The sequence below is a fragment of the Medicago sativa genome, chromosome 8 (assembly GCF_051527215.1).
Source record: "Medicago sativa cultivar Bolivia chromosome 8, Bolivia_mono, whole genome shotgun sequence".
NCBI lineage: Eukaryota > Viridiplantae > Streptophyta > Magnoliopsida > Fabales > Fabaceae > Medicago > Medicago sativa.
In genome coordinates, this window is record NC_140756.1 from 30127056 (window position 1) to 30271234 (window position 144179).

At 34.2% G+C, this 144179-nt stretch overlaps 7 protein-coding genes, 1 long non-coding RNA gene and 5 pseudogenes across 17 annotated transcripts; 7 read left to right on the forward strand and 6 right to left on the reverse strand.

The window, feature by feature from the left end:
- Window positions 1-750: 750 nt before the first annotated feature.
- LOC146898275 (uncharacterized) lies at window positions 751-5778 on the forward strand. Of its 2 annotated transcripts, none has more exons than XM_085732470.1 (3): window positions 751-860; window positions 3987-4207; window positions 4990-5778. In XM_085732470.1, the coding sequence occupies exons 2-3, from the start codon at window positions 4013-4015 to the stop codon at window positions 5473-5475; spliced, it is 681 nt and encodes a 226-aa protein (XP_085588596.1). In that variant the 5' UTR covers window positions 751-860; window positions 3987-4012; the 3' UTR covers window positions 5476-5778. The 2 variants fall into 2 exon arrangements, with proteins under 2 accessions (XP_085588596.1, XP_085588597.1); XM_085732471.1 differs by lacking the exon at window positions 751-860 and adding an exon at window positions 900-3876.
- Window positions 5779-8342: 2564 nt separating this feature from the next.
- LOC146898276 (E3 ubiquitin-protein ligase DIS1-like) lies at window positions 8343-12783 on the forward strand. Of its 3 annotated transcripts, none has more exons than XM_085732468.1 (5): window positions 8343-8516; window positions 8646-8705; window positions 10864-11096; window positions 11565-11951; window positions 12228-12783. In XM_085732468.1, the coding sequence occupies exons 3-5, from the start codon at window positions 10890-10892 to the stop codon at window positions 12546-12548; spliced, it is 915 nt and encodes a 304-aa protein (XP_085588594.1). In that variant the 5' UTR covers window positions 8343-8516; window positions 8646-8705; window positions 10864-10889; the 3' UTR covers window positions 12549-12783. The 3 variants fall into 3 exon arrangements, with proteins under 3 accessions (XP_085588594.1, XP_085588593.1, XP_085588592.1); XM_085732467.1 differs by having other exon boundaries at window positions 8646-8697; window positions 10862-11096; XM_085732466.1 differs by lacking the exon at window positions 8646-8705.
- Window positions 12784-17605: 4822 nt separating this feature from the next.
- On the reverse strand, window positions 17606-22560 carry LOC146898277 (uridine 5'-monophosphate synthase-like). 4 transcript variants are annotated; one of them, XM_085733687.1, is made up of 7 exons: window positions 22452-22560; window positions 20101-20905; window positions 19824-19907; window positions 19509-19591; window positions 19327-19414; window positions 18981-19235; window positions 17606-18002 (listed from the first exon to the last, which is right to left on the reverse strand). In XM_085733687.1, the coding sequence occupies exons 2-7, from the start codon at window positions 20869-20871 to the stop codon at window positions 17874-17876; spliced, it is 1410 nt and encodes a 469-aa protein (XP_085589813.1). In that variant the 5' UTR covers window positions 20872-20905; window positions 22452-22560; the 3' UTR covers window positions 17606-17873. The 4 variants fall into 4 exon arrangements, with proteins under 4 accessions (XP_085589813.1, XP_085589811.1, XP_085589812.1 ...); XM_085733685.1 differs by having other exon boundaries at window positions 20101-20912; XM_085733686.1 differs by having other exon boundaries at window positions 22420-22560.
- An 828-nt stretch (window positions 22561-23388) lies between these two features.
- On the forward strand, window positions 23389-27314 carry LOC146898278 (putative ADP-ribosylation factor GTPase-activating protein AGD11). 2 transcript variants are annotated; one of them, XM_085733689.1, is made up of 9 exons: window positions 23389-23812; window positions 23954-24073; window positions 24481-24565; window positions 24724-24799; window positions 25427-25590; window positions 25680-25917; window positions 26134-26250; window positions 26347-26442; window positions 26855-27314. In XM_085733689.1, exons 2-9 carry the CDS (start codon window positions 24031-24033, stop codon window positions 27134-27136), a joined length of 1101 nt encoding a protein of 366 aa, XP_085589815.1. In that variant the 5' UTR covers window positions 23389-23812; window positions 23954-24030; the 3' UTR covers window positions 27137-27314. The 2 variants fall into 2 exon arrangements, with proteins under 2 accessions (XP_085589815.1, XP_085589816.1); XM_085733690.1 differs by having other exon boundaries at window positions 23686-23812; window positions 23954-24055.
- Window positions 27315-33710: 6396 nt separating this feature from the next.
- On the reverse strand, window positions 33711-34698 carry LOC146898279 (uncharacterized). Its single transcript, XR_015022321.1, has 2 exons — window positions 34120-34698; window positions 33711-33980 (listed from the first exon to the last, which is right to left on the reverse strand). It is a non-coding gene; the product is annotated as an uncharacterized LOC146898279 (long non-coding RNA).
- Window positions 34699-35039: 341 nt separating this feature from the next.
- Window positions 35040-36220, reverse strand: LOC146898280 (uncharacterized protein At5g39865-like; annotated as a pseudogene). Its single transcript, XR_015022320.1, has 2 exons — window positions 36049-36220; window positions 35040-35947 (listed from the first exon to the last, which is right to left on the reverse strand). The product of XR_015022320.1 is annotated as an uncharacterized protein At5g39865-like (transcript).
- Window positions 36221-39594: 3374 nt separating this feature from the next.
- Window positions 39595-40151, reverse strand: LOC146898281 (histone H4). Its single transcript, XM_085734448.1, has one exon. It carries the CDS (start codon window positions 40075-40077, stop codon window positions 39766-39768), a length of 312 nt encoding a protein of 103 aa, XP_085590574.1. The 5' UTR covers window positions 40078-40151; the 3' UTR covers window positions 39595-39765.
- A 3223-nt stretch (window positions 40152-43374) lies between these two features.
- Window positions 43375-46292, forward strand: LOC146898282 (putative SWI/SNF-related matrix-associated actin-dependent regulator of chromatin subfamily A member 3-like 1). The gene is made up of 3 exons (XM_085732473.1): window positions 43375-43639; window positions 45542-45870; window positions 45991-46292. The coding sequence occupies exons 1-3, from the start codon at window positions 43375-43377 to the stop codon at window positions 46285-46287; spliced, it is 891 nt and encodes a 296-aa protein (XP_085588599.1). The 3' UTR covers window positions 46288-46292.
- A 24736-nt stretch (window positions 46293-71028) lies between these two features.
- Window positions 71029-71988, reverse strand: LOC146898283 (putative protein FAR1-RELATED SEQUENCE 10; annotated as a pseudogene).
- Window positions 71989-116930: 44942 nt separating this feature from the next.
- Window positions 116931-120441, forward strand: LOC146898284 (disease resistance protein RPM1-like). The gene is made up of 2 exons (XM_085732004.1): window positions 116931-119934; window positions 120116-120441. The coding sequence occupies exon 1, from the start codon at window positions 117024-117026 to the stop codon at window positions 119886-119888; it is 2865 nt and encodes a 954-aa protein (XP_085588130.1). The 5' UTR covers window positions 116931-117023; the 3' UTR covers window positions 119889-119934; window positions 120116-120441.
- An 11148-nt stretch (window positions 120442-131589) lies between these two features.
- LOC146898285 (uncharacterized) lies at window positions 131590-132811 on the forward strand (annotated as a pseudogene).
- A 942-nt stretch (window positions 132812-133753) lies between these two features.
- LOC146898286 (putative SWI/SNF-related matrix-associated actin-dependent regulator of chromatin subfamily A member 3-like 1) lies at window positions 133754-136355 on the forward strand (annotated as a pseudogene). Its single transcript, XR_015021303.1, has 3 exons — window positions 133754-134148; window positions 134890-135656; window positions 136152-136355. The product of XR_015021303.1 is annotated as a putative SWI/SNF-related matrix-associated actin-dependent regulator of chromatin subfamily A member 3-like 1 (transcript).
- Window positions 136356-140236: 3881 nt separating this feature from the next.
- On the reverse strand, window positions 140237-141900 carry LOC146898287 (putative SWI/SNF-related matrix-associated actin-dependent regulator of chromatin subfamily A member 3-like 1; annotated as a pseudogene).
- Between the last annotated feature and the right edge of the window lie 2279 nt (window positions 141901-144179).

Genomic DNA, 144179 nt, shown 5'->3' on the forward strand with positions numbered 1-144179 from the left:
GTGCAGACTGGCTGGCGACCTTTATCCTTTCTTTAGACTCTTTTGTTGTTACTAGATTGGAGTCTCCACCTAGTGAGCTCCATAGATTTCTTTTTGATGATCTTTTTGGGACTTGTTTTCCTAGGCATGTTCAATTAGTTGTTTAGTTTTCTGCTGGGCCTTTGGCCCTCTTTTGTACCAAAAAAAAAAAAAGAGAGTGAATGTGACATACATTAATTTCATCTAACAAGGGAATGAGTATTAGAGAGAGTGCTTAAAAGAGGGTGTCGGGTGTCCCTAGCATTCCTCTTATCATATGAGTAGTGGTAGCAAGACTCTCTTTTCAACACTCTTAAATACTGACTCCCTCGTTGGTCTCACACTTTGGAAATGGGTTCCACTTAAACTGGTGAGACATACATTAATTTCATTCAATAAGACAGTGAGTGTTAGAGAGAATGTTTAAAAGATAGTGTCTCTTGGATTCCTCTTTAACATACTCCCTCCGGTCTCAAATGTAAAATACTTTTCACTTTTTAGATTCATTCAATAAATGATGTATGCTGTCTTTATTATAGACCACATACATCATTTATTTAATAAACCAAAAAAGTGAAAAGTTTCTTACATTTGAGACCGGAGGAGTATATGTTAAATAAATTTATAATTGATTAATAAAATGGCCACGTGGCTAAAAATGGAGCACTAGATTAATCCGACGGTCTTGAATTTTCCTAAGTTAGGACGACTTTGGCGCGCAAACCTGATCAGGATCCGAATATATATACCCTTTCGTTTGTTGAAAACTTAAAAACCCACCAAAACCCCTCTTTTTCTTAATTTCCTCTCTAATGCTCTTCTCTTCAATTTTATCGATCCAGGTATTTTTCTCTTTCTTTTCATCTTCATTCTACTTCTATTTTTCAATTTTAATTTTATAGTGGTTCAATTTTTGTGTCCTTCCCCGTTTCAATATTTGTAATTTTTTCTTTTCTTGTTTGATTTTGAAATGTGATGCATTTGTTGGTTGTGGTTAGGGTTTTGATTCCTTGCGTTGTTTCACTGCTTGTTTTGTTCTATGGACCACTGACCCAGACACATTGACATCGATAAAAATATGAAAAAATGAATTAATTGAACATAAGGATTAGGGTTTTGATAATGTGCCTTTGTTTAGACCACACTGTGATTGCCCGAGAGTGATTTTGTCAATGGCAGAAGGCTTGGCCTATTTATGTCTATATTTTTGGCGAAGTTATTTTAGTTTGCTTTCTAGTGGTATGTATGTATGAAGCACAAACATGACACTGACATTGGGCACGACACTGACTATGGACACGTCACTGACACTGACATGTCAACACCAATAATAATTTGAGAAAATGACATAATTCAATGTAAGTTACATGTGTTGGTGTCGTGTTGGTGCTTGTCGGACGCTAGACATGACTTCGATTAGAAGTGCCAATGCCACACATTTTCATTTGGATGATTGCTGGGTTCCTTTCACTTGACTTTCTTCTTTATTAGGACAATGATTCTTTGTAGTTTGATTCTTGAGGTTTAGGTTTTCTTAATCACACTTTGATTGCCAGTAAGTGTTTTTTATGGCTGAAGGCCAAACATGACACAGACACGGGAAACGACACTAACACGTCAACACCAATAATAATTTGAGAAAATGACATAATTTAGTGTAAGTTACATGTGTTGGTGTCGTGTCGATGCTTGTCGGACACTGGACATGACTTCGATTAGAAGTGCCAATGCCACACATTTTCATTTGGATGATTGCTGGATTCCTTTCACTTGACTTTTTTTTTTATTAGGACAATGAGTCTTTGAGGTTTGATTCTTGAGGTTTAGGTTTTCTTAGATCACACTTTGATTGCCGGTAAGTGTTTTTTATGGCTGAAGGCCAAAAATCCGTCATATAAACATGCCATTGCAGCTTATGGGACCACCATGGTGGGCATCCCTTCACAAGTTGCCTATGGTAGTTGTTAAAATCCCACTTGCCATTCTTCCATAGCGGTGCCATAGCCAGCAGGCAAACTGTTTTTGATTCCAAGTGTGTTTGGCGGCACAATTTTCTTTTTTTGCATCCATTTCCGTGTAATGTCTTTCGTCAATGTACAAGACCACAGATACAAAACCTGCCTTATTTTACCAGATGATGTTTCATTCTACAAAATCAATGCTTAGGAAGAGGACAATTTACAAATCTAGTGTTTCTTTTTGGTTTTTTTATCCTTGTCCTTTCTCTCCCTCCCTTGAGAACAAGTTCATTGAACCTATGCCTGCAAAGTTCCTTCCGCATTTGACCTGATCATGTTAATAAAATGTTTGTTTTTTGTGTTTAACTTGTATTCTTTTGGCCTTGTTTATTCGTTCTTAATTGGGACTGGTCTAAGCTAGTTTTGAAGCTCCTTGTCAAATTTACATTTTTATTGTTGTTGAACATAGATTACGATGCCTTTTCATTTGATAAATTGGGTTCGGGCTCTATTATTTATATTAAATAGGGTAAAACTTTCTAGTCAATGTTGCGGACGGTATTCCATGCCTCCCTAGAATTTGTACTTCGACAAATGTAATATAGCTATGGTAGATGATTAAACCTTATTTTCAAAGAGATTCTTAAAATGGTTAATGATGTAATGTAAGTAAGTTGTTTAATATTTGATGTTGGTTGCTCAGAAAATCAAACTGTATTTGATTATTAAAATCAAAGATGTTGGTTATCTACTTGAGGGCCTCAATATCTTCAGCTGGTAAATGAGTCATACTACTTAGGCCCCAACGAAATGCCTCTGAAGCAAGGTTACTCCAAAATCGAAGGGGATCTTGTGTCTGGTACGTGCATGTACCAAGTACAAGACTACATGCCGCTAGTACATAGTATACCAAAATTAGTTTTTCAGAAATAAAATAGAATTGGATACTCAGATTTGGGTTTTAGCTGGGTACCCCAAAAGAATTTGTAAAAACATGTTTTTTGTTGCTTAAATGGTCCTTCTGAAAATTTATTTTTGACAAAGCACAATGGCATTTTTTACCTTTTTATACTTACGAAGGGAAGCATAAAAATGACTACGAAGACCAAAATTAAAGATTTGGTAAGTAGTGGAACCTGTTTGGCTAAAATTGATGGTATTCTCTTAGCTTTGTAGTGCTTAAAATGTTAATGTTTAATGATCTTTCCAGATGAAATATTTATGTTTGAAAAATGGTTGTCTTCTGCCTTAGAAGTGTAATGGCTTTTGCCTGAGTAGAAGCAACACAATATATGGAATATAATTTTAGCAAAAGGCGAAGCATGTCTAGTTTAGAGTGAAAGCTGAAGATTGTATCATACTTCAAGTTACATGGTTTAAATATCTTGGGTCCATAGTTCAAAGCGAATGAAAAATAGATGAAGTAAACCATCAAATTTAAGCTAGGTGGTTAAAATGGATGAGGGCCTCAAGTGTTTTTTGTGATACGAAAGTACCGCTCAAGTTGAAGAGAATATTTAATGGACAACTATAAAGACGAGTGAGCCGACTTGAAATTTTGGCACCAACACGAAAATAAAATAAACGTAGCAGAGATGAGATGAGAATCATTGGATATGTGGTAAGACTAAATAATATAGGATTAGAATGACAATACTAGAGAGAGAATTGGGGTAGCACCTATAGTGGAAAAGATGGTGGAAGCTAGGCTTAGGTGGTTTGGGCATGTAGAGAGAAGACTTGTGGATTCTTTAGTAAGGAGAGTAGATCAAATGTAGTCAACTTACTAAAGGCAATGGAAGACCTTAAAAAAGCTGTATGAGTAACGATTATGGCATCACTTGGTTCTTGTTGTTGAACAATGGTTGTCTTGTGGGCAAACTCTCCATATAATTGAATGGTGATTACCTTTTGTAAAGTTGTGTTTTCAATGACAAATGTTTGTGCTTTTGGATGTTTGATGTGTCTTGTTTGTCTTCATTAATACCAATGTTTTATCTCGTCTCACAGGGCTACTGGTGATTGCTCTTGCTGCCATGGAATTAAGTAATCCACTCTTTGATGATGATATACAGAGTAACAGTGTTGTTGATCCTCCTAACAATGAAGAGTCAACAGATGTTGGTGAATTGGTGAATGATCCTGCACAAACTGAGACTATTTTCAGCAGTATTCGTGAGCTTTTAGAGTGTCCTGTATGCCTGAATCATATGTACCCACCAATCTATCAGGTTGTTTATCAATTGTTTATGATGATTTATTGGTGAATTTTTGGGTTCATGAGAAGGTATTTTTTTGTACCATTAAAATAATGAGCTTTTCTTCAAAAAGCAATTCCCATTTGATAACTGAATTATGCTTGCAAGTTGCAACACACTCTTTCAACATACACTCTTTAACACACTCTTCAGCCGTGTGTTGAGAACAGTGCGATGCTAGAACTCCTCAAAAGCTCAATTGACCTTTAGGTTGGAGAAAATGAAAAAACTGAATTCTCATTTTCGTAGGAAGTAAAACTAAACGATTGTTGTTGAGGCATGTCATAAACCCAAACTTACGGTCCGTTTATTCCATGTTTCCTGTTTTCCTTTTTACATCGATTAAACATATAGATCTAATATTTTCCGCACCATTTTCTTTTACAACAACTTTGAAAACATATATAGTATTGTCAGAAATTTAAAAATGTAAACATAGTTTTCGTTGTTTCTAATAATGCATTGTTCCTTTCACCTTCTCTTTAACACAATTGTTCACTATGTGTCTTTCATCTCCTTAATAACAATGTAAAGTAAACTTAAATTTTAAAAAAGTGAAAACTTAATTTTTTAAGTAAACAATCCCTTGATATCATGATGCTAATTTCATCATTCAATATCCCATGTCTTTCCTAGCTTATCTAGGATGAGAATTTTGGTGATTTCCTTTTTATTCAAATTGAATATCCTCTAAAAAATAAAAGAAACTTTATTTGGAAGTTTAGCCAACTTCTTTATCTCTGTTGTCATTGCAGTGTTCAAATGGTCACACTATATGCCCACGCTGCAAACCTAGAGTACATAACAGGTGCCCTACTTGTAGGAATAAGCTGGGAAACATTAGATGTTTAGCATTGGAGAAAGTGGCTGCGTCTTTTGCACTCCCCTGTGAATACATGAGTCTTTGTATTCAAGCTGAATTACAAGATGAAGTACAAGCTGAAGTACAAGCTGAAATTTCTGAAAATTGGCCAATAGAAGCTGATGCAGGGTCGTTTGATCAAGCTCCAAGCTGGAAGCAAGTACTTGAAAATAGGATCGTTCATAGGATTGTTCAGCATATGGAGAACATGATCGTATCCGTGATGGCGAAGGTAACAGATAAAATGGAGAAGATGGCCCTGGCAAAGGCGGAGGATGATTTGGTAAATATGAAGGATGATGTGGAAAAGATGATCCAGGCAGCGGTGGAGGATCATCTGCTTGCCAAGTTATCTCTAGCACCACCGCATCACTCTTAAACCTCACCGTTTGGGCTGTTTGTTGGATGTTTAATTTGTAACCTTGATGCAACCTGACATATTTGCAATACTTTATGGTTATGGTGTCTGGTTCAACTTCTTGTTGGTTATGATGTATCCCTGGTTGTCCTATGGTTTATAGTTGATGAATTTGCCATTTGTTGAATATATATTTCATGTTGAATATCTTTATATTTTCCATGAGCTATGTACATTTTTTTTAATAGTTTGATATATGCATGCTTGTTGGTAATTAGTACATTGTATGGTGATACTTCTAAGTTTAGCATTGATTTTTTCTTCTTTTTATTATGTCAAAGGTGGAGAAAACATGGAGGTTGGTAAAAGATGTTCTGTAAAGGCACGGAGATCGTCCCCATAAGTATATTTTGTAAGTTTATAAACAAAGTTTTGTCATTATAAGAAAATGAGAGTTTGTGAAGGCATGTTTTCTAAGATTATGTTTAGGTAGGTTTAGCATGGGTGTATTTACGTGTCTTTGTTAATTTCAATATCCACTAAGGGTCTGTTTGATGACCAGGATGAGACAAGATCAGATAATTTGTTCGTATTTTATCTCAATTTAATTTAAAGTTTGACGAGACATCATGATATGATAAGTTGATCGGGAAATTCATTATATCTTGTTTTCTCTCTCTAGTTTAAAAAATTAATCCTAAATATGAACCACTATAGAAATCAACATGATAAGAAAAAAATACACAAAAAATTACTTGATATTAAACTAAAAATAAAATTGTAATAGTAATTAATATAGAAAAATAAGAATATTTTAAAAAATATAAGTAAACATTAAAAATATATGAATATGATTTAAATTTTCTGACAAATTAAATATAATTTTATTGCAAGGTAGTTTTGTCATTTGCATATAAGTTAGGTCAAATGCATTTAAAGGTCCTTTAAGTTTTTCATTTTTCCCAAGTTGGTCCTTTAAGTTTCAAAAGTCCCAAATAAGTCCTTTTAGTTTCTAAAACGTTTCAAAGTCATAGTGTTCGTCAGTCTGAGCTGTTTTTATTTGGTTTTGTTGTCTCAGGGTTGTGCTGTTGTGTTTCTGTTCAGCACCGGCGCTTCCTGCTGCTGAGTTGTGTGGTTGATGCTGCAGATGGCAGCAGCCTCTGTGACAGTTTTTTCTGCTACCCATGTCTGTTTTCTGCTGTTCGGTGGGTTTGTTTTGTTGTTGTGTGTTGCTAGCAGGGCTATGGGACTGAATTTCGATGGTTTGAATTGGATTTCAGCATAATAGCTTTTGTTGTCTTTGCCTTGGGTGTTGTTGTTTTGTGTAGTTTTTTTTAGATGTTACGCCTATATGCGGCATCGTTGTATCCTTTTTAGATGTTACACCTATATGCGGCATCATAGCATCACAGTTTTACTTTCATCTTTATATTAATTTGCAGCAAAAGGGACTGGTGCATAGTTTGAGTCATTAATTATGTGATGAAAGTTTCATTATGTGATGAAACGCAACAAATTTCATAAGGGAAAACCTTAAAAGCACTGTTATAGTTATTGTGTTCTACTCTCTGTACCTAAATATTATTGCTTTGCAACTAATGTTTAATTTGACATCTTTATAGCAATTCAAACGCTGACTATATGGCTTTGAAACGTTTCAGAAACTAAAAGGACTTATTTGGGACTTTTGAAACTTAAAGGACCAACTTGGGAAAAACGAAAAACTTAAAGGACCTTTGGATGCATTTGACCTATAAGTTATGACATATCATTGTTTTGCTTACCCAAAAGACTAATTGTTCAGAAGAACTTGAGTTCGATTCATGGTGGAACAATTTTTGGTCAAATTTTACTCACCTCTCGATCGAACTCCATTTACTTGTCTCATAATAAAAAAGATGCATACTTGCTAACTTAGACCTTCATGTTTTTTGTTGGTGTAAGTTAGGAAACCCTTGTGTGTGTATGCAATTGTTTCACAAGGGTGAACCTAATATATTTGTGAAACTCCCTCCGTCAAATCCCTTATTTCTCATCCCCAAAGTCCTCTATTTCCCTCCCCCTTGAAACTCCCAAACAAAACCTAATAGACACATTTTCATCATTTGTGGCTACACATTTACCAAATATGTAGTAGCTCAACCGATGATAAGTGTAAGACATGATGATATCCCCAACATCATATCATCTATGAATTTGGTATCCTAAGAGCATCCACGTTGGAGCCCTCCATTTTTTTGACAATTAAACGAGTTTCATGTTTATGCATCGTTCATTTATAATTTTTTAACAGTAGTATTAAATAAGCATTCAATTCCTCTAACTCAGAACTTAATACAAATTTTTTAAATATGACCCACTAATAATTTCAAATAGGACCCACTCAACCCCTTCATTAATTGTATATCATCGCATTTTAATATTTTAATATTAAAACATGCGAGACCCGCAAGGAGAAATAAAGTACTTATACGAGACACTTCTAATAGATACCCTTTTAAATTATCAATTGTTATAGAGATAAACCACTCTCATTGTGAATGGTCTAACATCATCAATAGGTTTAGTATTCTTTATCTCTTTATTATTTTGCTTTACTTTACTTTTTATGCATTTTTTTTAGCTCAATAGCTTAAAAAACATTCATTGAAGTAGTTTTAAAAGAACTCATAACTAAAGGGCATAATTCTCCCCTCAAGATTGCCGCTTGTAAGAGAAGTAAAAAACTCAAACGAGGAATATAGTTCAACTTAACTCGACTCGTCTGATCAATCTCGAGTCAAAGCAAGAAATTGATTTTGAATTTAAAAAATAAAAAATAAAACAAATGAATAAGGAGCGTGGGGTCCTACTATGTGTTTTAAGCCCTTTTCCACTTTTTCCATTCCGCATTTTCCCGAGAAAATTCACTCTCTCTCTCTCTGCATGTCTTTAATTTGAAAATTCTCGTTCAACTTCCAAACGCGCACTCTTCATTTTGTTTGTTGAAAACTCAAAACCCACCAAAACCCTTTTTTTCATCTTCTATCAAATGTTCTTCTGATCAATTTTTATCGTTTCAGGTATTTTTCCTCTTTCCCTTCATCTTCAGTATCGTTTTTACGTTTGTGGGTTTCTTCTATTTTTCAATTTTTAGTTTCATTCCCCGTTTTTCTCATAGATCTGTTGTTTGTTTGATTTTGAAATGTTAGGGTTTTAATCACCATGCGTTTTTTGAATGGATTGCACATTTTGTTCTGTTTAAGTTTAAGGTTTGTGTTTGGTTAATTTCTTTCTTCTTAGGTTCCTTTTAATTTGTTTGGTTGATCAATGGGGTGTTTTGGAAAGTTTGAAACACTGACACCGGACACGACACTGGCATGTGTGGACACCAGTAATAATATGAGAATATGATATAATTCAATGTAATTGCATGTGTCGTGATGGTGTTGGTCACTTACACTTGTCTCACACCAGATATGCCTTCGATCAGAAGTGTGTCAGTGCTATAGAGATAATATAAATTTTGATGGTTGTTGGGTGTCTTTGTAGTTTGATTATTGAGGTTTAGGTTTGTTTTGATCACTCTTTGATTGCCCGAAAGTGTTGTCGATGGTGGAAGACTAATAGTCTGCTATATAAACACGCCATTGTGGCCTATGACATCGCCATGGTGGGCATCCCTTCACAAATTGCTTATGACAGTTGTCAAAATATCCACCACGCCATTTTGCCATAGCAACACCATTGCCGCTATTCAAGAGCATTGTTGATCAGTAGGAAGGCTGTTCTTGATACCAAGTGTGTTTTGTGCAATGAAGTACAAACAATCCTCGGATTAGGCGTGTCCTGATATTAGACACGTGTTACTGTCTGAAACCAACACATATGTACATTCAATTATGTCATTTTCTTAAATTATTATTGGAGCCCATGCTGTGTGTCGGTGTCTGTGCCCGTGTTTCATAGGTTTTGCGAAATTCGTGTTCAAATTGATCTGCACCATGGCCTTATTTTACCAAATGATGTTTTCATATTACAAAGTCAATGCTTAGGAAGGGGACAATTTATGATTCAAATGTGTCTTTGTCATCTTTTTATCCTTGTCTTTTTTCTACCTTCTTTGAGAACCAATTCATTGACCCTATGCCTGCAAAGTGCCATATTTGACCTGGTCATGTTAATAAACATTGTGTCTTTCTCTATTCTGTTTTTTTTTTTTTTTGGCTCATTTATTTGTAACTAATCAGGACTGGTCAAAGCTAGTAGTTGTGAAGAACTATGTCAATTTGTATTTTTTATTTTTAAATATATACACAGATATCGATTTCATTGCCATTTTTTTTTTATGAGTTTGGTTTGAGCTATATTATTTATATTAATGGTCAATTCTACTAGTCATTACTCCAGATGGCATCCCATCCTTTCCTGAAATTTCATTTTGACAAATTCTTTTGGTCAGTTGTGTTGCTCTTATGCACAGGGAATAATGTAAAATAGAAATGGTACATGAATAAACCTTATTCTCAAAGATATTCTTAGAAGGGTTAATTTTGTAATTAAGTTGTTTGGTATTAGCTGTTGATTACTCTACTTGACTGTCTCAATGTCTTCAGCTTATATAGGAGTTATACCTCTTAGGCCCTAATAAACTTCCCATGAAGCAAGGGTACATACCTGTTCCAAGCACACAACCACATGTAGCCGATAATGATACATACCAAATTTACTTTAAAAAAATAAAATATAATTGGATACTCGACCAGAGTACTTTTTGTATTCTGATAAGGCAATAGAATTGTTGTTTAGTCAAAAAGAATTTTAAAGAAAAATGTTTTTCGTTGCTTAAATGGTCTTTGTGATTAGTTTAAAAATAAAATAAAGGTCTTTCTGAAAAAATTGATTTTTGATGGATCAGAAAGCATCTTTTTGCCTTTTTATAGTTAAAGTTGGGAAGCATATAAGATGACTCCCAAGACCAGAAATAAGATTTGGTAAGTAGTGGAACTTGTTTGGATGAAATTGACGTTGGCTTAGCTCTGCTGTAATGTTTAAAATGTTAATAATAAATGATATTTCCTGATGGAATATTAGTGTGTGAAAAATGGTTGGCTTATGGGTTGTATTTTCAATGGCAAATGTTTGTGCTTTTGGATGCTCGATGTGCCTTGTTTTTCTTTCATAAATTCAGTCAGTCAAAATTTACACCTTATTAATCCGTTCTAGAGTTTGTAAATTTGCTTTGAAACCAAATTTGATCATGTTATAGAAAATCAATGGAAGACGATGATATATTTCCCAGTGTTTGTCATTTCATTTAAGCAGGCCAGGGGATGTAATACCTAACTACTTATGCTATATTAACAGTATAACGAAAGTAAACAAGAATAACTATTGATTTTAATTCCAATGTCTTTTCTCCTCTCACAGGGCCGCTGGTGATTTCTCTTGCTAGCATGGCATTGAGTAATCCAATCTTTGATGATATACGGAGCAACATTGATGTTGATCCTCCTCAAAAAGAAGAGTCAACAGATGTTGGTGAATTGGTGAATGATCCTGCACAAACTGCTCTTAAACCTACTGGGACTGTTTTAAGCAGTGTTCGTGAGCTTCTAGAGTGTCCTGTGTGCCTGAATGCCATGTACCCTCCAATCCATCAGGTTATTTATGACTTATTTATGATGGTTTTATTGTTGATTTTTTGGTTTCTCGAGAGAGCATGTTTTTATAGCAATTGGGCATGAAATGGTGTTACTGTATATTAGATTGGAGAAAAGGAAAAAATTAATTCTGATTTTTGTAGTAATTAAAAACTAAAACAATTTTCGTTGCGGTATGTCATAAGAACAAACTTAGTACTGGGGTGTTATTTTCATCATTCAACATTTGTCATCCCATTTCTTGCCTCACTTATCTATTCTGAGAACATTGGTGATTTCCTTTTGATTCAAATTGAATATCCTCTAAAAATAAAAGAGAATTTATTTGTCCTTGTGAACTTAGCTCAGTTGGTAAGGACAATGCATAATATATGCAAGGTTCAGGGCTCGAACCCCGGACACCACAAAAAAATATATATATATATTTGGAAAATTTAGTTAACTTCTTCACCTATGTTGCTATTGCAGTGTTCAAATGGTCACACCATATGCTCGGATTGCAAACCTAGAGTACATAACCGGTGCCCTACTTGTAGGCATGAGCTGGGAAATATTAGATGTCTAGCACTGGAGAAGGTGGCTGCATCTTTTGCACTCCCCTGTAAATTCAAAGATTTTGGGTGCATCGGGATATATCCATACTACAACAAGCCAGAACATGAATCTCAATGTTCATATAGACCCTATAACTGTCCATATGCTGGTTCAGAATGCTCTGTTGTGGGTGATTTAAACTACTTGGTGACCCATCTGAAAGAAGATCACAAAGTGGACATGCACAACGGTAGCACTTTTAACCATCGTTATGTCAAATCAAATCCTCAAGATGTTGAAAATGCCACATGGATGTTAACGGTATTGTTTTTTTGAACTTTCTTTGCTTTTCCTTCTATTGACTAAGCCAATTTTTCTAGGCTATAATGAGAATGTAGAATTTAAGCAATGTAATTAACCATGCAACTCTCTTTACTTGCATAAACAAGAAAATTCCAATATTGACTATTGTGGAACATCTGAGTAACTTCATGTTTTAAAAGAACTATATGTACAAGGGTCTTATATAGGCATTTAATTTTTATTTCAACAAAATAATTGGCTTTCACATGATTTTTGAATTACACTGGTTTCCAGGTTTTCAGCTGTTTTGGTAAGTACTTTTGTCTACATTTTGAAACTTTTCAACTTGGAATGGCTCCTGTCTACATAGCCTTTTTGCGGTTCATGGGTGAAGATAGTGAAGCAAAAAATTATAGCTACAGTCTAGAGGTAGGCGGAAATGGGAGGAAGATGGTTTGGCAAGGAGTGCCAAGAAGCATCAGGGAAAGTCATAGCAAGATCCGCGACAGTTTTGATGGTCTTATTATTCAGAGGAATATGGCGCTTTTCTTTTCAGGTGGTGACCGGAAAGAGTTGAAGCTAAGGGTTACTGGTAGGATTTGGAAAGAACAATGACAAGAAGGAATTGATGTCCGTTCTTCGACTAGAAATTATATTTAGATTAATGAGTTTGTAGTGATACATTTCTTCTAGTGAATACATATCTAGTCGTATTTTGTAATTTAGGAGGCAATCTCTCTTTGCTTATCCTTACATTAAATGCATGAACATGAAGCTGTACTTCATATCAATATGACAGTTTTTGTTCCATGAATGTTAATGATTGAAAGTAATTGTGAAAATTTTGCAAGCACGTGATGACAAGCTACACTCAAAAGCATGTGAAATTACTTCATGTTTGTTGATTTACAATGTGTCTTGGGAACCTGTTTTGAAATTTGAAGGATTTGTGGTTTTTTAAAGTGGGAAGGTGTATTTTTAGTTGTTTTTATAACTAATAGATCATTGAAGAAATAACGGGTAAAATTGTAATGTATTGGAAAAGTTGTAACACCATAATGATAAGAATATCTATATATCAGCTGTATAAGGCATAAGCATAGGAGCATAAGTATAGAAACCAAATGTTCTATGATTCACCAAATCTCATGTATAACTGTTGGGAATAATTGGGATCCTAATCTTGTGTATATATTGATTGTTTTGTGAATAAACAACATAAGCAGTGTACATCAGGTTTGTGATATTTCTCACCAAACATGAGAAAGAAAGATGCTCAAATATGAGTTTCTAAAGCCACGGGCCATGATGATGGGTGGAGATGATAGAATCTATTACTCTCTCTGTTTCAAAATGAACGTCGGGTTTTTACACACATATTAAGAAATGCATTAGTTAAAAGAAAGAGAGATGTTATTTTGCCAAATTATCATAATCAACTATTGGTTTGTTTTTCATTAAAGTAAAAATAATACTTTCGAAGTAGTATATATTATTAACTAAAGGGTACAATTGAAAAAAAAGAAGTTATTATTGCATTGGAAATTAAAAGTGACATTCATTTTAAAACAATTTTTTTTGCTAAAACGACACTCATTTTAAAACGGATGAAGTATTTTTTAAGTTTTATGGCAATTGAGATTGTTTATATTTAAAATATGGAGCTTCAAATGCAAATTCCAAAAAATTTGATTATGAAAAACAATTTTGATTACTCAATCTCATATGAAACTATCAAATGAAAATAAAAAAAATATCAATTGATGGGGTCAAGTGTAAGTTTCTTATTGTGATCACCGGTAGAGTAAGTTTGATTAAAGTTGCTTATAGATTGCTTAAATGTTATGTAGAAATTTGACCCTGTAAAAAATAACTTAAGCAACTAAAAAAATTACATTGAAAAACCCGATGAGAAACAATACATTTAATGGCGCTGGCATCCAATCAGTTCGTCTTTTTTGGTTTCTTGTGATTTCCGTAAATACCGTCTAATATACTTATGTTATCATAAGTCATATTTACAAGACACAGATAAACAAGTGAATGATTAAATGTAATGATGAATTTCCATTAACTTTATTATTTGTAACATAAAATACTACTTTATTTGATAAGTGTACTAGAATACATCATCTAAACACTTTGTATCCTTTTGTGGACAATCATGGTACTCATTCAAATATATGTCATAACAAATCCTAATTTCTTGGATTTGGTTTGGTAGTCCATTGGAGCTGTCCCCGATGCATCGTAATTGTGGTTACGTTTCCAATGCATTTTTAATTTTCTTCCTAAGTCGATTAGGTTAAGGGTTTTAGTCGAATCTCGAACAACGCCTATTGAAAAAAGTATACAAGATCAAGTTTATGATAATTTTCAATGGCCCATGAAAAATATTCTTGTTGCGTAAAATGTTCATACATATGACTCCCATGATCATTCCATTGAATTTTCCAAAAGTCTTCATCTACTCCCATTAGATTGGGCCGAACGGAAACTCAATTGAGTCTGCATGTCAGTACACTGTTGAAAAAAAAAACACATTTATATTCATCATACGATTAAAGAAATAATTAAATTATTTGAGATAAACCAAATTCATGTAGGAATTTTGTAATTTCAAGCAGAAAATTTCGACCACCACAAAAAAAAAATCAATTTTATATTAATCTTCTTTTTTTTTTTGAATTATAGAACCATCATTTTTTTTATGATAAATAAATTGTTTTGGTCAAATATTTTATGGCTATAATTTCACCATTTTTTTTTTTATTTTGGTCAAGTATAATTTCACCATTTAAAGTAAACAATAGAGAATTTGGTGCTCTACCTTCAATTTCTACATATTATAATGTCTATACCTTAAGTTATGTTCAAGGATATTGTAACCATTAAACTTTAATATTTTTGTTCAAAAAAAAAACTAATATTTATAAGATGCATTGATCAGTTTTTAATAAGTTTGAAGCCTGTTTGCAAACCATCAACTTTATGACAGGGGTTGGACATTATAATTTCGGGTGACTACCACTTTAATTAATGATAAATCATTATTCTCTGTATTAAAATGAAGAAAGAGAATTGACCAAAAAAAAAATGAAGAAAGAGAATTGTACCAGAAAAAAAATGAAGAAAGAGAATTGTACAAAAAAAAAAAATGAAGAAAGAGAATAAAATGGTTCGATGTTATTAAATATCGGAATCTTAAGTTCATTAGCTACATTCCCAAAACATTTAAATTTTAAAAATATTATGTAACCAATCCTTCAAAAAAAAAATATTATGTAACCAAAAAAGATGTATCAAATTTGGTCCCAAAAACTTTTAATTTTAAAAATAAATCAATCCGATCAGATGCTTTTAAAAAAGTTTAACTATTTCAATACCATAAGATTTGGATACCTAAATAGTTTTTTTTTTTTTTTGACAAAAGATACCTAAATAGTTGGTCTCATTATCCACATTTTAACTATAATAAATCAATCTTTAAAAAAAAAACTATAAAAAAACCAATTTATTCAACAAAAATTACGATAATTCAGTAACTAACAAAATATTATTCCTCTAAAAATATATTATTATAATTTGGTTAAAAACACAACCATTCAAAGGCCTGTAAAATTGAATCATAAAATATTACAAGAAATTAAATGCAATATAAGCTTATATATATGGACGGAGAGAGTGGTTAACATTATCTCTACTATAACTTTAAAAATTGTATATCGACACAATAAAGTTAAAATATCAAGACTTTATACAGGTTCGTTTGATGTGCAGAATAAAAGATATGATAAGACAATTCTATCATATCCTATCTCAATCTAGAGTTTGATAATATATTAGGATATGATAAATTAATCTTGCCGATTTTTATTTTATGTTAACACATTTATCACTTCCATGTGAAAAACTTGTTTGTTTTCTTCAAAGAGTCTTACATGAAAACTTACAACACCAATTGTGGTGAAAGAAAAGATATTATGGGTTTAACTTCTCATTCGAATATATCGATCACAGTTCTTACTATATAAATTATATTTACACGACAAAAAAAAAACTTATTCTATTGTCTGAATGAATATTAAAACTAGAGCTTGATTAATTAAAAAGTAATGATAATTTTTTACCCCCTTTGTAATTTACTTATAAAATGTAAGTTCATACAAAAATTTCAATGAAATCATTGCATTGTAGATTTGGCATAAATGAAGTCTATTGTAAATCATAAGGATTAAAATTCATAAATAAATATTTCATGCTTCTAAAAATAATCAATAGAACCCTATCTCATCAAGATGAGCCACTTACTTCTTACCTTAGATTTTTTTTTTTGGTTATTAATAGGAGTTAGTAATGATTTTCTAGACACTGAAGCATCATAATTTTTTATTGCATCATAATTTTAGAGTTGCTTTAATGGCTTTCAAAACTATATTACTTTTACTTACCTTTCTAATCCAAATGACAAGTGCTGATATTTACGAATACGAAATTGTATATACTAGCACTTGTCATTTTGATTATAAAGGTAATAAAAGAAACATAGCTTGGAAAGCCATTAAAGCAACTCTAAAATTATGATGGAAACTAATAAAAAATTACGATGGAAACTAATAAAAAATTACGATGCTTCGGTGTCTACAAAAGCATTACTAACTCCTACGTATTTATAACCAAAAAAATAAAATTCTAAGGTAAGAAGTAAGTGGCTCATGTGTTTTTCTCCTTCAAAGTGGTTAAATGAGTAGTTCACACACAAATATGGTGTGCTACTTAGTCACGTAGATAGGGGATTCAATGTTTTTAACTTTTAGAATTATCATAGTTCTTTAGTTATTTTTTCTTTTAATTTTATCATTTATTTAAACAACTAAATGTATAAATTTGTCATTTTTTCCCAATCAAATAACTAATTTATATATTTATCACATGTATAATTATTATTATTATTATTATTATTATTATTATTATTATTATATAATAGTAAAGATATAATTATTACAAAGGCTATTGGTTTGGTGATGGCAAATGGAAAAGAAGCTCATGAGATGAAATTTAGAGCTAAAGCTTTGAGTGATAATGGAAAGAAAGCTATACTTGTTGGACGGTCTTCTCATGCCAATTTGATACAAATAATTGAGGAGCTTAAGTCACTCAAATATCAAAAGCTCCATATGGTAATTAATTAGGCCAATTTAAATATTCTTGCTTGCTTTTAAAAACAATATTATATACAAGTTAATAAAGTGCGACAACTGTACAATTAATAAGCTAACAGTTGCACTTTTGACTTAATCACAACTATAACAGTTTGGAGTTTGGACAATTTTAAGTAAAAGGTGGTTTATGGTATTTAATTTTAAAAAAATGATACATAAAATAAAAACTATTACCTTTTTCACCTTATAAGTTTCTTACGCGCCATATTTTTTCCCAAAATACCCCTTGTTTCAAATGTTAGAGTCATTAGGACTATGAGACATCCACTCTCTAATTTTAAGTACTTAAATGGATCTCACATGGACACAACATTAATTCGTAATTTGTTACTTTATGAATTTTCAAACATACACGAAGTCATGTTTTCAATTAATTATTGGCTATAACTTGATATTTTAGTTTAAAATTATAATTTTAAAATTATAATGCTGATTGGTGATAATTCAAAATTGAAATGAAATCTAGCTTGTTTGTTTGTTAATCTCAATCCATAATATTTCGAGTTGTGATTGCAATTTTGTCACTAGGATTTAGTGTTCTATAACTTCACACATAATGCTTGGATGTGAAGCTCAAATTATTCATCTCCAAACTTGCATTCAATATGATATGGATGTGCAGGTCCATGTTACTGCAATTTTGCATATAGTCATGAATACTTGTAACATATTTCAAGAACACACCCAAACTCTTCCATTTGGTTAGGGAATACAAGCCTTAATTGCACTTTTCCAAATATGCACTCCATCCTTGAAGACGGTATTCGCGAGCTGCTGCAGCCGGATTTGCTGCTTTGATGATACCACGTCCGACTATGATAATGTCACTACCCCTATCATGGATAACCTGAAAAAGAAAAACATTGGTGAATTGTCAAGAGATAGCCGACCCAAGTTAGTGGGATAAGGTTGTTGTTGTGGTGAATTGTCAAGATAAGTAGCACAAGAGTGTGTGAAGCAACAAAAAGGAATATAAATAAGAGGAAAGAAATACTGCATTAAGGCATTTTCAATACTGAATATTAAAGGGGTGGGTGGAGAATTTCATCTCTACCACAACCTAGTTACTGCATGCCACATAAATCAACTTCAAAGAAATAAGAATGCAATGAGTTTGGAAAGAAATTGTATAAGTTGCAAATATGCAAGTTAAGTAAAGAAGGGGGAAAAATCCAAATCCTAGTAGGATAAGGGTTGGTTATTATTGTTTTGAGCTTACACCTGAGATGCTAGCTCAGTAGTAAGAGCTTAGCCATGTAACCTCAAGGTAAATGGTTCAAATCTCATCGATTGTAACATGGTTGCCACTTTAATTAATAAAAATCTCCCCCTTCCCCAAAAATTGGCTTGCCAAGTGAATCAAAGCCGCAATACATTTTCAATAATTTCTTTTCTTTTCTTTTCAACTGAAATGATAATATTTAGGTAATAGCCCCATAATATTTTTTATTTTAATGAAAAATGTTAGAAGTTAGTTGCTAGATTAATATTTTACTCATTTGTCCGGGTTTTAACCCAGGACCTTCATAGAGTAGACCCAAATGTTAAAAGTAAAGTGCTTCATAGATGTTGGATAGATGTTAGATATAAAGATTTTGGAGAGCTCGGAATGAATATGTTATCTGTCCAAGAGTGTACTCAATTGATAAAGCTACACTACTGATCCCCTTTTATTGATGGTTCATTTTTTTATTTAGAAAATGAATGGCTCATAAAAAGATGTGCTACTGCTTCATATAAAACCATATATGATCCTTCACATATGAGCATAGACTTTTGGAGACAGTTGGTAATTAGCAATGCTTACAGGAGTTGCAATACTTACAGAATATGGAGTATTATATTGCTGCCCCAAACCATCACCACCGATCGCCATTTGAACTCCAGGAGTTGCATGAATGAAACAAGGCTTTATCAGTGCCCTAGACCACGACGCTGGATTGACCGAGATGAAGCCAATAACAAAGTCAGAATGATCCTCAGCAATTTTCACTGCTGCAGCAGTGTAATCTCCCTTGGCAAGGTTACCGGCTGAACTCATTTCAGCAAGTAGCAACAAACCCTTTCCACGAGGCAAACCCTAAGTATTATTCATCATTTTACATGTTAGACTAGAATTTTTTGTATAACTACAGTTAAGATAATATTATGATCATAATTCTTCTATGGACCTTTAATTTCAGTCCATCCACAATTCCAGGACCAGAGATAATGTGAGCATTTACTATATCAGCCCAATCCAATATATGAAAGATCCCTCTGCAGACAACATAAAAGAAGGATATCATGATGAATGCAGAAACAGATGAAAGGAAACTAATAAACAATACAAAAATTTCCAGCAATGCATTACCCTTCATACTGCATGGCCGAGGTATTACCGATGTCGGCAAACTTACGATCCTCAAATATTAAGAAGTTGTGTTTTTCTGCAATCTTCAACATAAATATCAAAAGTTAATAACAAAGTACTCCAGAAATGTATGAAAGTCCTCAAAAATTGGTTAAATGTTGCTTATATAAACACGTTACACTCTTTTTGTAGGTTAAAATCATGACATGAGCATTCTACTTTCAATAAATGCTAGCAAATGTACTGAAGTGTGAAGATGTCAACAGTATCAGTATGCAATACTCAGGGAAAAAATAACTTCTTTAAGAACTATACCGCGCGAAGCTTAGAACCGAAATCTGGAGTAAAATCTGGAAAAATATCCACATGAGTTTTCAGCAAGCATATCTCACGCCCAACCTGATAAACAAGAAAATACAAAATTAATTTAAGTAATTTATTCATCATGACCAAACTTCAACCTTCGATGATATTTAAGAGAACATGACTCTTTCAATTTCCAATCCATATTTCAAATTAAGAACACTCTTAAATTTTAACTGTAAATAAGATATCAAACAATATGCCATCGCTGTAATAAAAAATTTCTCACCTTGTCGGCAATTTCAAGCAATTCAGCAGCAGTTCCAACATCCGCAGCCAAACAGAGATTACTTTCCTTCTCAGCCATTATCTCAAACAACCTCTTTCCCATTGGATTTTTGGACAACTTAGCCCTCTCCAAATATGACAATGCCTTCTTCAACTTAGTTGTATTTTCCAAAGCAGCAACCTTCTGATTTTCCTCTAAGAATCTCATAACAACCCTAACCATCTCCTCATCAAGCCTTCCTTTTTCTTTCAAAATTTTCACCATTTCAGTCAATTTAAGAATTGCATGCAACTTGATTCCATTACTCTCCAGATTCTCTCTTCCACCTTGTTCTCTATCAATCAAAACAACAGCATCACTGACCTTCAACCCTATGTTACGCAACGGCGCAGCAGTTTCCAAAACCGATGTTCCACTAGTAACTAAATCCTCAATTACCAAACAACTTTGGCCATGCTTAAAATCCCCTTCAATGGCTTTAGAAGTGCCATAGTCTTTGATTTCCTTGCGGCGCATAACCATAGGGATGTTGTGAGTGACAGATACACAAGTGGCAATAGGTAGGGCAGTATAAGGGACACCGCAGACAAGGTCGAATTTAGTGTTGGAGACAGAGGAAATCATAGTTTGAGAAATTTGTCGGAGGACAGAAGGGTAAGATATAATAAGGCGTAGGTCTATGTAAATTGGTGAGGAGATGCCGGATTTAAGCTTGAAGTTTCCAAATTTGACAGCTGAGATATCATGGAGTTTAAGAACTAAAGACTCCATTGATGTGCCTTTCTCAGTGAGCTTTAAGGATTATCTAAAACCTTCAGAACAATCAGTGTCATTCAGTGGGTAAAATCATCAATAAAAACAAAGCATACAATACAAGCAATGTTGTGAAATAGCAAACATAGTTGAATTTTAAAAAACCGCTATTGTTCTGCGATACGATACATGATTTAGCATAAAGTGTTGTCAAATAGTAGCTAACTAGCTATAGCACTTGCATACAAGTACATGAGAGCTTATACTTATTCACTAATTACAACTACTAGTCCAGATTTAATCATAAAATTCCTGATTCCTCACATCATAAAGGGATGACACAACCTTACTAAAAGTACTCTGCTTCCACTTCTCATGCACTTGGGCACATGGAATCTAAGCCACTTGATTCAATTATGCCTATAAACTAGGTTGTTAGAGAAGTTGTTCTTAGAATTTTGATTGGGCTCTTTATAAGTGAGGACTGCCTCCACTTATAAACAGGTTGTCGGGTCATATCTCATCTCATCCAATGTGGGACTCTTAACACACCCCCTCTAACACATAGGACTGGATATTCGTAGCATGACCTGAGTGACCCGATAGCTTTGACATGAAAGCAGTGACTCGATGAACAAAGAGCCATTTGAGTAGCTGAATGTATGAGATGCTGTCACTAATACCATAGTCCTTAAATGTATCGAAATTGCAAACATGTCTATCATGGCTCTTTTGTTAGTATTAGTAATTTTATGGACTAAATTGACCAACAAAAAACACATTCGAGGACAAAATTGACAACCTAAAAACATATCTGAGGACCAAAATGACTAATAAAACAGACACTTGAGGATGTGTTTACAGTTTTGATACATTCAGGAACCAATGTGACAGCGAGTTACACTTTGAGGGACCAAAATGGTGGTTTACCCGTAATATAGTTAAATTGTTTTTGCATAAGCTATAAACCATTTTCATAAACTATCATGGAGAAGGTATGAAAATAAGTTTTTTTCGTACGTTCTCTCAAACAATCTCACAAGTGCTTATGCTAGATTGCTAGTAGATAAACTCAAATAAGGCAATCCAAACGTTCTCCCCGTAACTAACTTTTAACTAATTGATTTAACAAAGAGTTTGTTTGGTAAGACACATATTTGAGCTTATAGCTTATAAGTCTGTATGACTAAAAAAGACATGTTTGGTAATCGTCATTTTTTCACATACTAATAACTTAATTTTATGAACTTAGAGCGTTTTTTATAAGCTAATTCAAATAGATTATAGCTTATCATCTCAGTTTTATACCCCGGCGGCAATCTTAATTGAAAAAAAATAAATATTAATTAAAAATACCTCTTTTTTACGTCATTTCATACTTATATAAGCTATTTCAAACGCAATATTTTACCAGACAGTGCAAATTCAATCATATAACTTATCCGCTATAAGCTACAATATAAATAAAAGAGTAAAATGCATGCAGCAAGAGAGAAAGAAGATGTTATAAAAATTGAAATGTGAGTGAATGCAACGAACGATGAGAGTTTGAGTTTGAGTTTGCACCTTGTTATTGCCGCTGCTGCATAAGTTTGTACCTTTTAAGTATACGATGGCGAGTGTTGTTATTGCCGCTGCTGCTGCATAAGTTTGAAGGAATCCAAATACACTCCCATTATCTTCCACTTTAACGCAGTTTTCAGTTATGGCGAGTCTTTTTATAATGTTTAATATTATTATATTATTAGATTGTTTTTTTCTATTTTTTTTTTTTTTTTTGAGAGGAGATTGTTTTTTCTATTGTTGTCAATTGTTTCTATTTTTGTAATTGATAATTTAAATTATAGTATAAAATAATTTAAATGGAAGGTAAAAATAAAAGAAAAAGTTCAACTCAAAAATGAGCATTCTCATCATACAGGGCCGGCCTAAGGGCCAAGCCACCAAAGCAAGGGTTTTATGCCTCAAGATTTTGGGTTAAAAAAAGGCCTCAAAATAAGTCAATTTGCCTATAAATATATATTATCACATACTAATAATCAATATTTATCTAGTCTAGTTGGTCAATTTTAAGGCCTCAAATCCTTTTGTTTATAAGTTCAAATCTTGGATTTAACAAAACTTGATTTATTATACTTTTAATAAGCATTGTGTTATTTTTTTAACTCCAAAAGACCTCTTTTATAAAATTTGTTTTAGGCCTCTTGACATGTTGGGCCGGCCCTGTCATCATATATTGATATAAATACTTATATGTATGAATGAAGATAGGTATAGTATCTATTGGTAAATACAATTGAAAATCGGATACAATGTTACATTTTTGTGCATTTAAATAACACAACTCTAAATAAATTAAATATGTATTCAAAATTTCTCACTACACACAAATAAAAGTAAGTTTTTTCCCAAATATATTAACTAGGATGTTACCAAAAAAAAAAAATATTAACTAGGAAAAGATGGTGGGGAGTTCTATTTTTGGGTACATAGTTTGATATTGATTATGTGTTCTTCCTAAATACGTACCATGTCATATACAGTTATACAATTCTGAACCAGAACATTAATATTTGTTTTCTGTTACACAACTTGTTGTTGTGTTTTAGGATTCAAATGTTTTTCAAAAATCAAATTTGTTAGAACAACAAATTCTTACCTGTCTCTCCTTACCCTAAATCATGTGATTTGTTGCCACTCCTAAAATCACAACACATTTACCTAAAATTTCCCTTTCTTCATTACAATTTTCCTAAAATTTTCACGTTGAATTCTTGTCAAAATATTTTTTTACAAAGACCCTTCTGAAAACATTTCAAGATTTTTCAATTTACTCACAACATTATTAATTGGTCACAATATCTTTGAATTGGCCTTTATTTTGCATACCCTTTTGGCTTGTTTCAAGGAACAAGTTTCCATTTGAGTCTTTTTGATGCCAAAATATAAAAGGAGATAGGTATGTCATGTCTTAATTTATGTTATAAGAATTTCTATTCAAAAAATATAATGTTTCATTATTGCAACATTTTGTTTTATATGTGGTTTGTGCTACATGATTACAATTTTGATATGTGCAATGTCTTGTATCTACATGCAGAAAAGCAACTCAAACATGGCTGGTTGTGAATTCTAGGATCATTTCTTTATTTTGGTTTCAAATATTAAAGGCTAGAAATGTCCTCAAGGCATGAAAGTCCTGGTAGGAAAGATGTATCAGGTTAGAACATTTCATCATTTACACCCCCCAGAATAATAGAATGATTAATCTTGTACAAAAATAAAAATAGATTTATTCATATAATACAATCTTTTCATCAACCTTTTCCTTTCACCTGTTTTTGTGAAAAAAATACTGTATGAAAAAAAAAATTCATAATATAATGAAAAATTTAGTAGAGGACCAAACTTGCTCAACTAGGTAACTTAGTGATGTACAATGTAGTGTATGGATTCTCTGCAGCGTTGCGACATGCTGTAAAGCCTTTAGATCCGGAGAAAAAAATGATCTCCGAATCTAATGGCTCTGCACCGTGCTGCTCTAAAAAGTAAAAACTTATATCTTGGTTAATTTATTATCCTCTTGAAAGGAAACTTAACCACATAAGCCTTTTTATAAATTATTAGGTACACACAAAAGGCTATCAAATTTGATGCATCAAGCTGGAAACAGGTTTTGTGCCGATTGCGGAACTCCAGAGCCAAAATGGGTGTAAGTGTTGGTCCGATTTTCGTTGAATCGAACTTGTTAGGATATTTCACTGTTTTTTTTTATTCTAAATAACATTATCAGTAGCCAACCTCTATATCATTATTAGTTCATGTTATTCACACTTGTTCTTATTCATTTCATTGTTTATTGAAAATCAGATCTTCAAGTCTTGGAGTATTTATTTGCATCAAGTGTTCTGGCATACATAGAAGTTTAGGAGTCCACATATCAAAGGTATGTTACTGATTAAGCATTACATGTTTATCGAAATATGAGTTCATCACTCGACATTGATTGTTAGTATTTGTGAAAATGTTTATCCGACATCACATGAGATATTGGTCAAATAAAATGCTTGCATATAGATTGAAAAAGAATGTCATGAGTTCAGATCTCTAGTACTCAAAGGAATTCCATGTAGAAGGAGATACATGCCATCTTAAATTACTGTCAATGAGAAATAAGCAATGTCATAAATTAAACTTTGGTAGCTTAGAACTAAACTAAAAGTGAGTCTGCATACATCAAATTCTTAACATCTTTTTAGGGTTTGTTTGGATTTCTTATTTAAACTTTTTTACTGGCATAGTCCCTTGTGACTTGTGAGACTGTCTGAGAACTTATTTTCATAAGTCCTCTAGGATATCTGACGAAAACTGCTTATAGTTTATGTAAAATTTAAAATAGTTCGACTTTATTTTATCTTTTGTTATAAAAAAAGTTTATACATAAGCACTTATATGATAGACGTTTATAGCTTATAGTGTAAATGCTCAATCAAGTTGTTAATCCAAACAGTACCTTGATCAAAATCAGTACTTAAATACTGCTACATGAGCACCACATGTTTGACTATTACAGATTGCATCATTGAAGCTAGATCAATGGTCAGATGAACAAGTTGATGCATTAGAGAAGTTGGGTGGAAATACATTGTTAAATAAAAAATATGAAGCTTGCTTACCAAGTAATATAAAAAAACCAAAACCACATACCTCAATTGAAGAGCGCTCTGAATATATCAGGTAACTAAAAGTAAACAGAATTCTATTTGTATGTTTTGTGCGGAGGAATCGCACCATTGTTATTAAGAAATGTCCTAATGATTTTTCAGGAAAAAATACGAGGAACTGCAGTTTATGATGGATAGTGATGAGAATTCATCATGTCCATTTGTACCATCTCAAGGAAGAAGTGTATCATTAGGTCCGAGTAGTTCATGTTACACTTATCATATTGACAACAAAAAATACGACAAAGCGCTGACAAGACATCATATCGGACATGCATTCCGAAAGAGCTGGACAAGAAAAGATTCTGAGCACAAGTGTTCAAAGAAGAGTACCTCATTGGTAATGTTTCATTTAATAAATGACAATTATATCAGCAAAATTTTCATATAAACTAAAGTACTCCTTTTTGAATCAATTGATGCAACAAATATGCTATATAGTATTATGCATGACCTAATGGAATATATTCTTTTATGATAAACTTATTGAAATGTTGTCTTTCTTTTTTCTTTTTTCTTTTTGAATACTCAGTTTTGTTACTATTTACTGTTATAGGCAGGTATGGTTGAATTTGTTGGATTGATTAAGGTTAAAGTTATGAAAGGCACTCACCTAGCAATTAGAGATGTAGTGACCAGTGACCCTTATGTCATCCTTTCTTTGGGACACCAAGTGAGTATTCTTATCTCTTAACTACTTGAAAAATATGAATAAAGTAGAGGAAATGAAAAAGGTATAGTGTAACACTTTTAATATTTGTTCTTGCAGTCGGTAAAAACACGCGTTATAAGGAATAATTTGAATCCAGTTTGGAATGAAAGTCTAATGCTATCAATTCCAGAGAACATTCCTCCCCTTAAAGTGGTAAGTTCGGTTGTTTTTCAGTTTATGGTAATCTCTAAATCCGTGTTGAGATCCAAAATAGAAATCAAAATGGCATACTTTTTGCATGGTTTTAATTATGTGACCAAGTCTTTATATATTTTTTTTTTTTATTTCTCCCTTCTTTTTCATGTCCAATGCTCCTTTGCTTTGGATTGTTTTTCCAATGCTCTTTCATTTTCTCTTTATATCTTTGTGTAATTCATATTATAGAAGGAAAAAAATAGCTAGATATTTCTTCTTACTAATTTTTGTTCTTGTACTTCATGTAACTGTCTTTGCATTTACATTTACATCATAAATCACTGCCATTTATCTCTATTGTTGATTGCTTGATACATTTTAAAAGGAAATCATGTTTAATTAAATTTATTGTGTTTGGTCTCATGTGCAGCTAGTATATGATAAGGATACATTTTCAACTGATGATTTTATGGGCGAAGCTGAAATAGACATTCAACCACTAGTTTTAGCTGCAATTGCATACGAGAAATCTACGGCCAACGAGTCCATGCATCTAGAGAAATTTGTAGCAAGCAAGGACAACAGTCTTGTTAGAGATGGTGTCATATCTCTTGATGATGGGAAGATCAAACAAGAAATCTCAGTGAGACTACAGAATGTTGAGAGAGGTGTTCTTGAGATTGAGCTTGAGTGTGTTCCTCTAATTCAATAGCTTGGATAGAAAGTTAAGGGCCAGGAAGACTTTTATTAACATTTAGTTTTGGAGCATATGTCTCAGAAATATTAATCTGCTTTTAGATTTTTCTGTCTCTTCCCCTCTTGTATATTCTATGATGTGACTTGAGAGAATTGTTCCTCTATTAAAGGTTCTTTTCCTGGGCTCTGAGTTACCTTGGTTTCCCAATTATACTTTCAAACATTTTCTTATGAAATAATTGAACATAACAATTTGGCGAGTTGATATTAAAAATGTATAAAAATAAGTTAGTAGAATTAAAAATACGCCTCTTTGGGATGTAGAACACGGAGATACTTTGATGTGGAACAAGAGCAGAAATGGGGTTTTTAGTATTTGGTCAGCATAACTCCTAGTGGAAGGAAATCGATTAAAGTTGTGGAAAATGAAAATAAGGCAGAAGGTGAAGCTTTTTCTTTGGCGACTTGTACTAGTCTTTGCCCATTCTGCAACTTTTTTGATGAATCTGAATGACAAGCTTTTGTGGGTTGCAATCTCACAGAAGCAATGTGGATCGAGATGAGGCTTTGGGGGAAAGTGGAAGATATGAAACAGGAGGTTCAAGACTTAAAAGAGCTGTTCTTCAAGCTGCTAGAGAGCTTGGATCTGGTACAGGGCAATGAATTCACGATGGTATTGTGGTGTACATGCTACAGTTGAAATGAAAAAGTTTGGGTGAATAGCGAGAAACCGATGCAGGTATCAATCTGACTAGCCCGAGAATACTACCATGAATGGCTGGGTGTGCGCAAGAGTGACATGACTGACCGTGCAGGTAAGCATCACGTCATACAAGATCTGCTGTGATGAGGTGGGTTAAGCCGATTGAGAGAGAGTTAAACTAGGAAAATTCGAAATAGGAATCTGTTTGAGAAATGATAGAGGATAAATTGTTGGAGTTAAGACTTTGTTTAAGTCCACAATTTTATCACCTAAAGAGGCTGAGATGTATGGTCTTTTGGAGGCTATTATTTGGTTGCAAGAGCTAGGTGTCCAACGGATTACTAACGAGATGGATTGCAAGTCAGCAGTCGATGGCATCAACGGAAATCTACAAAACACAATTGAAGAATGCACACTTAAAGCATATATAATGTAAAAGACAAGACAACATAACATTAAAACGTTCACAAGTAATTTCAAAGTTATCATCCATGTAACAACTTATTCAAAATAACATTTCTACTTAAAGTTCCAATTCTGTTCACCAAGTGAAACTATCTTGGATATTTTACAAACTCCAATATAACTTAATGCAGTTGAATCAAAGTTGGAATTCTCTATAATGTCTAGAATAGTAAACAATCCGGATTTCTCAAATAATGCAATGTTTAGAAGAATCTTTATTCATTAACAACAGTTCAAATGTGAACTTCAAATTCAATAAATTAACATCAGTGATATAAAGGATTAACAAACAATAGTTCTGAGAGACATACAGAGGTCCAAGTGAAGCATCCTTTAGGATTACTATAACATAGGTACTAAATGAGAGCATTAAAGCAAAATGATGTGGATGTGCATTCATACATTTTTCTTATTCTGTGCATTATACAAGTAAAACATGCCAGTAACGGTAGTACTTTTGTGTATATAAATACAATGAAGATAAATACAAGAACTGTTAATGTATTGTTAACATATTCATTAATTAATTTCCAAAATGTGTAAGTATTCAGCCGCTTGAGTGATTATGTCTTGCTTATCATATACCAAAGTGGAATGATGGAAACGTAATAACATCAAGGTTCGATTCGTGAGATTAAGGGTTTGATCTTGCTTTTGAGTTGACAAATCTAAATTCCGCTTTAGAATCGAAGTTGCTTGCGCCTCAAACTCATCAAGATCAATATCATTATAGATCTGATCATCACATAGGACACCCATAGTTACATTGGCAATTTCAGGTTCTTTCTTTGATTCATTCTTGGAAAGTGTCCAGAAAGATGAAAGTTCAGTCTTCTTTTGCGGCTTCTGAGGTCATCTGGTCGATACATGTTGGATTAGCTGAATGCCTGCTCTGTCCTGTATGGAAACGACTCACTGTCTTTCCTGATGAATTACCACTTTCACCAATACTGGCTGCCATAGCAGTAGAACACTTTGGCCCTCCACTATTCGGCGTTTGACTGAGCAACAAACGCCTGCAACGGAGCTCATTCTAATTATGCAGGTTTAACATGAAGTTATTAACTAGTATTTAGGTTAGAGTTCCAGGTCACTCCAAGCTAACACAAAAACATTGTTTATAGTAAATTAGAAAAGAATTAATGTTATGTTGTGGATATATGAAATATTCATCTAAAGTTTATAGTTTAGAAGTCATGAAAACTTTCCATATGCATCTTCAAATACTTCATTGGGATTTCAAGAATTTATAATATCACTAATGCTATGTACTTACCAAAACAAAGGCCAATACCACAAGTGTAAATTTTCCAGGTCGCCATGGTGAAAAGCTTAATTTCATCTTATGAATTCGACCACGATAAAATTGCACCAGAATGCTAAAAAAACACAAGAAATCTCTTCTTTTATTTATTTTTTAATTTGGAGAAAAATGTACAGTTTAGTAAGTTTTAGATAACGTCTTTCCAAAGAAAAATTAGCCGAAGTCACGATTTGAAACATCAATCAGTTATTGTAAGTATACATGCGTGATTCACAATTATCAACAACGATAAACAAAAATTAAAAGTACAAGTACGTCCTGAGGAATATGGATTCCTTGAGACAGTTGACATGTGGAGATGTGAAAATGAATGGAAGTTGTTCCTCCAAGTGAGTTCCATATCTCAGTATAAGTTTGAACATATTTATTTCATGGTCTTTATAGGAGATAGAGACCAGATTGTAAGCACAATCTCAGTATAAGTTTGAACCTAACCTACTTCAAGAATATACGTTCCACCCTCAACTGAATCTTTCATAGAGTCAATCTTATACATTGGCACCATCAGGTTCTTGTTCGCCAAGTAATTCAAAAAGATAGTTAGGCTCATCACTTGAGATTTGAGGATGCTGTTCGTGGCCGCAAGAACTATATTGCATAGCTTGTGGAAGTTCATTCTTTGTATGTTGACTAGATGAATCAAGTGAGTAATCTCCCTCAATAGTCTTTTCATATAGGGACTAAAATTACAATAAACATGTATTTATAAGGACTAATATGACAATAAGTAAGTATATTGGAGGACTAATCTGACAATATTGATGAAATATTTTAACATTAGGACTATTTTGACTAACAAAATGCACAATCATGGACTACTTTAAAGTTTTGATACATTGAAGGACTATTTTGACTACTCATTACAATTTTAAGGACTAAAGTGACTATTACCCAAAGAATAATAGAGTTATAAAAAAATCAGAAACACCAATTATTGTAATTCACAATCATCAACATCAAATATATTTTATTATTTTGTTCTCTTGCCTTCCGCTGCCCCTACTATTTTATTAAGTATAAAGATTTGGTTGCTTAAAAAAAGTATAAAGATTTAGTGAACACAATAGTACCCATAGAGTTTGGTTTGATATATATCATTTATCCAATCACTGAATGTCATATCATATTTATATATATTAACTTATATTAAAATAAATTCAAAAGTTCAACAAGTTTTGCTACCGATACTCAATCAAACTCAAAGGTGTCTAATAAGAATTTACCCGAAGATTTACAATGAAAAATGTTTATTTGAATGAGTTCTTTTTATTCGTCACAAAAAAGATACACATGTATGTCTAATTCGGATAAGTGACGGCTCACCTTAACATTAACGTGATACCTTCCACCTAAATTTTATTATGGACATCTCAAAGAATTAGAGACTTTTTCTTTTTGAAGGAAAAAAAATTAGAGACTTACGCATAAGTGTTGGCATCTTAATATTTACTTTTTTAAAGAAATGTCCATTAAAATATTCATTAAATCTTTTGAATTAGTTGTGCCATCTTGGACAGAAAATTGAATTATAATATAAGTTTTCTAACCTGCGATTACTCAATAATTTGACGGGATTAGAAAGAGAACCCATATATTACAAGTCTTGCATTTTTTTTGTTTGAAGAATAAAAGTCTTGTCAAGCAAGTAATACGAAAGCACATTTTTTTTTTAGTGAAAACTATGTGCTTTTGGCTTAAAAAATACATGTGAAATATGCAGTGAGTGATGATAAAAAGGGATTAAATATCTTTCAAAAAAAAGGGATAAAATATATTCTAATCAAATTTATCAATTCTAGATGGTCAAAAATTAATTCTTTTTGTCAAACCCAACCAACTCTGCCTGAAAAACTTATTAAACTTAATTTAGATTAAATTTCATGATTTAAAATTTCAATTTTTGAAATATCTTTAAAAAGTTCTAGATTCAACACAAAAAATTTCTAACACTTCCATAAAAATAACAAATTGACAATTTTCTTTACACATTCAAATTGATAAACTCATTATGCGAATCAAACCACTTCGATTTTGATTGGATTGGTTCTAGTTTAACCCAAAAAAACACATGAACTAAACACTTCAGCACGAACTAGGTTATCAAATTGACTTGTACTTATCATCGTCCACAATTAGTATACTAATAAGGTAGTAGTATTTGATAATTTTATCAAATATCTTAAGTTTATTTTTACCACCCTTCTTTTTAACCACTCATCTCTCAATAAATTTATTTTTAAGCTCTTCCTAAAAAAAAAAAGTTTATTTTTAAACAACTAATACTATTTTTTCATTGGAAAGTTTGTTTCTAATTATGTAAGTTTTGCTGGCCGAAATTAAACTCACCCAAAAGGTGAGATTTAGCCTGGGAAAGGCTAGTTGCTTCCCATCATGGGAAAGTTGCCTTTTCACCATCAGATCATAAGAGGAGCATAGTTTTATGGTAGACTGCCAACACTAGATTTTTTTCTGTAAGTTCATCATATTCATCTTGTTCACCTAGCCCAGAAAGAAAAAAAACAATTACATTGTCTTCTCAAACCCAAAATTTTCCGAGCATACAATCTTGCATACTGTCGCAAAATCAACCTTAATTCTAATAAGCTTCAAACTATTTTTAGGGAAGCTTAGGCAATCTCTGTGTTATTGATTTTTGGGTTTTAGAGAAATTTGGTACTGAGAAATCGGATTTTCTAGAGAAATTGATATGGAAGCTTCAATATTTAATTAAAAATATTCTTGAATTGCCAAAAATAAAAGGGGGCCAAATCACAAACAAAATTACCGTTATTATTCTCCACAAATCAATGGAGTTAAAAATGAAATATTTTTAAGTTTTTAATGTTCAGTAGAATTTTGTAAGGTAAACTATGAACATTTATGATTTTGCCCATTTTTTCAGATTGTAGGGAATTGGATTGGGAACATATAGAAACCATATGAATTTGGGATAGAAGTGGTTTTGCAAGCAAATGAACGTGTAGTTTATTTTGTGTTTGAGAATTGAAAAATTGGGAAAATAGAATAATTGAGAATAATAGATTTTGATGTTCAACCATGGAGAAAAATGAATTAATATGAATGGGTTAAAACAAAGACTTGGGTTCTTACTCCCAAATGCATGCGTGAGAGAGAGTGTGAATAGTGATTGAGAATAGTGTAGAAAAAATTCAGTGTTGGCAGTCTACCATAAAACTATGCTCCTCTTATGATCTGATGGTGATAAAGCAACTTTCCCATGATGGGAAGCAACTAGCCTTTCCCAGGCTAAATCTCACCCAAAAGATGTGGTTTTGTTAGGGGAAAAAGGTGTCCCATGTGAGAGAACACTAGAGGGCAATGTTCCTAGTTTTCAACTAAGTAATTGTTGAAACCGAAAGCTATAGTACATAGATATTCAACGTGATGGCATTGGTCTTCTCTACCTCCCAACTGGCTTGAAACTTGAAAAAGAGCCTCGTACCAAATATCAAACATAGAAATTTGAACACAATATTCCATGAAACATAAAGTGCTCGTACTACTAATAAAGTGAGTGACTCATTTGTGCCATTTAAGAAAAATTCATGTAAGGGAAAAAGTTTTTGAGGCAGATCATTTTCAGTTCATGTCATGATGTTGCTCAAAACTAAGGACTATACATGAAATAAATATCTATAGTACATAGATATTTATTTCATGTGTAGTCCTTAGTTTTGAGCAATAATGGTCTCTACTACGAGACACTAATGTGTCATCGAAATGGAATTCACATATGCGATTAATGTGCCGTCTCATAACCCCTAACGACAGAAGTTAATAGAATCAACGAATCATTTGAAGTCATTCAATTTCATAGGCTATTGTCAATTCGCAAATTTGAATGGGCAAAACACCCCGACTCAAAATTTCAAGGGACAAATTGAAGATTTACGCGTAGTAAATTGGAATGAAAAAAGATTAGCCAAAGAAAGTAGATTAAACATAGCAGTTACCCGAAAATACAGATACTTGTTATCTTCTCATATGGTTATTGCCCACTCCTTTTTCTTTGCCTTTTCATCTTTAAATTCAACAATGTCTCATAAGCTACATTTGTAGTATATGTGAAGCTAAATATAATAACATTCTAATCCAAAATTTATAAAGAGAAGACAATCGTTTTCTGAACATGAATTTGTAGAAATGCCACAACAGTCTCAGGCGTTAGCAAATAACACCAGTCTTCCCATCAACATGACATGAACTGAAAATGATGTTCATTTAGCAGCACAAAATAACCGATAAATATCCCAACATCATGAAGGATGTGTTATATTATATTAGTGATGTTCTGCATATATTAGATTCCCATACATAGACCATAAGAGAGAATATAGGAACCAATATCTGTGAGCGAAAAATAAAAATAAGTGTTACATTGACACGGATATAAACACCAAATACGACAATAACACCAACACACGGACATAGATAATAATTAAGTAATTAAATGTAACCATAAATCAGATTCATACACTATACACACCTTAAATCAAAGTTTGATGTTGCATAGATCATTGGTAATTATCAACAATCTCAATCAGTTGTCTTTGTTTGCTATTCCTTACTATCAACATATCATATGACTAGTAGAAGACATGCCGTCCTCACCGATGAATACAGTTATCACAGATATATATGCCATTATTGCATTGGGATTGATCTTCAAGTCGCGTGTGCTATCGAAAATCAAATGCAAGAAGACATAAGAGAAACAAAATATAGAAATAAAGCAGTAAAACAACAAAGTAACAAACCACTCTCAATATATATTTCAATGATCAATATTTGTAAATCCCTACAAAGGATCATATCATAATAACACTAAATATTTACATTCCCTTAATGAGAAACATTCCTCAGTCCTCATCAGGAATGAACTACAACAGACATACATACTCAAACCCATTTTGTCCTTTGGGTGGTAAAATTATAAGCACACTCTTGAACAACAAAATCATGTTCAAGGAGCTGAAAACACCATCAGCTTCAGCTCATCACACAATTCCTATATATATATATATATATATATATATATATATATATATATATATATATATATATATATATATATATATATATCAAATAAATAAGTAAACACCGACCATATAAAATTCAAAGAGAGCTTTGAATCTTGATATAACCAAGGTTTTGAACTGCAGTCACGTCACGATCCTTGCTTGATATTACAGATAATCATGGCAGCTGAAGTGGTCTCAATTGCAGTCACCGTCACATTGCAGCCGCATCGTGATCCTTGCTTGATATTACAAAGAACCATGACAGGTGACATTGTCTCAATTGCAGTCTCGATCGCAGACCTTTATTTAAAACCCTAAATAAGCTTAACCAAAGACTTATCATCATCAACACCACCACCACCGCCAACAACAACAACGACACAAATTCATCAATCTTGATCAAATTATTTATCAACAACACCTAAAACCTTGCAATCCGCATCAATAAAGAAGCTGCAATTGCAAAAAACACCAACTACTATACTAATACACACATACATCGAAACAAATCCTTAAGAAATACAACAATTCGGACACCGAATCAATCCATTTTCATTACAAACCATACACCTATTCAACAACCCTTCATCCTCATCAAAAACCTTCCTACTCCCACAACAATTCCCACACGGCAAAAACCTAACATCACCACAGCTTTCACAAACATACCCACCTTTCGTCTTTGGAAACCCTCCAAAATCTTCCCCAATTCACCAACCTCACAAAGCTGCTTTATCACCTCAGCACCACCCACATGATTCCCTCGAATAAATACCTGCGGCAACGTCACATTCTTCATACTCTTCTCACCCATCACACTCATCAACTCCTTCCTATAACAAATATCCATCGATACATCTCGTTCGTCAACCCAAACCCTAAACCCTCTTAAAATCATCCTAACCGCGTAACAATCCTCGTATGTTCGTCTAATTCCACGTAAACTCGTGAAATAGACCACAATTCGATCTTCTGTACCGGGTAATTTAATAACCGGTGCATAATCAATCGATTTCGATGATTTTAAGGATGAATCCGATGTTGATTCTGTTGATTTTAGGGTTTTTGATTTGAAAAGTGATCGTTCTTCATGAGATGGTTTTGGTGGTTCGAAGACACTACAGAGCTTTTTAACAACATTGCCACGAAGCGAAACGGTGCGTTCGAGGTTTTGGGTTTTTTGTGGCGATTTTTCGTCGTTGTGTGTGTAAACCGTCGTAAAAGAACGGTTAAGGACTGAAGACCTAGACGACGTCGTATTGTTGTTGTTGTTTCTGATTTCTTCCATCAACTCTGTAGATTATGAAACAATAATCAAAATTTGAATCGGTAATTAATAATTAATAATAATTAATAAATTATTATTAATTTGGAATGATAATTATTAATGTTACCTTGAGAAAGAGGGACGGTGGGTGATGATTATGTGGGGCGGCGGATGATGATGGATGATAGTTGGGCGGTGGTTTTTATGATGGATACGGTGTCGTTTTGAGGATAGATTTTTTGGTTTGTTGTGTTGTGAATTGTTTTTGGTTGTGTGCGGTTTTGTTATCTGGGTTTTGGTTATTGCAGAGAGAGAGAGGTTGTTGAGAATTGAGATTGAGGGGAATGAATCGCGTTTGAGGAGGAAAGTTAGAGAGAGAGAGAGAGAATGTTTTCTGTTGTTTTGTTGCTTTTCACGTGAGAGAGAGAGAGAGACGTAGCCATGAAGCCAAGTATTTGTACTTTATGCAAAAGATTATTTAAATGATTATTAATTAAATCAAAAATTAAAATCAAAGTTATTTTATTTTGTATTTTAATTTAATCCATTTTCCTTTTTAATCCAATTAATATGCATTGTCAATACTTAAATCATGTTTGTCATTTATTTATGTATTGTCACGTTAATTAATAAATATAATAGTAATTCATATATTTTATATTAATTAATTGATCTAGCAATATATATTATAAATATTAGTGAAAAGACATTTTATATTAATTAATTGATTTGGCAATATATATTATAAATATTAGTGAAAAGACGGACACTCACGTATCCATCTTTTCGCTTTTTCTATTGTGGTAATGTTTAAAAATTATTAACAGTATTTTTTTATGAAATTTTAATTTTAATTAATAAATTATGAACTCCAATGAAATACCAGAAAATATGGCCATGCTACCTGGACGAGATATCTTTTGGAGAAATGATATTTGTACAACCATTTTATTATAATTTTTTGACAACTTTCTCTCTCATACTTACATTATATTCTTATTCTCTCTCTTCCTTTTTCTCTTTTTATTGTTTTGAACCAATTAAAAGAGAGAAAATGAAAGTTGTCACCAAAGTTGTCCCAAATGGTTGTACATTTATCACTGCTCATCTGTTTGAGTAATAGGTTTGAAAATGCACCCAACTTTTTGGGTGTCCCAGTATGTTTGTATGGTGGGATTGGGAGAGAGTGAATTGATCACTCGAATCTTCTACTTTGTTTTGCTTGACTTTTGATGATCACGCACCCCAAATGGGAATAGGATACCCCTGATTTTTTCGAAAATCCCAAAAGAGGTCCCCCTAGGCTTTTTCTTTTTCTTGGACAACAATAGGGACCACAGGGCCATAGCCATATAATCTTGTTTTCTGGATAACCAGGTTGTGCCTTTAATAAATTCTAAATATAATTTAGGAGAATGATTTTTAAGCTAAACCAGCTCAAACCAACACCATACGGGGAGAAGTTAAACCAACATCACATAACCAATTTTAGTTTTTTTTTTTTTTTTATGAAGTTAAACTAGCCCATCTAAGTATAATTTAGAAGAATGTTAATGAATGTTCTAAGGCATTAGTTAATACAAATTGATTTTGGAGGCGTAAGATTGATTTTGACAAGTTTGATTATTTTCGAGTAGAATAGTTTTGGTTGTTTCCAGAGTTAATTTTAACTTGAAGCTGAGATATTATAGCCTTTGAAGTGATTTTGAATAAATTGATTTTGTATGCGAAAGACCATAATTGATGTCTATTCATTTCTACGTGACAGACCATTGCTTCCATTACCTTATTCAGATGGGAAAGCCGCAAAGATCCTGTGCTGAATCTTTGGCAGCCAAAACCAAGAGATTGTGGAATCAAATGGTGTAAATTGCATCAATACTTGCTCTCTCTCAATTGAATTGCTATCCATTAAAGCAACATTGGCAAGATTGTTCTGTGTCTGATTTCTGTCTGTGGCAGCTACAGGTTCAGAAGGATTATCTTCAATTTCATGTTTCAAAAGGATTATAATTAAAGTGAGTTGAACTTGAATGTAAAATGTTTATGTTTGGGTATATTTATGTAAAAATGAGTTGAACAATAAATTTAAGTGTAAAAAGCATGTTTTTTCATCACCGCAAAATCAAACATACACTAAGTTTCAAAGGCTAGGTGTACCACTTGAGCACAAGGTGTACCAAACTTGCCCAGCTAGAAGAAAAAACCTGATACAAAAGTACCAGAATCAGTAACCTACTTGCTAGCTACTAGAGTACACCATGGATTATTCCTCAAACTTCCCAAAACAAAACCAACACCACACTACCTTGATTGAAACTCATACAATCACATAAGACAATTCCTACCATGATAAATACTGACTTGAAGATAAGCTCAGTTGACTAACTCCCCTGCAGAGACTGAAAGAAATACAACCATCTTTGCTACTTCTCCCTATTTGATTCTCATTACAAATGAGTCTGACATTTTGTCAAAATGAAATACTCAATTTTAAGAGATAACAATGTACTAGCTACAGCCAGCAGCAAGGCCTGCACAAAACATGCACCCACACAAACAATTTGTACTGATCCCATCACAATCACTCTGCATATACACGGAATTTATCAAATAACTACCTCCCGGGCCAACAGGCCACCATTAACGACCTTCATTTTCTCTAAGAAAAATTGCTAATGGTACTTAACCTAAACAGTTTGAAACACAAATCTAGTTATCACTGATTCACATTCCTTGACAAAGTGGATAGCTTGCTTCAGATTCCTACCAATAAGAGCAAGGAGGGAGGCCAAGGTACTTAACCTCCCCTAAACTTTCCTGAACACCAATAATGGCAGAGATGGAGGCTCTAATTGGAGCAGAAACATTGCAATAAAAAAGGACCTCTAAGTACTGACTTTGAGAAACTAATAGATTGGTTACTGCTCAATTGTATCTTCACTCTCCTCACCATTGCAGCCTCATGGACATTTGCCATTTGCTCTAAGAAAAATAAGAATCACACCCAAATAAAACATGGAATTTGATAGGCGCACCTCTACAAACACCGATCCCTTGAATTTGATGTTTAGCTTCTGCATCTCTCATAAGACTGAAGAAACCTAGACAAAGATTATCTAGAAGGGGATACCATCAGATCTCTCTATCTGAGGCCACTACCAGCAACCACAGACAGGACCAACCTCTGCATGAGGCCAGCATTGTGTATTTAACTGGAGAAACACACATAAGAGATAACTTGACTCAATTAAGTGGCAAAACCAAGATTAAACATGATCACTTCAAGATAATCCCAACACAGACAATGATACACCTTATTGATATCCGACTACAGAGCTACTTCAAGCCTTCTATTTACATATCAGTAGCAATGAAAGCATTATCCAGAATCCACCACTGACAAAAGCTTATTGCTCTTCAAAATCACTATGCTCAATAATCATACCAACCATGTTAGCAAAAGTCTTTCACAAAATTTTACAAACCGCAGGGCAGAGCAATATTAACTACAAATCTTAGGAATCAGGAAATTATGAGATATCTGTATAAAGAAAATTCAGCAATTTTAGTTTTCTGAATATTTCAACTTTGTAGTAATAAACTTATGAATCAAAACTACCAAAACAAATAAAATAATAGAACAAAACAGTAAAAATAATCAAAACCAATATTAACCATAAAACATAACTCCATCGTTGAATTCAAATTTCAAATTCAGCTAAAAACTGAATATACATCAATCTAATTCACCATTAAACATTCCAAAATAAACCTAACATTCAAAATACACATAATTCATAACCATAACCATAACCCTAAATCAACTTCTTCATCATCTTCTTCAACCTCCGAAACCATACAAAGTCCTTCCTTGTCTCTTCAAAGCATAAACAACATCCATAGCAGTAACCGTCTTCCTCCTCGCATGTTCAGTATACGTAACAGCATCTCTTATCACATTCTCCAAGAATATCTTCAACACACCGCGAGTTTCTTCATAAATCAACCCGCTGATTCTCTTCACACCTCCTCTTCTCGCTAATCGACGAATCGCCGGCTTTGTGATTCCTTGGATGTTGTCGCGAAGAACTTTGCGATGTCTCTTTGCACCTCCCTTTCCTAATCCCTTACCTCCCTTTCCACGTCCTGACATTTTCAATGGAGAATTTCGAATTCGAAAAACTTTGAATTTGGGGAATTAGGGTTTTGAAATTGAGATTTGTGATGGAAGGTGGTGAATGTGATTGTGTTATTTATATGTGTGTATTGGAGATGGTGGAAGAAGAGGGTTTGAGAATTAGATTTGATTTGAGCCGTTGGATTTGGTCTGATCGATGGTTTAGATTGTGATCCGTGTGAAGCTAAGTGAGAGATTGTGGATCGTTGATAAAAATGTATGAACGGTTGGATTTTGATTTGTAGTGGATTTGCGGATCGCGCTTCCTTTGCTCAAACAGTCAAACTTTGAGTCTCGGTACGTCTCTTGGTCAAAAGTGTTTTTGCCAAAAGCTATAGTTTTGGGATAAAGTCTTGGTAGGCACAAGCATTTATTTATTTAGGCACGCACATAAATAAAAAAATTAAAAGATAAATAAAATAGACACATCAATCGATATCACTTTAATCATTTTCTTTTTACTAAGTAAGAGTTTCTCATAGTTTTGGTTGATTTATGCTTACCAATATTTGGGTTTTGTTAACCAGTGCCCCCGGGGCACTGGTTAAGGAAGCCAAAAGAAGAAATTTTAAATAAAAAAAACATATTTTTTCAGCTTTTAATGCACTGATTACACATCTCTCAATGCAAATCTTACTATATTTGACCCTTAACCAGTGCCCCGGGGTGCCCGGGGGCACTGGTTAACATATTTTCCATAAATAAAGGGTCTTGCCAATGACAGGATTTAAAAATGAAGATATTTGTTAAATTTTATGTCTAAAAAATTACTTTTTAAATTTTTATTTCATTGAATACACTATTTTTAAGATAAAATTTCTTCTTTAGGGTGTTTGGATTGAGGGTTTAGGAGGGGAAGGGAGGGGATAGTTTGATTTTTGTTTTTAAATTACGGACGCTATGAAATATTTTTTAAAAAAATTAAAATAATAACATGATAAACGATCATATAATACTTCAATCACACTTAAATGATTTTAGAAAAACATGTTATATAATTTGTAATTTAAAAAAGAAAAATAAATCTTCTCCTCCCTTCACATCCTAAACCCTCAATCCAAACTTACCCTTCTTCTTAACAAGTTTGAAGGCAGATGTTATCATTTTCCAATAAAAAATTGGAAGTTTTATTTTCAAGAGATTTTTTATTTTTGTTTGAAAGATGCTTTTTTTTAAAATGCTTAAATGAATTGTTTTTTTTATTTTTTTATTTTTATCATTTAAAGTTATACTCCTTTCGTATCATATTAGATGACATATTTGATGTCCCCGTGAGCTTAGCTCAGTTGGTAAGGACAATGCATAATATATGCAAGGTCCGGCGTTCGAATCCCGGACACCACCAAAAAAAATGACATATTTGATAATGTGCACTATTGACCTAACATATTTTGACCATATTTTTCTACTAATATATAAAGATAAATAATATCATATATGATGTTGTTGGATTCATCTCGATGAGTATTTTCATAATATTAAATTTTCATATTTTTTTCTAATAAATAATTAAAAATATTAAAGATAAAAAATATGTATCTGTATGTGTGACAAAGTCAATTGTGTCACTTAAAATATGTATCTGTATGTGTGACAAAGTCAATTGTGTCACTTAGCGGATCAAATCTTGTCTAGCGAACCGCCTTTGACTTTTCTTTCTGGAACTCTCTGTTTTGGCTCGCTTTCACCATGCTAAGCTCGCCTAGCGAATCAGGCATTTCCCAAATTGTCTTTATGATGTTTATCTTGGCTTCTGATGCTTGTTCTTGCCTTCTTTTACTCCGTATTGGTGTAGTCATTCTCAAAAACCTATAGAAATGTATAGAAAACAAACGTAATAGTTTTTTGGCATAGTTTACAAATGATATTTATATTAAATTGGGAGTTTTTATAATGAATTACTTGCAAAACAAGTCGATAAATGCTATGAAAAATAACAGTAATTTGACACTTATCACTGGCCCATCATACCAAGATAGGTTGAGTAGGACTAACACATTTTACAGCTCGCATAAGAGTCACAACAATCCTCCAGAAAAAGGCTAGAGTGTTTCCCACTGGGTCGGTCCATCGAGTTATATTTTATCACAAACTGAGTTGTCAAAATAAGCAAGAAAAAAGTGATCCTATCTTTTTGGGTCACGCCACCATTCCTATATTTAAATGGGTTGACCCACCAGACTTTGAGGTGTCCATTAAAAATATATAAAATAATTTTATAGTTTTAAACTCACATGTTTATAAAAAAAAAATGCCTCAAACAAAAAAAATCCTAAGCCCTTATATTATTCTCACTCATCGATTGATCATGTATGTGTAAATTTCAATTTTTCTTGTCCTTACGAGAGAGTCGTGCTACTATGAGAGAGAGAGAGAGAGAGAGAGAGAGAGAGAGAGAGAGATCTTGTATGTGTGTGGCACAAAGAGATAGAGCAATGTGAGATGGAGACCAAGACAATGTCGTAATTGTCGTTCATTGGATGCTACTATCACGTGTTTCTTACGAGTTTTTGTTTTCTATGAATATTGTTCAATGCAAGTAGGAGAAGTTTTTGTTATGTATAAAGAAATCAATAGGGGTGGTGTTATTTTTTTGGTAAAGCCATGTGGTCTATTTGATGCATGTTTTTTTAGATAGGAGCAAAATTAATTGATATCATTAATAATAAACTGTTCAATGCAAGTAGGAGAAAACTCAAAAACATGGTGATTAGTAACATGGAATGTGGTCTATTTGATGCATGTTAATTTATGTGTTATGTATTTGCATTGGTTTGTATAGAAGCGTAACGTTGATCTATTTTTTGTCAATCAAAATTTCACATGAAAGACACATTTTTAATAAATATAGGCTTGTAAAGAAAAGAGTAGCTCTAATGTATATTCCATCTATTTTCTAAATAAAAATTGTAATATTAAAACATGGTCTGAACTAGCCCAACGGGATGCATAGCCCACTACTATTTGAGTCGTCTCAATTTTGGTGGCTCATTTATGAAACGGACCGACCAACCCTAACTCATTTATTCGTGTTAGACCATTAGGTCGAGGCATATGCTCAGACCGGTCATCCCATTTGAGCTCACAAATGAGTCGCAGCCGAATCTTCCAAAAAAAAAAAAAAAACAAATAAGGCAAATAATTGAAATGACCACACTTCCACTCTGAACCCTACTTCTCACGTAACCCTAGTATCTGCTAACAAAGCTTATTATACCAACGCCAAGGCAAAAACCAATATCGGTTTCCACTTCTTCGAAATCATTCAATTCAATGGCTTATCGTTCACATAAACGTGCGAAACATGAAGACATACCAATCATAAGTCACTACAACCCACTTCCAATGACAGCCCATGCACATTACGAAGATCTGATGGAGGAAGCAATAACTTGTATTACTCACGACAACTATAAGGACTTGATACATATCGTGCTTCCCAAACTCCGCAAACTTTGTGTACATTTTGTAGTATACAATCAATCCATTAAAGAATTCCTAAATGATGCTGCTATTGCTGGAGATATCGAGTACCAAGGTTAGTTAGTATATTAATTCAAACTAAAAATGAGTTTTGCTGCATTAGACCGTAACTATATATATTCTAAATATTTATATTATTTTCCCTCAGAAAATATTTACATTATTTCTCCTGTTCCCTGTAGACATGTGTAAGGGGGGTGGGAACAAGTCAGGCCGCTGTCAGGAGTTTATGGCCCGGCCTATTAAAGTCCGGCTCGGCCTAGCTCGTTTATTAAATAGGTTAGGTTTAAGCTCTTTAGGTTTAAGCTTTTTAAAAAAGCTCATTAATTTAACTAGGTCAAACTAAGGCTTATATAAAAACCTACTAGGCCTATTAGGACGGCCCATATATGTGTAATTATATATACTACATATAATACATGTGTGTTAGCCTCTACAAAATACACTCCGGTGACTATTATAAGCAAAAGTTCATTTTTTAGATTCATTCAATAAATGATGTATGTAGTCTATATATAGACCACATACATCATTTATTGAATGAACCTAAAAAGTCAACTTTTGCTTATAATAGTCACCAGAGGGAGTACATTATATAATACACGCATATTAGTCTCTACAAAATGGATGTGCTACCTCTACAAATTTTTATTGGATATACATGCAATATATATGCTAATAAAGTGGGGAAAGAATGGACGTATATGCTTTACAAAATTTTATTTATCTATTAGTCTTTTAAAAACAAAATGGATGTGCTACCTCTACAAATTTTTATTGGATATACATGCAATATATATGCTAATAAAGTGGGGAAAGAATGGACGTATATGCTTTACAAAATTTTATTTATCTATTAGTCTTTTAAAAAATATATGTTTATTAGCCTTTTTATAAATAGGTCAAATTAGGTTTTTAGACAGGCTAACAGGTCAGGTCGACCTTTTAAAAAGGTCAGACTTAAAATAAAGTGTTTGACAGGCTAATAGGCGAGGCTTAGACTTTAATTTTTTCAACTAGGCCTGACCTATTTAAGCAAAGCCCGACTCGGCCCGGCCTATTCCCACCCCTACATGTGTAGTTTTTTATTCACATATTGTTATTCCTATGAACTTTGTAGATTTTAGTCGGATATTGTTATTTTGCAAGTGTAAGTTAAAAGTCTCACATTGATTTTAGGCTTAACCCTGCAAATAGGGGTCGCTTAAAATTTCATCCCTGCAATCGCTAATCCTTTTTTTTTGCCCCTGCAAAGTTTAATCAGTTAAAAATTCGTCCCTTGACCAAGTTAATGACTGCCACGTCATCAAATTAACAAAATGGCATGGGAATTGACGAAAATACCCCTGGCTTATTTTTTTTTTGTTTTTTTTTCCTTCAAAAAAAAATTCAGTTTTTTCCCGAATTTTTTTTACGATTTTTTCCCGAAAATTTTTCAGTTTTAATTTTAACAGTTTTTTTCCGAATTTTTTTTTACTTTTAATTATTTTTTCAGATTTTTTTAATTTAAAAAAGAATTTTCAAAATTTTGAAGGAAAACAAAATTAGCCCAGGGGTATTTTCGTCAATTCCCATGCCATTATGATAATTTTGATGACGTGGCAGTCATAACTGGGTCAAGGGACGAATTTTTAACTGATTAAACTTTGTAGGGGCAAAAAAAAAGGATTGGCGATTGCAGGGACGAAATTTTAAGCGACCCCTATTTGCAGGGACGAATAACATATTTAAGCCTTGATTTTAAATCGGAGGTTATACACTTTATAAGTGAGCTGACCAATAAACTCATTGTTTTGAATTGAGCAATTGCTCACATTTCTAAGATTTTTGGTGTCCAACTCATTTGCGCAGTTGTTTTTAACTCAATTTTGATCTTGCAAATATTTTGCCTCTTTCAAAGAGCCTTGCATTGGTTTTTGTAGATGATATTAATTTGCATATATAATTTTTATCGTAGATGTTTCAACAAACATCAATTTGCAATCAATCCTAACTAGGAGGGTACTGCAAGAAAAAGTTCAGTGTTCAATTTGTCTATCCACTCCTTCTCATGCAGTAATCACAGGATGTACTCACGTTTTTTGCCAGAAGTGCATCAGAAAATGGTTCACCAACGGAAAAACGCCGTTTGATCTCGTCATGGACCCTACCGCCAAAGACCCTACAACTTGTCCTTATTGTAGAGGTTTACTCACATTAAATGACATGTTCTCTGAAACAAAACCAACTACTAAGTTGGAAATTCTGATGCAACTTCTGAGAGAAGACACCTCTAATTCGAAGTCGGTAATATTTACGCGTTATAGTATCACTGTGGTCTTTTTTCTTTTGCATTTGCGACTTGCTGGTTTCAAAACTCTGCCCTATACTACCAATACAATGCCTTATAGTAAAAATCATATCAAGGAATTTGAAAACATTGATGGACCAGTAGTCTTGCTTGTAGACTTTGAAACTTCCCGCAGACATCGAGTTACCATAAATGCTGCATGCAGAGTCTTCCTATTGGATGCATGTACAAAATCGATCGAGGACGAGTTAGTGGCTCGTGTAACACAACCACTGTGTGTTTTGAGATTGATATCTCAAAACACTATTGAAGATAAAATACTCTCGTTGAAGGAGACGTTTGCTCAAACCGACACTTTTGATTTCAATGACAAGGAGATCCTAAGATACATTTTGCAAGAAGATTCTATGTGATGATGTTTTATAGCCAACAGTGAATAACAGGTACATGAATATTTATTTTGTTTGTGATATTACTTGAGATATCTACTTCTAACATGAATGTAGTTAATTTATTTGAAAAATACAAGTAAATTAAAGAGAATGAACGTAATCCGTGTTGGAACTGCAGGCGAATTGCTTGAAATTGCTGAGAAGGATTTGGTATTTATACTAGATGGGGAAATTTTTAATTAGAGTGAAAATGTTACTAAGTGTTGATAATCTGAAAATTGAAAGAGTCCTGTTCTCTTGATTATTTGAATTAATTTATCTTTTCTTTCTGGTCAGTTTGGGTTTGAGATATGCTTTCTGAAAACTCATGTTGATATTTTTCCAATTTTACTCCAGATTTTGGCTCTAAGCTTAGCGCGGTATAATACTAAATTAAGCTATTTTTTCCCAGATTATTGCAGAACAAGATTTTGCATCCGGACATTGTTAACATTTATTGGAACAAGAGTGTTATGTGGTTTTACAAGCACCATTTTACCAAGCCTTGAGGATCTTTATTTTATTTATTTTTTAATTTTTTGAGTACTTTATTATTAACATATGATATATGACATATCTTTGATATCAACAAACTACTTTCAATCTTAAGTTGCCAATTACTAGCTCTGCAAAATCTTAAGTTGTATAGGCAAAGTCTTATTCGATTATTTTATATTTAACAAACATGAAGTACTTTACTTTTAACACAGTCTTTCAAATATTGGAAATAGTTTTTTTGGATTAAAAATGTAATGGGTGAAGGAGGGTAAATAAATACTATAGTTTGTGTCTCTTGCAACCTGATAGCACAATACCTTCCAACTACAAAGTTGAGCAGGAAAATAAAGCAAAATTCCATAAATTAGAGTTGTTACTATATTGTCTTGGAAACTTATATCATCAAATCTGATGTAAACTTCAATTAAAGTGGACTTAGATTATGAATATTCTAAGGCTAATACCGAAATATTAGCATTACAGTTGAAGAGAAAAGAAATTATACAAAATGAATTATTGGTATCTTTGCACAGCAAAGCTAATTCGTTTCTCTAGCTAATTTCTATCAGCAATTCAAATTTCAAACCATTTCTTCCAAACTCATTGTATTCTTATTTCTTTCAAGTTGATTTAAGTCGCATGCCATAGTTCATTGTAATTCTGCACCCACCTCTTTAATGTTCAGTATCGAAAATGCCTTAATGCAGTATTTCTTTCCTCTTATTTCTGTTCCTTTGTTGTTTTGTACGTTGAAATTCGCAGCACAAAACTAAACATATGCACTTATATATAGGTGTACCCCTGCCAAAACCATCTTCCTACCATTTCCACCTACTTAAATGTTAGCGCAAAATTATTATGAGATTGTAAATTTGACATGATAAAAATAATGTTCTTCATATTGCAAAGGATGAATACTTTTCCATCAAATTAATCTTCATTATTGAAATAAAACTATATATGAATCTTTTTCGTATCTAAACAGGAAGTGAAGGCTTTTGGATGAACCTTATTTGAGAGGACTATTTACATCTCAACAACCTAAAATAGAAATTCTCTTAGCATCTTTATACATAAAGTAAGAAATAACTCAACATCATAATGTTAAAAACTTGCCACTCTTACTAAGAATGAAGGTGCCTTCTGAGTTGCCATTTTCCTACTAACTTGTCTCTACTTGATAACAATCACATTTTCTTATTGAGAATCATGTTTGTTACAATTGGTGAATGTGGTTCTATTTAGTTTTCCTATTTGCAATCTTTTGAGGCATCAGTAACACTGGTTTTAACAAAGAGATACCCTTTGAACATGTCTTTCAGATTGGATTTTGTGGTTTCTCCAGAGTCATCTTTTCCAATATTAATGCACTTGTATGATTATAGTCAAATAAAGGTCAGAGATTATCCAGAAAAAAAATCATTAAAAGTATAATAATTTATTGCAATAATAGAAAGGATCCATTGACTCCGAGAGTAAGTTTATTAAGTTACTCCAAATCTTATCCCTTCATTTAGTTCTAATCTACTGGTTCAAATTAATTATTAATCATCTAAAGTGAACCTTAACTTATGTTCTCCCACACTATTTTTCTTCCATACCTTTGTTTGCTTTCTGCATTTGACGGAAAAAACCATTTCCTCCCATGAATCGTATCACTCTCATTTTTTGGATTCTATCATCAACCATTTCCATTTATGAGTTCTAGTAATGACCTTTAGTTTCATTTGTTTTTTCTTCTAATTTCCCTGGAATTATTTAGAAACAAAAAATAGGGATCTTTAATTTAGACACAATTCATGCTTTGGATTTTTTAACCTTCAATTCATGGTTAAACCTCCAATTCATGGTTTAATTGACGACTATCTTTTTTCTAATCGAGAGATGAGTGTGATGTTAATGGAATCAAATATTTTTAATTAATAAAAATTAAGTAAGCCAAAAAATACAAGATCAGGCATTGGATCTTTGGATATATCATAAAGGATTATCTTTTGTTGACGGTGGATGAAATCATAAAAGTACCACAGAATTACATGCCTAGTGAAAACCAATTCTTTGAGGGTTGAAGGTGTATCATGCTATACAAGCTTTTATGATTTATTTGAAATTATGAATCAAATATTCTTCTTAATGGCCATTAATTACAGTTGTCGGGTTGTTTGAGAAGAAGGAGTATGAAAGCTTAAGATAAGGATCAATACTTAGTTACTCTTGGAGTCAATGGATCCTTTCTCGTGTGTGTGTGTATACACACACACACACACCGTTGACACCAGGTGTGAGTTTAAGGACTTACACCAAATCTCAACCCTTAAAATCAATTGATCCCACGGCTAATATATTTCCATTGCTTATAGTTTTAATATTCCATAACCTTAATCAGTTTTAATATTCCATAACCTTAATCAATCACTCATGTGTAGCTTTGTGTTTTGATTACCACCATAGGAATCGCGATCATCTTATGCACTTCGACTTTGATGTATTACACAAAAATAAAATAAAATCTATCTACTTTTACACTTTGTAGAAAAATATAATTAACCTAATTGAAAGAGGGGAGAGTCCAGGTGTTATGTTTCAAGCTTTGGATTAACGATGACTTATATACAAGTAGAGGTGGGATTGGATTTGAATCATTATGCTTGTTTCCAGATGTTTCAAAACAGGCGAAAGAAAGATATAATGTATTTGTCATACGGAATTCTATTTTGGACAATTGTTAGCCATTAGATCAACATAATCTAATGGTCTGAATTTGGTTTAAGTCTTTTGATTTACATCTGGTGTCAACGGATCCTGACTCATATGTATATATATATATATATATATATATATATATATATATATATATATATATATACATAATCGATCAACATGTTTATGTCTTATCAAAGATCAAAATGTTGATGCTTCACCAGAAATCGGTTTCGAAGCTCAAACAATGTCGAATAATCCAAATACAAAAAAGAGTAAATTACACTCCCCTCCCTTCAAAAATACTTGAATTACAGTCTCGTCCCCTCTTATGTTAAAATATACACCCCCCTCCCTTGAAAAGTAAAATTTAGAGTAAATTACACTCCCCTCCCCTCAAAGATAATTGAATTACAGTCCGCTCCCCTCTTATGTTAAAATATACACTCCCTCCCTTGAAAAGTAAAATTTATACTCCTCTCCCTTATAAGATGTTTGAATTACAACCCCCTCCCTTAATAATTAAATATAGACTATGTTTTAATCTATTTTAACATAAATAAATATTTGTATAATATATATTAATTTTGAATTACCATTTAAAAAATATAATTTCATTTCTTTATAATCTAAATGTCAATGACATTTAAATTTAAATATTTTGTTATTAATTTTATAATTTAGAGTATAAAATTCACTTTTAAATAACCATACTTAATCAAATTTAGTAATTTTTCACATATTTTAATTTTATTTTGGGACATTGTTTCATATTTTATAATAGGGTTTAAAATTATATGTTAATGAAATTAGGAATAAAAAATAGTTAAGGATATATATTCAAAATTTGATTATATTAAAATGAACCCGCAATACTGTTTTTTTTTAAGTGTGTTTGATTATTTTTTTGTTAGATTATTAGAAATAAAAAAAAAATTATTGAGGGACTAAAGCATAGATTTTAACATAAGTGGGGATGGAAATGTAATTCAAGCTTCTCTCAAAGGAGTGGAGTGAAATATTTTCTAATATGTTTTGAATAAGAGGGGAGGGAAGTGTATATTTTATCATAAGAGGGGAGAAGAGTGTAATTTAAACATCTTTGAGGGGAGGGGAGTGTAATTTACTCTAAAAAAAACTGATGACAATTTTAATTAATTAATTTTCTATGATTCTCATGATTGATTTACTTTGTACTATTTGAGAAAACAAATCACGCAGGATATCAATTCATAATTGATTTCCATAAATTTGCATACATCAAACAAGATTTGAATCTATTGATTTAATTAGAACCACATTTCTGATACCATTGTTAGGATTTAAATAGTTTTTTTTTAATTTTAATCCCGATAAATGGTTCTTGATTAAATCATTAGTCATAAGTCAAACAACACCTTAAAAGGATTCATATGGTTAACTCTTGAAGCGCATATACTTTATTGTCAAACTCAAAGAGTGAGTGATCACGAGAACCGTTCGATGACAATGAAGGTGAGAAAAACACAAGAAGGGGGGTTGAATTGTGTTAGACGTTTCTTCGTTTTCTCTAAAAACTCAGAACACTTAAGTTCAGAAGCTTGAAGAACTGCTTCTGAAGGGAGTGGTCAGGAGTGTATGCAGCGGAATAAAACAGAGAGAAAGGAAAGAAGAAAGACACAAAGCAATTATATTGGTTCCTTCCACAATCCGGAAGTAGTCCAGTCCCCCTTGCACTTCCAAGGAGATTTCACTAGAATGTAATATCTGATTACAATTGCTCAAGCACACAGCAAGAGACTTCCTTTGCTCAAGCACACTTCGCAAGAGTCTTCCTATGCTCAAGAACACAATCAAGAGACTTTTATGCTCAAGCACAACTGCAAGAGACTTCCTAAACAAACAAAGATTACAAAGAAAAATTGTTTGAAGCTGAACACTTGATATACAACCAAAGGTGCTCACAATACAATCAGATACAAACTCTAAGACTTAAGAATTTCTAAGATAAGAACTTTGAGAAACAGAAATTCTAAGTGAATGCAGAACAATTTCAGCAGAGGTTTGACACTTGTAAAAATGTTGAGAGTCTTTCGTTCAGCGTTACGAAATCTCTAAGTCTTCACTCCTTTATATAGAGGTGTGAAAGAGACGTTGTGAAATTGCCAGCACATCAAAAGAGTCGTTGTTGAAGCTTGATCTTTCACCAATGATCTTTTTCCTGATTTGGTTGTTGTCCTATGAAGAACCAATTTGAAATCCATTCCTATTGTGAAGGAACATCTTTGCAGGCATAGCTGTTATTCTGGAGCTGTTTTCTTGTCTTGTAGCATGGACACAAAACAGAGTAGTGGAGAAGGTGATTGTACAGTTCGTACAAAGTACAATGTCAACGCTTTTTGAAGATAAGCTTCCAAAGTCTTCAAATCTTCACCAAAATGACCGTTGCAAAGTTCCACTAGTCTTCTGCATTGTTTTCGAATCCAATAGACAGCTTTTGAAGTGTTGATCCTTGAATCTTCAGCTTGTGGTGATAATCAGCTTTTGATGAGCTTCAGCTTCTGATGAGGTCGCTTCTGAACTATCCGCTTCTGGCGAACTTCAGCTTCTGATGACTTTCAGCTTCTGATGATTTTCAGCTTCTGATGACGTCATCATTCTTCAGGAGCACTTTTATCTTCAGATGCACTCTTCAGATGCTTCTCTTCAAATGCTTTCAAGCTTCATTTTCTTCATTCCTTAGCTCTCTTTTTGTTCTTCAGAACCTTTATATGATGTAAATTTTTAACTATGGTCTTGTACACTTGAACAAATATTAGCTAGTCCAATTTACAATTTTTAATACCTTGTTATCATCAAAACTCTTTAAGGTTCATTGTTAAACACATTTTGTTCCAGCAATCTCCCTCTTTTTGATGATGACAAACAATAGTATTTAAAATTGATCAATTGTTGTTAATCTAATTAACAAGTTGACTTTGGGGTTCTGAAGTTTGTAAGCTCAGAGTCTGAGGTTTGTAAGCTCTAACTCCCCCTGAGTCTGATAGTCTTTAAGGTGAGGTTTGTAAGCTCCCCCTAAGTTCTATCCAGGTTAATTAAATTCATTGAGCGTGCAATAATAATCAGAGCTTTAAAAAAAAATTAATTGAGAAGTAGATTAAAGATAAGAAGAATGGTTCAATTAATTTTATTTGAAATTTGATACTCCTTCTTTCGTTCATAGCATATACCTTTCAGGTAAAAAAAATGATAGAAGTTTTTCAAAATAATTTTCAAATATCATTAATGGGGCTCAGAACCTTTAAATATTATCACATATACTCCCCCTTTTGTCATTAGCAAAAAGAAAATAAGCATTAAAGACAAAAAGATATTGAGAAAAACTCAAACATAGAGAGTATCATCAGAACCTATAATCCTATCAAAATATAATCAGAACAGAAATCAAAGCAATGTATATAACTAAACAAAATATCAGATCAGTATGTATTAGAACGAACTATGCAATTTAATAGAAATAGTAAGAAATTCAAAGCATAAGGTGATCAGAAGCAAAAACTCAAACAACTAAAAACAATCAAAGAATGACACTAGGGTGTGCAACTAAGGTTTGGATTGTTGTTGTTGCTGGATCATAGCCATCATTTTCTCCATCTGTTCAGCTTGCTTCTTCACCAATTCTTCAAGAGCTAGTCGCCTCTGAAGAAGAGCATCTTCCTTTGCTTTAGATTCCTCCTGTTGCCTTGTTAGCTTCTGTTTCAGCATCTTGAAGATCTTCTCTTCCCTTGAAGTGTATTTAGATTCTGAGTAGAAGGGCACATTTGCCAGAAGCATCATTGGAGTTCCATCTTGATCAGCCGATGTCAGATTCTTCAAAAATCTTCTAGCAGTAGCAGCTTTAGTCCTGATACACTATCTTCTTACATCTTCTATCAGATCAGTAGCTTTCTTCTTCAAAGATGACCATTGTTCCTCATAAGCAATTGGCAGGTCAATCAATCTTCTGAGATGAACCAGATCTTGCATCTCTGAATTGATCTTGAGTAGCTCAGATTCGATGTATTCAGATTCCAGAATGTCTTGGGGGTGGTTGTTCAAGGATTTCTAGGTCCGAGGGTTGGTCAGAAGCACTAAGGGAAAAGTCTTGAACATGTTCAGAATCTGGAATAGTGAGATCTTGATCAGGTTGGGTTGATGAGGATGGTTGGTCCGAGTTGAAGCTTGGGAATTGACTTGATTATCATTGTCAATATCCATTGGAGTGACTGTAGGTTGAGGTATAGTTTGCTCTGGTTGTGGGTCAATATGAGTGTTGGTTGGTTGTTGTTGGGGTGACGAAGTCTTTTGTGGTTCAGGTGGATGTTGTTGGGGGCTTTCTGAAACAACTTTCTCAGAAGCAACTGCTTCAGAAGCTGTTTCAGAGGCTTTCTTTGAGTTAAGGTTAAACTCTGGTAGTTCACCTGAGCAGTGACTAACCAGATTATCTAAGAGAGAATCGTCTTGAGTTGATTTAGGAACAGGTGGTTGTGATGAAGAGGGTGAGATAGGGATAGAGGGGTCGGGAATCTGACAAACCTTGACAGAGTTATCAGCTTCTGAAGAAGATTCTGGAGCAGTATGTTGTGGAACAACAGCTTGTAGAACAACTTCTAAAACTCCAACTTTCTCAGAAGCTTTACCACCCATTTCCTTGACTTCCACAATCTTCTCCTTGAAGTACTCACACTTTTCATGCCCTAAAGCTTTAAGCTTTTCATCCTTATCCAGTTTGTTCTGAGCTTCCTTTTTCTTCTGATCAGCTAACATCTGATCAGCTTGCTCTTTAGCCTTTTTCTCCATATCAGGAGTCACTTCAACTATTGGAGTGAAAATTAGTTCAGAGTCTTGATTCTTCTTCTTCTTCTTCTTCTTGGGTTTGCGCTCTTCTGCTTTTAACTCTTTACTTCTTTTCTTGGGAACAGAAGCAACACCAACTTTTTGCCTCTTTCCCTGAACCTTGGCAGCATCAGATTCAGCTTCAGTTTTGGCCCTTTTTCCTTTGGATACATCAGGAGCAGCAGCAACAGATTCAGTGTTGACTCCTGATTCTCTGGCATGAGCAGCTACCAGATTGGCCAGGACTTCAGGACTGTTTTCTTGAAGAATGGAAGGAAAGTTCTTCAGTGGTTCTGACTCAGCTGTGGTCAATTCAATCCATTTCTCATCAACAGGGTGTTTGTTGATGATCTTCATAGCATACAAGGACTTGCTGTTTAAGATGCGGTCAGAAGTGGTAACTGTGAAACAACTATCAGATGCTTGTTTGTATCTCCTCAGAGTCTCCAACAGCTTACCTTGGTGAAAGATTTCTGACAGAAGCCTTCCACAAGGTACTTGTTTCCTTTCCTTGCTGATACCTTCTTTGATAGCCCAACACAGATGGTGCAAGATGTATTTTGGAAGGTTAATCCTTTGAAAAGTAGCCATGGAGTATAATGCTAGTTGATGGTCCTTATTGGGTTGATCAGTCCCTCCTCCTCTTTGAAAAAAGCAATTTGCACAGAACTTTAGGAGCAATCTGTGACAAACCTCCATTTCTACAGTCTTAGCCTTCGGATTTTCTTTCAAAAACATCCTTCTGTAACTTTCCAACAGGATATCATCCTTGCTGACATCCCACTTAAAATATCCTTTTGAAGATACCCTGCAGGCTTTAGCAATAACTCTTTCCGTGATGGTTACTGGAATACCCATCACTGCTGACCTAATCTCCATTCCTTCAAAAGGTTTCAAACCCATTTCTTCTCTAGTCTTCCCTTTTAAACTAGAGTCTTTCTCTACAGCTTTTTTCTCTTCAAAACTTGCAGCTTCCCTGTCGTAAACTTCAGCCCTTAACCAAAAGTCTTTTACCAGATTCTCATATGTTGGTCCATTTAACATATGGAAATAACCATGTAACTTCTAAGGTTTAACGAAAGCCTCCATGTTCACCTCGTATTTTTCAAGAGAAGCGAAGTCAAAAGGTGTTTCCTTTTGAACAATCAAAGATTCTGCTGGAATGGACATGGTCTTTGGTTTGATAGCTGACCCTGAATCTGGAGCACCTTGTCGTTGCATGTTTGAAGTAGATTCTGGAACGTCTAGTTGATTTGAGCTTGATGATGCCATTTGATGATGATGAAGATTTTGGGTTTCTAGGGTTGAGATTGCGCTTACTTCGCAAGAACATGTTTGAAAGAAGGGTGTTTGTTGTGATGTGAGTAGTGTGTGAATTGACAAAATGTTAAAAGTAAAAACGATTGCAATTCAAAAGAGACAAACAAACATAACATTAATGACATTGGGGGCGCGTGAAAGTACTTTCAAAGCTATTAAATCATCATTGCCCTTTTAAGTTATACACCAATACAGAGAAGCCACATCAGAAGTTCTCAGAGTAACTGTCAAGTTAGTGGGCCAGTGTTACTACAAAAAGTAACTTCCAACGTTTCCACTAACTCTACTATTCAGAAGCATAAAATCCAGCTTCTGAACTTTAGATGCTGACGTCATCATCAAAAGCGCATTTTCCTCAGAACCTCAATAAAGAGCTTCTGATGGACCACAACTTCTGAACTGACTTCAGAGCCTAAAATCCTATTCAGGAGCAAGCAAACTTTAATCAGACACGAATTGCATGTTCAAATTTTTCTTTATAAAATCAAACCTTTCAACAGTTAAAGGCTTAGTAAATATATCAGCCCATTGATTTTCAGTATCAATGAATTGTATATCTAAAACTCCTTTCTGAACATAATCTCTGATAAAATGGTGTTTGATTTCAATATGCTTAGCTCTTGAATGCAAAATTGGATTTTTAGACAAACAAATAGCAGCAGTATTATCACAATAAATGGGAATACTGTTAGCAATTATCTGATAGTCTTCCAACTGATGTTTCATCCAAAGTAGTTATGTACAACAACTTGCAGCTGAAATGTATTCTGCTTCTGCTGTAGTTGTTTGTCTTTTGCTAGCCCAGGATATAAGATTATCACCAAGAAATTGACAATTGCCACTGGTTGACTTTCTTCAATCCTGTCACCAGCATAATCAGCATCACAGAATCCAATTAGCTTATAATCTATGGATTTCCTATAAAGGAGTCCAAGATTAGTTGTTCCTTTCAAATACCTGAAGATTCTCTTGACAGCAGTCATATGAGATTCTCTAGGATCTTATTGGAATCTTGCACACAAGCATACACAGAATAAAATATCTGGCCTAGATGCAGTGAGGTATAACAAATTACCAATCATACTTTTGTACAGCTTCTGATCTACTTTAGCTCCTTCATCTTCTTTGCTTAAGGTGCACGTAGGATGCATTGAAGTGTTCATCACTTTACAATCTTCAAGCTTGAACTTCTTCAGAAGCTCCTTTGTATACTTTGATTGATGAACATAAACTCCATCTTTACATTGATTGATTTGAATGCCAAGGAAGAACTTCAGCTCTCCCATCATGCTCATTTCAAATTCATCCTGCATTAACTTAGAGAATTCCTTGCAAAGAGATGCATTAGTAGAACCAAATATTATATCATCAACATATATTTGCACAATAAGAATATCTTTCCCAAGGGTCCTTCTGAAGAGTGTTGTGTCAACCTGACCTCTTTTAAAATCATTTTTGATTAAGAAATTACTTAGTCTATCATACCAAGCTCTAGGAGCTTGTTTCAAGCCACATAGTGATTTCTTCAGTTTAAAAACATGATCCGGATACTTAATATCCTCAAAACCAGGAGGTTGCTTGACATACACTTCTTCTTCTATGACACCATTAAGAAATGCACTCTTGACATCCATTTGATATAATATTATGCCATGATTAACTGCATAGGACAGAAGTAACCTGATTGCTTCTAATCTTGCAACTGGAGCAAATGTTTCAGTATAATCAATGCCTTCTTGTTGACTATAACCTTGTGCAACAAGTCTTGCTTTGTTTCTTCTTACTTCTCCTTGCTCATTCAAATTGTTTCTGAATACCCATTTTGTTCCAATAATGTTCTTGTGCTGAGGTTTGGGTACCAGATCCCACACATCATTTCTTTGAAATTGATTTAACTCTTCTTGCATAGGCAAGATACATCCATCATCTGAAAGTGCTTCATCCACTGTTGTAGGTTCAATAATTGATATGAGTCCAATCATTGAATCTTCCTATCTGAAGTATGATCTTGTTCTTCTTGGACTATCTTTGTTTCCAATGATTAGCTCCTCAGGATGTGAAGACTTGTGCTTGAATGTGTTTCTGGGAGGATCTGCTTGATGTGAGCCATCTTGTGCTTCATCAGAAGCAACTTCATCTTGAGCTTCTAATGTGGGTTCAGCTTCTGGACTGTCTTCAGATTCAGCTATCTGATCAGGTTCTGGAGTACTTTCAGGAACCTGTATCTCTGCAAAACTTTCACCTTGCTTTGAAGTTTTATCTTCAAGCTCTTTGTCATTAAATTTAACGTGCATAGATTCTTCAACACAAAGTGTTTCTGAATTATACACTCTGTATGCCTTTGACCTTTCAAAGTAATATAAGAAGATTCCTCTTTGGGCCTTGGCATCAAATTTCTTTAGGTAGAGATTGTTATTCAGAATGTAACAAGTACATCCAAATTGATGAACGTAAAAGATATTGGGTTTTCTTCCTTTAAAGAGTTCATATGCTGTTTTCTCCAAAATAGGTATGATATAGATCCTGTTCTGGATATAACATGCTGTATTCACTGCTGCTGCCCAAAAATGTTTTGCTAAATTGTTTTCATGAATCATGGTTCTGGCCATTTCTTGTAAATTCTATTCTTTCTCTCTACAACCCCATTTTGTTGTAAAGTTCTAGGAGAAGAGAATTCATGGACAATTCCATGTTTTTCACAAAAAGCTTCAAATGGTTCGTTTTCAAACTCTCCACCATGATCACTTCTGACTTTCAAAATCTTTGATTCTTTTTCAGATTGTATTTGAGTGCAGAAACTACTGAATACATCACAAGCAACATCTTTACTCTTTAGGAATTTTATCCAAGTGCATCTGCTGTAATCATCAAGAATAACTAATCCATATTTACTTCCATATAAGGATGCAGTACTGACTGGTCCAAATAAATCAATATGAAGTAATTCCAAGGGTCTGGAGGTTGAAACAATGTCTTTAGACTTAAAAGATGATTTCACAATTTTCCCTCTCTGGCATGCACCACAAAGTGCATTTGAATGATAGTCAATGTCTGGAAGGCCTTTGACAAGTTGTAACTTACTAAGCTTAGAGATTAATCTCCAATTAGCATGTCCCAACCTTCTGTGCCACATCCATTTCTTATCATTCACTGACAGAAGGCAAATCACCTTCTGGTCAGCCAGTTCAGAAAAATTGATTTTGTAGACATTTTCTACCCCCTTTCCCTTGAACACAATGAATTTGTCTTCCTTGTTGATTAGAGTACATTTGGCTTTCTCAAATAACACATCATAACCATTGTCACAAAATTGACTAATGCTCAAAAGGTTATGTTCAAGACCATTTACCAACCATACATTATTAATTGAGGTAGAGGAATTACCAATAGTTTCTGTACCTATGATCTTGCCAGACTGGTTGCCTCCAAATTTCACATTTCCTCCCTCTTTCATTGTTAGGCTGAGGAACATGGATTTCTCTCCTGTCATGTGTCTTGAGCAACCGCTGTCTAGGTACCATGATTTTTGTTTCTCCTTTGCTCTTAGACATACCTGCATCATTGACATTTTTAGATTTAGGTACCCATTGTCTTATGGGTCTTCTCAGGTTAGTAGTAGAAGTTTTACTCTTCACTTCTTGTACCTTGTGCTGTGAGTTGGGTTGCTTCTGATTAACCATCACCTTAGGTTTAACAACCTTTGGTTTTGGTACTTCAGAAGCAGTAACTGTCTTCTTCTGAAACTTAGACTTCAGAACCTCAGATTTTGGTTTTACGAGACTCTGAGGAACATGTTCTGATCTCTTTAGAATCCTGATCTTTGAAGTCTTAAAATCAGAGTTGATCACAGCCTTTGGCTTAGAGTTCTTTGGCTATGAAGTAATCTTGACCTTAGAGCTAGAAGCTTCAGGTTCTGATTGAACAACAGTTTCCAACTCAGCACCTTCAGGTACAAAGAAGGTTTTCAATCCTTCCTTGATGCATTCACAACATGCTTTGAGACTGATTTCATTAGGTTTCCCTCCTGAAAAACCAATCCATCTGCCGCTGTTTCTGTAAATGTTGTAAATCATTGAAGCCACTCTGCTTCTGCCAATGCCAGACATGATAAAATCTTCAAGAGCGATTTCACGGTTGCTTAAAGGTTTTTCATTACACTTATCTTGTAGCTTCTGACATAAGAACCTGAGCTTGTCTTCATAAGTTTTACAAATGAAGTCACCTAAGTCCTTCTTCAGAAGCTTTCAGATCCAATAGAGTTGATTTTGCTGTTTTACTAAATCAGCATATTTTTTCTTTTAAATCCTTCAACTCATTGGCTCTTACTTTAAAATGTGTAAGAAGTTCTTTAAGTGACTCAACAAGTTCATCTCTGGGAATTTTAGAATATACCTCGTTTTCATCTTCAAAGTCTGATTCTGATCCAGCTTCTGAAGTTGCTGTAGCTACTAACCCAACAGCTATCTTTACACCTTCATCAACTTCCTCTTTATCAGACCCAGATTCACTTCCTAAATCATCCCAGGTTGCCATTAAACTCTGCTTAATCTGCTTCTTGAATTTGCTTGGTTTGAATGTTGACTTCTTTGACTTGTCCTTTGACTTTTCCTTCTGAAGATCAGAGCAATTAGCAATGAAATGTCCAGGCTTCTTACAGTTGAAGCATCCCTTCTGATCTTCTCTCTTTGAGCTTCTGGAGTTACTCCTTCTTGTTAGAAACTTTCTGTTCTTCTTGGCCAGATACTGCAGTCTGTTGGAGAGCATAGCCATCTCAGCAGCATCTTCTTCAGAGTCTGAACCAGATGGTTCTTCTTCTTCAGATTCAACTACTTTGAGAGCTTTTGATGACTTGCCTTTGGATGGAAGAGCTATTGATTTACTCTTCTTAGTGGACTCATGTTCATTAAGACTTAACTCATGAACTTTGAGAGAACTAACAACATCTTCGACACTTAAAGTGTTTTAATCTTTAGCTTCCTCAATGGCAGTCACCTTTGGTCTCCATCTAGCAGGCAAACTTCTGAGTATCTTGCTCACATGGTCAGAAGAAACATAACTCTTCTTTAGAATTTGTAGTCCAGAGACTAAGGTTTGAAACCTTGAGTACATCTCCTCAATAGTTTCATCATCCTTCATCTTGAATAACTCATACTGATGTACAAGCATAAAAACTTTTGCTTCTTTGACCTTCTTGCTGCCTTCATAGTTTGAACAGAGAGAAGCAAACATAGCTTTAGCAGTGGACTTGTCACTCATCTTCATGTACTCTGCTTTAGGAATAGAAGTGACAAGTGCTCCTCTGATAATATGATGCTTCTTGTAGAGTTTCTTCAACTCAGGAGTATGTTTCTTTCTATCAACAGCAGCTCCTTCTTCATCAAGAACCAAATCACCAACACCTTCTTCAAGTATGTCCCATAGTTCTTCATCTAAACTCATGACATAACTGTAGAAGTTGGTTTTCCACCAAGAAAATTCTTCAGGATCTCCATTGAACTTAGGAATCTTTCCTACGCTGGATTTCTTACTGTCACTATAATCAAATGCGACAGTGTGATGACTAGTATGACCAGATCCACTAGGAGTAGAAATTTCACCAGACATGTTTTTCTCAGATCTTTTACTGTTACACTGTTAAGTGTTGAGATAACAGACCAAGGCTCTAGATACCAATTGAAGGTGAGAAAAACACAAGAAGGGGGGTTGAATTGTGTTAGACGTTTCTTCGTTTTCTCTAAAAACTCAGAACACTTAAGTTTAGAAGCTTGAAGAACTGCTTCTGAAAGGAGTGGTCAGGAGTGTATGCAGCGGAATAAAACAGAGAGAAAGGAAAGAAGAAAGACACAAAGCAATTATACTGGTTCCTTCCACAATCCGGAAGTAGTCCAGTCCCCCTTGCTCGTCCAAGGAGATTTCACTAGAATGTAATATCTGATTACAATTGCTCAAGCACACAGCAAGAGACTTCCTTTGCTCAAGCACACTTCGCAAGAGTCTTCCTATGCTCAAGAACACAATCAAGAGACTTCTATGATCAAGCACAACTGCAAGAGACTTCCTAAACAAACAAAGGTTACAAAGAAAAATTGTTTGAAGTTGAACACTTGATATACAATCAGAGGTGCTCACAATACAATCAGATACAGACTCTAAGACTTAAGAATTTCTAAGATAAGAACTTTGAGAAACAGAAATTCTAAGTGAATGCAGAACAATTTCAGCAGAGGTTTGACACTTGTAAAAATGTTGAGAGTCTTTCGTTCAACATTACCAAATCTCTAAGTCTTCACTTTTTTATATAGAGGTGTGAAAGAGACGTTGTGAAATTTGCAGCACATCAAAAGAGTCGTTGTTGAAGCTTGATCTTTCACCAATGATCTTTTGCCTGATTTGGTTGTTGTCCTATGAAGAACCAATTTGAAATCCATTCCTATTGTGTTGGAACATCTTTGCAGGCATAGTTGTTATTCTGGAGCTGTTTTCTTGTCTTGTAGCGTGGACACAAAACAGAGTAGTGGAGAAGGTGGTTTTTTTACAGTTTGTACAAAGTACAATGTCAACGTTTTTTGAAGATAAGCTTCCAAAGCCTTCAAATCTTCACCAAAATGACCGTTGCAAAGTTCCACTAGTCTTCTGCATTGTTTTCGAATCCAATAGACAGCTTTTGAAGTGTTGATCCTTGAATCTTCAGCTTGTGGTGATAATCAGCTTCTGATGAGTTTCAGCTTCTGATGAGGTCGCTTCTGGACTATCCGCTTCTGGCGAACTTCAGCTTCTGATGACTTTCAGCTTCTGATGACTTTCAGCTTATGATGATTTTCAGCTTCTGATGACGTCATCATTCTTCAAGAGCACTTTTGTCTTCAGATGCACTCTTCAGATGCTTCTCTTCAGATGCTTTCAAGCTTCCTTTTCTTGATTCCTTAGCTCTCTTTTTGTTCTTCAGAATCTTTATATGATGTAAATTTTTAACTATGGTCCTGTACACTTGAACAAATATTAGCTAGTCCAATTTACAATTTTTAATACCTTGTTATCATCAAAACTCTTTAAGGTTCATTGTTAAACACATTTTGTTCCAACATACAACACCTCTACTCAGTCTACGTGAACAATTTCATTCACTTACAATGTTAGCTAGGATGAAGACTTAGAGATAAAGGTTCTGCTCAGCTGGCTTGACATAGGTATGTAAATTTCCAAACACTTTCTTGTTCCAAACTTTCAACTTATCTTTAAGGAGCTTTAGCTTTTTGGATAGAATATACATGGGACAACCAACTAGCTTCCCAGCAGGATGATATAAAGTCTTTAAAATCATTGTGAAGGGCCCAAATATATTTTTGAGAAATTTGAAGCTAGAAACAAAATTGACATACGAGGTTGTAAAGGTCAAAAGCAAAGGATAGTGATCAGATTTTCAACGCAAATTGATTTTAAATAAATCAGCTATGCACGCCAAAAGAGCCACCAAAACGAGGACCATGTTCATTTTGAACGTCCATAGTTTCTAAATCCCCTGATTTCTCATCTCATGTCTGCAACAAGTCCCATTTTGGAGGATTCAACTCACAAGCATGAACAAGAAATATCTGAAACTCGTTCTAATCAAAAAAAGCGGTTTATGTTCTCCAAAAAAGCAAAAGTTATTTGCTTAGTGGCCACTTTGTGTGCTTTTACTATATCTGGACTGTGAGTGAGTTCTACATATAAACTACCTTTCTTTTTATATACCAATATCAAGTATGAATGTATTGTTTCTTCATTTTTTTTCCTTTCATGTTTTTACATTGTTACGCAATAATAGTGTTGAAATATCAAAATCATGTATATATAACAAAATTTCGGCTCAATTTAATTATGTTAAGAATGACCAAGGACACCGAAAAATAGAAAACTACACTTTTAGCTATTTATTTTAGGGTTAAATAGTTTTTTGTCCCTAATTTTTTTTCAAATATTAAGTTTTAGTCCCTATAAAAATTGTTGTCAATTTTTGGTCCCTAAAAAATTTTCCGTCACAACTTTTTGTCCCTGCATTTAAGTAAAATCATCTATATCCTTCGAAATTTTGTATTATTTTTTGTGGTCATGTTTAGTACGTTATAGAAATCTCTCTTGTAAAAATTTAATTTTTTTTATCAAGTGATTTGAATTTTTAAGTTTTTAGCGCTTAAAAATTCACATTTAGTTCATTTTTTTTTTGAAAGGCACATTTAGTTCATATCTTGTTAAAAAATTCAATTTTTTTTGCCGAAGAGATTAAGGGTGTACGTGGGTTGGTTTTGGTTGAGTTTGACCAAATTCAATACCCGAACCATACATGGTACTCTGGTTTGGGTGAGGTAAAATAACCACCCGTTATACTATTGAGCCGGTTTGGACAAACGCACTAATTTTCGATTTGGGTTGGCTAGGGTAATGGGTTATATTAAATGACTAAATGATGACTCCTCATATCTTTTTTATAAAAAATAACCAACTTTTTCATTTCGTAAAAAAAATTGTGTAACTTATTTTCCCTGTATTTTAACGTAGAATAATAATAATAAATGATAATATCAAATAATAAATTTCATAATAAAAATACTTGCAACAAACTAAAGTTGCATGACATAAAATTGTATTAGCTTAAAAAGAACCAAAACGTGCAACATCCGAATTTGCAAATGTAGCATGTTTTGATTTTCAATATAGAATGCTTTAAGTCAATTTTGAAAATTATACTTGATTTATGACCAAAATATTTTGTATTATCCTTCTTCGCAATGAAATAAAAGTAAAAATGTTGCCATTATTGGGTAAGTGAGTTTATTGGGTTTGGGTTTGGTTTTATCCGAAACCCTTTATTTTTACGGGTTTTTCATTTTTAAAATCATACTCATCCAATTAGCCAACCCAACCCACTCTTTTGGTTTTTTTGTGGATTTGATCGGGTTTTCCGGGTGTGTGTAAACTCTTGCCTTCCTTCTTCACAGCCTTCCTGTATTTATAGGGATAGAGAGACTTGATATCCACTTCATAAAACAGCTGTCATGCTTTAATTCAAATTTGATTTGCGCTCCAAAATGAAGCTTGGAGAGAAAGTATGAAATTTTGCACTTGCAGAACGTTCTGTAGAATGTTCTCTGCATTCAGTTGTACTTGGCAGAAACTTCACACGCTTTTGCTTAGCTGTAGTGAGCTGTTGAGAGTTGATAATTGCTTCCAGCAAGTTGATTAGACCTGGTGTGACCACGATGATGTCATCTTGATGATGTCACATGCTTTACATCCAAGGTTTTCACTTTTCCAAAGATTCCTTCTTTTCCTTCCTTAATGGATCGAAATTGTTCTTTGGGCTTTTGGCAGATTTTGTTCTCTTATGGCCCATGTGCAGTTAATATATCCTTTTTGCCATATAAAGCCTTTTTAATCATATAGATTCTTGGTGAGACAAAGAGAATGACATTTATTCTTTAGCTTAATTATGCAAGTCTTGACTTTTAGCTCAAAAGCTCATATTTGTCCCTTGCATTGTTTGTTGCCTTGATGAAGATATCTTGTTATCATTGTGAGGTCAGAATGTTCTCATAAACGTTCTCATGAAACAATCTCACAAAAGGTATTAGTAGATAACAATTAAAATAAATGTGTTTGTTATAATTAAGACATAGGATGAAGATTTTGTTCTCACTAAGGGACTCTTTGGAGACGTTCCTGAATACCACTTCACTCCTTCGCGACAGAAAAAAAATTCTTCATTACTTTCTTCTTCACCCATATATAACTTTTCCAATGACGGTCTATCTCATCCAATCAAATAGGCTTGTTGTGATGGATTTTCATAGCAATCATGCATGCACAAGGTAGGCCATACGATGTCCTTTGAACACAACCGCAAGTTTTCTTGTCCATGCACAAGGTTTTCCTACCACGCTTGATGACAGTCAGTCATTCACTATTTTTAGAGTCTTTTTAATTAAGTTTTTAATCTATTATTATTATTTTAGTATTTAATTTAGAGTCATTTTGAATAAATTGTCGTTCTTGATTTATTGAGTCAAGTAGTATATTTTACTATTTGTTGGACATATTAATGAGTAACAACTAGTACTGAACCATTTGTCTAGCCTAGCAAATAATGAAGGTATGAGAAGAAATATCTTATATGCATAATTGAATGAAAATTTGGGCTTTTGACCAAAAGCAAAGTTGTTTGACCCGAGAGAAGAATTGAAGGCAATGAATGATATAAAAGTCACAACACAGAGGAGGATATTGATTCACGTTTTGGGCACAAAGTGGATCACGTTTTGGAACCAAGAAGGGATACGGTCACGAAGCAAGGAGAAGTGGCAGCTGGTTCTAACGCATGCACAGAGGGCCATAGCATATCAAATTGAAGAAATTCTCATGATTAAAACCTTGTAATTTCTTTTATTAATATTGCTTGATCCTTTTATTATGAATTGCTAAGTTTTCCTGTGATTAGGTCAAGAGATGATTCTGTACTAGCTCATGTGATGTAAACTGAAACTCTTACGTTTATGAATTTCAATCTAGTTTATTCAGCATATTTTGTTCTTAAAGCTTTTATGATTCTGACCCAATATAATTGATCTAAGAGAGTATATGACTACTGACACTAGCGTGTATCTCGGAAATATTTATGCTGTTCTTTCTAACGGACAATCTAGGGATAGAGCGTTGTTAGATAGTGACAATTGAATTAACGCACTAAATAGCCTTTGATGATTATAGGTTCACCTAAGGAATTAGGGAATTATGATTAGATGAGAGGACTTAGGATCAAGGGATTGAACTAAGTTAAATTGTTAATTCGTCGTTGACTTTGTTACATTCGTAGGCTTAAGAAACAAGTTACTAATGGGTTACGTATAGATGAATCAATTGACCTAGTCATCTCTTTTAAACATTCCAAAAACCAATTTTATTTCTTTCGTTTTTAAATTACAATTGCACTTAAAACCAACTTGCCTAAGGCAACCCCCTTATTTAATCACATCTTAATATTAATGATTTTGTTAAGTAGAGATTAAAAACAGTCCCTGTGGATACGAATTAAATTATTACTTCGATATAAATTAGTACACTTGCTAATTTTCTATCAACGCTGTTCTTCCAAAAAAAAAGATTGTTCATGGCGTGTCTAGACATATTACCACCCAACCCAGAGTAGAAAGTGAGATCTTTGTATCCATGTTCAAAGACAATAACACTCATACGAAATGATAATTGTATTTTCCCTAACTGGATTACCAACATCTCATTTATTTTTTCCCAACAAGTATCCAAATCACCCACACTAGTGGTCAAATATGTCTTCACTCTACCATGATGATGCAGGCGGGTTTTATTAGTAATTTAGTAGTATTTATTATTTAGCCAAATCTTAGTAATTTTCTAGAACTTTCTATTATTATTTCGTTTTATTTTATTTTGGCACACGAGTTTGTTATTTCTTTCACTATATAAGCAGAACTTATGTAGCCTAAGAGGCACACTTTTTCATTCATTAATAATATTCGAGATTTTCTCTCAATTTCTGGTGGATTCCGGAACCCTTATTTTGATAGGTTTGTCACTTGCAACCCTATTTTCACAAGTTTGTCGCTTGCAAACTTGTTCTTTTCTATCTAGGTTTAGCGCTTGCTAACCCTACGCTTCCGTACTACGTCAGTTGATATCAGAGTAGGTTTCTCCTGTTATTTTCCTAACGGATCAGCCATGGGAGATCAACTAATGACGAGGGAAGAGTTTGCCGGCTTAACCGCGACTCTTACCACGGACATCAAAGCTCTGTTACATCAGATGGCGGCGTGGACAGCTATGGTTTACAACAACGCCAACAACAACAACAGAAACAATCCGAACAGAGGAGGAGAACCAATTCCGGTTATTAGGGTTTGTAATAACATCCCTACTATTGTTACATACCGAAGAAAATCAAAAAATACCTATGAATCTGATTTGGAATACTATGAGCGTAGATATTACACAAAATTGAAGGATGATTACTACAAAATTGAAATCTCAGATTCGATATATCGTTGTCCGTTTTGTTACAACAAAGATTACTCGTTGTCTGACCTTTTGAGACATGCTTCCAGAATATCAGGTAACTCATGTAAGCCGAATAAAGATATTGCTAGACATACTGTTTTGATAACGTATATTCTAAGAATTTTTACACAATTGAAAGAGGAGATCGACGTTGCTCAGACGACCAAAGCATTTCCGACGTCTATGAAACCGGTCGAAGAACATTCAGTCACCGAGCCCGTTGTTAGTATTGTGGAGACTGATGAGCACATGGTTTCACTTTGTGATGGAAAAAATAGGAATGATGTACAACCGAAAGAAGAACCAGAAGAAAAAGAAACCGAAGAGCCTGAAGTAATTGAGGAACAATTTGAAGAAATCAAAGAGGAAGAACCTGTCAAAAAGGAACAAATAGCGGAGAAGTATAAATTTGTTTATGATGCTGTCTTGAATGAAGAGGTTACGAATGATGAGGTCTATCATGAAACAGTGGTACCCTTAGTTCCAAACAACATGCCAACGACAGTAAAAGAAAACAAATCTGAAACTGAATTTCAAGAACAAAATATTGATAGAGTTGAGTCTACTGACATAGATCAAACAATGTTCAATGAAGGTAATAAATTTGAAGCACAACTTTGTCAGGAAACTCGGTGTTTAACAGAATCACCTCTGAGGCTACCACCGCAAAATTTCTCTACTGCAGTTCAACCGTCTCCGGCACAGTCAAAATTACCGGATCAATCATCGAAGCTACTGGGTCTGCTCATTACTCATTCACCACCATCACCGATCTATGCTCTACCTCCGACGTTGTCTCCGCCGCTGAAACAACCTGATAGAAGTGTTGCTGCTGTAAATTTGGAAGTCAATTTCAATTCCGCCGTGGAAGCTGATTCGAATTTCATTGTTCTGCTGAAGCTTGTATACTCTGAGGTTCCCTCCGACAGCACTTCCAACCATTATTAATGTCTCTTACAAGCACCACCACCAACTTCTGTTCAATCCTACGGTATGAAATGGAAACTTAGACTTTGTTTTAATCAATTAAGAATCATAAAAAGAAATAAAGTGATGGGGGGTATTTGTTCAAGAAAGAGAAATCAACAAGTGATAGAAGATGATATACACAGAGGAGTATCTAGAAGATATTGTAGAAGTGGCAGTACAAAATGGTTAGGAGCAAGAACTTTTAAGGCTAAACATTCTGCAGGTGGATTTTTATCTTTCTTATTTTTTTCTAGATATTTTGTTTCATTTAAGTTCTTGCTGAGACTATTACCGTCAAGTGTGTATCTGTTCTCTTCAATTTCGTCACAAACGTCCTCGATGACCATCGAGTTCCAAACGATTGAGACATAACTTGGACAAGTTTCTTACTGGCCATGGGTGCCTTGGAACATTGAATTTAACAATCCCTATGGAATTAATTCCTCCTCTCAGACTAAGAATGATTCTGAATCTTCATTTGATAGATTATCCCAATTCGGCACAACATGCGATTATCACAAATTCGATATGCGACACCAACCATATTGGTATAATGAAAACTATGACAATGATGATTTCATGACTCCTGATTTTGAAGGATCAGATTTCTTTGGATGTCAAAGTGAAGATAACTCACTGCCGCTCGCACCACCATGGCTACAACGCTCAGTTTACCTAGGACCGCTTTACCCAGCACCCTCATCCAAGGTACAACTCAGTGATAAATTCCGTAGATCATTCCAAAGGTTGTATAAACAGCAGCAGAGCAAAAACTTGGTGATAAACGTTTTGGAAAGGCTTGCAAAAGGGTGGAGACCGAGAGGACGTAGTTTAGAAATTTCTTGTGAAAGTTCATCAAAGATTCTGAAAGAATTTAAGGTTGGAAGTTGCTATATCATGTGTTCAATAGAGATAGTGAAGGACGGGAGGTGATACGTTCAGGTTCTTAAGTTGTGGTACCTAGTGCCTTTAGAAGATATTACAAAATTGGCTACGCATGTTGACAATGAATTCAGAAGATACACTGATGAATATATTGTTTGCTGCAAAGAAAAGGGTTTTGATGGGATGGTAGAATTTCCTTTGAGCTGACCGAGAAGTGCAAACATCCAAAAACTTAAGAGTGTTGATACTACTAATATAACAGAGGGTGATTTAGTTGCTTCTAAAGGTGAAAATAATGCTGCTGAAAACTCAATGATTGCGGAAAGTACTTTGTTAATGAAGTTTTGTGCCATTTCACCAGATTACACACGTACTGGCTGTCATGATATTGAAGTGGATCTTCCATTTTAGTTAACCACTGAACAGCGTAACATAATTACCTTCCCTAGGAGTACATTTCTTACTAACTGGATGATTCAAAATGAGAAAATACACCATGTGGTTGTTACATTTGTTGAATCCAAAAACATGGAAGATGCAAAAAAATCTGATCAGAAGATGAAAGCAAGCGGACTAAGACCTTCCACTGGTACTTATAACAACTTGATAAAATGTTATGGTATTGTAGGTAAGTCCGGTGAATCAATAAAGTTGTTGATCCTTGCTTCCAACTGGGAGTCTCCTTGTTTATTCAACATTTGGCTACTAATAAAAATGACTGTGTTCACTCTTTACTTTGAGCAATGGGATCCAGGAGGTTATTTGAATATGTTTACACCAGCTAGGTCCTACCGGTTGAAGCAATGAGATCCAGGAGGGTGTTCTCTTGTTCATTGGAGGAGTTAACATGCATGAGAAGCTCTTTATCCAAAATTAGAACTCGGGGTCGAGTTCTTCAGAGGTGGAGGAGACTGATGCAGGAGGGTTTTATTAGTAATTTAGTAGTATTTATTATTTAGCCAAATCTTTGTAATTTTCTAGAACTTTATATTATTATTTCGTTTTATTTTATTTTGGCCCACAAGTTTGTTATTTCTTTCACTATATAAGCAGAACTTATGTAGCCTAAGAGGCACACTTTTTCATTCATTAATAGTATTCGAGATTTTCTCTCAATTTCTGGTGGATTCCGGAACCCTTATTTTGATAGGTTTGTTGCTTGCAACCCTATTTTCACAAGTTTGTCGCTTGCAAACTTGTTCTTTTCTATCTAGGTTTAGCGCTTGCTAACCCTACGCTTCCGTACTGCGTCACATGAGCCCCTTCAACTCTGTTGGTGGTCTTGCACCCAAGATGCAACACAAGGTTTGTTCATGCCTTCACTATTTTTTCCTTAACAGTGTCCAAAATGGTACTTTAAACATAGTCAAGGAACTTTGGAAAATATTTATAAGCATCTCGGAATTGCATTACATTACTTGCATATGGCTCTTAAGTAGGAGATTCAACCACTTTTTCCCATGCACTAACTATGGCATCAACTATCTCACTAGGCTTCACCTCGTTGACAAGCTTCTCTTTCCCATCCACTATGACAACCTTTGGTTTCACACTACAATCGATGATGCATTTTGCTCTAACATTTTTCCTAAAATGGAAATAAAAAAGTATTGCACTACTTTCAGGGAGAACAGTTGCTACGACATTCATCAAAGTCGTGTCCCTATTAGTCACTGCCACCTTTGGCATATCACTCTTTGGTTTACAAAGTTTAAGCAACATTTGTAAAGGCCAAATAAAGTTATCCTCTCTCTCCTCCATGATAAATGCAAAACCAACAGAATATGTCATATCGGTTGAGGTGACTCAAACTATCTCAAACAATGTCATTCTGTACACGTTGGTTTTGTATGTGGAATCCATTATCACAACAGTCGGGAAATTCTTAAACAACTTAACTGATTGTGGATGAGTCCAAATTATGTCTTGAATAGTATCACGGTCACATTTTTCTCTTATGAAATAAACATATTTATTCTCTTCCAACTTTGAGATTAGATACTGCATCTCCTTCAAGTTTCATTTTTTAGACTTTTTGAATTTATGACATTCATTGTAGACTTGCTTTATATTTGTCACGGACTCTTTTCTTTTTCCCTTCAAATTTGTCAAAATATTTTTTGGTTTTATTGAACTCTTCATCAAGTCACGTACAATCTCCTTGTCGTCCTCTATTAATCTTCCCGCAAGAAGGAACCCTGCTAAATATGGAAACATCTCATGGTTGTGAACACCATTAAGAATAGCAAACTTCCAAGTGCTTTCTTCCTTAGCAACATATCCACGCACCTTGAACAAACACCCACATTTTCTTGATCCAGTAGCTACATGCTTCAATTTTTTCTTCGGTACTTTGTGCTCACCACTCCTTTCACAAACCAACTCCAACATTGGATTCCTTATTGCATAAGATACTTTTATGATAATTGTAAATCCAGCGCTATTTGCTTGTCGACGTACTCAACTGAGTAATTCATCTTTATCTTTACATGTCTCTCGGCTTGAAAAGAAATGAGATGTGTCCACTTCTTTGTCATTAAGATTGGTCACACCGGAATTGATGCTTAAAGCCTCAACTTTAATGGGAGTTTCAACTTTCAATGCAGCTTCAACCTTGGGCGGTTTGATCTCGACGAAATAATCGACAAAACTAGATTTTCGATCAACTGGATCATCACCCACATTCTCAACCATAGTTATAAATAAACGACATATAATTGCAAAAATATTTAATTAACATTTATCTAATAGAAAGTAAAAACATAAATAAAACAAAAAAAAATTAGGCAGTGAGCAACGCCTTCAAATTTTTTTGAAAAAATTCTAAGTCCCAAACGGTAGTTACCTGCAGCTGGATCATCATCTGCAGCGGTAGTTAACTACCACTGAGTTGCATGTCTGAAGAAAAAAGTGACGGATAAATGAATCTACAAAAACGAGTTTAAATATGTAATACATGTTTCTTGACGTCAAATGTGTGTAGAAATTTTCTATCAATCCTTCTACAATGATTTTGAACCAAGATTTGGGAAAAAAATTGAAATTGGGGATTTTTTTGGAGGTATATACCTCCATATATGGTGAGGGTGATGTAAGGTGATGAATGAATAGGAGCTAGGGCTGTATTGGTTTTGGGGGGAAATCGCAACAGTAGTTAACTATTGCTGGGCTCATCGGTAGTTAACTGCTGCCGGTTGCTCAGTGGTAGTTAACTACCATTAGGGTCATTTAGGTCAATTCCATGTGTTTTTAGGAAGGTTTGGTCGTGTGAAAAACAAAGTTCTTTATTCTTGCTTTCTGGTCAACAACTTTCCTTTTGGTCAAAGCCCAATTTTTGATTTAATTATGCATATATCATATTTCTATTCATACCTCCATTACTTGTTAGGCTAGACAAGTGGTACAATACTAGTTGTTTCTCATTCTCTTTAACCTTAAGAATATGTCACACTATTTGATCGATAATAGTAATAATACACTACTTGATTCAATAAATCAAAAACGACAATTTATTCAAAATGACTCTAAATTAAACACTATACTAATAATAATGGACTAAAAAATTAATTAAAAACACTCTAAAAAATAGTGTATGAAAGACTGTCATCACCTAGAATACATGCTTTCAATATCTTCATCTTCCTTAATTCTATAAAGCTCATACTCGTTAGCCTTAGCCTATTTTACTTGTTAGTTTCCCTCATTGGTAGAACACAGTGACTTAAATATGGCTTTAATCCAATATCTTGGCATATTCTGAATGAGGCAGAGTTTTGTTTTATCTTGGTTTTTCGGGTGTCAAGCATTGATTAAGCTTGGACCTTTTTAACCTTTGATATCTCCATTTTTTCTTGGGAAGGGCAAAATGAGGAAAAAACCCTTGAGAATCGAGGCTCGGGAGTTGTTTTCGTCATGGGAAGGTGTTAGGCACCCATAACGACTATAGTATCCTATAGGAACCGTCTTTACTTTCTACACCTAACGCTTTACTTTTATATGCTATTTATTGAAAACATCGTTTACACCTAATGAAATGGTGAACCAATGAAATGGTGACACCTGGATTGGACTAAGAAAGGCTCGGCTTCGCTGAGTTCTTGGACTTGAGGGCCTTTGTGCAATTTCTAAAAAATAAAGGACTGATCTGCAATTTGATTAAAGGCCTAAACTGCAATTTAAAAGAACTCAGAGGACTAAAATGCAAAAAGACTAAAAAGAAAAAATAAAATGAAAGGAAGGACTAAATTGAAAATAATAATAAAATTTGGTTTAAAATTGGTAAATTGAAAATAACGTAAAGTGAAACAATTAAAAAAACACAAAAAGGACTAAAATGAACCAACTACAAAATGAGGTACTTTAAAGTAACCTCTCTGCCCAAAATTTTATGTGAAATGACCAAAATGCCCCTAGGGACTAAATTGACTCGAAATGACTCAAATGCAATTTTTGAAATGAATTTCATCATAGAATTAAAGCAAGGATTTATACAAACCAAATGAAAAGACTCAGAGACAATTTTCAGGGACTAAAATGAGTTTGGATGCAGGAAATGACTAAAATGCCCTTTTTCATGAATTTTTGCAAATAACATTGAAATAAAGTGCAGTTAATCAAAGATATTTCCAAATGACTTGGAATGCAAGAAAAACCTTTTGGATGGCTTGAAATGCAAGAAAACCACAGACAAAATCACAATTAAACATTTTCAAGTAACAACAGTAAATTTCAGATAAAGTAGAGTAAAATATCAGAGTAAAACAACAATCAATTACAATCTCTCAAAAGTCAAAGACCCATCTCAGAGAAGAGGAAAATCATTTTGAGCAAGTATTTTTAGGTCCAAAATTAGGGTATGACAAGTATCCACAAGAATCTTTCAAACTCTGTGATGCTTCCTATACGTCTTCCTTTAAGCATCAGTCAAACTCTTCTTGTTTACCACCATTCCTTTTGTATCAACAACAAATGTAACACCATCTTCAATGATGTCCCATAATTCATCATCAACACCAACGATGTAATTGTACATCTTGCTCTTTCACCATGAAACTAAGTAGCATCTCCACCGAAGGATGTAGGTTTTATGGAAATTTTGTGCTTTTCAGAAGTGGAAGTGTTGTAATCATAGTGAATAATAGTAATGTTGTTTCTACCAGAACCAATGGGTCCACTACCACTCTCATCAATAGACATGATTTCTCTCTGGATCTTTAACTGTGTTTGAGAACACAATGTGCACTGATGCCAACTGATTGTGAGAAAAACGCAAGATGGAGGGTTGAATTGTGTCGGCCTTTTAAAACTTTCTTTCAATATGTTTTTCTATGCGTTTCATAGATTATGAGTGTTAATCAGAGTCATAGTGCAACGAATAAAAACAAACACATAGAAGAGAGAAAGAGACCCACAAAGCAATTATACAAATTCCCTCCAGTCCCTTTGCATTTCCAAGGGATTTTCACTATAATCACATCTAATTACATATGCCCAAGAACATAACCAAAAGATTCCAATGCTATATCACAACCTAAAGAGACTTCAAAGTGTTTGCAAATAAAATATTTGTTCTTACACTTGATATACAATCAAAGGTTTAAACAATTACAAACAGAACATACTCTCTGAACATAAAACTTATAGGATATGAACTTAGTAAGAAATTCTTAAGTGTTTTATGTGCTTTTGAATTTGACAGAGTAATGGAACAATTAAAATAGAAAAGTATTGTTATTGTTCTTGAAGTCTTCAGATCCTTATATAGGCAAAGATTTGGGAGACGTTGAAGAGGTTCTAGCGTATTAAGAGTCGTTTAGAAGTTTCAAATCAAGGAAGTTGGGATATTGTCTGATATGGGTAATGTCATTGAATAGAAATTTGAAATTCATTTGCTGCAACTGGAATTATCCTTTCATTCTCTTTTCAACACGTGGTCTGAAAATGGCAAACTGTACTATCAGGTTTTGATAGAGACAACTATAGAAGAAGACAAATCTGACATGGCTTTTGGGTCCCTCATAATCTGGTTGCCTTCAGATTCTGATGTAGATCTTCAGCTTTTAAATGAATTCCTTTCTTCTAATCTTAAGGTGTTAACTTCTAGTAGACCTTTGTTCAAATCTCCTACCAAGTCTTCTAGCTTCACTTGTGCTTCTGATTGCTCTTGTACATGTTCACACCTTGTTAAATTTTAATCTATGGTCATGCATACTTGAATATATATTAGCATATCCAATTGTTCTTTAATACTTTGTTATCATCAAAACTTCAGAGGAATTGTACAAAACCGATTTTGTACCAACAACCAGTTCTTTGCCTCATCCTTTTTTCCTAAGAGTTTCTCATCGTATTTTGTGACCTTTATCCCTAAGGCGGACTCTCCCTTTCATTTAGGTGATTTTCTCCCTATCCCGTTGTTACGTTCCCTGTTATGGAGAATATTGTTTTAGCTAACCAATCTGCCTTTATTAAAGGGAGACAACTTGTCGATGGGGTGATTGCGATTAATGAGATTATTGATCTAGCTAGGAAATGCTGTAAAGAGTGCCTTATTTTTAAGGTGGATTTTGAAAAGTCCTATGACTCGGTGAGCTTGAGTTTTTTGGGTTACATGATGAGAAGTTTTGGTTTTGGGTTGTGGTGGCGTGAGTGGATTTGGGCTTGTGTCTTCACTAGAAGCCTTTCGGTGCTGGTTAACGGATTCCCCACCCAAGAGATCAACATTGATAAAGGCCTCAAGTTGGGGGACCCGCTGGCCCCCCTTTTTGTTTCTATTGGTGGTTGAGGGTCTCAATGCTTCCATTTGAAAGGCTGAGCAATTGGGGGGATTAGTGGGGTTTAGTGTAGGCAACTCAGGTTTGTCAATCTCCCACTTGTAGTACGTTGTTGGTACCATTCTCATACGTGAAGCATCTATAAGTACTTGTGGACTATGAAGACGATTCCCCACTATTTTGAGTTTGCCTAGCTCCTCCAAGTTAACTTTGCGAAGAGTTGTCTTATGGGGATCAACAAGAATAATTCCTTTATGAGGAGGGCATAGAGATTTCCTCATTGTTGGATGGGTGCTCTTCCTTTCAAGTAGCTTGTTCTAGCAATGGGAGACAATCCTTGTTCTCTTAAAACTTGGCAGCCTCTAGTTAAGCTTATTTTTTCTAGGCTGGCAAGCTGGAGGAATAGATTTTTCAATCTCTAGAGTAGATTTGTGCTTGCTAATTCTGTTATGAATTCAATTCATATCTCTTTCCTCTCTTTAATGAAAATATCATCGACAGTCTGGAAACAGATTGTGCACCTTAAAAGGAGGTTTTTATGTGGATGGTTTAAGGGTGGTTGTAAAATCTATTGAATTTACTAGTCGAAGGCCTGTACGCCTAAAAGTAATGGTGGTTTAGGTGTCTGAGACCTTCACCTAGTAAATTTGTCCATCTTCGATAAGTGGAGGTGGAGGATCTTGATGGAGGGGACTGGGAAATGGCGGATTATATGGTCGGCTAGGTACGGATGTGCGGTGACCTTTTGCTACATTGGGCTTAGAGGCGGATCCCTGAAGCCGGTATCGACCTGGTGGAAAGGGGTTTCCCTATTAGGCTCTACTCCATATTCCACTTCCGATTGGCAATAAGATCTCTTTTTGGAGTGATATTTGGATTGGTCATGCACCTCTTGGTATGTGATTCCTAAGATTGTTTCTCGTTTTTTATCAGCGGGCTGATTATATAGGGTTGATGGGTGAGTGGAGGGGAGGTGTTTGGGAGTGGGATCTACAGTGGCGTAGACCATTTTTAATTTGGAGCAGGAATTGGTGATGGAGCTCTTGGCGATTCTTCAGAGGGTTATTCGTTCGGAGAAGGATGACTCCTGTTCTTAGAAATATTCTTCAGATGGGAGGTATTATGTCTGCTTAGCTTATTTGGCCCTCTCAGGTGTTGAGGCAGGCTCTGAAACTAAGGATGCTCATGTGATTAGCTTTATAAACCATGTTCGACAAGGTCAGGCGTTGTCCAAGGACAAGGTTTTTACTTGGCAGTTGATCTTAGATAGGGTTCCAACACGACTTCATGCGAGCTTTGCAGGGGGGGATCAGTTTATCATCTTTTTGTCACTTTGGGATTGCCTTGAAAGTCTAGTATTTAGTTTTTAGGTGGTTAGGGTTGGAGAGGGTGTTGTCGAGCAATTTAAGGTAGTTGCCTGTAGTCTGTGTCTTTAGGGAGACATAGTAGGGTGTGGCTAGGTTTTACTTTGGTCTGGCATGGAATTATGTGGTCTCTCTGGAAAGCCTGAAATGACCTTATTTCCCTTGTTTTGACTGTGGAGGTTAAGCACATAGTTGACACAATCCAATTCTAGTCTTAGAAGTGGTTCTTAGGTAAACACATGTCCCACCCCTTCTCACTTTTTGATTGGAAGGTGGAGTCAATTCCTTGTTGGTACCAGTAGAGTTCGACTGTAGGGGGCAGAGATGGATCTAATATGGGCTTTTGGGTGGATCCTTGATTTCTGGTCTCTTTTTGAGTGTTTTGCCCTTCTCGCCCTGTTCTCTGATAGTAGTTGTGAGGCGGTCTTTTGTGGTTCTTTGTGTTCTTTTTGTGGTGTTCTCCCGAGTTTTTTCAGGAGCCTGGTGGGTTGGCCTTCCTGTGCTTGTTACTGGGGTTCTTCTGTTGTACTCTTGTTTCGATGTTCGCCGTTTTTTATTTTATATTTATCTTGCCATTCAAATAAAAAAACAACATCTGTCAAAAGAAAAAGTTACAACAACAATAAATTTTAATTTTTCCCTCATATCTTTCGGGACATATAAGCTGAATGAACATATTTATTTTATCATTTTACTTTTTTGGTCCACATTGTATTTGTATTTTACATATTAAAAAACTCTAGGGCCGATCCATCATGTTTAAAGGCATAAACCAATTTTTTAATAAAACCTTTTAACTAAATATCACAACTCATAAAAATAGTAACCAAGTTCATGGTTTAAATTAGGGGCGAGAAGGATATGAGACTCTCATCTTGACTAACTTAGCAATATGGACATCTATAATTAATCAATCATATATATATATATATATATATATATATATATATATATATATATATATATATATATAATGTTAACTAGTGTCCTTGAAAGTCAAAAAAGCAAGTTTTAAGTTAGAAACATTTTTTACACTTTTAAAAAATTGATTACAAAAGTTCCAATGCAATATTACTATTTTTATTCCACTAACCAGTGCCCTGGGGCACCGGTTAGCATTTCTCTTTTTATATTTTTATTTATATTTATATTGCATTTTTTAAGCATTTCTTTATCCATAATGTTGAAGTTTAAAACACTAGTCTAGACTGGTTAGATTTGTGCTTTTAATGCTCTCTACTTAAAACAGGGCAGAGACAAATATAGAACCAAGGAAAAAAATCCTTAACGATATAAAAGAAGGGAACAAAAACACGAAGTGGAAGGATAGAGTACCTTATGCTTATTGGAAGGGGAACCCTTATGTTGCGCCAACTAGGCAAAATCTTCTACAATGCAATGTTACATTAGAAAATGATTGGAACACACTCCTATACATACAAGTATTTTCTTCCCATCAATTATAGATGCATTTGTTCTACTAAATTAAACCATGGGGAGACATTCAACAATATTCAACTAAATTATAGATGCATTTGTTCGTCGTATTTGAATATGTGACTTGGTGAATTGTGCATTGGTGAAATTTGGAGAACGTTGTGATTATGTGGATTGGTGTATATGTGCATTGGTGGATTTTGTTGATAGAAGAGTCTAGAACATTGCATGTCTTGCCTATTTGTGCTTATACACTTGGTGAATCAATTAATGATAATTATTTTGATAATAATGATGAGGTGAGATTTGTATATGTATATACGTATATGATGTGGTGATTTCTTTGATAATGATGATTGCTTGCTTATACCTTTGAAATGATGAATTGTACTTGTTGAGTTAAGTATGCTAGATGAGGAATGAGGTGAGTAATCCTTTCATTGATTTGATGTTGATAAATGATGAGCTTATGTCGATTACTTGAATAGAGATTGAATATGCTTGCTATGCTATGTTAGAATTGTGATAGCCTGATGTGTATGGAATGGGGGATAATAATCATATGATGTTAGCATTCTAGGAGGGATGGATATGTATATATGCTATGCATGAATCCTTGAATGCCTATGTTTGTTTATTTTGATTATGATTGATATAAAACTTACCCCCAGTGGTTTTGACCGCCTACCTGTTTGTATGGATGGGTAGACGTTGGGCAGGATTAGTTGGCTTTCGGTGAGTTGCTTGATGCTTTGCTTGGATAGCGGGAGCTAATCTCCGTTGTCGGTTGTTGAGTCTTAGTTTTAGGCTCTGATTAGGGTGTCAATTGTCTTTGGATTTATGTATTGTTTATGTTGAGGAGTTTTATCCATTTTCGGATTTCGGAGATTTCAGTTATGATTTGATGTTGTGTTATGACATGTAAATTTTGGTGATGTATGATTTATTTCAGCTGCGACTGTTGAGAATTTTATATGCATGTCTGTTGGATTATGTTGAGACGTAGCGTCTATTTCTTGAATATTTGTTATATTCGCGTGTTTTATCGCTTTAATAGAAATAGGGCGTTACAAGTTGGTATCAGAGCCGTGGTTAGTCTTGTCCGGACTAGCATTCGTTGAATTTCCTGTTAGTATGCGAATGGTATTGAGTTACCTTCGATACTTGTGGTGTTGTTCCGTTCTTTTAGGTGGGTTTGAGCGTAGTGGGGGAGTAGCAGGTTGCTTCTAGTGTGTTAGTCTGGCAAAGGAAGGTATCTTTGGTTGCGGAGGCTCAGTTTGTTGTGGTTTGTGTTAAGGTTCCTGTTAATTTTGAGTTGGATCTTGTGTGTCTTCCGTTGAAGCATATGGACATGATTTTTGGTATGGATTGGATGTTGACTTTTGGTGTTAACATTAATTGTTTGACCAAGAGTATAACGTTTTCTAAGCCAGTAGTTGAGGTAGGTGGGAAGTTCTTAACCGCGGAGCAAGTGAAGAAGTCTTTGGACGGTGAAGGTAGTGTGTTTATGATGTTTGCTTCCTTGAAGGAAAATAGTGAGAAAGGAGTTGCCGATTTGCCGGTAGTGCAAGAGTTTCCAGAAGTTTTTTCGGACGACATTACCGAGTTACCGCCAGAGAGGGAAGTTAAGTTTGCAATTGATTTGGTACCAGGAACGAGTCCTATTTCGATTGCGTCGTATCAGATGTTTGCATCAGAGTTGGGTGAATTGAAACAGTAGTTGGAAGAGTTGCTTGAGAAGCAGTTTATTAGGCCGAGTGTTTCTTCGTGGGGTGCTCCAGTGTTATTGGTTAAGAAGAAGGATGGAAGCATGAGGTTATGTGTGGATTATCGGCAGCTAAACAAGGTGACAATTAAGAATCGGTATCCGCTTCCGAGGGTTGATGATTTGATGGATCAGTTAGTTGGTGTGAAGGTGTTCAGCAAGATTGATTTGAGATCAGGATATCATCAGATTAGAGTAAAAGCGGAAGATATATCCAAAACTGCGTTCCGAACGAGGTATGGACACTATGAGTAGTCTGTGATGCCATTTGGAGTATCTAATGCGCCAGGTGTCTTCATGGAATATATGAATAGAATATTTCATCCTTTTCTGGACCGTTTTGTGGTGGTGTTTATAGATGATATTTTGGTGTATTCGAAGTTAGAAGAAGATCATGCCGAGCATTTGAGGATTGTGTTGGGAGTCTTGAAGGAGAAGAAGTTGTTTGCTAAGTTATCAAAGGGTGAGTTTTGGTTGCAGGAAGTGAGTTTTCTTGGCCATGTGATTTCTAAAGGTGGTATTGTTGTGGATCCGTCGAAGGTTGATGCAGTGTTGCAGTGGAAATCACCTAAGTCTGTTTTGGAAGGTAGAAGCTTTCTTGGATTAGCAGGTTATTATCGGAGGTTCATTGAGGGATTCTCTAAGTTGGCGTTGCCATTGACGCAGTTGACTCGGAAAGGACAAACTTATGTTTGGGATGCTAAGTGCGAGAAGAGTTTCCAAGAGTTGAAGAAGAGGTTGACTTCAGCACCAATTTTGATTTTGCCGAATCCGAAGGAATCGTTTGTTGTGTATTGTGATGCTTCTAAGATGGGTCTTGGTGGTGTGCTTATGCAGAATCGTCAGGTTGTGGCATATGCGTCGAGGCAGTTGAAGATGCATGAGAAGAATTATCCGACTCATGATTTGGAATTAGCAGCTGTTGTGTATTGTTGAAGATTTGGAGGCATTATCTATATAGTTCTAAGTTTGAAGTGTTCAGCGACCACAAGAGTTTGAAGTACTTGTTTGACCAGAAAGAGTTAAATATGAGGCAGAGAAGATGGTTAGAGTATCTTAAGGATTTCGATTTTCAGTTGAGTTATCATCCTGGAAAGGCGAATAATGTTGTTGCCGATGCTTTGAGTAGGAAGTCGTTACATATGTCTGCATTGATGGTGAAAGAGTTGGAATTGATTGAGCAGTTTTGAGATTTGAGTTTGGTGAGTGAGCTGACGCCGGATGGTGTGAGGTTGGGAATGTTGAAACTGACGAGCAATATTTTAGAAGAGATTAAGAATGGTCAGAAGGAAGATTTGGAACTTGTAGATCGAGTGGTGTTAGTTAACCAAGGCAAGGGTGGAGACTTCAGATTGGGTGAGAACGGTGTTTTGATGTTTCGTGATCGTGTTTGTGTACCAGATGTTTTTGAACTTAAGAGACGAATTTTGGAAGAAGGTCACAGAAGTAGTTTGAGTATTCATCCAGGAGCGACTAAGATGTATCAAGATTTGAAGAGGTTGTTTTGGTGGTCTGGAATGTAGAAGGAGATTGCAGAGTTTGTTTATGCTTGTTTGGTTTGTCAGAAGTCTAAGATTGAACATCAGAAATTGTCGGGTTTGATGCAACCGTTGTTTGTGCCAGAGTGGAAGTGGGATAATATCTCTATGGATTTTGTCAGAGCGTTACCGAAGACCGCGAAGGGTTTTGCACATTTTGTTCCTATCAAGACTGGTATGTCTGTGGCAAAGTTGGTTGAGATCTACATTGAGCAGATTGTTAGATTGCATGGTATTCCTTCCAGTATTGTGTCGGATCGGGATCCGAGGTTTACTTCTAAGTTTTGGGAGAGTTTGCAAGTTGCTTTGGGAACTAAGTTGAGGTTGAGTTCTGCTTATCATCCACAGACTGATGGTCAGATGGAGAGGACTATTTAGAGTTTGGAAGATTTGTTGAGAGCTTGTGTTTTGGAGCAAGGTGTCAGTTGGGTCGAATGTATACCGTTGATTGAATTTACTTACAACAACAATTTTCATTCTAGTATCGGAATGGCAGCGTTTGAGGATTTGTATGGTCGAAGGTGTAGAACGCCGTTGTGTTGGTATGAGTCAGGAGAAAGTGCTTTGTTAGGACCGGAGGTTGTGCAAGAGACTACGGAAAAAGTTAAGATGATTCATGAGAAGATGAGAGCGTCTCAGAGTAGGCAGAAGAGTTATCATGATAAGAGGAGGAAGAGCATTGAGTTTTAGGTTGTTGATCATGTGTTTTTAAGAGTAAATCCTGTAACCGGTGTTGGTCGTGCTTTGAAGTGTCGGAAGTTGACTCCTCGTTTTGTTGGACCGTTTGAGATTATTGAGAAGGTAGGGGTTTTGAGTTACCACCATCTTTGTCGAATCTTCATGATGTGTTTCATGTGTCTCAGTTGCGAAAGTACGTGTATGATGCGTCTCATGTGATTCAAGTGGATGATTTGGAAGTAAGAGATAATTTAACCGTTGAGACTTGGCCAGTTAGGATTGAGGATCGTGAGGTGAAGCGTTTGCGTGGCATGGAGATCGTTCTGGTTAAAGTGATATGGGTTGGACCAACTAGTGAGAGTGCCACTTGGGAATCGGAGAGTAGAATGAAGGTTTCGTATCCGGGGTTGTTTCCTTCAGGTAATTTTCGAGGGCGAAAATTCTTTTTAGAGGGGGAGAGTTGTAACAGCCCAATTTTTCGCTACATTTATTTTATTATTTATTTAATTGTTTTTATGTGCATTTGTATGTGCTCGTATGTGATTATTTGCCTCTGTGTGTATTTTGTTGGGATTTGTAGAATTCGGTGTTAGAAGGGTATTTTAGTCATTTTGGACTCAGGGGTATTTTGGTCATTTTGTGAGTAGGGGTAATTTAGTAAATTTGCTGAAGATTATTTTTAGTGCTTAATGAGAGCTAGTATTATTTTACTAAGTTACTAGAGAGTGTAGTAATTTATTTATAACCGGTAAGTGACCGTTATTATTACATTTTACCGTTAAGAGGGTAGAAACATTTTGAATTGATTTAGTGAATGAGTTAGGCCCATTAAGACATTGTGAGTTGAGCTCAATTATGTAGAACATATATAAACTCTAGTGTTAGAGAGAAATAGGGTTTACACCATCATTTTTCATTTTAAGAGAAGAGGTAGAGAGAGAAAGGGCAAGAGAAGATAAGGGTTTGAAGAGGAAGATCTAGAGAGAGCTAGAGGGAGCTAGAGATTCAAGCTTTGGGGTGCTAAAGTGAAGTCTTAGTTGGTTGATAGAATTCTGGCAAGTGCACCAAATACTATCGAAGTAGTAAAAATATCGATCCCACGAGGACTGTTTTTAATTTCAATAATTCAATTGCGTTATAAAAATAGGATGTATAAAGGTTTATTTTAGTTTGACACTAGGCAGTAGATATGGTTTGATTTTAAGAAATCAAATAAAAGAAATAGGTTTGATTAAGAAAATATGGAGAGAGATGAGATCAGGTCTTTGAATCCTCTATGTTTCCCCTAATTGGTTACTGCACCTATTATTACTAATGATTCTCTAGTTTCACGATAGTTAACAAATTAGCCCTAATCAATCCATTGAGTTAGGACCCTCTTTTTAAACTACAACCCCTAATTCCTTAGGTGGTCTAATAATCATCAAAGGTTTAAGCACGTTAACCTAATATCACTAACAAACGATTATCCATTCCTAGACTAACCATGTTTATTAGAACAATTCAATTAGGTCTAAGTCGAAAGCTATGGTCAGTAGTCATTCGTTCTCACAAAATCATGTTTATATTTGATCAGGATATAAAAAGCATTAAGAACAATTGAATTGAATGAAAACTAGAATATCATTAATAAGTAATAGAGTTTCACAGCAACATGTATCAATTAGGGTTACATAGATTCATCTCTGACCTAATCTCTGAGAGATTTAGCTACTCATAATCGAGTTTACAAATAGCATAATCAATGAAATAATTAAAACATACATGAATTGGTAAAAGGATGAAGAAATCGCCCTTCTAGCCGTCTCCGATGTCTCAAAATCGCACTTTGCTCTCCAAAATCGTAACCCTTGTTCTTCAGATTGAGTGCAGTATTTATAGAAGTCATGGGCCTGACCCATCAAAATCGCGCCGCGCCATGTATATAGGCGTGCCGCGATTTCCTCTTTACAGGAAGTGTGTAATTTTGCTTCAAAAATTGCAGCACGGCTTGAAATTGGCGTGGCGCGATTTCCTTCGAACAGACTTCAAATTTTAAGCTTTTTGCACTCCAGAACAGTATAAATTGCATGAGAACTCTATCAAAATGTCACAATAAGTCCCTAATATTACGTAATGACAGGATGTCATCACAACCCCAAACTTAAACCATTCCTTGTCCTCAAGGAATTGGCTTGCAACAGTGACAAACGACAGTAAAATAACAGTTACCTGACAAAACGATAGTACCCAAAAGTTCATTCTCCTTCTAGCTAAAGATGAGCTAGTTTGACTTGTTCGCATCCACCAATTCACAACTCCTCGCATCAAATTGAAACAGGGTTCTACCAGTCGACATGCAGGTCTACATATTACCATACGCTTGAAAAGTTTCTAAATATCAATCAAAGTCAATATCATTACACACTTTTGAGGTCTTTAGGGTTATAACGGGGCTTAGGTGAAAGGTTGGATATATTTGGATAAGTAGGCTACACAAAATTTGAGTTAGGCATTCCTACGGAAGTTAAAGCACAAAATTTCAATCCATCATTCATTCACCCTTTTGGAATAACAATCAATGTAAAGGTACTAGAGAATATTTTTAACATTTAGGGACTCTCGAGTTTGAAGTTACTCGGATTTTCAATGTTTTGTCCCTTTTTCATCATTCAATTTCTCTTTTTTTTCATACACCATTTTTGTGTATATTTTGCATGACAATTTTTCTTTTTCTTTCATTTTTTTGTTCTCTAATTCTCTAGTACCCCCACCCCAAACTTAGTTGGTTGCAAATTCCAATAGCAACCCCAAACTTAATCTTTAGCAACATACTACAATGCCTTAACTTAGAAAATACATTAAGGGACAAATCCTAAAAGTCTCTAGGCTTGTAATGTAGTTTGTCACCGAACAAAAAGTTCTAATCCTACCGGCTCACAATTGGTTAAGAAAGGATAAATTTAACAAATTAAAACAGGGTAGGCTTCAAAAAGGCTCACAGGACCAAGCACTTTTGCCTCAGTGTGTAATTGACAAAGACCAATCAATAATAGAGAAACAATGCAAGTTCTAGAAATGTAGTTGCATGGAAAACTAATCTAAATATAAGTAAATTGAAAAACAAATTTGGCAATGAACCTTATGGCTGAGATTTCTGGGAGTATGTGACTACCTAGCAACGCCGTACACTTCGCCTTTGAATCAAGTCACCCCTCCTTTAGAACTTTTGGAATACCGTTTCATCAAACAACTGTTACTAAACTGGAATAGGTCACATGAAACAAAACAAATTCATTAATTAAACAAGTGCAGGAGCAATTACAATAGGGAAATAAGTTCAATGGACTTCGACATTAAAAAGAAAATAAAGAAAATAAATTGAAAACAAAATAAATGTAGTGGGTTGCCTCCCACCCAGCGCTTCTTTATCGTCACTAGCTTGACTGCTAAGGATTCTCAGAGGTCATTCAGAATGAGTGCCACCCTTCCTTTTGGTAGGTCACCACCTAGGTATGGTTTAACTCTTTGTCCATTTACTTTGAAACTTCGATCTCCTTCAGGTGTCACTAGTTCAACAGCTCCATATGGTGACACACTTTTGACCAAGAATGGTCCAGACCATTTTGACTTGAGCTTCCCAGGAAACAGCTTCAACCTGGAATTATACAACAAAACTAGTTGTCCACAGTTAATATCCCTAGACACTAAGTTTTTGTCGTGATACCTTTTTGTCCTGGCTTTATAGATGAGCGCATTTTCATACGCTCTAAGCCTCATCTCCTCAAGTTCATTAAGTTTCAAAATTCTTTTCTTACCAGCGGCTATTTGATCAAAATTTAAGGCCTTAATGGCCCAATAAGCTTTATGTTCTAGCTCGACTGGAAGATGACATGCCTTCCCATAGACTAACTGATAGGGTGAGAACCCAAGATGGGTCTTAAAGGCTGTCCTATATGCCCACAGTGCGTCATCTAATTTCCTAGACCAATCTTTCCTATTTGACGCAACTGTCTTCTCCAGAATCTGTTTCAGCTGTCGGTTTGAAACCTCTGCTTGACCACTAGTTTGTGGGTGATAGGGAGTTGCAACTTTGTGCTTAATGTTATACTTTTTGAGCACATTTTCAAGAAAATTATTGCAAAAATGCTTCCCCCCATCGCTGATCAATACTCTAGGGGTTCCAAACCTAGTGAAAATATTCTTTTGAAGGAAGTTGACAACCGTTTTGGCATCATTAGCAACACATGGTATCGCTTCAACCCACTTTGTGACATAATCAACACAGACTAGAATATGGAGATAAGAGTAAGAGGAAGGGAATGGTCCCATAAAATCAATACCCCAACAATCAAATGGTTCAACTTCAATGATTCCTTTTAGGGGCATTTCATTCCTCTTTGATATGTTACCTGTCCTTTGGCATTTGTCACATCTTGTGACGAAGTCGTGGCAATCTTTGAAAAGGGTGGGCCAACAGAATCCACTTTGCAAAATTTTTGCAGCTGTTCTTTCTCCACTGTGGTGGCCTCCATAAGCTGAGCTATGGCAGTGCCACATGATACTATGTGCTTCCTCACCTGCAACACAACGTCTAATCAAACCGTCAGTACCTACCTTAAACAGATACGGGTCATCCCACAAGTAGTGGTTTGCATCTTTGAAGAACTTTTTCCTCTGAGGGTAGGTCAGATCATCAGGAACTATGTTGCCGGCCTTAAAGTTTGCCATGTCAGCAAACCAAGGTCTTTCTCCAATAGCAAACAGCTGTTCATCGGGGAACTCGGCCTTGATGGCCTTCTCCTTCTTTGTTACCTCATCATTCTCCAGCCTTGAGAGGTGGTCAGCTACCACGTTCTCGACTCCCTTCTTGTCACGAATTTCAAGATCAAATTCTTGCAATAATAGGATCCACCTCAACAGTCGAGGCTTTGAATCCCCTTTAGTTAAGAGATATTTGAGAGCTGCATGATCTGTAAAAACAATGACTTTGGAGCCTATTAGATAAGAACGAAATTTTTCCAATGCAAAGATTACCGCAAGCAATTCCTTTTCAGTTGTGGAATAGTTAACTTGATTTTCATTTAAAACCTTGCTTGCATAGTAAATTGCATGAAAAAATTTGTTCTTGCGTTGGCCTAGGACTGCACCAACAGCATAATCACTTGCATCACACATAAGTTCAAAAGGTAAATCCCAATCGGGTGCAATGATTATTGGTGCAGTTACCAACTTGTTTTTAATCAAAGAAAAAGCATTTAGACATTCAGAATCAAAATTAAACTCGTTTTCTTTGACCAAGAGGTTACAGAGGGGTTTGGAAATTTTAGAAAAGTCTTTTATGAACCGCCGATAGAAACCGGCATGCCCCAAGAAACTCCTCACTCCTTTAACGTTGACGGGTGGAGGAAGTTTCTCTATAACCTCTATCTTGGCTTGGTCCACCTCAATGCCTTTAGCACTTATTTTATGTCCCAAAACTATACCTTCAGTTACCATAAAATGACATTTTTCCCAATTCAAAACAAGGTTAGTTTCGGTGCATCTTTTAAGTACAGCATTTAAATGGAACAAGCATTGATCAAAAGACTTACCAAAAACAGAAAAGTCGTCCATAAATACCTCAATGTTCTTCTCTATCATATCAGAGAAGATGGAAAGCATGCACCTTTGAAAGGTTGCCGGCGCATTACACAGCCCAAAGGGCATCCTTCGATAAGCAAACACTCCAAATGGACAAGTGAAGGCAGTCTTTTCTTGATCCTCCGGAGCTACTGCAATTTGATTATACCCTGAATACCCATCCAAGAAGCAATAGAAGGCTTGGCCAGCCAATCTCTCAATCATTTGATCCATGAATGGTAATGGAAAGTGGTCCTTTCTTGTTGCAGTATTCAACCTCCGGTAGTCTATACACATTCTCCAACCAGTGACGGTGCGGGTATGTATCAATTCATTTTTTTCATTTGCTACCACTGTCATTCCTCCTTTCTTGGGTACCACATGAACTGGACTTACCCATGAGCTATCTGAGATAGGGTAGATCATACCTGCATCTAGTAACTTCAACACCTCTTCCTTTACCACTTCCTTCATTGTTGGGTTAAGTCTCCTTTGAGGTTGAACCACCGGTTTGTATTCAGCCTCCATGTGTATTTTATGCATGCAATAAGCTGGACTAATACCCTTCAGATCAGAAATGTTCCACCCCAAAGCTCCTTGATTGTCTCTTAACACCCTCATTAATTTTTCTTCTTCTAAAGGTGTCAAGGTATTGCTGATAATTACTGGTTTAGAGGCATCCTTAGTGAGAAAAACATATTTCAAGTGAGAAGGGAGTTCTTTTAATTCTGGATTTTTCTCTCCTTCTCCACTCAAAATAGGAGCATCTATAGAGTGCTTACCCATTAATTCTTCTATTTTTACCGGACCCAACTCTTGCTTGCTTGCTGCTAGTTGCTTCACACACTCACTTACTTCAAGATCTTCATCATCTTCACCTTTTTCTATAGAATTCACAATTGCACGTTCAAGAGGGTGTGTTGGTTGATGTTCACAAGAGTCATCTTTAACTATTTCTTCAACAATGTCAATCCGGTAACACTTGGGATTTTCATCTTTGTGCTTCATGGCCTCAAATATATTAAACACTACTTGCTCCTTATGGAATCTCAACATTAGCTCTCCTTTCTCAATGTCAATCAAAGCACGGCCAGATGCAAGGAAAGGTCTTCCTAGAATGAGTGGCATATCCTCATCTTCAGCCATATCTAAGATCACAAAATCTGCTGGGAACACCAAGTCATTAACCTTGACTAGCACATCTTCAAGCACACCGAAAGGATAAGAGATTGACCGATCAGCTAAAGTAATGGTCATTCTTGTTGGTTTTGGTTCCCCACACTTAAGCTTCTTCATCATTGAAAGAGGCATCAGGTTGATACTTGCTCCCAAGTCACATAAAGCTCTTCCAATGTCTACCGGTCCAATTGAACAAGGGATAGTAAATGCACCAGGATCCTTCAGCTTAGGTGGCAGCTTCTTTTGAAGAATAGCACTACAATTTTCAGAAAGTGCTATGTTCTCATCATCCTTAGGCTTCCTTCGTTTAGTCAACAAGTCTTTCATGAACTTAGCATATAACGGCATTTGATCAAGAGCTTCGTCGAAAGGAATGTTCACCTGAAGTTGTGAGAAAAGTTGCATGAACTTCTTGAATTGACCTTCATCCTTTTCTTTCTTCTTTGAAAGGTGAGGGTATGGAAGCTTCACATATGATGGAATAACCTGTGGTTTGTCTCCATCTTTCAAAATTTGACTCTTCGACTTCCTCAAGATTGAATCTTCATCAATTAACTTCTCACTTTTTTCTCCCTCTATTTTTTTCTTCCTTTCATTTTCAACTACTCCATGATCATTTTCTTTTTCAACTACACCCTCATCACTTTTTTCAACTACATCGTTCTCCTCCACCTCAACTACATCATCAACCTTCTTTGGAGCTTTAGGAACTAAAGGTGTCAAAACCTTTTTGCTCCTCAATTCAATAGCATTACAAGACTCATTCTTAGGGTTATCTTTAGTGTTACCTGAGAATCCGCCTTTGTTTTGTTCAGCCAACTGCTTAGCCAATTGCCCCAGTTGAGTTTCAAGCATCTTCCTAGAAGCTTCATTGTTCTTTCTTTCAGCTTCTTGACTCTTCTTCATCTCTTCAAAGTTGCCTTGAGTCATCTTCATGAAGTTCATCATAGTTTCCTCAAGAGCTGATGGCTTCCTTTGTTGTTGTTGAGGAGGAGTGAGCATCTGAGAGTTCAAAGCATTGTTATTTGAGTAGCTTAGATTTGGATGCTTATTGATGCCTGAATTGTAGTATTGATTCTGCCTTTGATAACCTCCCATGAAGTTAGCTTCTTCACTTGATCCTTCTGGAACACACTCACCGTTGGGATGTTCTTCACCACATAAGTCACATTTGATTGCAGCCACTTGTTGTTGTTGCTTATGAGCCAAAGTGAAGCCTTGAAACTCCTTAGTTAGAGCTTCGATTTGTTTATTCATAGCTGCTTGGTTAGCAAGGATAGCAGTTTGTTCACTCACCCCAAACACTCCTCTTTCTTTCTTTTTAGCTTGATCACGATACTCATTGCCAGCCATGTTTTCAATTAGAGCTTGAACTTCATGATCAGTTTTGCTTTTGAGACTACCTCCCGCGGAAGCATCTAAGAACATTCTAGTGTTTGGAGTCACCCCCTCAGTGAAGATTTGGAGGTATTGTTTCTCGGTGAACTCATGATTTGGGCATCTCTTAAGAAGTAAGTTAAATCGCTCCCAAGCATCATACAATGATTCACCTTCTCCTTGTTTGAAGTTAGAGATCTCCATCTTCTTTTCCCAATATTTAGACATAGGGAAATATTTCTCCAAGAACTTCAGCTCTAACTCTTCCCATGTTTGGACAGTCCCGTTTGGTATTGTTAGCAACCAATCTTTCGCTCTTCCCATCAAAGTGAAAGGAAACAGCTTTAGCTTCTTTTGTGCTTCAGTCACGGTGGCTGGTTGCACACAAAACTCGCAGGTTTCAGCAAAGCGGCTCAAGTGTTCATGAGGACTCATAGCTTCAGTCCCATCGAATTGCTTGTCCCTCAAACCGTTGAGGACAGTTGTCTTGATGTCGAAAGCTACAGGGTTAGCTGGTTGAAAAGTGTGGGTCAGTTGACCGCGATGAGTGGCTAACCCGTAGTCTCCTAGCTTAGGTCTCGGTGGTACAACTCCTTCTCCTTCCATAGTTGCAGATTTAGGAGAAGAGATCGTTTCAGATTCAGTTGAGAGTGGCTCCGGTATTTGTTCTCGAACACCCGGTGGAACAGACTGAGCTAACCTTTGCGATCGGACAGCTTTCCGAAGTGCTCTAGCAGTCCTTTCAATTTCCGGATCGTACTCTAGGTCGTCTGAGCTCTGTTTACCTCGCATAAACAGCAAAATACCTTAGTAGCACTGCACAACGCAAAGTAATCAAGTGAATATGACAACAGAAAAATAAAAATTAAAAACAGAAAATTAAATTGCAAAAACCCTAAATTATAACGTAATTGCCTTGTTGAAATAATTCAACAGTCCCCGGCAACGGCGCCAAAAACTTGATAGAATTCTGGCAAGTGCACCAAATACTATCGAAGTAGTAAAAATATCGATCCCACGAGGACTGTTTTTAATTTCAATAATTCAATTGCGTTATAAAAATAGGATGTATAAAGGTTTATTTTAGTTTGCCACTAGGCAGTAGATTTGGTTTGATTTTAAGAAATCAAATAAAAGAAATAGGTTTGATTAAGAAAATATGGAGAGAGATGAGATCAGGTCTTTGAATCCTCTATGTTTCCCCTAATTGGTTACTGCACCTATTATTACTAATGATTCTCTAGTTTCACGATAGTTAACAAATTAGCCCTAATCAATCCCTTGAGTTAAGACCCTCTTTTTAAACTACAGCCCCTAATTCCTTAGGTGGTCTAATAATCATCAAAGGTTTAAGCACGTTAACCTAATATCACTAACAAACGATTATCCATTCCTAGACTAACCATGTTTATTAGAACAATTCAATTAGGTCTAAGTCGAAAGTTATGGTCAGTAGTCATTCGTTCTCACAAAATCATGTTTATATTTGATCAGGATATAAAAAGCATTAAGAACAATTGAATTGAATGAAAACTAGAATATCATTAATAAGTAATAGAGTTTCACAGCAACATGTATCAATTAGGGTTACATAGATTCATCTCTGACCTAATCTCTGAGAGATTTAGCTACTCATAATCGAGTTTACAAATAGCATAATCAATGAAATAATTAAAACATACATGAATTGGTAAAAGGATGAAGAAATCGCCCTTCTAGCCGTCTCCGATGTCTCAAAATCGCACTTTGCTCTCCAAAATCGTAACCCTTGTTCTTCAGATTGAGTGCAGTATTTATAGAAGTCATGGGCCTGACCCATCAAAATCGCGCCGCGCCATGTATATAGGCGTGCCGCGATTTCCTCTTTACAGGAAGTGTGTAATTTTGCTTCAAAAATCGCAGCACGGCTTGAAATTGGCGTGGCGCGATTTCCTTCGAACAGACTTCAAATTTTAAGCTTTTTGCACTCCAGAACAGTATAAATTGCATGAGAACTCTATCAAAATGTCACAATAAGTCCCTAATATTACGTAATGACAGGATGTCATCATTGGTGATTGTGAAGAATTAAGGTAAGGGGGTTAGAATTCAAGCATAATTAATAATTGTTGTTCTTCCCTAATTCTTTGTTTAAGTGGTTAATTTGAATTTGGTTGTAGAAATTCGTGCTTAATTTTGGTGACATGATTATATATATGAATTGAATGATAATTGTGTTGTTGTTGTTGAATTTGTATGTCAAAATGAGTTTATATGCATATGTCATGTTTTTGAATGATTATGATGAAGAATGAAGTTGTGGTTGTTATATTGTTGATGAAATCATGATTACATGTTGTTGTTGTTGTTGTTGTTGTTGTTGTTGTTAGATGTGTTGTTGATGAATTGATGCTTTGGGTATCATGTATTGGTGAATTATGATTAGAATTGAATGGTTGTTGAAGGTTTTGTAAAAATGGGTTAATTTGCTACATTGTGTTGGAATGGTGTTTGATTTCATGTTTGGTTGTGTTTTTGAAAGCCCTTTTGAGTACATATACCTGTAAACAACCTTTGGGAACAAATCTGGACGTTGGGGGATCAAAATTTGGGTTTTTGGGTGAAAAATGGTGTCAAACCCGTAACTACAGGGGAAATTCGCTAAGAAACTCGCTAATAGCGAAACTGTTTGGAACTTTTTCGCTAATAGCGAAAAATTTCGCTATCAACAAAATTGCCCAGTGACAACATTCTCTGTTTCGCGTTCTTGTGTCTTTTTCCCTCGTTTCTATTTTGAACTGGCTTTTGGTGTAAACATGAAAGTTGTAGATAATTGTTTTAGCTTTCCAATGGTCTTGGCTTGACTAAAAATGATTTATAGATTTTGAGTTATGATGAAAATACTCCAAGTGGGTCTTAGTAAAACTTTATGAAAATTCAGTATAGCCCCGAATTTGAAATGAAAACTGGTATTGATCGGTGCAGAATTAGCCTTAGGTGTAAACACGAAAGTTGTAGGTAAGGATGTTACCATTCTAATGCCGTTGGTTTGACATGAAAATGATTTTTGGTTTTTGAGTTATGAGGAAAATACTCCTAAGAGGTCTTAGTGAAATTTTACAAAAAATCCGCATAACTATTTCTAAGTCGACCCAAACCTCATGGATTGTTTCGTAACTTCAAACTTATGTTCTATGAGTTCAATTAAGGTGTTTAATGATATTTAAACTATGATGTGATGGACCTAACTTGTTTTGAATTGAAAATGGGAATTTCTTGAAAAAATGATAAAGAGAGACGAACTTCGTGATTTTCATGATTTTGTCGTATTTAGCCGATGAAATGTAACCGTATGCTCTATTGCACTTATATGTGGCCTAGAGGTATAATTAGTTGTGACTTTGAATCTCGTTTACTTGATTTTGGTTCAATCTTATTTTGAATGTTGTGATTTGAAAAACGAACCTTGAAAATGGTTTTAAAAGCCAATTTCCTTATAAATTTTTGGTGGATAGTTTGATATGATTATATGAAGATATGTACATGATTTCTAGGTGTTGAACATGTTGTTTATCATAACGTGTTGTATTTTCTATTTACTTGAATTGTGAGAAATTATATGGAGTTGTTGAGTCGTAATGATGTTGTTGATGTTGATTACTGGCATATATGTTAATTGGTGGTGATATTGTTGGTGAATGCATATATGCTAAATCATGATGTTGAATTATGTTGTTGAATCATTATATGAGAATGACGTTGATTGTTGATGGTGAGTTCATACATGCTAGTTTTGATGTGATTGGTGATGAATGCGTGTATATACATATAACAGTTGATTATAGCCGTTGATTATAGCAGTTGAATTATTGTGAACATATGCATGGTTGATTGAGTCATATGTTCATGCATCATATGTCGTGTCGGATGTTATATCCATATTGTCGTTGACCAGATACTTGTATCCATATAGCCGTTGACTATAGCCGTTGATAATGATGTTTTTGTTGCATCATGAGGTGACGACCTTGGAGGAGTTTGGTATCACATGCATCTAGACGAGTCTAGAACATTGCATGCATTTGATTAGTTGATGAGTCATGCAGTATTTGAATATGTGACTTGGTGAATTGTGCATTGGTGAAATTTGGAGAACGTTGTGATTATGTGGATTGATGTATATGTGCATTGGTGGATTTTGTTGATAGTTGTGACTAAATGATCTATGCTCTAATTGCATGTCTTGCCTATTTGTGCTTATACACTTGGTGAATCAATTGATGATAATTATTTTGATAATAATGATGAGGTGAGATTTGTATATGTATATACGTATATGATGTGGTGATTTCTTTGATAATGATGATTGCTTGCTTATAACTTTGAAATGATGAATTGTACTTGTTGAGTTAAGTATGCTAGATGAGGAATGAGGTGAGTAATCCTTTCATTGATTTGATGTTAATAAATGATGAGCTTTTGTTGATTACTTGAATAGAGATTGAATATGCTTGCTATGCTATGTTAGAATTGTGATAGCTTGATGTGTATGGAATGAGGGATAATAATCATATGATGTTAGCATTCTAGGAGGGATGGGTATGTATATATGCTATGCATGAATCCTTGAATACCTATGTTTGTTTATATTGATTATGAATGATATAAAACACACCCCTAGTGGTTTTAACCGCCTACCTGTTTGTATGGATGGGTAGACATTGTGCAAGATTAGTTGGCTTTCGGTGAGTTGCTTGATGCTTTGCTTGGATAACGGGAGCTAATCTCTGTTGTCGGTTGTTGAGTCTTAGTTTTAGGCTCTGATTAGGTGTCAGTTGTCTTATGTATTGTTTATGTTGAGGAGTTTTATCCATTGTCGGATTTCGGAGATTTCAGTTATGCTTTGATGTTGTTTTATGACATGTAAATTTTGGTGATGTATGATTTATTTCCGCTGTGACTGTTGAGAATTTTATATGCATGTCTGTTGGATTATGTTGAGACGTAGCGTCTATTTCTTGAATATTTGTTATATTCGCGTGTTTTATCGCTTTAATAGAAATAGGGCGTTACACATGGTGCCTGACTTGATACACACATGTGCCTGTGCCTTGCGACCCAAGGAGTTGTTTTGTGACTTTTTCGTGAAGAAAGTCCGCGTTTTTAGCCTAAGTTCAGGTAGAAATTTTCCCTTTAAATACTGCATACCTCATTCACAGTTTCTCATTCAAAACAAAGCGGTTCAAGAGGAAGGCAAACACTAGGAGCTTCAAGGGAGGAGTCTCTCTCCTCACTCAAGGTTTTAATAGGGTATGTTTTATTTTTTTTGTATTTTGTTTTTCTAGGGTAGAAACAAATGTGCTGGATGACACTCTTGAATTCAAAAACAAAGATTGGGCAGCTTGAATCAAATCCTAAAACCCAAATGAATATTGCCACCCTTAGGAGTGGAAAACAACTAGAGGAACCAAAGGGAACAATTAATAGGGAACTATGTGAGTGATAAAGAGAAAAAAGAACCACAAAATGAGAGGGTTGTGGTTGAGATAGAAAAACAAACACCTTATACACCACCACCATACAAGCTTAAAATATCGTTCCCACAAGGCTTGTCAAACCAAAACTGGATGAGCAAGTTAAAAAAGTTTGATGAAATGTTGAAAAGCTCTACATTAATATCACTTTCACGGATGCTCTTTCTCAAATGTAAGCATATGCAAAAATTTGAAAGAGATTTTATCAACAAAAAAAAAAGATAGAAGAATATGAGACAGTACTCTAACTAAAGAATGTAGTGCCATAAGTCAAAACAAATTGCCTCCAAAGCTCAATGATCCTGCCAGTTTTTCCATCCCTTGTGTGATTGGAAATGAAACTATTAAGATGTGATTTAGTGGCTAGTGTGACCTTTATGCCATTATCCCTTTACGAGAGGTTTGGCCTAGGAGAGTTTAAACCTACCAATATGACTTTGTAGTTAGCCAACCGCTTCATTAAACATCTGACTGTAATTCTTGGGGATATTCCTATCAAAGTAGGAGAAATTTTTATCCCGGCAGATTTTGTTGTGATGAAGATGGAGGAGGACTCTCAAGTTCAAATTCTTTTAGGGAGACATTTTCTTGCCACTGTAGGTGTCATAATTGATGTCGAGCATGGTAAAGAAAAGATAAAGTTTGAGTTTGCTAATCTCATGAAAAGACCTTCAATTCAAGACTCTTGTTATATGATTGGTATTATTGACCATTGTTTGAAAGAGTGCTCTTTAGCATCATCTTCATGTAATGGTTTCGAAGTAATTTTAGTAGACAATACATGTAAAGATTAACTGAAAATGCCAAAGTTAATGCAAAATCATTGAATAAAAAAAATCCTATAAAGGACTTGGGTACCGAAGACTTGGCTGAGGAAAATTTTGATCCTCTTCAGAAGAGAACCACTTTGCTTATGCATGACCTAAACTTAGAAAAACAAATTCATTTTGATAGTCAATCTAGTGACGTTAAAAGAGTGATGCTCAGGGGGCAACCCACGGGTTAATGTTATTTCTTTTGTTTGTGTTTTTGTGGATAATAAGAGAAAAGTAGTTGAGTTAAAGTCTGTAAATGTGGTGCATGACAGATATGCTTCAGTCCTTGATGTAGTATTTTTGAATATCTACCACGCACCTCCTTCTGAGCAGCATTGAATCATGTGAGCTTTCCTACCCCTTGCATGTTTTATTTATTTATTTGAAATCATTGAGGACGATGCTTATTCCAAGAGCAGGAGGGAATTTACTTTGCCTTATTTACTTCGTTTTGTTCTTTTAGTGTTTGTTTTGAATTATGCTTACTATTGAATCTGGTTTGTTTCGAGTTTAATATAATAACGAAACACCCTTTTAGTAGTTGTATTGAAAAAAAAATATAAAGAAAAATCTTTGCTTTAACTAATTTTTTAAATCCAAATCAGTTTCATCGTGAAAATGTCTCTTCTGGAGATACACGAAGTTGCAGACTTTGTGAAAATGTGTAAATAGGCACCATAAGAAATAATAAGAACCTTGGTTGTAAACATAAGTTTAAAATGACCACAAAATCAGTATAAGTTAGTGTGGGGAACAAAAGAAGTTGTAATAAGGTGTAAAAGAAAAAGAAAAATTGGCTCCGTTCACAAAGAAAAAGAAATAAAAATGTGAATAATAAGATAGGGCTTCTGATAACCGGCAAATAAGTTGGTTATTATGTTGTATTTAGCCCCCATAATAGACAAGTAATTGAGTGATTGCAATGCCTTAAACATCTAATCAAGGCCTATTTTAGGATTTTATAGTTTTTAGTGTTTTTAGTGTTTTGGAACTAATAATGCTTATTTATGATGTTTGATGATGTAGCTTAAGGAATGACTCTAAAGTTGTCTATCCATTCTTAATGAGGAAGAATACGAGATGTCCCCAATGATTGGAATCCTAGGAAGATTAAAAAAATATGTCAGTGGGTAGTTCGAACTGGATAAAGACGTATAGATAAGGACAACCCATGTAAAATGACCAAAGGGTACAATTTGTAGTGGGTGGCCCTGTAGTACAAAACGACACCCATGTGTTAGTGTCATGGGTCCGAAAATTCATCTTAGAATTGGAGAGGCTAGGTTACGGCTAGGGTTAGCAGCTTTAGAGATCTTATTTCATCTCATCTTCAACCATAGATGAGCATGGTAGCTAGATTTTAGAGTTCTTAGAGTAGATTACTTGGTGATGCTTTGGCTCACCTTATTCATTCAAGGATTGTAATCTTGTGACAACTCTATTTATTCTATTAATTTAGTTTTCTATGTTTTCATTTATTTCCATTTCCATGGTTCAGCTCACCATGAGTTAAACCCCTTCAAGTGGTTTAGACATGGTGAGGTTATGATCTATTAATTTACTTGCTCTATATAAAGATGTAGCGTCGTGCTTTATTCTAACAAACTGTTTTACTCAAAATCTATATAAATAAATCCTGATAACTTTTATTTCTAATGTTATAGCTCTCTCATTGAGTAAAAAGGTGAGGGAGTGGAAAATGTCTGTTACATATGCATACCAAGTTGGACGAGTATACTACAACGCTGGAAAAAAAATCCAATTTCCTCAGGGTCCTAGTCGATGTCATGATTTTAGATCTAAAGGATCAACATGATCAAATCAACAATCGGTTCAACCACAAAGACACAAGGAGGATGTACAGTGTTGAGTATCGTCATCCATCGACTGACTCAGATGGAAGCGTTAGGTTCGATCAGATGAAGCTCCATAATGACGACGACGTTAGAACCATGTTTTCGATATTCGCTAAAAGACCGAACAAGTTGGATGCTTCTTTGGTAAGATCTTTTAAAGATATCCGAAAAAGTTTGATTCGGATCAGGAACTACGAAGACATCAGGTCTCTCATGGATATACTAGATATATATGTTAGATTGTCAGATCCGTGATATACTATGTTGTGTTTTATTATGTTGATTTGTGTTGTATTGTTGTTTACTTTATTTAGAGGATGTTGAATTATTATTTTGTATTGTTATGTTGTTGAATTTAAGTTTAATTCATGAGAGTTTCTGAAATTGTTGACATTGAAGTGTCCTACTTAGTGTACGTGAGGATTTACTAGTCTTCACGATAAAACCCCAAAAGAATGAAAATAAGTTATAGAGTTCTCACATCAAATTCCTTCATATAAGGAAAGTTGCAACCACGAAATGAAATGTGTTACAAGATATTGTTTTGAGCATGATCATGCTCCTCTGTCAATTGAAACATGTCAGTCGACAACGCGGTAGGATGAAGTTCAAAACAATATATTGGAACACATTCCTTTTTGTTAACACTCATCTTATATGAAGGAATTTGATGTGAGAATTTATATAGGTCATTAGGTAGAGTGAAAACATATGTTCTCTTCATTCTTCTGAATTTTGTCAAAGAAACTTACAAATCTTTACACAAAATAAGACACTTAATTGCCAAAAAAAATTAACACCGATGAATTAAATAAATTCAACAACATAATTATACAACGTCCTTATGGAGAATGTCATGTTAGGCTTCCCTAATTGTGTTATGTATTATACTTTTCGGATTTCAACGGAGATAAAATAAAATTATAAATATCATCTATGATTTTCTATTGTTTTACATGCATCTATCGTTTTCTAATGTCTTAAGCAAATGACATGTTAAGCAAATGGTTTGTGTTTTGGAGAAGTGTGGGAGCTGATGTTGCCATTTTGGTGCAAACCAGAATGCAACGGCTGTTAACTGATGTTGATAGAGTAAAAGTTAACTGCAGCTGTGTGGTGAGCAGCAGATAACTGCCGTTGAAAGCAAACGACAGTTAACCGCCGTTTGAGGTCTATTTTGATATTCTTGAAGTGTTGAAGAGCAAAAATGAAGTGGAATGAACTATATCCAAATATCAAAGCCGACATACCCTCGACAAAGGTTATAATATTTTATTTTATGGTATCCACTAAATCTTAAAAAAAGTAGAAAAATGATCTTCTTCGATCTGGACGTTCTTTGTAGCTTCCTTTTATTTTTTTTAAGAATACTTGTTACTTTCCTAGAAATTGAGAAGAAGTTTTTTTTTACAAGAAAATTGATAACAAGTGTCTTAAGAACTTGTTAAAGATTCAAAAATAGAAATAATTTTATGTAGAAAAAGTTATTTTTGTTTTTTAATCGACTGACTCAGATGGAAGCGTTTGGCTCGATCAGATGAAGTTGAAGAATGACGACGACGTTAGAACCATATTTTCAATATTTGGTCAGCACAATGCTAAAGGACTGAACGAGTTGGATGCTTCTTTGGTAAGATCTTTAAAAGATATCCAAAAAAAGTTTGATTTGGATCAGAAACTACGAAGACATCTGGTCTCTCGTGGATATACTAGATATAAATGTTAGGTTGTCTGATCCATGATATACTATGTTGTGTTTTATTATATGTTGATTTATGTTGTATTGCTGTTTACTATTTTAGAGGATGTTGTATTATTATTTTGTATCGTTATGTTGTTGGATTTAAGTTTAATTGATGAGAGTTTCTGAAATTGTTAGCATTGAAGTGTCCTACTTAGTGTATGTGAGGATTTACTAGTCTCCTCGACAAAACCTGAAAGAATGAAGAGAAAATGTTTTGTTTGCAACCTAATAAGTTATAGAGTTCTCACATCAAATTCTTTCATATAAAAGTTGGGACGACGAAATGAAATGTGTTACTGTTTACCCTGGTTATTGGTAAACAAACGCTGGTTTCCATAAAATGATTAACTGGAGAGATCAACCAGTAAATCTCGGGGCATATTGTGTTTATGTTTGATAGAAATCGTGAATGTTCTTGATGTGAACCAAAAAGTGTAAAAAGGGGACCGAACATGCATCAAATCCTTGAAGCAGATTGCTAAGAAAAAAAGGTAAATTGCAAGGAATTTAAAGGAAAAGGGAAAATTGCATAAATGAATTAAAAGTGGTACACAGATTCATACATTTGCAACTTGTTTACTCATTTCTCCTTGAGTGCAGATAGTTTGAGCGTGTAAGTTTGGTGTGTATGCGAATTGTGACCCGTTTTCCCTATGGAAAACTCTTATTTATACTAAGTAACTGCCTATACAGAAACCGTCAGGCATAACCGCTAAACTACCCTAGACATCTTTTGAATTTCAAATGATATCTCTTCGACAGTAACTGTTTTTGGTTCGTCGAATCTGGTACCAACTTCTCTTCAATATCGTGCTTACTTGTTGATATCCGGTTTGCTTGTTGAAGCCTTTCTGTCGAATGCTAATATCTCTTTAAGTCCATGAACTCGATCCAGCTTGAGCGTCAAACTCATTTAGGCTTCTTCAACACTCGAGTCAAACTTAGTTGACTGTATTTATTGTAGCCTGCCGAAAATACAGGCTAACAGTTACAAGATATTGTTTTGAGCTTGATCATGCTTATCTGTCAATTGAATGTCACTCGTCAACACAGTAGGATAAAGTTTAAAACAATATATTGGAACGCATACCTTTTTGTTAATACTCAACTTATATGAAGGAATTTGATGTGAGGATTTATATAGCTCATTAGGTAGAGTGAAAACATATGTTCTCTTCATTCTTATGAGTTTTGTCGAAGAGACTTCCAAATCTTTACACAAAATAAGACACTTAATTGCCCAAAAAAAATTATAAACACCCATGAATTAAATAGGGTTAATTATGTTTCCAGTCCCTATAAAATAGCGACCTTGTAAGTTTAGTCCCTACTTAATTTTAATAGCATTTTTAGTCCCTAATTTTGTTTTTCTGCACTGAGTATTAGTCCCTACTCAATTCAAATTTGTTTAATTTATGCTTAAACTCTTAAATTTTTGAACAATTTTTTGCAGACATGTTTAGAACATTACTAAAAGTTCGTCCGCAAAAAATTATCGCAAAATTTGATTTTTACATCCAGATTTTATTACTTTTTATCTTTAACTTTTGTCGTTTTAAAAAATTCATATTTAATTCATTTCATGTCAGAAAATTCTAAATTTTAGTAAACGAACCTTTCATAGTGTTCTAATCTTTTCTCAAAAAAATCGTTCAAAAATTTAAGAGTTTAAGGATAATTAATCAAACTTTGTTTTAGCAGGGACTAAAATTATAAGTAAATTTTTTTTTATAGGGACTAAAAATGCTATTAAAATTAAGTAGGGACTAAACTTACAAGGTCGCTATTTTATAGGGACTAGAAACATAATTAACCCAATTAAATAAAATTCAACAGCATAATTATAGGACGCCCTTATGGAGAATGTCATGTTAGGCTTCCCTAATTGTGTTATGTATAATACTTTTCGAATTTGAACGAGATGAAATAAAATTTTAAATATCATCTATGATTTTCTATTGTTTTACACGCATCTATCATTTTGTAATGTCTTAAGCAAATGGTTTGTGTTTTGGAGAAGTGTGGTAGGTGATGTTGCCATTTTGGAGCAAACTAGAATGCAACGGCAGTTAACTGATGTTGATATAGTAAAAGTTAACTGCTGTGTGTGGTGAGCGCCAGATAACTGCCGATGGAAGCAAACGACAGATAACCACCGTTTTGAGGTATATTTTAATATTCTTCAAGTGTTTTTTTTTAGGGAATATTCTTCAAGTGTTGAAGAGCAAAAATGAAGTGGAATGAATAAGGGAAAATTACACTGACTTCCCTTGAGATTTTCTAAAATATCACCCTCACCCCCTCAATATTTTAACTTGACACTTACCTCCCTTCATTGACGGTGGGTTAACCTGCCGTTAGCAAGAAAAGAAACTACTATTTTTTTTTTCTTGAAAGGAAGAAACTCTATTGTTTTATCAAAACACCAATAATTAGTCATACTTTAAAATATTAGTTTTTCTGAGTTGTCCAGCCCAAACCTCAAATTTCCTTTACGGCATATCCAAACTTTTAATTCCCTTTTCCAAGTTTCACCATGATTCTTGCTCTGCACTCTGATAGGTGTTAATGTGTTCAGCTATTTTTAATAGCTAATATTGTGTAATCGATCGAAGTAATTCATGAAAATGATGGACTTTCTTGGTGAAAAAAGGGAAGGGTAAATTCAATCGGTGTTGCTTCAGTAATATGGTGTAGCTTTCTACGCACCTCTCATCTTTAAAGATTATATTGTTTGAGTGAAAATCTCACATTTAATGTATTGATGACCATTAACGGTGGAGAACTGACTGCGTTAATAGGACAGGGGTGTGTTTGTATATTTGATAAAAACTTAAAGGAGGTTAGTGTAAGTTTTAAAACTAGAGGGGGTATATGTGTCATATTAATAGACCGTAAGGGAGGTGAGTATAATTTTCCCAATGAATAATATCCAAATATCAAAGCCGACGTACCCTCGACAAAGGTTATAATATTTTATTGAGGTATCCACCAAATCTTAAAAAAAAGTAGAAAAATGATCTTCTTCGATCTGGACGTCCTCTGTAGCTTCCCTTTTATTTTATTTTTTTAAGAATACTTGGTAGTTTCCTAGAAATTGATAACAAGTATTTTTTTTTACAAGAAAATTGATAACAAATAAAGATAATAAATAGAAATAATTTTATATAGAAAAAGTTACTTTTATTTTATAACGATTTGAATGCATAATTTTTAAGATAAAATTTATATTTTAAACTTTTAAAGTAATGTGTTAAGACCATCTCCAATGGGGTCTTAAACATTTACGACTCGATACCTATCAGGTACTCCATTGGGGAGAAACTTTTTCGGGGTCTTACTTAAGATCCAAAATCTTAAGCGGGACCTGCACTCTTTTAATATTAAAAAATTGAAATGTAATGATATACAGTTATTGGCAGTTGATTAGAGTGTCTCATTTAAAAAATTTGTGTTAGATCTGTGTTGAGCGGTTTGAGTGCTTATTAGATACTACTGTTAAAAAAATATTATAAATAAGTGTTGCGTACACGTGATACATATTTAAGTACAAAAAATGAGTGTCCCCATTTCTCTATTTATTATTTATGCAACACTTAGACTTGGAGACAAAACTGGACCAATTCCAAAGACTTGTGATTTATTTATACTCAAAAGACTCCTTTCTGACACCAACTGGTTATTATAAAAAAAACAGAAAGATGGTATGTAGGAATAATATTTACCGCTGAAAATCATGGTCTGCCTACAACCACCATCACCAAATTAATAAAATAATCACGTTTCATCCAAGGCTAAGAACAAATTATAGAGGAAAAAAGACAATTGCAACAGAAAGAAAAAAAAATTGGACAAACACCATTAATATTACTTTCACGGATGCTCTTTCTCAAATGTAACCATATGCAAAAAAATTGAAAGAGATTTTAGCAACAAAAAAAAAAAAAAGATAGAAGAATATGAGACGGTAGCTCTAACTAAAGAATGTAGTGCCATAAGTCAAAACAAATTGCCTCCAAAGCTCAATAATCCTGCCAGTTTTTCCATCCCTTGTTTGATTGGAAATGAAACTATTAAGATGTGATCACTACTACAAAATACCCGTTTTGATAGCATTCATTTTAGCGTTTAATAGCGCTTTTGAAGCGCTAAGAAAGCCTCCACTATTATAGGGGCTAGTGTGGTGAGCAGCAGATAACTGCCGTTGAAAGCAAACGACAATTAACCGTCGTTTGAGGTCTATTTTGATATTCTTGAAGTGTTGAAGAGCAAAAATGAAGTGGAATGAATAATATCCAAATATCAAAGCCGACCTACCTATGAAGCCCGGATACTCCAAAATGGTGCCGTACCCGTGTCGGATACGTATCGGATACCGATACTCCGCGGATACTCCCGGATACGTATCCCAGAAGTATCCGAATGATTTAATTTAATTTTTATTTAAAAATATATTGGATACCTTAAGGATACGTTAAGGATACTCCCGGATACGTATCCCAGAAGTATTCGAATGATTTAATTTAATTTTTATTTAAAATTTTTATTTGTATTTTGATCACAAGTATTAATTTTTGTAAATTGGGATAATTATATTGGCCATTACTTGAAAAGGGTGACTATCTTCATACTACCTTGGTATCATCAAAGTGCAGGTTGGTGAATGATCCATTGTATTTTGGTTTAAAGGATATCTTAGTTGGTGAATGGTCCATTGTATTTTGACTTGGTGTAATTAGTTTTAAGATTTCACGCTATTTATTTTTTGTGCGTTTATGTCTAATATATATATATATATATATATTAAAAAAAATTGTAAACGTATCCAAGCCGTATCGTATCCTAAATTTGAAATTTTTGACGTATTCGCGTACCCGTATCGTATCGTATCCGTATCCGTATCCGTATCGGGGCTTCATAGCGACCTACCCTCGAAAAGGTTATAATATTTTATTTTATGGTATCCACTAAATCTTAAAAAAAGTAGAAAAATGATATTCTTAGATCTGGACGTACGACTTTGTAGCTTCCTTTTATTTTTTTTAAAGAATACTTGGTACTTTCCTAGAAATTGAGAACAAGTTTTTTTTGTTACAAGAAAATTGATAACAAGTGCCTTAGACCATCCCCAACGGTGGTGTCTTTACCAATTAAGACACCGTACCTAATAGGTATCCCCATTGGGGAATTTTTTTTTGGAGGTCTCTTAAGACCCGGGGTCTTAATTAAGACCCCCAACTTTAAACGGGACCAGCACGCTTTTAATATTAAAAAATTGAAATGTAGTGATATAAAGTTATTGATAGTTGATTAGTGGGTCCCATTTAAGAACTTTGTGTGAGATCTGGGTTGGAGGGATTGAGTGCTTATTAGGTACTACTATTAAAAAATGATAAAAGAGTGATGTGTACGTGTGAGACCCATTTAAGTACCCAAAAATGGGTGTCTCCATTGTGGATGCTCTTAAGGTACTTGTTAAAGATTTAAAAATAGAAATAATTTTATATAGAAAAAGTTACTTTTGTTTTTTAATCGACTGACTCAGATTGAAGTGTTTGGTTCGACAGATGAAGTTGAAGAATGACGATGACGTTTGAACCATGTTTTCAATATTTGGTCAGCACAATGCTAAAGGACCGAACTAGTTGGATGCTTCTTTGGTAAGATCTTTTAAAGATATCCTTAAAAGTTTGATTTGGATCATGAGCTACGAAGACATCAAGTCTCTCGTGGATATACTAGATATAAATGTTAGGTTGTTTGATCCATTATATACAATGTTGTGTTTTATTATGTTGTTGTATTGTTGTTTACTTTTTTAGAGGATGTTGTATTATTATTTTGTATTGTTATGTTGTTGGATTTATGTTTAATTCATGAGAGTTTCTGAAATTGTTGGCATTGAAGTGTCCTACTTAGTGTATGTTAGGATTTACTAGTCTCCACGACAAAACCCAAAAGAATTAAGAGAAAATGTTTTGTTTTCTACCTAATAAGTTATAGAGTTCTCACATCAAATTCTTTCATATTAAAGTTGGGACGAAGAAATGAAATGTGCTACAATATATTGTTTTGAGCTTGATCATGATCATCTGTCAATTGAAACATGTCACTCGACAACGGAGTAGGATAAAGTTCAAAACAATATAATGGAACACATTCCTTTTTGTTAATACATTTGATGTGAGAATTTATATAGCTCATTAGGTAGAGTGAAAACATATGTTCTCTTTATTCTTGTGAGTTTTGTCGAAGAGACTTACAAATCTTTACACAAAATAAGACACTTAATTGCCAAAAAAAAAAATTAAAAACACCCATGAATTAAATAAAATTCAACAACATAATTATACAACGTCCTTATGGAGAATGTAATGTTAGGCTTCCATAATTGTGTTATGTATTATACTTTTCGAATTTGAACGGAGATGAAATAAAATTATAAATATCATCTATGATTTTCTATTGTTTTACACGCATCTATCGTTTTCTAATGTCTTAAGTAAATGATTTGTGTTTTGGAGAAGTGTAGGAGGTGATGTTGCCATTTTGGAGCAAACCAGAATGCAACGGCAGTTAACTGATGTTGATATTGTAAAAGTTAACTGTTGTTTTGTGGTGAGCGCCAGATAACTGCGGATGGAAGCAAACGACAGATAATCACCGTTTTGAGGTATATTTTGATATTCTTCAAGTGTTTTTTTTTTTAGGGAATATTCTTCAAGTGTTGAAGAGCAAAAATGAAGTGGAATGAATAATATCCAAATATCAAAGCCGACGTACCCTCGACAAAGGTTATAATATTTTATTGAGGTATCCACCAAATCTTTAAAAAAAGTAGAAAAATGATCTTCTTCGATCTGGACGTCCTTTGTAGCTTCCCTTTTATTTTATTTTTTTAAGAATACTTGGTAGTATCCTAGAAATTGATAACAAGTATTTTTTTTTTTTTACAAGAAAATTGATAACAAGTGTCTTAAGGTTCTTAATAAAGATACAAAAATAGAAATAATTTTATATAAAAAAATTACTTTTATTTTATAACGATTTGAATGCATAATTTTTAAGATAAAATTTATATTTTAAACTTTTAAAGTAATGCGTTAAGACCATCTCCAATGGGGGTCTTAAACATTTACGACCCGATACCTATCAGGTACTCCATTGGGGAGAAACTTTTTCGGGGTCTTACTTAAGATCCAAAATCTTAAGCGGGACCTGCACTCTTTTAATATTAAAAATTTGAAATGTAATGATATAAAGTTATTGGCAGTTGATTAGAGTGTCTCATTTAAAAAATTTGTGTTAGATATGGGTTGAGCGGATTGAGTGCTTATTAGATACTACTGTAAAAAAATATTATAAATAAGTGTTGCGTACACGTGATACCTATTTAAGTACAAAAAATGAGTGTCTCCATTTCTCTATTTATTATTTATGCAACACTCAGACTTGGAGCCAAAACTGGACCAATTCCAAAGACTTGTGATTTATTTATACTCAAAAGACTCCTTTCTGACACCAACTGGTTATTATAAAAAAGACAGAAAGATGGTATACGTAGGAATAATATTTACCGCTGAAAATCATGGTCTGCCTACAACCACCATCACCAAATTAATAAAATAATCACGTTTCATCCAAGGCTAAGAACAAATTATAGAAGAAAAAAGACAATTGCAACATAAAGAAAAAAAAATTTGGACAAACACCATTAATATTACTTTCACGGATGCTCTTTCTCAAATGTAACCATATGCAAAAAAATTGAAAGAGATTTTATCAACAAAAAAAAAAAAAAAAGATAGAAGAATATGAGACGGTAGCTCTAACTAAAGAATGTAGTGCCATAAGTCAAAACAAATTGCCTCCAAAGCTCAATAATCCTGCCAGTTTTTCCATCCCTTGTTTGATTGGAAATGAAACTATTAAGATGTGATCACTACTACAAAATACCCGTTTTGATAGCAATCATTTTAGCGTTTAATAGCGCTTTTGAAGCGCTAAGAAAGCCTCCACTATTATAGGGGCTAGTGTGGTGAGCAGCAGATAACTGCCGTTGAAAGCAAACAACAATTAACCGTCATTTGAGGTCTATTTTGATATTCTTGAAGTGTTGAAGAGCAAAAATGAAGTGGAATGAATAATATCCGAATATCAAAGCCGACCTACCCTCGAAAAGGTTATAATATTTTATTTTATGGTATCCACTAAATCTTAAAAAAAGTAGAAAAATGATATTCTTAGATCTGGACGTACGACTTTGTAGCTTCCTTTTATTTTTTTTTAAAGAATACCTGGTACTTTCCTAGAAATTGAGAACAAGTTTTTTTTTGTTACAAGAAAATTGATAACAAGTGCATTAAGGTACTTGTTAAAGATTCAAAAATAGAAATAATTTTATATAGAAAAAGTCACTTTTGTTTTTTAATCGACTGACTCAGATTGAAGTGTTTGGTTCGACAGATGAAGTTGAAGAATGACGATGACGTTTGAACCATGTTTTCAATATTTGATCAGCACAATGCTAAAGGACCGAACTAGTTGGATGCTTCTTTGATAAGATCTTTTAAAGATATCCTTAAAAGTTTGATTTGGATCATGAGCTACGAAGACATCAAGTCTCTCGTGGATATACTAGATATAAATGTTAGGTTGTTTGATCCATTATATACAATGTTGTGTTTTATTATGTTGTTGTATTGTTGTTTACTTTTTTAGAGGATGTTGTATTATTATTTTGTATTGTTATGTTGTTGGATTTATGTTTAATTCATGAGAGTTTCTGAAATTGTTGGCATTGAAGTGTCCTACTTAGTGTATGTTAGGATTTACTAGTCTCCACGACAAAACCCAAAAGAATTAAGAGAAAATGTTTTGTTTTCTACCTAATAAGTTATAGAGTTCTCACATCAAATTCTTTCATATTAAAGTTGGGACGAAGAAATGAAATGTGCTACAATATATTGTTTTGAGCTTGATCATGATCATCTGTCAATTGAAACATGTCACTCGACAACGGAGTAGGATAAAGTTCAAAACAATATAATGGAACACATTCCTTTTTGTTAATACATTTGATGTGAGAATTTATATAGCTCATTAGGTAGAGTGAAAACATATGTTCTCTTTATTCTTGTGAGTTTTGTCGAAGAGACTTACAAATCTTTACACAAAATAAGACACTTAATTGCCAAAAAAAAAAATTAAAAACACCCATGAATTAAATAAAATTCAACAACATAATTATACAACGTCCTTATGGAGAATGTAATGTTAGGCTTCCATAATTGTGTTATGTATTATACTTTTCGAATTTGAACGGAGATGAAATAAAATTATAAATATCATCTATGATTTTCTATTGTTTTACACGCATCTATCGTTTTCTAATGTCTTAAGTAAATGATTTGTGTTTTGGAGAAGTGTAGGAGGTGATGTTGCCATTTTGGAGCAAACCAGAATGCAACGGCAGTTAACTGATGTTGATATTGTAAAAGTTAACTGTTGTTTTGTGGTGAGCGCCAGATAACTGCGGATGGAAGCAAACGACAGATAATCACCGTTTTGAGGTATATTTTGATATTCTTCAAGTGTTTTTTTTTTTAGGGAATATTCTTCAAGTGTTGAAGAGCAAAAATGAAGTGGAATGAATAATATCCAAATATCAAAGCCGACGTACCCTCGACAAAGGTTATAATATTTTATTGAGGTATCCACCAAATCTTTAAAAAAAGTAGAAAAATGATCTTCTTCGATCTGGACGTCCTTTGTAGCTTCCCTTTTATTTTATTTTTTTAAGAATACTTGGTAGTATCCTAGAAATTGATAACAAGTATTTTTTTTTTTTTACAAGAAAATTGATAACAAGTGTCTTAAGGTTCTTAATAAAGATACAAAAATAGAAATAATTTTATATAAAAAAATTACTTTTATTTTATAACGATTTGAATGCATAATTTTTAAGATAAAATTTATATTTTAAACTTTTAAAGTAATGCGTTAAGACCATCTCCAATGGGGGTCTTAAACATTTACGACCCGATACCTATCAGGTACTCCATTGGGGAGAAACTTTTTCGGGGTCTTACTTAAGATCCAAAATCTTAAGCGGGACCTGCACTCTTTTAATATTAAAAATTTGAAATGTAATGATATAAAGTTATTGGCAGTTGATTAGAGTGTCTCATTTAAAAAATTTGTGTTAGATATGGGTTGAGCGGATTGAGTGCTTATTAGATACTACTGTAAAAAAATATTATAAATAAGTGTTGCGTACACGTGATACCTATTTAAGTACAAAAAATGAGTGTCTCCATTTCTCTATTTATTATTTATGCAACACTCAGACTTGGAGCCAAAACTGGACCAATTCCAAAGACTTGTGATTTATTTATACTCAAAAGACTCCTTTCTGACACCAACTGGTTATTATAAAAAAGACAGAAAGATGGTATACGTAGGAATAATATTTACCGCTGAAAATCATGGTCTGCCTACAACCACCATCACCAAATTAATAAAATAATCACGTTTCATCCAAGGCTAAGAACAAATTATAGAAGAAAAAAGACAATTGCAACATAAAGAAAAAAAAATTTGGACAAACACCATTAATATTACTTTCACGGATGCTCTTTCTCAAATGTAACCATATGCAAAAAAATTGAAAGAGATTTTATCAACAAAAAAAAAAAAAAAAGATAGAAGAATATGAGACGGTAGCTCTAACTAAAGAATGTAGTGCCATAAGTCAAAACAAATTGCCTCCAAAGCTCAATAATCCTGCCAGTTTTTCCATCCCTTGTTTGATTGGAAATGAAACTATTAAGATGTGATCACTACTACAAAATACCCGTTTTGATAGCAATCATTTTAGCGTTTAATAGCGCTTTTGAAGCGCTAAGAAAGCCTCCACTATTATAGGGGCTAGTGTGGTGAGCAGCAGATAACTGCCGTTGAAAGCAAACAACAATTAACCGTTTGAGGTCTATTTTGATATTCTTGAAGTGTTGAAGAGCAAAAATGAAGTGGAATGAATAATATCCGAATATCAAAGCCGACCTACCCTCGAAAAGGTTATAATATTTTATTTTATGGTATCCACTAAATCTTAAAAAAAGTAGAAAAATGATATTCTTAGATCTGGACGTACGACTTTGTAGCTTCCTTTTATTTTTTTTTAAAGAATACCTGGTACTTTCCTAGAAATTGAGAACAAGTTTTTTTTTGTTACAAGAAAATTGATAACAAGTGCCTTAAGGTACTTGTTAAAGATTCAAAAATAGAAATAATTTTATATAGAAAAAGTCACTTTTGTTTTTTAATCGACTGACTCAGATTGAAGTGTTTGGTTCGACAGATGAAGTTGAAGAATGACGATGACGTTTGAACCATGTTTTCAATATTTGATCAGCACAATGCTAAAGGACCGAACTAGTTGGATGCTTCTTTGATAAGATCTTTTAAAGATATCCTTAAAAGTTTGATTTGGATCATGAGCTACGAAGACATCAAGTCTCTCGTGGATATACTAGATATAAATGTTAGGTTGTTTGATCCATTATATACAATGTTGTGTTTTATTATGTTGTTGTATTGTTGTTTACTTTTTTAGAGGATGTTGTATTATTATTTTGTATTGTTATGTTGTTGGATTTATGTTTAATTCATGAGAGTTTCTGAAATTGTTGGCATTGAAGTGTCCTACTTAGTGTATGTTAGGATTTACTAGTCTCCACGACAAAACCCAAAAGAATTAAGAGAAAATGTTTTGTTTTCTACCTAATAAGTTATAGAGTTCTCACATCAAATTCTTTCATATTAAAGTTGGGACGAAGAAATGAAATGTGCTACAATATATTGTTTTGAGCTTGATCATGATCATCTGTCAATTGAAACATGTCACTCGACAACGGAGTAGGATAAAGTTCAAAACAATATAATGGAACGCATTCCTTTTTGTTAATACATTTGATGTGAGAATTTATATAGCTCATTAGGTAGAGTGAAAACATATGTTCTCTTTATTCTTGTGAGTTTTGTCGAAGAGACTTACAAATCTTTACACAAAATAAGACACTTAATTGCCAAAAAAAAAAAAAATTAAAAACACCCATGAATTAAATAAAATTCAACAACATAATTATACAACGTCCTTATGGAGAATGTCATGTTAGGCTTCCATAATTGTGTTATGTATTATACTTTTCGAATTTGAACGGAGATGAAATAAAATTATAAATATCATCTATGATTTTCTATTGTTTTACACGCATCTATCGTTTTCTAATGTCTTAAGCAATTGATTTGTGTTTTGGAGAAGTGTGGGAGGTGATGTTGCCATTTTGGAGCAAACCAGAATGCAACGGCAGTTAACTGATGTTGATATAGTAAAAGTTAACTGCAGCTTTATGGTGAGCGGCAGATAACTGACGTTGGAAGCAAACGACAGATAACCACAATTTGAGGTATATTTTGATATTCTTCAAGTGTTGAAGAGAAAAAATGAAGTGGAATGAATAATATCCAAATATCAAAGCCGACATACCCTCGACAAAGGTTTTAATATTTTATTTTACGGTATCCACCAAATCTTAAAAAAAGTAGAAAAATGATCTTCTTCGATCTGGACGTCCTTTGTAGCTTCCCTTTTATTTATTTTTTAAGAATACTTGGTAGAAGAAAATTGCTGACAAGTTTTTTTTTTTGTTACAAGAAAATTGATAACAAGTGTCTTAAGGTACTTAATAAAGATAGAAAAATAGAAGAAGAAAAAAAGTGGACAAACACCATACTATACAGATGATCCAAACAGCATAACCGCAAGGTAGAAGCTGGCAGCAAATACAAGTGAAATGGCAGAAACTGCAGTAGCATCAGCCTTGGGGCAAGTGTTCCAACTTCTCAAGGGAGAAACAAATCTTCTAAAAGTTGTAACAAGGTGTAAAAGAAAAAGAAATAATGGCTCAGTTCACAAAGAAAAAGAAAAAGAAAAGTGTGAATAATAAGATAGGGCTTCTAATAACCGGCAAATAAGTTGGTTATTATGTTACATTTAGCCTCCATAATAGACAACTAATTGAGTGATTGCAATGTCTTAAACATCTAATCATGGCCTATTTTAGGATTTTATAGTTTTTAAGTGTTTTTAGTGCTTTGGAACTAGTAATGTTTATTTATGATGTTTGATGATGTAGGTTAAGGAATGACTCTAAAGATGTTTGTCCATTCTTAATGAGGAAGAATAGGAGATGTCCCCAATGATTGGAATCCTAGGAAGAATAAAAGAATATGTCAGTGGGTAGGTACGACTGGATAAGGACGTATAGATAAGGACAACCCATGTAAAATGACCAAAGGGTACAATTTGTAGTGGGTGGCCTTGTACTATAAAACGACACCCATGTGTTAGTGCCAAGGGTCCGAAAATTCATCTTAGAATTGGAGAGGCTAGGTTATGGCTAGGGTTAGCAGGTTTAGATATCTCATTCCATCTCATCTTCTACCATAAATGAGCATGGTAGCTAGATTCTAGGGTTCCTAGAGTTAGATTACTTGGTGATGCTTTGCCTCACCTTATTCCTTCAAGGATTGTAATCTTGTGACAACTCTATTTATTCTATTAATTTAGTTTTTTATGTTTTCATTTATTTTCATTTCCATTGTTCAGCCCACCATGAGTTAAACCCTTTCAAGTGGTTTAGACATGACGAGGTTATAATTTATTAATTTACTTGCGCTATATAAAGTCGTAGTGTTGTGCTTTATTCTAACAAACAGTTTTAACTTAAAATCTATATAAATAAATCCTGATAACTTTTATTTCTAATGTTATAGCTCCCTTATCGAGTAACAAGGTGAGGGAGTGGAAAATGTTTGTTAGATATGCATACCAAGTTGGCCGAAGTATACTACAACGCTGGGAAAAAAAATTCAATTTGTTCAGGGTCCGAGTCAATGTCATGCTTTTAGATCTAAAGGATCAACTGGATCAAATCAACAATCGGATCAACCACAAAGACACAAGGAGGGTGTATAGTGTTGAGGATCGTCATCCATCGACTGACTCAGATGGAAGCGTTTGGTTCGATCAGATGAAGCTCCAAAATGACGACGACGTTAGAGCCATGTTTTCGATATTTGGTAAGCACAATGCTAAAGGACCGAACGAGTTGGATGCTTCTTTGGTAAGATCTTTTAAAGATATCCGAAAAAGTTTGATTCAGATCAGGAACTACGAAGACATCAGGTCTCTCATGGATATACTAGATATAAATGTTAGATTGTTTGATCCATGATATACTATGTTTGTGTTTTGGAGGAGTGTGAGAGGTGATGTTGCCATTTTGGTGTAAACCAGAATGCAACGGCTGTTAACTGATGTTGATAGAGTAAAAGTTAACTGCAACTGAGTGGTGAGCATCTGATAACTGCCGTTGAAAACAAACGACAGTTAACCACCGTTTGAGGTCTATTTTGATATTCTTGAAGCGTTGAAGAGCAAAAATGAAGTGAAATGAATAATATCCAAATATCAAAGCCGACATACCCTCGACAAAGGTTATAATGTTTTATTTTACGGTATCCACTGAATCTTAGAAAAAAGTAGAAAAATAATCTTCTTCGATCTGGACGTCCTTTGTAGCTTCCCTTTTACTACTAGGTAGTTTCCTAGAAATTGATAACAAGTTTTTTTTTTGTTACAAGAAAATTGATAACAAATGGCTATGCAAAATTAAAAATAATTTTATATTGAAAAAGTTACTTTTATTTTTTAATGATTTGAATGCACAATTTTTAAGATAAAATTTATATTTTAAATTTCTAAACTAATGTGTTAAGACCCTCTTCAATGAAGGGTCTTAAGCATTTAAGACCCGATACCTATTAGATACTCCATTGGGAAGAAACTTTTTTCGAGACTTATAAGACCCAGATCCAAAATCTCAAGCGAGACTCGCACTACTGTTTTTATATTAAAAAATTGAAATGTAATGATATAAAGTTATTGGTAGTTAATTAGTGTGTCTCATTTATGAAATTTGTGTTAGATCTTGGTTGGAGGGATTGATTGCTTATTAGATACTACTATTAAAAAATTATAAATAAGTGATGTGTAGACGTGAGACCTATTTAAGTACCCAAAAATGAATGTCTCTATTTCTCTATTTATTATTATTATTATTTATGCTACAGTTAGACTTGGAGCCAAAACTGGGCCAATTCCAAAGACTTGTGATTTATTTATACTCAAAAGACTCCTTCCAGTAACCAAAAAAAAAAAAAGACTCCTTCGTAACACCAACTGGTTACCAATACATGTTGGCTCAGTTGGTAAGGAGCGGACCACTTCCTTGCAGAATGTTGTTTGTTCGACTCCCTCTGCCAATGTGAGGACAGTATTGGTGGGTGATCTGTAAGTACCTCTATAAACGCTCTTTGTGAAGAAATTCCTCTGAGCTCTGAGGCCTACCCTGACCCTGGTGGTTACCGGAGCCGAACCCACCTAAACTTTTTGTAACCAAAAAACAACACCAACTGGTTACTATAAAAAAAACAGAAAAATGGTATACCTAAGAATAATATTGACCGCTGAAAAGCATGGTCCCTACAACATCATCACCAAATTAATAAAATAATCACGTTTCATCCAAGGCTAAGAACAAATTATAGAGGAAAAAAGACAATTGCAACGGAAAGAAAAAAAGTGGACAAACACCATACTATACAGATGATCCAAACAGCATAACCGCAAGGTAGAAGCTGGCAGCAAATACAAGTGAAATGGCAGAAACTGCAGTAGCATCAGCCTTGGGGCAAGTGTTCCAACTACTCAAGGGAGAAACAAATCTTCTAAAAGATGTACACAAAGATTTTTCAGAGATCAAAGATGAACTAGAAAGCATTCAAGTCTTCCTCAAAGATGCAGATAGAAGGGCAGCAGATGAAGCAGTCACCAATGAAGGAATAAGGACCTGGGTGAAGCATATGAGAGAAGCATCATTTCGAATCGAAGATGTAATTGATGAATACCTTCGGCTGATCCATATAGTCAATCCTCCTGGACACAGATCTGTATTCAACAAGATTAGAAGCCCAATCAAAACTTTGATTCCCCGTCATAAAATTGCTTCAGAGATTCAGGACATCAAGTTGTCAATTCGCGTAATCAAGGAAAGAAGTGAGAGGTATAACTTTCAAATTTTAGACAAACAAGGATCCTCAAGCAAAAGCAACAGCAGTGGAGAGACAGAAAATGGAAGATGGTGTGATCCTCGACTGTCTTCCCTTTTCATTGAGGAAACAGAAATTGTAGGATTTGAAGGCCCAAAGGAAGAACTATATGGTTGGTTGTTGGAGGGTGCCGCTGAGCGCACAGTGATTTCAGTGGTAGGAATGGGGGGTTTAGGGAAAACCACTCTCGCCAAGCTAGTTTTTGACAGCCAAAAGGTAGCAACACGGTTTGATTGTCGAGCTTTCATCGTAGTTTCTCAATCATACACTGTGAGAGGATTACTGATCAAAATGATGGAGCAATTTTGTCTGGAAACCAAAGACCCTCTTCCAAAGAAGTTACGCAAAATGGATGACATGTCACTGATTATAGAAGTAAGGAAATACCTCGAACATAAAAGGTATTTGATAATTTTTGATGATGTATGGCAAGAAGATATTTGCGACCAGGTTGAATTTGCCATGCCCAATAACAACAAAGGTAGTAGGATCATAATCACCACTAGAATGATGCAAGTTCCAGATTTTTTCAAGAAATCCTTTCCAGTTCATGTTCACAACTTGCAACTTTTGACTCCAGATAAAGCATGGGAACTCTTCTGCAAGAAAGTATTTAGATCTGAGCTTGGTGGGCGTTGTCCACCGGAGCTTGAGGCTGTGGCAAAAGAAATTGTTCAAAAATTCAAGCAACTACCACTGGCAATTGTAGCCATTGGTGGTTTACTTTCAACAAAATCCAAAACCATAATTGAATGGCAAAAGGTGAATCAAAATTTGAGCCTGGAGTTGGGACGTAATGCTCATTTAACGAGTCTAACAAAGATTTTGTCGCTTAGTTATGATGGTCTGCCTCACTACTTGAAACCATGCATTTTGTATTTTGGTTTATACCCAGAGGACTATGCTATTGATCATGAGAGATTAACTCAACAATGGATAGCTGAAGGGTTTGTTAAATCTGATGGGAGAAGAACTCCAGAGCAAGTTGCAGAGGAGTACGTGTCTGAATTGATTCAGAGAAGTCTGGTCCAAGTCTCGGATGTTAGCTTTGGTTTATTGACTCAAAGAAGTTGGGTTCATGTCTTGGATAAATGTCAAGTCCATGACTTATTGCGGGAAGTGATCATTAGAAAAATGAAGGATTTAAGTTTCTGTCATTGTGTGCATGATGATGGTGAATCACTCGTGGCTGGAAAAACTAGACGTCTATCTATAACCACTAACCACAACAATGTGTTGAAGAGCTCCAACATGAATCATTTATGTGCTATTCATGTTTTTGATAAAGGTGGGTCATTGGAGCATTTTGTGGGTAAACTGTGTTCGAAGTCTAGGATTTTGAAGGTACTTGACATTGAAGGTACATCGTTGAATCATATTCCTAAAAATTTGGGAAATCTTTTTCACTTAAGGTTCTTAAACCTAAGGAATACAAAAATACGTGTTCTTCCTAAATCAGTTGGTGAACTACATAACTTAGAGACATTGGATATAAGATACACACTTGTGCATGAGATACCAAGTGAGATAAACAAGCTCACAAAGCTACGTAACCTTTTTGCCTTAAATCGTAACTTTGAAGAAAAGTATTCACTGTTGGGCTTTACATCTGGTGTGCAGATGGAAAAAGGTATTAAAAACATGGTTTCCCTACAAAAACTTTATTATGTGGAGGTAAATCATGGGGGTGTAGATCTCATTCAAGAGATGAAAATGTTAAGTCAGTTAAGGAGGTTAGGTTTAAGGCATGTAAGAAGAGAACATGGGGATGCGTTAAGGGCTGTTGTAGTAGAATTGAAACACCTTGAAGATCTGAATATCACTACAATTGGTGAGGATGAAACCATTAACTTGAATTTTGTCTCATCTCCACCCCAACTTCAGCGGCTTCAATTGAAAGCTAAGCTAGATATATTGCCTGAATGGATTCCAAAACTTGAGTATCTTGTTGAGATAAAGCTAGCTTTATCTAAGTTGACAAATGATCCACTGCAGTCACTGAAAAACTTGCCAAATCTGTTGAATTTCGCTCTATGGGATGATGCCTATGATGGTGAAATTTTGCATTTTCAAATTGGAGGCTTTCTAAAATTGAAGAGACTGAACCTCACTCGCTTGAATAGGGTAAATTCAATCCTTATAGGCGATGGAACTTTGATCTCTCTTGAATATCTTACCATGGACAGAATCCCCCAGCTGAAGGAGGTACCCTCAGGCATCAGGTCCTTGGTTAATCTCAAAGCTATTAACTTCACTGAAATGCCAGATGAATTTGTTGAAAGTATTGATCCAGACAAAGGAAAAGACTACTTGATTATCAAGCATGTCCCTCTTGTATCCATTCAGCACTCGAGTGGCCCGAAATTCTTTGATTATGCGATTCACACTATTCACTCATCTTCCAAGCAGTCATAAGCAAATTGAGAATGCTCCGGTGGTTAGCAAGCTTCAAAATATGAAGGTACCTTTTCTCCCATCATGCAATGCTTCTCATTTAAAGCATTCTTGCACTAGCATTTAGTTTCATAACGAAGCTTCATTTAATGTGTTTCGTTTTCTTTTGAATAAAATCTAATCTATTTATTTAAGTTGACAATGCATGAGATAACTGACATGATTTTTTATTGTGTCGATGTGGCCAGAAATTTGGTTCTCCATGAAACAGCTCAAAGTGAAATATATCCTTTTCAGCCTGCAATAATCAAGAAAAGTGTGGATTCAATTCACTGAGTGACTTTGTTTTTTTTTTTTTTGTTGCTGTTGTTATTGTCATTTGTGGCGTTTTGTAATTTGGTTGTGGAAGGTTTGGTTCAAAACATTGTAATCAAGACCTTTATTTGGACTCCATTCTGAGGTCATTTTCACATTTCTTTCTTACTTTAGTAGTCATTTGTGGTGTGTAAGATTGGTGAGAGCTTTTCTATAATCAGAACCTCTTTATTTAAATGAATATTTTTTTTTTTATCAAGATTGTAGCAAATATCCTTATCTGGCTGCAAAGTTAGGTCCCTAGTTAATTTGAAGTGAATCAGGAGGATTCGTATGTGTCTCAGCCAACGGGTTTCATCCATCCATCACTTCATTATTTTTGAAAGCTGAAAAAAGGCATTATATATGGTCTAAACTGCCCCCTATGATGGTTTCATCATTGCATATTTTTACAACAGTTTAAGAAATCATTTGCTGCTACATTCTCTTTAAAACTGGGTGTTCTTCTCTTGAGATTTCTGATTTAATTAGTATGATATAATCTAATGTAGTGGTCTTATAGAAAGCAACCAGCATTTCCAACATTTTCAAAACATTCTAAATACAAAACAATAGCTACATGCCTACATCCATACTAATTTACAGCTTCTACATATCCACACAACTTATATGAACCGCACAACAATTTGAAATATACAAAATCATTTTCTATTTCTATTAATAAATTTACCATAATAGTTGATCTGATATGGTGTAGCTTTTCTATTAATACAATGCTTATAGTGTATACACGGAGTTTTCCGATATGGCGTAGCTTTTCGCATTCACATGCAACAGATGCGGAAGAATTGAATGTAATGTCAAATTCTTCTATGGATGCTAGAACCTTTTCGGGGATGATACCTAAGACTATTACTTTTTCCACCATTTGCTATTCTAGTGCACCTTTTTTTTTTTTTTTTTACAAATTTATCCCTGGTTCGGATTTTATAATCTGAACTGGTTTAGGATTATAAAAACCGAAACCACTCACAACCTGAAAGTCACCATGTCTGCTTTGCATCCTTGACAATAGTAGGGTGTAACAACGACCGAAATATATAATCTGAACATTTTTTACGTGTTTCGGATTATATATTCCGAAAAATCTGCTTTTTAAAAAAAGCAGGAAAGTTGCGGAATGTTTCAGATTGTATATTCTGAAAACTTTGATTATATAAGGTTAACCCATAACCTAGCTGAAGTTCACCACCTTTATCATCAAACACTCCATACACCTCTACAAACACACCATTTTGGGCGAAAATATGATTTGGAGTAGCAATCTTGTCATCAAGGGGCGTTAACATCGTCATTTTTTGTCTGAATGCAAAGGTAATGTGTATATTAACCCTCCCTCATTCGATTGCTAGGCGTTTTCCTTGTGATCACGTCAATGAATCTGTACTGGGGCGTTTCAGATTATAAAATCTGAAATCCGAACAATATGGTTTGGATTGTATAATATGAACAACACCAGTAACGAAACTGTAACGCCCGTTTTGATTATTTAATTATTTTAAATGAATTTTAGAATATATTTATATGATTAGTGTGATTTATAAGATTTATGTGATTTATATGATTTTAGAGAAATTTATGAGACATTGTGACTTATTTTATTGTTTAATAAAATAAGATTCGAAAATAAAATTAATATTAAGTTGTGGGGTTATTTTGTGTAGAAATATATATGTTATCTGGTGTAGAAATATATTTGTTATTCAGTGAAGAAGTATATTTGTTATTTGGTGTATTAATATTATTAAGTGGGAGAGATATATATTTAATTTAGAAATAAATAAGATTATGAGGAAAAGAGTAATTTTGAGGTGTAAGAGAAATTAGATGATGGGTTATAAATAAGAGAAGTTAGGTTTAGAAAGACATAGAACGTACGATCAGTTTTTGGAGAAAACAAGGTTTAGAGAGAAGAGAAGAGAAGAGAAGAGAATAGAAGAGAAGACAAAGAGAAGAGAGAAGGGCTGCCAATCGATAATTCTAAGGTAAGGGTGAGACTAACTTTCAGTAATATTAAGTCTATAATTCTGATAATTAGATTTAACATGTTGTAGGTTGAGTTTATGAGAATTTGAGAATTAGGGTTTTGAGAGAGATTTGATGATTAGATGATGAAAACTTGTTGAGTTGATGTAGAAATTGTGTATAGACCTTATATAATCCATAGGATGATTATTGGAAGTAGTTTTGAGGTTAGAACCATGAGATTAGGTGAAACTTGGAGAAAATCTGCATTCTGCCCGAATTTTGATATTAAAACTGGTATTGATCGGTGCAGAATTGGTCTTAGGTGTAAACACAAAAGTTGTAGGTATGGATGTTAGCTTTCTAATGTCATTCGTCTCACGTCAAAACGATTTAGAGAACTTGAGTTATGGTCAAATTACTGCACGTAGGTCACAGTGAATTTTTATGGACTTTCAGCACAACTTTTCCGAATTTAAAATGAAAACTGGTATTGATCGGTACAGAATTGGTATGAAAGTTTTAGATAATTTTGTTAGCTTTCTAGTGGCTTTGGTTTGACGTGAAAATGATGTTTGGTCTTTGAGTTATGATGAAAATACTACAGGGAGGTCTCAGCAAAATTGCACAGTGACAACATTCTCTGTTTCATGTTTTTGCATTTTGTTATATGTTTATGTTTTGAATTGATATTTGTTGTAAACATGAAAGTTGATGATATTTGTGATACCTTTCCAGTAGCTTTGGTTTGACATGAAAATATGTTGTGGATAATTTATTATGTTTTTACAAAGATACATTATTGTTGATGTTTAAATACGATGTTATATGATGATTGTTTATGATTGATGAATATGATGTTTTAAGATGTTGTTTATTATCATTTGATATTGTTATATTACTAGTATGGATACCCGTGCCAAGCACGGGCTAGAATTCAACCATACTTAAGTGAAAAAATGTTGTATGTATCAAGTGTAAGTTACATTTCAACATTGAATAAAAGAGTGGAGGTTGGACAACATATAAGTTGGAAGACTCATATACTTAATACCTTAAATATTCGGTGAAAATGTAATATCATTTTCACTTGGATGATTGCTCCAGCTTCAATGGATGGATCCACACCACCGTGAGTTCCCCCATAAATTCCAACGGTCGTAACAAAACTCAGTTCGACTTTGTAGCAGAAGCGCGAGTGGGAGAGTTGTTATTGTGTCAAATGTGAGTAAAAGTTCAACATTGAATTCAAGAGTAGATATTGAGCAACATAATATATCTATTGTCTTAAGATTTATGGTGAAGATGTGGTGTCAATATCACTTGTGTGGTTTCTTTTAGTCTAAAGTGATGATTAAACTAAATGTATGATCCCCGGTAGTAAGAAAATTATGAACTATTTTTTTTTTTTTTTTAAGTTTTTAGATGTCATGTATTTCTTTCAAATAATTCTTAATTCATTGTTTCAAACATTAATTTTAAATGAAACATGAATTAAATTTGTATGAATAAAAGCTCTCGCCAATTTGAGATTTTGAATGAGTCGCTTATACACATTACTCATTAATCTTTTAATAATAACACTTAATAAGAATGTAATTTCTTCAACAAATGAGTTCCACAAATAACTATATTGTTATATTCCAACAACACTTATTTATTTTAAAATAATTTATTTAATTAGATCTGTATAAAAGTGAAGAGAGTCGTTTCATAAACATTATTCTCTATTAGGCCCACCACTGTTTATTATGGTGTTAACCCTATGGCTTTAAAGGTAAAGGGGTCCTAGTAATCTTAAGTTAAGTCAAGAGGTTAGTAAAGTTTGACTATTAACTGTTCCACCTAGAATCAAACTCATGTTCTCCATAATAATTCGTCGTTGATGGAGCTAATTAACCACATGAACAAAATTTCTTGTTTTATTTATTTAATTTTTTAATTTAACATCGTGGTGATTTTGTTTGAATCTACAACAATTACTAATCAACATTTATTTATCCTCTAAAAAAATTAACATTTATTTTTCAATATTGGTATTAGCATTTTCTTTCTATTTTCATAAACTCCTAAAACATACAACACTCATGACATTCATATTTAAAAATGGTTTCCATTTTTTTTTGGAGAGAATATCCTTTCCATTTATATAAATTAGAGCAATTAGAAAAATATACTCATGAGATATTTTGTGTTTTTTCTCTCAAATTAGAGCAATTAGAAAAATATACTCATGAGATATTTTGTATTTTTTCTCTCAAGTACTCCTGCGGTTAAATTCACACAATGAGGGGTATAAGTTTGAACATTGACACATGCATATCAATATGAATGGAGCTTCCAACCAAGTTGCAATTATAGGACTGTAAAATTTATTTGAGCATTAATATGAATTATGAAATTATAATTATTTGAAATATTTTTACTAAAAAAACATTGATTGTAATGTGATTGAACTCAAGTGGTTAGTGAGTTCCAAATTAATCAGGAAACCCGAGTTTGATTTTTCAGTAGAACAATCTTTCGATCAAACTCCGGAATACCTTTACAGCAAAAATATTTTTTTTCACAAAGAAAAAAATTCCTATTTTGAGAGGTAAAAAATTAATTACTTCACAAATGTTTATAATTTAAATTTAATTTCAATTGAATACCGGTATTAATCATATTTATGTGGTTAAAGGTCACTGCATGAAATATATTAACAATATAAATATAAATATAAATTCCATATTAATAAAAAATGGGAATACAATCTTGGTTTAATTTCAAAGTAACTTTTTAAAAATTAGCAACAAATTTGCTTAATTTTTTTTTTTAGCAATTCTCATGGTCCAAGACAAAAAATTGTAAATTATAATTATTGATGATGGTGCTATGAATAAGAAACTTCTATAATAAGCTGAAAAAATTTAATGTATATAGTATAATATTTAAGGCTTTAGTAAAAAAATTAAGACATTTTTTTACAAAAGTTTAATGCATTGTTGTATACTTAGAAATATTTTATCACAAATTAATTTTAGCATATGTGGTCATATCAATGAACAAAGTTCATTTGATTAAATGTCATAATATTTTCGAATGAAATTCAAGATGATAAAAACAACAATTGGGACAAAGACTATCACTGTAATGAATAGAAAAGACCATGTGGGCTCTTTTTTTGGATTCGATTTATGTCCCTAATTTTTTATCGGGTTAGATTTACGTCCCCTACTTTTTTTTTCTCCATAAATTTTATTTTTATCTTAAAAAAACTTGTTAGTGTAGATCCTTAAAATGTCAATTATTTTTTATTTTTAATTTGCAAAATGTCTTTTTTTTAGGGAATTAGCAAAATGTCTTGAATACTATTTAAAATGAAAGACATAAGATTTTATTGATTATCATAGTTTAAAAGTTATATATTTAATTAAGAAAAAAGATATACTATAAAACAAATGCTTTTTTTAATGTTAAATGTTAGTAATTAGTTGTTACATTTTTTTTCCCGAAACAAAATTAATTGTTTTCTTCTTCATCCAATTTTGTACCAAAAACCTATAACATCATGGAAAAACACATTCAAACCAAACCAATAAATACATTGAATTAGACAATTGATATAACATTAAATTCTTGCATGGTTTTGCGTCTTAAAAAATGTCATGTCAACATGCTATGTTATGGTTGAAAGTTGAGTGGAAAAACATACAATTTGCTTGTTATAAGAATTATATTTGTTGGAAAAAAAATTATATTTAGCTTATTGTTGAAAAATACGTGTATGATTGAAACCTTTCATGATTTTGTTAAATCTATTTGGTCAAAAATTAAGACAAAGGGAGGATGAATTCATTTGATTTGTTGAGAAATCAAACAATCATAATAATTTGATGGTTGTCATTGAAACATGTTTTTTTTTGAGGGGGCAAAGTGCCATTGAAAGATATTAATAAGAAATCAAAAATTCATTTAGTTTTGTCATTATAAGACTTTTACAACTTTCCACTTATAAATAAGGTAGTTAATAATAATATTAATGCAGTTTTAAAGCATATGTGATTATTAATTTTAATAATAGAATGAATGATGGATACAAAAATATGACGTTGAATAAAACATAATATTTTTTCACTTAAAAAACATAATAATTTAATAATCTTTAATTAGGATATTAATTTTAAAAATAGTATAAACTCATTTTAATATTTAATTAGGATGAAGGAAATAAAATATAAGTGATTGTATGGTTTACTATTTTTTTGAAAATGCACTTAAAATTTTACGGTAGCACATTGCTCCCTTTTAGTTAAAGAAAAAGGAACTTTTTGACTCAAAAAACAAAAATCAAAGGTGCCATAAAATCGGTTTTCTATTATGTATTTCTTATCTTTTTCACTCCAAAGTTATCGATTCAATTAATTTTTTGAAAATATGATGCATTTCTTCTTGTCTATTGACTGGTTTCCATCTCAAGCATAAAGTCGCAAAAAAAAAATCCAAAAACCAAAATAACATATAAAAGAGCAAGATATTAAAAGTAAAATAATAACATAAGAAACATAAGAAAAATTAAACAAAAAAGAATAGATAGATAGAAAAAGTTTTGAGTATTGAGGGATTAAAATAAAACAAAAGGGGGATGAAAGTGATTATATTTGAACGTGGTAATAGAAATCCTTCGTATATATTCTAATTTATATGTGATGCATTTCTTCTTTTCTCTTGATTGGCTTCCATGTCCAAAATAAAGATCCGAACAAAAACAAAAAACATATAAACACCAAAAGAAAATTGAAAAGAGAATATGAATAAGAAACATCAACCTAAGAAATCACATAAAAAGGAAAATGTTAAATAAACAATAAAACAATAAAAAAATAAAACAAAAAGATAATGAGGTTGAAAGTTGTGATTTTTTATGGGAGGAAGAGGTAGATGAAAATAATAAAAAATCAAATTGTTTATATATAGGAAAAAAATCATATCATGATCAATTTTGATTGGTTGGTGAAAAATAAGTGAGTCATGATTCAATTTTGATTGGCTAATAGAAAATGAATGAGTCAAGATCCATTTTGATTGGTTGATGGAAAAACATTAAATGAAATGGGGAGTATGAAGATGCCACATGTACTTTTGCTCAAAGATGTAAGCTTTTGTATTATATAAAGATGATATGACATGAATTATTTATGTGATCCATATGTTGTCCAGATGCTAAGATGTTAAGATGTTAAGACGTTAAGATGATATGAAGTTGTTAAGTCGTTGAGTCGTTATGAAGTCGTCAAGTTGTTAAGATGTCATAGATGTTCATGAAGTTTCTAAGACGTAAGATGTAACAGTCCGATTTTCGCTAGTTTTATTTTATTATTTATTTGTGTGTATTATATGTGCTCATGTGTGATTATTTGCCTCTGTGTGTATTTTGGTTGGGAATTGTAGAATTCGGTGTTAGAAGGGTATTTTAGTCATTTTGGACTTGGGGGCATTTTGGTCATTTTGAGAGTAAGGGTAATTTTGGTTGAGGATTATTTTTAGTGCTTAGTGAGAGTTATTATTTCACCAAGTTACTAGAGAGAGTGTAGTAATTATTTTATTTACCGGTAAGTGACCGTTAGTGTGATGTTTTACCGTTAAGTGAGTTAAACCATTTTTTGGGTGTTAGAATAGAAATGGGTTAGGCCCATTAAGGTGTGGTGAGTTAAGCCCAATTAAGGGAGCCTATATAAACTAATGTTAGTGGAGAGATAGGATTTTACCACATTTTTCAATTGAGAAGAGAAGAGTTAGAGGCTAGAGAGGAGAACAAGAACAAGGGCTAGAACTAAAAGAGGGGATTCATCTTCTAGGAGCTAAATTGAAGCTTGTGTTAGAGAATCTTGGTGCTAGAGGTAAGAGGGTTAGGCTTCACTCATAATTTCATAACTTTTTCTTTTTACCCATTTTGTGAAATTGATGAATTGAACCTAAATGTTGTGAATTCGTGCATGATTGTTGTTGTTATGTTTGAGAACATGATTTGCATGATATTTGTATGTGAGTATGTGAATTAACATGATGAAATGAATAAATATGGGTATATTGTGTTCTTGAGCAAATTTGATGAGAAATGAGGTTGTGATGTTTAATTGTGCATGAATTCGTGTTCATTAGTTGTTGTTGATGATTGTTGAACTGTTAGAATCGAATTGGTGTAACTGGAATCGTTGTTTATGGATTCATGAGGAGATTTGTGGTTATATTGGTATTTTGAGAAATTTTTGTGATTTTGATGAAATGAGCTATGTTGTTGTTCCTAATGCTTGAATCATGTTTGTTTAAGTGTATTGAACCTCTTTTGACCCATAAACACTTTCTGAAACTTGGTTTGGGAGTTGGGGGATTTGAAAAATGGGATTTTGGGTGAAAATGGTGTGAAAACCCGTAACTGCTGAAGAAATTCGCCAGAATTTCGCTAATAGCGAAACTATCTGGAGTTTTTTCGCTAATAGCGAAATTGCCCAGAAATAGTTTTTCGGTTTTGTTTGTTTTGAGCTTTTGGGGACCAATCCAATACTTCTAAAATGTTTCTTTGGACTTAATTAACATCTGTTTATACCTTTAATCCTACTGGAACATGATTTGAATTAGTTTGGACCTGAATTTGTGAAAATCGTCTAACTTTTATAAAAACGGTCCAAACGTCAATTTTTCCGAAAACTCGTTTTTCTCTGGAGTTTGAAGTGGGATTAAAGTTGTATATTGTTCATATGATTTCTAAAATTGGTTATGATTGGTTTCATCAAGTAGTAACTTGTTTTGCTTTGAAAATGAGGATTTTTGGGAAAAGTGTTAAAGTGAGACGAAATTTGAGTTTTTCATGAATTCATCGTATTTGGTCGATGAAATGCTTATGTAACCTCTACTGCACATATATGTGACTTGTGAGAACACATGGCATAGGCAATTGAGCTTGTTTACTTGGTTTTGACTTAAATGCTCAATTACTTGAAATATTTTGACTTTGAGAGTTGAATTTGATTAAAAATGATTTTTGAGAGCCTATTGCTTATCAACCTTTTTATGAATGGATTAATATGATTATGAGATGATGTATGAATGTTGTTGAGTGAGGAATATGATGTTTGTGATCATATGTTGTGTTTGTTCCTTTATTTGGATTGTAAGGAATTATGTGAAAATGTGGCAACTATATGTTGATTTATGTGAAGATGATTGTTGGTGTATTTATGTGACAACTACATGTTACTTGTGTTGTGAATGTGTTGGTGATTGTATATATGTTATGTGGTGGATTGTTGTTGATTGCATATATACAAGTATTGTTGATGTTGAGGAGAATTGTTTGTGTGAACATATGCATTGTAGTTGAGTCATATGTTCATGCATACATGACTGATGGTGGTGGATTTTATATCCAATTGAGGTGATTACGATGTTTTTGTTGCATCGAAGGTGACGACCTGGAGGTGTTTTGGTACCACATACATCTAGATGAGTCTAGGGCCATTGCATAAATTGTGGGTGAATTGAATTGCATTGAGATGTGCTTGATGGTTGCATTGCTAATTGTAATGGTGAATTGAATTGTTAATTGTTAATTGTTAATTGTCAAGGTAAATTTGTAATATGTGTATGATGCACTTGTTGATATGAACTTGGAATGATGGTAATGAATAATATGAATGTTGTGGATACTTGTGAGTATGTGTACAATTATTAATCATCATGCTTGAATGTATCTTTCATTTCCAATGTTCTTGATTAAGTCTTATATGGATTATGATGATGTAATGCTAACCCTCAGTGGTTTACCACCTACCTTTCCGTATGGACGGGTAGATGTAGTGCAGGGTGCTTAGATTGTTTTGCTTGATGTCGCCGAGGAGTGGAGTTCCTCTTTTATGTGCAAGTGTCTAGATTAGGGCTCTGATCTAGGGTAGTTCTTGCATGTTGTTTTATTTGACTATGTATTTTGGAGTTGAGATGGTACTTGTTAATTGAGATTTGGAGAATACATTTGTATTATGTTGAGATTTGAAGATGTTTAAGAATTATATGTATGTTCCGCTGCTATGTTATGTAACATGATCTTTATGCATGTATGTTTGAATTCGAAGACGTAGCATCTATTTCTAGAATATGTTTGTATCTTCGCGCGTTTTACCGCTTATTAGAAATATGGTGTTACATAAGATGTTAAGTCCATGCATACTCATTTAAAGATGAGGGCTCATGCCCTGGAGCTTTTGCTCAACCACGACGATGGAGCTTTTGCTCAACCACGACAATGAGGGCTTATGCCCTAAGAGTATATTTATGCTCAACCACAATGATGAGGGCTTATGCCCTAGAATGGTACAACACGCATTTGCATTTGTCAAGATGATTTGAGAAGTTGAAGTTGCATAGTCGAGTCAAAGTTGTTAAGATGTTAAGATGTCAAGTTGTCGAGTTGTTAAGATGTTAAGATGTCAAGTTATCAAGTTGTTAAGATGTTAAGATGTCAAGTTGATGAGCTATTAATGAAGTGCTTTATGAATGATTATGATGCTTAAGATGATGAATGATTATGATGTTTATGATGATTGATTATGAAGTTGCTTATGAAGATTGATTATGAAGTTGTTTGTGATAAGATGCTATGTGATTTATGATATGATGCTATGTGATTTATGATAAGATGCTACATGTTTACTAATGATGATATGTGATGATGTTTGTGATATTTATGATGATATATATGATGTTATGATTAAGGTGATATATGATGTTATGATTAAGATGATATATGATGTTTATGATTATTTATTATGATAATATAAGATGAAGTTTATCACTAATGTAGGAAGATTAATGATACTAGTTGATGAAGTTTAAGTTGTTAAATGTGATTGATGAATTATATGCTTAATATTGTTGTTTGGTGAAATCTCACCCCTTTGCTTGAAAATGTTGCTCTTCGTATGGGTAACTTGCAGATAACCAAGATTAGTTGCGGTCGTGAGTGGACTCCTCACAAGTGTGTCTTAGGTGCTCTGATACGTAACAGGATGGGATTATGTCTTTACTTTCTGTTCCTTACATATTACTTTATGAATCTTTCAAGAATTGATGTTGAACTATGTTTTATGAGATTTTATATTGAGGCCCTTGTGCCAAAGATTATTTAAGTTGTTGAAATTATTCCGCTGCGAAGTTTAAAATAATATGATATTGGATTTTGAGGGATAAATATTTATTTATTCAGTTTATGTTTTTAGAAAAAGAATGTGACATTCCGTTTAAGTTGAATTGCTTTGATTTTTATTATGAAATTTTTATGTTGGGAAAACGGGGTGTTACAGAAACTGCTTGCATTTTCTGACCCTGCTTTTGCACTATTTCAGTAATGGATGTTCCTGTTGATGCCCACAATGAATTGCCACCTGAGATTGAACCTTCTACTGAGTTGTCGGTTCTTTCTCTTGAAGTTGTAAGTTGTAGATGATTCCGGTAATGCAAAGTTGCGGATCCCCCCTACCACCATCGAAACTTGATATTTCTTCAGGCGATGTGAAAGTGGAGGATGATCCTCCTCCTATTCCTCCTGTTCTACCTCCATATGTTGTTGTTTGTATTGATCATTGAGAACATTTTACCACCAAACAAAGGTTTGCTACACGGAACGATTTGTTGGAGTGGGTTCGAGAGGAAGCAAGGAAGCTATCATTATTTTCAACTGTTTTTGGTAAATCAGATAGATGTGGCAATGGAAGAAGTGCATTTTTTTACTGGGATATGTGAAAGAGGAGGTTCATACACCGAGTACAAAAAGTTGATGAGGAGCAAAATAATTTGTTCGGTTAAATACGAGTGTCCATTTCGGCTGAGAGGTTATTTGTTGATTGCTGGTGATTGGAGCCTCAAAGTTGGTGATGGTAGACACAACCACGACATGGCAGAGGTGTTGAAAAGTCATAAAATTGTCGGACGTCTAAACCCAAATGAACACATACACCTTCATGAGATGGCAGAGTCGAACGTTCCGCTGAGGTAAATTCTTACCAACTTAAGGAAGAGGAACAATATCACTTCAACAACTATTAAGCATGTTTATAATGTTTGTCACAGGTATAAGCAATCCATTAGGGGTACGAGAACAGACATGCAACATCTCTTGAAATCGTTGGTTGTGAATGAGTACATGTATCATTGTAGGAATTATCCTAATTCCGATGATGTCAGTGATATTTTATGGACGCATCCTAATGGTATCAAGTTGTTTGACACTTTCTCTACGGTGCTTGTGTTGGATTCCACTTATAATACCAACAAGTATCATATTTCATTGCTTGATTTTGTTGGTAACACTTCTACCCAGCTGACGTTCTCTAGTGGATCTGCTTATATGATGTCTGAGAAGGAAGATAACGTTAGTTGGGATCTTGAGAGGTGTCATGAACTGTTGCATTCCAAAGCTATTTACCGCAAATTAGTTGCGCATTCCAAAGCTATTTGAGAATGCCTCTCTGGTGTCGATCCGTCTGAGGAACATGTGGCATAATTTCCTTCGGAAAGGTTTTCAGGTGATTTCTTCGCATATATTCTGGGAAGGGAATAGTTGTGCTGATTTACTAGCTAATCATGGTCATAGCATTCAAGGTGTTTGGAGGACGACTTCTCTTCTCGATTTTATCCGAGCTCCGTTCTTTTCTGACCGTTACGATTTGCCTAAATATCGTTTTCCTTAGTTCTATTTCTGTTTTTATCTTTGCTTTTTGCTTTTTGAGGTTAGGTATGCCGAAATATCGTTTTCCTCTTGCTCTATCTTAGGTCGTGGGTTATGCATAAGCTCAGGCTCAGGCTTATACATAGGCGCTGGTTGTGGCACATAAGTGGGTTTTCCTCTATCGGCTAACCTTCATATGTCGCTTTTGTTTAACAAAGGCATCCATCAATACCCCGTTACCCCTAACACGGTCGTTGCGTCAGTTCATATTTGAAGCAAAGAAAAATATCATATATAAAATAGCAATTGTGGATCTCTTAGCACATTTCGGATTTTAGAATCCAAAATATTGAATAACACATTCCAGATTCTAAAACCCGAACGATACCAACCAAACAGAAAGGAAAAAAATGCAATTTGAATGTCAAGAATTTGAGCAAATTTGCGCCAACCTCTTGTGTAGTAGCTGGAAACATTGAAAATCCGATGGAAAGTTATAAAACGTTAAATACATCTACTAATATTAAAAAGACAATTATTAAACGAATGATGGAAAAGTATTTTAAATGGTGACATTTTTTTTAATAAATAAAATCCAATTTTTTGTAGGGAAAGTACCATTTTCTACAAATGGTTTTCGTTGTTTTTGCTTTCGTGTTGAATATCACTACTCTTTTTTTATTTTATTTTTTATTTATAATAAAAAAAAAATTGGAGAGAATAGTGCTTCTTCTTTAAAAAAAAAAAAAGTCTAGTAGTTCTTTAAAAAAAAGAAAAGTCTAGACCTAGTAGTCACTTGAAGCAGAGTCGCAACTGAAACCAAATAGGAAAAAAAAAACAGAAGGCAAATGAAATTACAACACTTCCACTCTGAACCCTACTTCTCATCTCACGTAACCCTAGTATCTCCTAACAAGCTTATACCTACGCCCAAAGCAAAAACCAAAAACGGTTTTTGTTTGAAATCATTCCATTAAATGGGTTCTCGTCCACATAAACGTGCGAAACAGGAAGACATACCGATCAGGACTCACTACAACCCACTTCCGATGACAGCCCGTGCACATTACGAAGATCTGATAGAGGAAGCAAGAACTTGTATTACTCATGACAACTATAAGGACTTGATACATATGGTGCTGCCCAAACTCCGCAAACTTTGTGTACATTTTGAAGTATACAATCAATCCATAGATGAATTTTCAAGCGATGCTTTTCCTAGAGAAATCGAGTACCAAGGTTAGTTCGTATATTCAAACCAAAAATGAGTAATTTGCTGCATTAGACAGTAACTATATATATTCTAAATATTTATATTATTTCTCATGTTTCCTAGAGACTTGTGTAGTTTTTTATTCAGATATTGTTATGTAACAAATGTAAGTTAGAAGTTGATTTTAAATTGGAGGTTGAACACTTTATATATGAGATGACAAATAAACTCAACGATAGTGCTAGCAAGTATAAATGTGGATGAAAAAGCTTCCACTTGAGGGGAGCATAATGGATTTAATGGAGTCACACTTGAGACTTATATTGTTGTGTAGCAAGTGTGAGTTAGAAGTCTCGCACTGCTTAGAAAAGTTGAGGTTGAACAATTTATCTTCGAAAATTTGTGGTTGAACATTTTATAATTGATGACATATACACCCAATGCCTTAATGTTTTGAAGTTTGCTCTTTTAGCCCCCCCAATTGTTCACAATTTCTGCAAAATAACTAATCAGGAGTTATCTCCCGATGCACTTTTAAACACAAAAAATATCCACTGTGAGTTATGACCTGATAAATTGAGCAATTGCTCACATTTCTAAGATTTTTGGTAAAGATGCGGTGAACAACTCATTTGTGTGGTTGTTTTTAGCTCAATGTTGATGATCACCCAACTCCCCTTATGATCTTGCAAATATTTTGCCTCTTTCAGAGAGCCTTGCATTGATTTTTGTAGATGATATTAATTTGCATATAATTTATATCGTAGATGTTTCAACAAATGTCAATTTGCAATCAATCCTAACTAGGAAGGTACTGCAAGAAAAAGTTCAGTGTTCAATTTGTCTATCTACTCCTTCTCATGCAGTAATCACAGGATGTACTCACATTTTCTGCTAGCAGTGCATCAGAAAATGGTTCACCTGCAGAAAAACGTCCAAAGACCCTACCGCCAAAAACCCTACAACCTGTCCTTATTGTAGAGGTTCACTCACATTAAATGACATGTTCTCTGAAACAAAACCAACTACTAAGTTGGAAATTCTGATGCAACTTCTGAGAAAAGACACCTCTACTAAGTCGAAGGCGGTCATATTTACACGTTATACCAGTACTGTGGTCTTTTTTCTTTTGCATTTACGACTTTCTGGTTTCAAAACTCTGTCCTGTACTACCAATACACTGCCTAACTGTGATAATAATATCAGGGAATTTGAAAACATTGATGGACCGGTAGTCTTGCTTGTAGACTTTCAAAGTTCCCGCAGACATCGATTTACCATAAATGCTGCATGCAGAGTCTTCCTATTGGATGCATGTAGGAAAACTATCGAGGATGAGTTAGTAGCTTGTGTAACACAACCACTGTGTGTTTTGAGATTGATATCTCAAAATACTATTGAAGATAAAATACTATCATTAAAGGAGACATTTTCTCAAACCGACACTTTTGATTTCTATGACAAGGAGATCCTGAGATACATATTGCAAGAAGATTCTATGTGATGATGTTTTATAACCAACAGAGAATAACAGGTAAATGAATATTTATTTTCTCTGTGATTTACGCATTATTTGATTAATTACCTTGAATACTTCTGATAGCACCGCACCTCCTAACTAGAGTGTAGCAGGAAAATGATACAAAATTTCATCAATTAGAGTTACTATATTGTCTTTGCAGCTTACATCAATTTGATGTAAACATCAATGAAAGTGGACATAGACTATGAATATTCTGAGGCTAACACCTAAAATCCTAAATATTATCATTACAGTTGAAGAGAAAAGAAATTATACAAAATGGATTATTGATATGCTTCACACGGCAAAGCTAACGCGTTTCTCTTGCTAATTCATATCTTCAATTCAAACAATTTCTTTCCAAACTCATTGTATTCTTATTTCTTTGAGGTTGATTATTGTGGTATGCCATAAATTGGTTATAGTAAACATGTAATCTATTGTGCTGTTTTGCACACTCCTGTACTATTTCTCTTGACAATTCACCGAATGTTTTTATTTTTCCAGGTAATCCATGATAGGGGTAGTGACATTATTATCAGGGCAGTGAATGCGCCTGCGGCAGCTCGTGAATACCGTCTTCAAAGATGGAGTGCATAATAGAATAGGTCAAGTTCATACTTGAGAGTTCATTTATTTCATTATTGTGTTGTGAGAGATGTTTCATTTTTCAGTTGTTCATAAGTAGCATCCTAACATGGATATGCAGCAGTGGAATTTTGTTTAATTTATAAAATATTTTCAGTTCAACTATATATACTAGAAGGGCTTCTTTTTAATTTATAAGATTTTTAGAGGAGCACCTACAATCAGTCATTTGTTATTTGCATATGATAGTTTTCTTTTTCTTCAAGCCGAGGAGTGTGAGGCTTGCGCCCTTGTACCCTCCTTGATACTTATGCAGTTAATATTTCTGATCAGTTTATTAACCATGAGAAGTCGGAGATTTTGTTTAGTACGATTGTAGAGGATCCCTTAAAAAATATCATCGCTTTTATTTTAGAAGCAAGATGATTGTGGCTCCATTTCTTTACCCTTTTCATCATGGAGTTTGATGGAATAAAATATTTGAGAGTAATTGCTCTTTGGTTCTGGATTGGACCAAAACTGATCATATCAAGAGATCCTTTTCTTGTGGCGATCCTCTTCCACAGGCTTATCATTCTTTCTTGGATTAGAAAGAGTGTGGCGCCCTTGTCTATCCATTCAATTTCTTCATTTTTTGAGTCTTTTCACCTTTTCCACCAACAATATTCCTAATTTTCTTACGAGTGCCTCGCGATTCTCATCATTTTATATCTGAGAAACATGAAGTACTTTACTTTTAACACAGTCTTTCAAATATTGAACGCAAGTTTGGAAATGAATACTATATAGTTTGTGTCTCTTGCAACATGATAGCACAATACCTCCTAACTACAATATTGAGCAGGAAAATGAAGCAAATTTCCATCAATTAGATTATGATACGTTTATCATATTGTTGAGCAAAATAAGTGATCTCTACCAATTCTCGCAAACACCATGTTGAGGATGGCATAATTCTTTGAAAAGACCACGATATAAATCTGAGATAATCAATTGCACGATGAAGCTTCGATCCTATGGATTCACCTTTCACATCATTTTACTATCCATAAATGGAACAGTGTTTTTACTTATTAAAGCGGTAAAAAGATGATCGAAGAGACTGTCACATGTCTTTGCCTCTAAAGCTCACAAACACCTCATGATGATTTTTTTTTTTTTTTTGCCAAAGTTGAAGCAGCTGTTGTGAACTATATTGTCTTGGAAACTTATATCATCAAATCTGATGTAAACTTTAATTAAAGTGGGCATAGATTATGATACAAAATGAATTATTGGTGTACTTTACACGGCAAAGCTAATTCATATCTGCAATTCAAATTACAAACCATTTCTTCCAAAATCATTGGCATGCCACCGATCCTTAATTGTTTTGCACACTCTTGTACTACTTTCTCTTGACAATTTACCAAATGTTTTTATTTTTCCAGGTAGTCCTTGATATAAATGTTTCATTTTGCAGTTGTTCATAAGTAGCATCCTTACATGGATGCAGCACTGGAATCTTGTTTACTGCAATCCATAAAATATTATATTTTCAGTTCAGCTATAGAAGGGCTTCATTTTATTTATTTCATTGAATAATCATATTGAAAATTGGAGAATACAAAAGTCATATCATATTGAACGCAAGTTTGGAGATGAATAATCTGAACTTCACATCCAGCATTATATGTGAAGCTATATAAAACACTAAATCATGGTAACCAAATGATGATCACAACAAAATATTATGAATTGACAAACAAACAAGCAAAATTACATTTTCAATTTTGAATTATTAACCATTATAATTTTAAAATATAATGTTTGTGAATTCATAAAGTAGTTTGAAAATTCACAGTCACAGTGCCATTGTGAGATGGATCAAAGCTTGGAATTATTGCTTCAGTAAAGTTATGTTAAAATTGCTAAGAGACTTGAGAAATTTCGATGGGATGCAAAACTAATACAACCCAATTTAAGTATGGATCACGTTCTAGAATATAGAGATAGAAGTCAGACCTAAAGGAAAAGAATATTATTTTTTAGTACGATTGTGGAGGATCCCTTAAAAAGTATCATCGCTTCTACTTTAGAAGAAAATGACAGTCCTAGTACTGGTAGCTATCCCCCCGCTTTTTATGATTGGAAGGAGCGAGAGGTCTACTTTCCACTACATAAAAGATCGAGTTTGGCAGCGAATCTCAAATTGTAGTAAAATGTTGTCTCAAGGCTGTGAGGTGTTGATCAAATCTATGGCTCAAGTAATCCCATCGTATTGCATGAGTCTCTTTCTTTTTCCTGAATCTCATAGAGACGAAATTGAGAAAATGACAAACACCTTTTGGTGGGGATCAAGAAATGGCGCCAATAGAGGCATAAATTTTATGAGGTGGTGAAATACTCACTGTTCGGAAGGAATTTGGAGGTATGAGTTTTAGAATCTTCATGGCTTTAATCATCCAATGATGGGGAACAAGATTGGAAATTTATGACTAACCCAGGGACTATGAGTATGAGAGTGTTCAAAGCTAAATACTTCCCAAGAAAGTATTTTTTTTGGGGTCGGCCCTGGGGCACACCCGAGTTAGTCTAATGTAGCATATGATCTTCTTGTAGGAAGGGTACCAGTGGAAGATTGGGGACGGTAGGAGTCTGGTGAAATTCTTGGTTTTGGTGTGTTAGGAGCCTTTAATAAAGACGTCTGCAGATATTGATCACAATGAATGAATGGAGTGTGGAATGGACACTTTATTAGAACCATTTCTGACAATAGAGATGTGGATGAGATAATTCTAATTCATCTTCTTAAAACCTCTCAAAGTGATAATAGTGTGTGGAGGTTTGATAATTAAGCATGGAAAACACACTGTAAAGAGTTCCTGAAAGGTGTGTATGGAGAGATTAATTGATAGAGATGAGCTAAATGTCCCTGGTGATTGGTTGAGTATTTGGCCGCACCATGTTTTTTCTGGCGGTTAGCGAGAAATTGTTTAGCTACGCGTATAAAACTACAAAACAAAGGTGTAAACTGTCCTCCCAGGTGTGTTGGATGAGAATGCGATGAATTGTTGGATAGTAATTGCCATTTATTTCTGGTTTGTCATTGCATTATGCAGTACTGGTAGCGAGTGGGTATTTTAGACGTTTTGCACGAGATTAGGTCAACTGCAGACTGTTTTTTTGCTGTATTTTTCAAGATTTGCAGGCGGTTAGATCAGGACTTGCTGGAAAAGTTTTGCAGAGTGTTGTGGAGTCTTTGGAAGAGGAGGAACATGAAGCTTTCAGTGGGTGTTTCAGAGGAATGCTCACATGTCTTGGCTCGGGCAGCAGCTGTTTTGCAGGCCAGGAAGCATGCATGGCCAGATTGTAAAAACCAGAACCGTGTGACTGATATCTCCAATGCTAAATTTGATTTAACTCAGTATTGGTCCTTATAATTATGTGTAAGACCCTCTTAAGTTTGAAAAACAGCTACAAAGCTGTGTTTACTAGGCAACAAGCAAATGATAAAGCTCATGCTTTCGTAAATGCATTTACCAACAACTCTGTTACTCGCAATATTTTTACTTCCCTTCATGCATTTACCAATATTTTTACTTCCCTTCAAAAAAACAACGATTATAACCAACAGTGTATGAGACAAAAAAGTATGATGGTTGTTCGCTGCCTTCAGGTCTTGTAAAAACACAACATTTATCTGCTTGACATTAAATTCAATTTCACAGAAACAATTGAATTACAAAATCGCTGCAACAACAATATTTCATAAGTTTGTTTGTTTGTCATACATAATAAATTTCACCAATTGTGTCTTTCACACATAATGGATGTCAAAGTTTCAAATAAATTAACCAAGCTCAAGTTAAAAGTAACTAACTCAAGTAATGCATAAATCACAAATAAAATAAAAGATTCATCTAGCTACTGTGCTCTTTTTCACACACAATGAACCCACACTAACTGTGAAAGCAATTAAATCATATGGAACCACAATCAACGTACCTGGTTATAATACATCATCACATAGAATCTTATTCCAATAAATATCTAAGGATCTCCTTGTCATAGAAATCAAAAGTGTCAGCGTCAGCAAATGTCTCCTTCAATGAAAGTATATTATCTTCAATCGTGTTTTGAGATATCAATTTCGAAACACATACTGGCTGCATTACACGAGCCACTAACTCTTCCTCAATAGATTTTCTACAACCATCCAACAGGAAAACTCTGCATTCAGCATTTATGAGAATAAAACTGTGAGTCCATCGCTATTTTCAAATTCCTTGAGAATATCTTTATATTAAATCATTGTTTTGACAGTATAGACAAGACATTTGAAACGAGGAAGTCGCAAATGCAAATTGAAATAGTATAGTGCATCATCATAGCGTGAAAATACGACAGATTTTGACTTGGTAGAGGTCTCTTCACTCAGAAGCTGCATCAGAATTTAACTTAGTAGTTGGCCTTTCAGAGAACATGTCATCACTTATAAGCAAACCTTTACAATTAGGACATGTGATAGACTTTTTTGCACGATCAAACCATTTTTTTATGTAGTTCCTGCATAAAACGTGAGTACATCTTGTGATTAGTGTAGAAGAAGGAGTAGATAGACAAATTGAACATTCAACTACCCTCCTAATTAGGATTGACCTCAAATTGAGATTTGTTGAAACATCTACATACAAATTCACAAATTATCATCCACATGCATGTCTCTTGAAATAGACAAAATATCTGATTATAAAACTATGAAAAGTCTCAAGACAAGAGGCAAAATAATATTAATACTTGGAAAAAGTTACCAATCTAATGCAAATAAACTAGTGTCTAAAAAAGAGGCACAACAAGAATTTGCAAGGGTCGGACATTTACGCCCTGAATTTTGCGTATAGGCAAACAAGAATTACCTTTTGAATTATGTCAAGCAACTTTGTTCGTCCACTAATTTACTTGAATCTAATTTACTGTCAAATTAGTCCTTGCATTTTATGGCACGCTAGCAAATTAACCTCTGAGTTATATCACTTGCATTCAAATTATTCCCTAAATATACAACTTACTGTCAAAATAGTTTTTACAAGTTAGCAGATGGACCGAGTTGTCTGACATCATACAAAAGTACGTAATGATCATAAAACGGGAAATATCATATATATGATATGAACCCTTCTTATGCTTTTAAGAACTCCTCATATCTCTGAAAAAAATAAAAAACAAAAACTCCCAAAAATTTGCTAAAATCATTGTGTTTTCATCATAAACACCTCCAATCCATCACATTTTTCGAGTTTTGATGCTTTTAATAAACAAGCGAGTACTCGTTCCATCACATTTTATGTTTTTTCATCGTTTTTTTCCTACGCACCAGTACCTTCCAGATTTTAAAATTCAGGTGGAGGTTTTGTTTGTCAGGACTTTAAAAACAAGACTCTATTCAGGCATTTTTTTTATGATTTAGATTGTTTGTACTTCCTATATTTCAGTAATGGATAGAATCCTGAAAGTGTTGGTCGTGTTGGGGGAGTAGAATTACAGCCATTGCCTCTGTTCGTGAAGAGCAGGAGAAGCTGCATAGACTGCAAAGAGGAAAAACCTCCCGGCCACTGCCAGGGCCATGAGGAAGAGCAACAGACTGAAGCAGAGCCACATGTCCACAGGGGGAACAGACTGTAGCCATATTCCGACATGTCTTTCTTGGCAAATATACTAGAGGTGTCAATCAAGTAAAACACATGTGTTGGAATTTTTTTTCATGTGAATAATGTACGGAGGGGAGAAACAAAAATCTATGGTATTTTCAGATTGGTGGATTAATCCACTTTCTTGTCTTCAAAGTGTACGAATATGTTGACTTGTGATGAGTTAGGAGTATGCCTTTATAGCTCTTCGGATGGTGTTGTGTCACTGTTAGAGTGGAGTATTGTATTCATGCTGATGCACTGTTTAGCAGCAAACATGCATTAATGAATATTTTTGTTGCTGCAGGCGTTGAGGATTGTATTTTCTGCACTTTCAGCATAATAAAAGTAGCAGCAAATTTATATGCTTTACTGATGCAAGTGTAGGCTCAAATTTATGTTTGAGGAGTGTTTTGGTGTGGAAGCTAAATGATGTGCACCTGATGTTTTGGAGGCAGATTTTATGCAACTTTGTAATTGTACGCTTGTTTGGGGCGACTTTGCACTTCTTTTGCTTTTAAACTTTTTTTTTAAGATATGCCTCATGTATATTTGGAAATACACAGTAACAATGCCATTGTGAGATGGATCAAGGCTTGGAATTATTGCTTCGGAAAAGTCGAGTTGAAATTGGAAAATATCGACGGGATGCAAAACCAAACATGCATTTATAGTTAATTCTTTGTCTCACTAATAAACAACAAAAAGACTATGTAAACAAGAGTCATTCATAGCAGAAATGCTTCTAAATTTAGACAAAATAAATAAGAAGACCAAATCAACTAAAAAACTGAAAACTTGTGTAAAATCCTCAAGTCAGCTAAAATACAAATAGTGTGGAAACCAATTGCAAAAAATAAATTAAGCAACTAAGAATGTGCTTTTTAACTGAGCGCAAGAACTGAGTACTTTATCAGGGTTTCGTTTAAATTAGAGAGTTTGGAAAATACCTCGGCATTCCCATTATGCATACCTTTCATCTTTGAAAGCCAAGAACCTCTCCTTTATAGGTCATATCACTTTTATGCAATTTGTACTTGCAGCACTTCCAACCTATATAATGCAAACTCTCATTTCAAACAGGTGTTTGTCAACATTAGAGAGGTTAATGCAGAACTTTATATGGGGTTTGTCGGCAAAAAGAGAAATTTGCATACTGCAGCGTGGACAGATATCTGCAAAACCAAAAACTCAAGGGGATTTGGTTATTCGTGATGAACATGTTTATAACAATCTCTTCTCATGAAACTTGTTTGGTCTATGTTAGTTAACCCCTCAGCTTACTAGGTGAAGAACCTAAAAGTGAAATTCTATTTGTCATCTTTGTTCGGTTTCAGACGAAACCCCCTCTGCACTGGTTGAGGGACTGTCGAGAAAGCAGATTACTGTACGCGGCAGCAGTTGAATTTCAGACATGGCTAACATGGGACTGTCCAAGCACATTGTTTTGGGTGTGGTGTATATGGTTGAATAGGAACCAACATGTCTTCTATGGAAAAAAGTTCAATGCTAAATCTGTTGCATCTCAGGTCTGCAATCTTCTGGAGGATGTTAACAAGGCTGGTCAAGCTTATCCTCACGTGTAGAAACATCGTAGATCAGATCAAATTGGATGGAAGCTCCCTAATCGAATTTGGATAAAATGTAAAATGAACTATGGAAGCTCCCTAGAGTAAGAATATTGGTTATCAAACATATATCTAATATGATTATATGGATTTATCTTCAATGAACTATGACTATCCATTATAATTTGGTCATTTGACCTTGTCAAACACAACCTAAAAGAAAGAAATAGGTTGTGTGTCTCTAATACATGTACTCCCTCCGTTCCTTTTTAAGTGTCGTTTTAGAAAATTAACACTAAAATATCAAAGTGTATTTTTTCACATTTTCTTTCTATTATACCCTCAATTTAATCCACCAATATATTCCTATTTTTTGACACACACTTTATATTTCCAATAAATTTAATATGTTATATTTTTTTGTAACAATTTTTTTTTTAAGATCGTAACAAACATTTGTTGGTTACTATTTTTTTCTCCAAAAAATTTTTTTTTTTTGTACACACTCTCTCATAACAAACAATTGTCAATTTTCTAAATATTATGCACATCTCTTTAATTAATTTAAGTCAATATAAAAATTATTCCAACTTCGCATTAATCAAAAGCTAAGAAAAAATTAACTTTCCTCCAACTCCTTTAATCAAAATTAAGGCTTCAACTATGGCTTCATCTTCACCTTCCATCAGCAGTTCCAACAAGTCTTCCAC

Coding starts and splice junctions, on each gene's coding strand:
- LOC146898281 (XM_085734448.1), bottom strand. CDS start 40,077: ATGTCAGGACGTGGAAAGGGAGGTAAGGGATTAGGAAAGGGAGGTGCA.
- LOC146898276 (XM_085732468.1), top strand. CDS start 10,890: ATGGCATTGAGTAATCCAATCTTTGATGATATACGGAGCAACATTGAT. Junction 11,097..11,564: donor TGTACCCTCCAATCCATCAG/GTTATTTATGAC, acceptor TTGCTATTGCAG/TGTTCAAATGGTCACACCAT. Junction 11,952..12,227: donor ATGCCACATGGATGTTAACG/GTATTGTTTTTT, acceptor ACTGGTTTCCAG/GTTTTCAGCTGTTTTGGTAA.
- LOC146898278 (XM_085733689.1), top strand. CDS start 24,031: ATGTCCTCAAGGCATGAAAGTCCTGGTAGGAAAGATGTATCAG. Junction 24,074..24,480: donor TGGTAGGAAAGATGTATCAG/GTTAGAACATTT, acceptor ATAAATTATTAG/GTACACACAAAAGGCTATCA. Junction 24,566..24,723: donor ACTCCAGAGCCAAAATGGGT/GTAAGTGTTGGT, acceptor ATTGAAAATCAG/ATCTTCAAGTCTTGGAGTAT.
- LOC146898277 (XM_085733687.1), bottom strand. CDS start 20,871: ATGGAGTCTTTAGTTCTTAAACTCCATGATATCTCAGCTGTCAAATTT. Junction 19,415..19,508: donor TCGGCCATGCAGTATGAAGG/GTAATGCATTGC, acceptor TGTTGTCTGCAG/AGGGATCTTTCATATATTGG. Junction 19,236..19,326: donor TGGATGGACTGAAATTAAAG/GTCCATAGAAGA, acceptor AATAATACTTAG/GGTTTGCCTCGTGGAAAGGG.
- LOC146898275 (XM_085732470.1), top strand. CDS start 4,013: ATGGAATTAAGTAATCCACTCTTTGATGATGATATACAGAGTAACAGT. Junction 4,208..4,989: donor TGTACCCACCAATCTATCAG/GTTGTTTATCAA, acceptor TTGTCATTGCAG/TGTTCAAATGGTCACACTAT.
- LOC146898282 (XM_085732473.1), top strand. CDS start 43,375: ATGGCTTATCGTTCACATAAACGTGCGAAACATGAAGACATACCAATC. Junction 43,640..45,541: donor TGGAGATATCGAGTACCAAG/GTTAGTTAGTAT, acceptor TTTTTATCGTAG/ATGTTTCAACAAACATCAAT. Junction 45,871..45,990: donor ACACCTCTAATTCGAAGTCG/GTAATATTTACG, acceptor AATCATATCAAG/GAATTTGAAAACATTGATGG.
- LOC146898284 (XM_085732004.1), top strand. CDS start 117,024: ATGGCAGAAACTGCAGTAGCATCAGCCTTGGGGCAAGTGTTCCAACTA.